The sequence below is a fragment of the Cebidichthys violaceus genome, unplaced genomic scaffold (assembly GCF_023349555.1).
Source record: "Cebidichthys violaceus isolate CVI_PGR_0920_01 unplaced genomic scaffold, fCebVio1.0.p SCAF_19, whole genome shotgun sequence".
In the NCBI taxonomy this organism is placed as follows: Eukaryota; Metazoa; Chordata; class Actinopteri; order Perciformes; family Stichaeidae; genus Cebidichthys; species Cebidichthys violaceus.
Window position 1 is genome coordinate 7,837,815 of NW_027176361.1, and position 142,762 is coordinate 7,980,576.

The 142,762-nt window shown below is 43.2% G+C and overlaps 7 protein-coding genes, 1 long non-coding RNA gene and 1 other non-coding gene across 11 annotated transcripts; 3 read left to right on the forward strand and 6 right to left on the reverse strand.

Moving 5' to 3' along the window:
- Nucleotides 1-741: 741 nt before the first annotated feature.
- On the reverse strand, nt 742-72,885 carry LOC137874632 (ADAMTS-like protein 1). The gene is made up of 14 exons (XM_068713477.1): nt 72,562-72,885; nt 40,370-40,486; nt 13,555-13,682; nt 8,588-8,633; nt 8,006-8,242; nt 6,536-6,662; nt 5,921-5,995; nt 4,777-4,934; nt 2,941-3,052; nt 2,608-2,746; nt 2,440-2,490; nt 2,131-2,335; nt 926-1,073; nt 742-830 (listed from the first exon to the last, which is right to left on the reverse strand). The coding sequence occupies exons 1-14, from the start codon at nt 72,616-72,618 to the stop codon at nt 742-744; spliced, it is 1,689 nt and encodes a 562-aa protein (XP_068569578.1). The 5' UTR covers nt 72,619-72,885.
- Nucleotides 45,542-46,784, forward strand: LOC137874908 (uncharacterized). Its single transcript, XR_011103354.1, has 2 exons — nt 45,542-46,001; nt 46,584-46,784. It is a non-coding gene; the product is annotated as an uncharacterized lncRNA (long non-coding RNA).
- An 11,033-nt stretch (nt 72,886-83,918) lies between the features above and the next one.
- plin2 (perilipin 2) lies at nt 83,919-87,445 on the forward strand. Its single transcript, XM_068713478.1, has 8 exons — nt 83,919-83,977; nt 84,159-84,207; nt 84,506-84,701; nt 85,096-85,178; nt 85,375-85,660; nt 86,295-86,473; nt 86,574-86,690; nt 86,777-87,445. The coding sequence occupies exons 2-8, from the start codon at nt 84,178-84,180 to the stop codon at nt 87,233-87,235; spliced, it is 1,350 nt and encodes a 449-aa protein (XP_068569579.1). The 5' UTR covers nt 83,919-83,977; nt 84,159-84,177; the 3' UTR covers nt 87,236-87,445.
- Nucleotides 87,446-87,606: 161 nt separating this feature from the next.
- Nucleotides 87,607-89,650, reverse strand: cdca9 (cell division cycle associated 9). Of its 2 annotated transcripts, XM_068713480.1 has the most exons (10): nt 89,403-89,650; nt 89,166-89,297; nt 89,016-89,056; nt 88,855-88,906; nt 88,650-88,717; nt 88,443-88,504; nt 88,280-88,363; nt 88,098-88,179; nt 87,771-87,857; nt 87,607-87,686 (listed from the first exon to the last, which is right to left on the reverse strand). In XM_068713480.1, the coding sequence occupies exons 1-10, from the start codon at nt 89,512-89,514 to the stop codon at nt 87,642-87,644; spliced, it is 765 nt and encodes a 254-aa protein (XP_068569581.1). In that variant the 5' UTR covers nt 89,515-89,650; the 3' UTR covers nt 87,607-87,641. The 2 variants fall into 2 exon arrangements, with proteins under 2 accessions (XP_068569581.1, XP_068569580.1); XM_068713479.1 differs by having other exon boundaries at nt 89,166-89,650.
- An 849-nt stretch (nt 89,651-90,499) lies between these two features.
- Nucleotides 90,500-119,417, reverse strand: dennd4c (DENN/MADD domain containing 4C). 2 transcript variants are annotated; one of them, XM_068713481.1, is made up of 34 exons: nt 119,328-119,417; nt 108,963-109,272; nt 105,567-105,819; nt 105,408-105,477; nt 104,428-104,597; nt 104,033-104,274; nt 103,821-103,887; nt 103,627-103,685; nt 102,651-102,795; nt 101,482-101,657; nt 101,197-101,297; nt 100,235-100,447; nt 99,504-99,649; nt 99,251-99,289; nt 98,784-98,914; nt 98,535-98,667; nt 98,244-98,450; nt 97,980-98,108; nt 97,702-97,840; nt 97,452-97,601; nt 97,228-97,347; nt 96,983-97,114; nt 95,732-96,831; nt 95,406-95,598; nt 95,193-95,290; nt 94,933-95,108; nt 94,651-94,803; nt 94,282-94,480; nt 94,005-94,115; nt 93,745-93,882; nt 93,477-93,594; nt 92,943-93,099; nt 92,733-92,797; nt 90,500-92,543 (listed from the first exon to the last, which is right to left on the reverse strand). In XM_068713481.1, exons 2-34 carry the CDS (start codon nt 109,259-109,261, stop codon nt 92,407-92,409), a joined length of 5,766 nt encoding a protein of 1,921 aa, XP_068569582.1. In that variant the 5' UTR covers nt 109,262-109,272; nt 119,328-119,417; the 3' UTR covers nt 90,500-92,406. The 2 variants fall into 2 exon arrangements, with proteins under 2 accessions (XP_068569582.1, XP_068569583.1); XM_068713482.1 differs by lacking the exon at nt 99,251-99,289.
- Nucleotides 119,418-120,788: 1,371 nt separating this feature from the next.
- On the reverse strand, nt 120,789-127,106 carry haus6 (HAUS augmin-like complex, subunit 6). The gene is given in 17 exon segments (XM_068713483.1): nt 120,789-120,990; nt 120,993-121,594; nt 121,797-121,932; nt 122,072-122,185; nt 122,275-122,416; nt 123,072-123,132; nt 123,207-123,309; nt 123,468-123,597; nt 123,820-124,016; nt 124,116-124,289; nt 124,380-124,437; nt 124,527-124,589; nt 125,507-125,651; nt 125,736-125,868; nt 126,290-126,368; nt 126,449-126,544; nt 126,639-127,106. Coding segments are annotated over 17 exon segments (2,394 nt in total). The 5' UTR covers nt 126,779-127,106; the 3' UTR covers nt 120,789-120,969.
- On the reverse strand, nt 122,855-122,985 carry LOC137874985 (small Cajal body-specific RNA 8). Its single transcript, XR_011103377.1, has one exon. It is a non-coding gene; the product is annotated as a small Cajal body-specific RNA 8 (non-coding RNA).
- A 674-nt stretch (nt 127,107-127,780) lies between the features above and the next one.
- plaa (phospholipase A2-activating protein) lies at nt 127,781-133,098 on the reverse strand. Its single transcript, XM_068713485.1, has 14 exons — nt 132,870-133,098; nt 132,234-132,427; nt 132,044-132,144; nt 131,784-131,904; nt 131,495-131,662; nt 131,187-131,322; nt 130,863-131,032; nt 130,553-130,704; nt 130,250-130,469; nt 130,056-130,121; nt 129,893-129,964; nt 129,556-129,663; nt 128,656-128,826; nt 127,781-128,475 (listed from the first exon to the last, which is right to left on the reverse strand). Exons 1-14 carry the CDS (start codon nt 133,016-133,018, stop codon nt 127,907-127,909), a joined length of 2,397 nt encoding a protein of 798 aa, XP_068569586.1. The 5' UTR covers nt 133,019-133,098; the 3' UTR covers nt 127,781-127,906.
- Nucleotides 133,099-133,987: 889 nt separating this feature from the next.
- zdhhc21 (zinc finger DHHC-type palmitoyltransferase 21) lies at nt 133,988-140,138 on the forward strand. The gene is made up of 8 exons (XM_068713486.1): nt 133,988-134,064; nt 134,654-134,863; nt 134,944-135,042; nt 135,301-135,412; nt 135,602-135,740; nt 135,946-136,062; nt 136,654-136,697; nt 137,304-140,138. The coding sequence occupies exons 2-8, from the start codon at nt 134,710-134,712 to the stop codon at nt 137,434-137,436; spliced, it is 798 nt and encodes a 265-aa protein (XP_068569587.1). The 5' UTR covers nt 133,988-134,064; nt 134,654-134,709; the 3' UTR covers nt 137,437-140,138.
- The last annotated feature ends 2,624 nt before the right edge of the window (nt 140,139-142,762 follow it).

The following is a 142,762-nucleotide window of genomic DNA, read 5'->3' on the forward strand; positions in this document are numbered from 1 at the left end:
TGAACGGTCCACTGGCTTCCAAAAAGATGTTTTTCCTCTTTCACCATCAGCTTCCCCTTCTTACCTTACATAACCTCATACGGCATACATTACTTAGATCTGATGATACACACCTTCACTGGAGCAAAACGACAAACGTCTAACTTTTACTCATCTTGACAAAACTGTCCTGCCATTGTATCAGACAAACATTTGGCATACCCAGGCGTACAAAGAGACATGCACTCAACCAGGTGCATATTTTGAAAAGTGCCAGGGGAAGTAAATGGGGGGCTAAAGCAGTACATTTTGACTTGTAAACGGGCGTGGACATGAACACGACCACAAGACTCTGTGGTGGTTTCATGGCAGCACCAGGCTCTGTGTGCTTCAGCTTCACCTCCAGCTAAACCCTAAGCTCTGGGTTGTGAAAACTGTTGTTGAAACTATGCATCTGGGATCTCACCTTTGCTGCAGAGTGACAGTAATTATTTTACTTGGTTATGAAGATTGAGAGACATTTACAGCTTTAGCAGTTGCATCCTCCAAACTTATTTGTGATGGTTTCAAGAGAACATTCACCTCTGGCCTCAATATTGCAGGTATGTAGTCTAGAGGGCCAGTAAATTAATGTAGAATTACATATTCTAACGTTTGAATTGCAGTTCCCAAGAAAGCAGCAAATAGCAATATATATTGCATCACTGTTGCAACAGATTTCCTTTTGTTGTGGGCATGCATGCATATGTGGGTGCATAGTACTCACGTTGGTTCCTCAGTAACGCTGATCTCCTCATCCAGCTCTATGGCCTGCTTATGCCACACAGGTTTTGCCTCAACTGGGAGCGTATCTAGAGAAAAACACCCATCAAAGGTTGAACATCACAAGAGAAAGTTTACTTTAGAAATAAGTAAGTTTGACAAAAAAGCAACAATCTAGACCCACCTATGGACTTATAACAGGGCACGGTCACCAGGCACTCCTCTTTGATGTGGGGTTTGGTGGTGGGGTTACAACCTCCAGCGTGGAGTCCTCTGTGATCGATGCATAACACCACCCTGTAGCGCAGACCCTGACCACAGGTCACCGTGCACTGGTGGTGACAGGACAGTTCAGGAGGTATAGTCTATAAATCGCTGAATAACTGACGATCATTTTCACACACGGATAGGATAGAGCGCTAAGTCTTACTCCTACGGTTACATCTCGTTGCTTGTGTTTGACAGAAAGCCCTTGAATCAAGAGAAGTAAAGAAAGAGACCTTCCAAAATCCCTGCAGCTCTCTGCTCAGGAGTGAACTTTGTGTATCCGCTGCCAAAACAAGCATTTAAAGGCAAGTTCACAAGGAAGAATGTGCTAGGTAAACAGCATCCTGGGTTTTCAGAGGGCCACAAATTTGACTCCTTGGGCCTCTGCTTGTGCCTGTATAACTTGCGAGGCTGAAAAATCCCCATGAGGAAGTTCTCTGGGATATTTATGGTTAATGTAACAGCAACTCTGCCAAATAAGTAAGCTAACCAGTAGTGTTAGATGATCCAGAAGCACCACCCCGATAAGCTGGATGTTTTTGGCAAAGAAAGAGTTTTCAGAATACGTGCTGTTGACTTTGGGGTTTTAATTAAAGCCTTGTTTATTTTGGATGGTGTGTTCAAGGGCAGGGGTGGTGAAGGACACTCAAGTTGAGGTCAGCGGTGCTACTCAGCCTCACACAGTAAGGTTGTGTTTGAACTTAAGCAGTTTCAAGTGTTCCTGTCATGTTAGAAAAAGCTGACGGATACCTGTAGAGACGACAAAATCACAGGTCTGGTTGTCCGCGGAGTATATTTTTGTTCCTCAACAAGCCAATTAATCATACTTTTTTACATTTTTTTAATTTTTTACTTCTTCTAACTCCACGGGTTAATTAAGGCCCACTGTGGTGGTTCACAGACTCTGACTTCCCAGGTGGTAACAGCGACACAACACCGAGACACATCTATTTACATTTGGTTACTAGACATTTCTAGCTGGACTTTCTAAACATGTCTAATTTCCTTTTGTTGGCCATATATGTAGCTTAATACTGTGTAAAAATAATAATCTATGATAATAATGAATAAATACTCTAAAGCTAAATGTCCAAAAGACAGAATGTAAAAAGGGGCACCTACCGGGGACCACTCCTGTGCCAGCCAGGTGGGGCAGTCGAAGGTGTTGCAGGGCTGCAGGATAGCCGTCTTGGGGGAGTAGAGACACTTCCACTCCTCGGTGGTAGTGATGATGCCCTGCATGTCTTCCTCCACGCAGGATACTGAGCGACTCTGGATGCCCCCGCCGCAGGAGGTGGAGCAGGCGGTCCACGGACTGCTCTCCCATCTGACATCACAAAAGCTCAGTCATGAAGTCACTCATGGCGACTGGTAAATGTTAGAATTTGTGTCGCCGTGTCACTATTTCACCTCACAGTTGTGAGTACATACCGAGGCAGGGGGTGGTAAAGGTCATATGGCATAATTTGCTTGTAGCCGTCACTAAAAGGCAGAATCGATGACGGAAATGAGGATTTAGAATTATACAAGCTGCTGTTGACTTATCGTGAACATGGAGTTCAAATGGTTTCGTTGATTTTAAAGAGGTTTGTCTCTCACCTGGCCAGGCAGGGCTCCATGTTGCACTCCTGGAGTTTGGGTTTAGGTTTGACGTTCTCTGGGTAATAATGGCAGTACTGATCCACAACCACCCGGCTACTCCTCAGGTCAAAGCACTCTGCTGAGGTTAGCTGGTACCCTACAGAAGAAGAAAAAAAGTCAGTGTTCCCAAAATAAGTGACAGAAATTATCTATCAAAAAAGATTTAGTGGAGCATTAATTCAATATTAAGCGTTTATCAAAGATGTTCACCTGCCACAGGAAATAACTTTTCAGTATCACAGCTTTCTTAGTATTTAGTCCACAATGTGAGCAGTGCAACTCCATGCTTACCTCCACCACACGTGACGGAGCAAGGGAAGAAGTCGGTCTCTCTCCAGCGGTGGATGATGGGCTGGTAGTAGATGTACTGAACCACACTGTCTGCTCCACTGGCAAACTCCACCTACGGAAACAGTGTTCATGGAGTGACCACTAAATCTTTTCACCATTATGCTCACCAGCAAGGCTTTCATTTTATCATAATACGCCTAAAGGATGATGCATGCAACCAAAATGAGTTGAACGAATAGTTTGACATTTTGGGAAATGCACTAAAGTGTTAGTCCCACGTCATTATGTGTTTTTACTGGGTGAGGAAATAAAACATTGTTCACACGCAACTGCAATTTCTGGTTTAACAGAGCCCTTTATGAACTGCAGCCAAGCTAGTCAGCGGCTAAGTAACACAGCAACGGCCCTCATTATCTGATATATAGCTACGTGTAGATAGTGTCATGTTTGGTGTGGGTTCGTTTCGGAGTCTTTCCGCCCCCTAGTGACCAATGCAGCTACCATATAAGTAAAAAATAAATGCTCAGGATTAAGCTATCTTTACTACTCCGGATGTAGATTTTAGATTACTATTCTCAAGCAGTCCCCAAGAGAAAAACTGCCTATATAGACCAGACAGGGTGTTGTTGATTGCTAACATAAAAGGGTGGAAGGAAAAAAATGAATTACTTGACTACAACTCAGACCATGCTGAAGTTAATACAGATATATTAAATACAAAATACCATTTACGTGTTAAACTGGATTTTCAAACTGGGGTTTTCAGATGATTTCAAAGTTCCTTGGATAAAATTGGGTCAAGACATGAGACCTGAGGGAAAGGCTGAAGCAGCTGAAATTATAGTCGATACTGTAATGGTTCAAGAGATGTTCATTTTCACACACACACACACACACACACACACACATTGGAGGAATTTGACCCTAAGTAACCTGAAATGTCAGTTTCTGCACATTGACATGTTGTAGCAGGATAAAAAATGTATTTGATCAAATAAAGAACACAGACTGTAGCTATATAAATTAGGCCTTTTGTGTCACATGTTTGTTGTGTGTTTGTTTTGTTGAGGACATTTTATTCAGTGTCCTAAATATTTCAGCAAACATTTTTCTTCCAACCTCGACCATATTGAAAAAAATGGCCAAAGCCAGATTATACCTTCAGCACATATAAGTCGAACTCCGCTGCCACTCATTCACATGTTTACAGTGGAGAGACTGTCTGGCAACTTTTTAATGTGATTTTCCATTCGTCCAAATGTTTTCCAGCGCTGCGATATGAATTGGCTGTTTGCCTCGTAACAGATTAGAAAATTCTGCATTTATAGCCTCTCAGATTTCTGTCTCCTGCATTCCCATTTATTGTCCAATCCTGACTTGTGTGTTTATGAGGGGGGAAGTTTTCACAGGCGTTTCCCTGTCCGCAGCCTGTATCATTTTTAATGTCCACTCACTGGCCCTAGTCTGAGAATGTAAGCATGTGTGTGTGTGTGTGTGTGTGTGTGTGTGCGTGCGCACACACACACACACACACACACACACACACACACACACACACACACACACACACACACACAAAACGTATGCTCCACTACTGTATTTATGAAGTGAATTTATGTTGTGTTATGTTTTAAAACTTAATGTAAGTAAACCACATGTGTTATGATTCTTCTTCAAGGACCGACATTCCACCATGAATCAAATACAAGTTTCAGAAATTTAAGCTGAGGGAAACTGAAGAGTTGGGTGATAAATTATACTACACAAAGTAAACTGAATGAAAATATTGAGTGGTGCAGCTTTAAGCCACTTGAATCGTTGTATTTATGCTCTTACTTTGACTGTGAAGTCGGCTCCAAGGGGGCCGATGATTCTCAGGACCTCCTTATCTGAAAGTTTCTGGTAGTCCAAGGTGGTATTCTCCAGGTGGTACTGCCCTGATTTATCCAAGATCAGCTCACCTTTAACCCCTTGTAGAGTCTTACTCTCCACGTCTACAGAAGAAATAAAGTAGATAGCTAAAGCACAATGGACACATCAGTCACAATATAGATATATGCAAAGTAATCACAAAATTAAAAATCTGTCTTTGATAAATGATAGTCATAATTTTCTACATTTGTCATCATTATCATGTCGATCGGAATGAAACATTAAATAAAAGAAGATGTGAACAAAATGTCGAGACACTCAAAGGATGACTTTCATTCATCACAGACCTTCCATCAGATCCAGTTCCATTAAGAACGTGGACTGGCTTAAGTAGGTTTTGACCTCACTTCAACCCTGGCCCAACAGGGTCAGCGTGGAAATTTAAACAAAAACAACGGGGAAACGCAGGAACAAGCAGTAACCAGCAGCAGGCATCATGTGCGGACAGATGGTTACAATTTAATTGCACCGTGGCCAAAAAGAACGGGGGAAATATTTCATGAAATATTCGTCCATTCAGAAAAAGAACCTCTTTCGGCCTGGCTCGGGAAACAATCTGTCAACTAAACGTGGAGCAAAGGATAGGTAAAGGGAGATGGACCATTTGTTATCGATTTGATTCAGTGGGGAGTTTGATGCCAGTACTTTTACATCAGTGATATTTGCTGGAAGCAGTAAACCTTCTCAGAGCCGGGGCAGAGGGCAGACATAACTACCTCCTCTGTTTATTCTGCTTTTATCACCAGTATTCATGAGACAGCCTAAAATGTAATACATTTTAGAATAAAATGTTAATTTTAGATTATTATTTGGGTGAGATATTCATTACAAAAGGTCAAGCAAGTATAACACATATAATGAAAAAGTGATATTGTTGTTGAATCACAAGCCTTTAAAACATAACATGACCTGCAGTAAAACTCCCAGAGCACATGCAGAATACTTGTGTTTAATGTGCAGGTATTTGGAAATAAAAAACACTGCCAAATATAAATATCATGTACAACTGTTTGGGATGGAAGGGCACCCTAGACCTACCAGGACTTACACAAGTGATCCGGGCCTTTCAGGACGAGACGTACATGACGACTCTTATAGGGGACGGCAACAACTGTGTCCTCAGCTTCAGAGAGACAGACAGAGAGACAAAAGACAAAGAGATAAAAATAGCATACAGTATCGATCAATACTTATATAAATGCAATAAAGTCAATATAATTACAACTGGCAACACAGACACAATCAGAACACAGAATGATTTGACTTGTGAAATACAAGATAGCACCCTAGGGTGAGACTGCAGACAACAGGAGGGTTAGTCTTATTAGTATTCATTTGGGTGAGATTTAAGATAAGGTAAGATATGAACAATTTTTGTTTTGTTTTCATGACATTGACATTGTTTTTGCCTCAGTCAATAAAACACAATACAGTAATTCTAAATTATATTATTTTATTAATATTGCTATTCAATTTGAACGGAAGAATCACATTACTCCAGTGATTTTAGCATCGCACTTCCATAAAGTCGGGAGACTAGCGAGTCTCTCTGATGAAAACCTGATGACATCACTATTACGTTCTCAAGGCTTATTCTTTTCAGACTTGACAACATTACTGTATTCAATTTAAACAAACTAGATTGAAATTAATGAACACTTACTTTTTCCTGAAGCATGCTGGGATTTGTAGTGTCCCCGCACCAGTCTGCAAGATGAGCCATCTCCATTGCAGACACCGCAGTTGTCCTCCTTTGCTGTGCTCCCCAACTCATGATCACATCCTACAATCTATAATACACAGACAAATACATAAACATAAACATTCCCCCAGCAATGTACAGCAACCTGATTTCAAATGTTCAGCTTTAAAATAAACTCCAATTAGGATGCTCTGCAAAAAGAAAAATTAAAAGAAAAAAGAAATACGGAGACAAATTGGACAAGTACTCCTGCTGGTTTCTTTAAAACTGAGTTTATTTAAAAAAACTGTCTCCCTTCATACCATGTATAATCAATTGATCCATGCAACCCTCTGGGTTCTTCCATATTCATACCACATCTATTGTTTTGTATTTCTAAGATAGCATGATGCATCCCTTGGGAGTTGATCATGAGTTTTCCCAAAAATGTTCCCCAATGTTTTTTATCAAAAATGATCTGCAACCATCCGTAGTTGATTGATGGAGTTTTTCACGATTTCTGTCGGTAAGACAAAACCAAAACCGCAGTGTGATTCTAAGCATGGCAAGAGAGTGAATTAAAATCCTTGTGTGTCTTTGCAGACACACAACGCCTCGGGACGTAATTTCATTCAAGTGGAAAAAAATGCATTGTGAAGTATTTCCTGGACTGTCAGTCAAAGGCCCCAATCTCAAATATTATTCTCAATGGGACTTCATTTGTAAAGCAGATGGCATGACGTTAGCATTGTAACTCAATCTTCCATAGGTTTTCTTGGATTATTTACTTTTTGACTCTTGAATCCAAATACACTCTGTAATATATGTAACATGTGAGCCAGTAAATATATCGTGGTGTTTGGTTGATTATTAAACAAAATATATTCTAATTTAGAAAGAAATTCGCTTTTACGGGCGTATATGGTCGAGATTTTCTATGATTTTCTCAATTCGGATATTGGAAGTCACCAGTTCCTTCACTGGTGCGTACAGTTTTGGGCAAAATAAGTGTTTTCTTTTTTTTGATTCGCCACCATTTGTATTCTATATTCAACTGGACACATCCAAAGGACAGTATCTGCAAAAATCTGATGTTTTTATGTTTCATTGAAAGCTTTTAATCTATAGAGTAGACACTTCATATGCATAGGATATTTGTCCCTGAGTTATCCAAAACTGCATTCACTTTAATATAAGCATGTGGCTGTTGTCAACACACTGGCATGAGACTGCAATCTGGAGGAGGACACATATTCCAGATTTCCTTGATAACAACTAATCAAAATCATATTTATTGGTTTCTGAGAAGTCTGTCTTGGGACCCCAAAATTGTGTAAATGTCCCACACTGAAATCTGAGAAAGTTACTTCTCTATTTTCAGTCTATAATATTTTCAGTCTATAGATAAATTAAAAGAAATGAACAATAAAGCTCTCGAATTCTTTCTCCTACCTGGCAGACTCCGCTGATACACATGTCCAAGGACTCGGTGTAACAGCGTGTCCCGTCCAGCACCTTGGGCGCCAGCTCCATCACAAGGCCCGAGCCCTTGGCTTTGCACTTGAGAGCGCAGGGGTTGTCCGGGTCATTGTACACAGGCAGCCACTCGTGGTACTGACCCTGGTATCGCACGTCTGCATGAGCTGAACACTGCTGGGCACGGAAATCACCTGCATCTGGAGGGCAATCCTGAGGGTCAGAAAAATATTTAGCCATAGTTCTACAATTAATGCGAGGCATATCGCTATTGTAAATTTGTGTGGTGGAAGGTTTGTTGATACTGCGGTTGCTGAAACTCAACATTGTGATCATCATATTAAATTACAGCTGAACTAGTTTGATGATCCCCACCAGAACTTCTCACTTACTCTGTAACAATAGGATCCTAAATCACTAAATTCCACCTCTTACCATAAACATTAGTCATATTTGTACAGTTCCACCACACATAACTGTCAATCACAACTTGCTCAACAAAAACACTTGAAAGCTCTACTGATATCCATTACATAAAGATGAGCTTGCTGAACTTACCACATTACTGCATGTGCGATATTTGATATTCTGCCCTTCACAGGTCCTGCGGAAGAATTAGAAATGAACATGCGGGTTAGGTAGTAAATGATAAAAACAAACCACAATGCACACCAATAACCTTTGCCCGACGCAGCTGGTATTCCACCCGTTGACTGCAATCACAATTGCAGAGCAGTGATTGTGACAGTGATTAATTCACACAATGTGACTACGCATAAATACAAGGCAAGTTAAGTGATAACAGATCAAACTAAAATGACAAAGAATTAGGTTTGGTTACTGTAATAAAGCTGGTGGCTTTTAACTTCATAATAATTATTTAAAATAGAAGGTGATGCCTGGTTGTCAGCCTCGTAACCACTTTTGAAAGTTAGTGTTGAGCCCTGAGGAACACAAATATCTGGATAAAACAGGAAAAATTAAAACTTCATGAAATGGAGGGGAAACAAAATAAATGGGAAAAATAATAAATTGGGAATAATAACAATGATTACTCATTTGTCGTAGTGATCGGTCTTTAAACAAACCATTGCTTTATAAAGCAGCAGTACTGCACATGCATTAGTAAAGCAGACACAGTAGGGCCCTCCGAGCTGCGTCTGCTGAACAGATTGAAGCAGTTTGAATCAAGACTCTGTGCATGACAGTCTGCAGTGTCTTCGCCCAAATTATAGAGCTAACCACTTATTGAAAATTAGGATTCCTTTGTGCTTTGATGCTGAGTGATGATAAATTATTGATAGTGACTATGATAGGGCAATTATTCAAGACCCCAGTGGGAGCTAATCAAAGGATATTCTTTTGAGTTTGGGAACTTAAGAGGAATTCCAGTGTCATCGGCCCTTAGCTAATCTGGAATCATGATTGGAGGCAACATCTCAGAGTTTGAACTCACGGATGAACAAGGGCTCGAGAATTTTTACAATATTATTCCAGAGAGCCGAGGGAGTGGATGTGAAGTGCGTGGCATGGCAAGAACATTAGACCCTGTGACGCACCCAGACAGTCCCTTCTGCCAAGCCAAACAGGTCACAGGGCTTGGACCCAAACAAGAGACTTTCAAAGACCAAGAGTTGACAGACAGGTACCAAAGATCTGGATCAGTGGGACGAGCTATAAATAAACTTAACGTTAAAAAAAAAAGAGGCAAAGGGAATTAAATTAATCTCCATTTTCATTTCCTCTCGACTTTGGAAGCTACAAAGTGGAGGCTAAGCAGAAGTAGGGCTGGGGCTACACATTCATCATGGCGTCATCATAGGTTGGGGAAAAACGACTCGCGCACACAACACATAACTCACAGGCTATGACGCTGCTCTTTACTGCCAAATATGCACAAAAGACACAAAGACAGTACAGAGAGCTTGCTCATCACTTAAAACTACCATGTGGCATGCCAATGACTTCCTCAGACAAGAAAGGAACTCAAATCTGTTGTAACCATGAAAAATCCTAAATTATTGGATATGCAGTTAAATTTGCTTGGCTCATAATGTCCATATATATGTCATCAACTCTTCTCGTTAGATTGAAAGTAATTGCAACCAGCGCTCCATAACCTTTGCCATAACATTGATACACTTAAGGCGAGCGGGCACATTAAAATGTGGAGATGGTAATGGCTGAAATATGCTCTTATACTGTGAGCTCTTGATCAATTTAGGCCACCAAAGGAAAGGTAACATGAAGTTGAGAAAGATGAAGCCACAGCAGAAAAGAGCACTACTCCTTTCCTTTGTCATTCAGTCAGTCCAACTTTTTAGTCCACAGCGAGATGAATCCTAGGAACTTTAATGATCCTCTGAATTTTCATCTAGCACCACCAGCACATCAAAGTTTGAACTTATCCACAAGATGGATTGGAACAAAATTTCATACAGAAATTTTGTCCCAGATGACGTATCCTAGTGATGAACTGACTCACCAGAGCCGAAATATATCAAGAAGTAATTAGATGGAATGACAATTGGAACAGACATGGCCCCCTCTGAATTTCTACATTTCAAAATCTAAAATGATTTTGGATTCTGCATACACAGATTGTTGTTGTTGATTCTGACACGAGCTCAGTCTCACTGTAGAGAAGCTCGCTGTTTTTAGCACTGCACAGAGGGTGGTCCCCCATTCTGTGAAGTAGGAGACGTAATCAAGGTGCCAGGCCCAAGTTAATTGTAGCAACTTAATTAGTCATTGCCTTGGAGAAAATTCATTTTTAACTGCCGTGCCATTTAAAGATAGAGTTTAAACACAGCTGTGGCATGGCTTTCGTGAAATTCCAAAATGCCACAGTCATTTAATGCCACAGCCTGTAATTTCAGCTAATCAGTGACCCAATTAAGAGTAAAAACATACCGCTTATCAGCGGTGAGAAGTTATTTGCATCTCCACTTAACTTGTTCCTTGTCCCTAGGACTGCTTATCTTTATTCGCTTATCAATGGGGTTCATCATGACTCTTTCAATTATTTTAACAAAGTCAAAATAAAGTCAAGGCTGGCCTCTTTTTATGAAAATAAATAACAAAAAAAAACCTCACTGACGTTTCTGCCAACCACGAGCCTCATAAAAAAAAAATGATTGAGCAGCGCTTTCTCTTGCCTGGGACACTCAATCCATATGTCCACACATGCTTCAAAATGCTGTTGTTAATAATGGAGATTGTGATCAAGTGAAGGGACTAATGAGGGCCGGGCGATCTGTGTTTAGTCTGTACTCCCCATGTGCCCTTTTGGGACATTGTCTAACTCCTGTGCGTTTCTGCATTAGCAGCAGGTCCCTACTCGTGTAAGTGTGTGTGCGTGTGTTTAAAGGTCAGGGAGTTGGAGTGGTTTGGAGGGTGTTGCAGGCCCGTTTCCAGCCTCTCTTTCCAAAGAGTCACACACACACACACAAGGGGCCTTGTGTTGTGCTTTTTAATGACGCCGTTTGATCTGCCACCCGGTTCCAGGCTCCTGCTCCGTCATTCCCACGCAACAGCAGGCTGAGGTGGGATGAGGTGGGACGGAGAGTCCTTCCATTTCCTCAAGAACCCCACACGTTACTGCCACCGCCAAAGTACATACAAGTTTGTCAACATACCCGGCTGGACTTACATGAGCATGTACGTCTACACACGCACACAAACACTGCCTGCAACCCATATGGAGCTCAAACCCCAAACACCTCTTAACGCGTCAATTGCTTTTACAGTCAGTAGCATTCTGAGGTGTGCCTGACCGCAAAATTCTGGGCAAGCCGAGAGAAATGCCTGCTGCTGATATCATTAAATGAACTCCTCAAAAAGCCATTGACCTCAATGTTTACAGTGCAGCACATGGGGGGTCTGGCACTTTGAGTTTGAGGTTTTAACAGCCTGATACTTTTTAGCCTGGCTTCCCAGCACCAGTGCGGACAGATTCATGGTTACTCAGAGTACATCTCCATTGTGACCTCAGGTATGATCTGGCCTGTTTTGTCAGTGTGTCTTTGGACAGTTTGTAATGTTTTATGATCTCACTGGCTGATCCTGGATCCCCCCCCCCCAAAAAAAAAAAGCCCCATACAGTGAAACAGAGGTGACTTTGGCAGCAAAGCTCACTGGCTACCTTTAGTGAGAGAGCAATGCATTCGGGGAACTGTAAAATAGAGGAATGCAGTGAAGTCACCCTGCAGTTATTTCCCAGTCTATAAATGTGACAACATTGCTATGGAAAACATACCCTCTCGTTCCGTCTTTCTCCTTTTTTTTCCTCTCTCTTGTTCCCTAAATCCATTTGTAATTGACCACTTTGCCCAGTACACTTGGCTTCGAGCTTTAATCTTGAAGCCCACAGGGTTAGCTTGAAGCCTAACCAACCGGGTGACTTTGACAACAGGATGAAAGGGCCGAGAGGTCCAAAGTGCAAGTTCCAAGTTCGTCCCGAGACTTAAGCCGAGATGATGAGCAGTGGGAATCCAACCAATGTGGGTTCATTGCTTGCAGAGCCCAAAGTCCATCACAGAAAACCCTTATTAAAAGTGACATGTACTTTAGTAAGGGGTATCGATTGTTATGCTTACATTTGAGACAAAAATCTGAACCCTATTGTCACTGATGAATTCATGATTCAGGCTCATATGGCCGTCTAGACAGTTTTAGAAAGGTGGATGGGCAAGTGATCTCAGGTGACCCCTCGGGGCTATTTAACATTCACATGTATTTTGAGCACTTCCATTCCAGCCCATGGGAATGGAGCGATTGGTGAGATTTACTCACACTATGAGGGACGCTGTCTGGATTTATTTGGCAGAACGACCGTGAGCAACAGAAAAAGAGCCCCCACCCCTCTCCTGCTTCCCACTCTTCAATCTTAAAGACATGATTTGGCACTTTAATAGAAACCAGTCCAACCCCAGTCAGGACTTTTACCTCGGATAGTGTTTGAACACACGCTTACAAATATTACATAGCATCATCCTTTGAGTACTGCAGTCGTACATTTCAATGTATTTTATATGTCTCTGGTTCTAACAATAGCAATTTGTGGAAGACAATTAGAAATTCTACCAGTAAAAAAGAATCACTAAGAATACTTTATGGTATGTTCTCTGTGATAAGGGTCAAGGGGACTCCAAAAAGCAATAGGAAATGTTTTAAAATCAAATTTTGGCCAGATATTACACATTACAATGTTAAATACTGATAATTAAGGTAGACAATGTTGAAATAAGTTGTAGTTTGATCCTTAAGTGATTTCATTTTCAGAAATCTATGCTTCCTCACAGTACATGTAGTTTCAGACCAACTCCGATCAATGCATCAGATCGTGGCCATATTTTCCATGCAGCACCCCTATCTCAAATGTGCGATGTTGTATAGGCAGGAAATGTGTTGTACCTCATATTGCATGGAAAAACATGAGCATAACCCATGGTGTTGCCCACTGCATCGTCACACAGAGTTTGTAGCAGGCTATAGGGTGAGAAATGGCGGATAGGCGGCCTTACTTGGAACTGAGGCATCGTCTGAGGGAGTATGAGGCGCCTCCTGCACAGGTCCGGGAGCATTCACTCCATGAGCCCCAGGCGTCCCACAGAGTGTCTCTGTCCTCTTCCGACCGGGCCGTCCGCGAGCTCTACACACCAGGAGAGGAGACATGACTTGAGCAGAAGTGAAGAAGGAAGTGAAGGGTTTGTGCACACGAGTGATCTGTCATGGACCTCCTTGTGCAGTTTCCAGTCCATCCGTTCAAACCAGTGCTACGTTGTCTTAAAGTTAAATCGTTCGTCTTAATATCTGCCAAGACCCAACCGAATATTACAACATCATAAAACTGAGTTATGCTCTCCTCGTCTCTCTTTTGCCATGGGAGCAACCTGTATGCATAATCCCCAGTCATATGACTTGTGGCCTCCTCTGTTTAAACAGATTGTCTTGCAGAGCACACAAATAAAAGCCAAAACCGCTAGTTGAGAAGCTGAACTAAATTTCAGGAGCAGCGGAAAACGCATGTGACAGGATGAGAGAGCCTGCAAGGGGAAGTAATCAAAAGCTCTCGACTTTTGCCCCTTTGCATATCTCAAATGTCTGAGTCATCCTTTAGATGATGAACTGTTAGTCCTCTCTTAAACTGCGTGCCTCATGTGTGTGTGTCTCCCTCTGTTAATTGCGTCTTGCTGTATTTGGCAGCAGAAGCAGGAATATTACTGCGTGATCTAAAGTCAATATTGTGAGAGGATGAATTTTGCGACTGCAAGGACAATGTGCATCTCAGATGTAGAGTGACAGCCAAAAAGTAAAGTCCTCCCCACCCCTCTATATTACACTCTTTTAACTTTGCCCTACAAGGCCTTTCGTATTTTCAGATCAGATTTGACTGGACTGACTCACCTAGACAAGGTGTTTATTTGTAAGGCTGGCACCGGCATCTGATGTGGATCATCTACTGCTCCACATGAGTTATGTTTCTTTGTCTTGGCTTTACTCAGCAGCCTAGATCTCAGCAGCCTAGCTCTTCTCAATGCCCTTTGGAGGTCTGACTGAATGAAGTTCGAAAGCTACGTTATATGCTCAGACTGTATGAAAAAGGAAAATAGATTGCTTTTGCTGTCTGGAACAGGGGCAGCTTAGCTCTGTGGAGGCAATCCACTCAAAAGTTGCCAAAAACAACCAGTTCTATACCTGTTGAATGGATGAAAACCTGGAAAATGAGATGAAAAAAAAGGACTTGGAACTTAGAACCGACGCTGAGACAAATCATCCACCTCCTATGGCAGCAACAATTTGGTTTAAAAGACTAGAGGTGCAACACATTCAATAAAAATAATATGCCATTCAACAGAGGCTTTAATGGCAATGAAAAGGAATAGATGGATGCGGGAACAAATTATCATTTTTCCACAATAACCTGAAAATGTAGGCACTCTTTCTGGTGTTGGTGAAGCATGAAAGAATATTTTAAGATTGCAGAAATGCAGCTTTTGTGTGCTTTAGACAGCCTCCCACCACGGATTCTTTACACCACCACGACGGGCTTTTAAGCCGGCACATCCCGCAGAGCTTTTGACTTAAAAATCCCAAATCCCGCAGATTAGGAATGAAATGTGAGGCACAACAAGCCCGCTTACCCTGAATAAGGCAGGGACTATGCGAACTTTATGTGTAACACCTGCTCTTTATGCCCACTGAGCTGACAAACGGTTTACAGTGAATGTCCCAGCTTGCTTGGGATACACAGACTTGAGATTCGAGAGGAAAAACTCAGGATACGCCAAGTTATTTTGACCTCTTTGGCCCCTTTTCCCCAACAGCATGGCATTGTGCCTCGTGTACAAACATGAATGGATCTTGCAGAGGAATGTAGATACAAGGTAATAATACTGCCTTGATTATTTTCTTTGGGTCGCGGTAGCAAAAAACACCCATGCCGTACACTGTGGAGCACGGGTGGTGGGTTTACATTATTAAAAGTGCGTGGGGACTGATATAAATGGCTGTCAGTGCCGATGACGCCTGAGGAACAGCAGAGGGGAACGGCAAGACCTAAACACGCAGCCAGCGGAGCATGCGGCCAAACATATCGGCGGTGGCACTACTTTCTGCACGGGCCAACTATTCCAATGTTTGGATCCACAGTAAATAAACACAGGCTGTGCTCTGGGCAGCCGGTTAGCACACCACCTCAATTCTCCTTTGAAAAGCAATCAGTGAATTTTACACTCAATTACGGCTAGGAGCTGTGTGTTGCGAAGCCAAGAGAGCCGGAGGCATAACGAGGCTGGTGAAGAAAGAGGAGAGGAGGTAGATGAAGGGACGGAGGAATGGAGATGAGGAGGTTGTTTGGCTGACTGTGCTGCTATTGTTCTCAATGAAGGCGGAGGAACACGGGGCTCCGCAAGTCGGACGGCCGCCCTGCTGGGATTTGGATCCAATAATCAAAAGGCTTGAATATCTACTTGGAGGCTTCCGAGCCGTCCATCGCTGCATGTCCCACCTCTCCTGCTCTGATCCCTCAGAGGAGGTTTTATTTGCACCGTTAACGGCACCAATTTACACAACAAAGCATTTAGACACATTTTTATCTCCGGCTCTTTTACTATTTAGATAAACGGAGCAAAACATATGACCACAACGCCCCCTTGGCTGTCACCCACTTAATGTTTTCACATCTAGTGGAGGAGAGGAACTGAGAGTATGATAAAAGACTCGTGATCTCCATATTATGTTATTCTGATGGACAGATTCTATTTAAGTCACCTGTCAGCAGCTGAGACTTAGGGCATTTTTCCTTGAAGATGGAAAACTCCTCGACAGGGGAAAGAAACCAGACTCTGGTTCCTTTTTTTTGCAGACTGTGTCAATAAGCATACGATGGCCTTTTCAGTCGGCAAGACATACGATATTTGCACATCTGCTGAATCCCTTGTCGTCCGATCCACGCTGCACGGCACTGTACTCACCGCCATGCCGCAAGGAAAGCAGTCACTGTAATGTAACAGGAAGGACTAACCTCAGACAAAACAGCTTGCATGACAAGTCAACTTTTGTGCCTTGGATCACAAACACAGAGGAGGCATGGGAACTTTTCAGCAGCGGGAGCAAATAAGACACGTCAGGTCACACTAACTGCCTTGTTAAAGACACTGCCGAAAGGACTCCAGGATCTGGAGAGTGCCTTTCTACCGCAGATATCACAAAATACATGCATACACACACACAGCACTCTATTTGAACACATGCTTTCTGAATGCTTTACTTGATGTGACAAGTTTTAAGGCTTAAAAGACAAAAAATATCACAAAACAAATTGATTTTTAACCAAGGTAGGGAAAAAAAGCAAACATTACAGTACCAGGATAAGAAGAGCTGTCACCAGTAGCTTGCAAGATAAAAAATCTTGCTCCATGCCTTTTCAAAGTGTGTGAGTCACTCACTCCAATTCTGAGTGTGTGTTTGTTTGTATGTAAAAGTGTGTGATGCCCTCCTCTCCGGGTCACTCTGTGTGTCCTGTCTGTCTGCCTGCCGTCTCTTCTCTGACTCGCTCCTGTTCTTCCTCAGGAATAAGGGGAGGGAAGGAGGACTTGGAGTGTGCGTCTGCATGTGTGTGTTTTTGTGCACGTGAATGTGGGGGGAGTAATCGGGGGGGGGGGGGGGGGGGGGGATCCGAGACCCTGCGAGTCCTTCAGGTCTGGCACACTAGCCAATCAATAAATGGGCCTCAGTCAAGCATGCTAGTTCAAACAAGGAGCTGGGCCAGCTGCAACTTCACAACTTCACACGTTTGCGTGTGTGTATGTATGTGTCAGAGTCGGAATAATGGCAGACAGACAACAATTGTAAACCAATTTTCTTCCCCCTTTGATTCTTTCCATTTCTTCGTCTAATATCTCAAATTTCTGCCTCTTATATCCCCTTTTTTTCCCCTCCCTGCTTGCTTCTCTCATTTTATTGCGCTCATGCCGCTGTTTCCCATTTCTTTTTAGCTCTGGACGGCTTTGCTCAATCTTCTGCCAGCGATGTGTTTTGGAAATGTCAAAAAATCTCAGTCATACAGAGCAAGCTAACCTGCTAACACGTTTTGGGTGTGGGTTTGACAATGTCGTTTTATGATTGTCTTTAGAAAAAACAAACCTAAAATGTACACAGATACGCTGACTCCTAACACACATAGACATGTTCAGGAGCATGCCCACCTCCTGACTGTGTTTTGCTTTACAAGGACTTGCATGTGAGATCCCCATGTACTGTAAATCAGATGACATAGTCTGGTCACTGAAGTTATCGGGGTAGATTTTTCAGCCATGGTGACTTTTTTTCTATTTCTTTATGAGCCAAAGGTCTACTTCAATAGAGCCTTTCATAACATCTGGCAGTTAAAGCCAGTGAACATTTGCACTGTGGAGGTGGGGAACAAGCCAGGTGTCCCCTGGAGGGACAATACCTCTGGTTATAGAGAAAAACAACCAGCAAGATGGACAGCTCTTGGCGCAGAGGGAATATACTATACGCTGAGTAACTTTCCAGTTTTAACTTTCCAAATGGCAAGGCGCAAAAACAAAAAAGGCTTAAAGAGAAAGTTAAAAAACATATAGAGCAGTCAACATCGGTGCCAACCCTACGGTGCCCCTTGATGTGACTCACAAGGTAGCAGGCTATCATTCAGGAATTCAAATCCTTACGTTCCAAAGACAATAAAAACCCTGTGCGCTTCAAATCAAGACTTCAAATGCACCTCCCAATCAAACACCAAATCAAAAACCACATAATTGGTATCAATTAAGACCGCGAGGAATGTGCAGCACTCCAGAGCAAATAGTCAGCAACCCCAATCACAACATCAGAGCGGATGTCTCGACACTTTACCAGTATACACACACACACACACACACACACACATTTTTTTAATACTTGAGTTATACACAGCAAACCAGTCTTGAAGTCTTAACTTTCTACTAACAGTATGGGACTTGGCTTGTTTGACTTGGTAGTGGGGGATGTCTGTACTTTCTGCGAATTGGGGAATTATCCACATGCACACACACACACACACACACTCACTCAGCTATCCACTTAACACCGGTGTATTTTGTGATGCCAGCAGGGAGGGAAGTGGACGTGCACGTTTTCATAGGGTCCACACAGAAATCATATCTCCTTGCACCCTTAATCCATAACCTTCTGATATTTGCTTTCAGAAGAAATCCTTCTCAGATTTGCAAATGCATGACTACAGAAAATAAACCGTGGCATCGATGATGTGCCCAGAGTTGAAAACCAAACACCAGAGGAGGAAATTAACATGTTTGACTGACACTCACTTGGAGCCAGTTCTCTACCACAACATTGCTGGAGGTGTCTCCTCACAGTTTAAACAATAATCAATGAAGACGATGAGGTGAGAAAAAAAAACTATATAGTGCATTGTTATTTTACACAAGGGCAGGCTTGGATATTAGGTTGCATGAGGGAAGCATGCAAGTGGTTCGGAAGATCTGATTGTCCACAGACAGACGCTCTCACACCCTATTTTTGTAGATGTGGCCATCGTTTCAATCGGTTATGATAACATTTTACTCCCTTAAGTAGTCGCTGCAATCTGGGAACACGGCAAAATCACTTCAACTAAGTCCTACGGGGCAAGAAAGAGGAGCTACCAAAATAATAATCCCTCACTGCACAGCAGACTCTCTAGTGGGGGCTACAACCTGCAAGGCAAGGGTCACACTGCATACAGGGGTAGCTGAGGTAGCACTACTGCTAGTGAGCTAACCTGCTAGCATGTGGGGGATGACAGTTGACCACTTTTGGCTGTTGTCTTAATGTTGTTTTACAGGATTTTACTGTTTTAAAAAGAAACCTCATAATGGGTACATTTCAATAATAGCTGATTATTGAAAATTATGTTTATTGTGTTTTTACTACTGTGGCATTGAGTGTCCTTTTCATTATGGTTTTTCCTCAGCAGACTGAACAGAGCCGGTGAAAGTCTTCTTCTGTGTGTCAGACTGACGCATTAAAGAATTTGAGGAAAACGTCTGTGATAATACAGCTGCAATACATGAATTGTAATGTATTTATTGAAAAATATGGTAAAGGTTACGTTTGCTTTGATCACATTTGCACTATTATCTCCATTTCATTATTATTGATGTTGTGTTTTATGTTCATACATAGTAGTTAAATGTTTATGCTTACCTTTGTTCTACTTTGTGGTTTATTTGTCTATTACTGTGTATGTGTGTGTTAACAACCGAAGTCAAATTCCTTGTATACTCATACATGGCCAATAAAGCCGATTCTGATTTATATCACAGCGATAAGTTACTGGAACTGTAAAACCTTCATATTTGATTGGCTGCTCATGTTTCTTGCCCCATCTGACTTCTTTTTCACTGATGTAGCCATCTTACCAACATTGCTCACTCCCAGTAGAAAAGGTTTCTCATGCAAAATAGCATACATTGTAAACAGGCAATGGTTTTTAGGTCTTGTAAAAGGTCACCAAGTAGGCTTTCCAAGCAGCAGGAGTTTAACGGATCCTTTCCTCTCCTCCTATGTGGAGGAATGAAGGGTCAAATTAAAAGATTGCCGTATTACGGGGCGATGACCTGAGTTAACAGGCCCAGAGTTGTCAGAAAGAGAGACAAATGAAGCTAAAGTTACCAAGGACCCACATTAAGTTACACTCAAGAGCCCAAACCCTCGACTCCCACGAGGAGACTTAAACGGTTCGGTCGGTATAAATGGTATAGCCTCCCACCACCCCCACCAACGCCGTATGTGCTCCATGCATGATTTACACCAAAGCCATTGTATAAAAAGCTTTCTGGGCCACAGTATAAAATGTTTTACCAGGACAGTGATTTTACGACCTGCAGCTGAAAATGAACCACACTTTCCCCCAAAACCAGAGGATTAAAATAAAGATGTAATTCCCTGACAATCAGCTAAATCCAATTTAAGCCAGATGGGAGGTCAGCTGCAAAAAGCAACTCAAAGTAAGCAGCAGCAGTGCAGATGAAACATGTGCTTTCAAATACTCCCCAAATATTTTCTTTATTTCTCTTTGTCTTTAATGATTAGCATTAAGTGTTTCTTCCTTTTATGTCTTTTTATGGACTGCTTGATCGTGATTATTTACGATTATTTAATACTTGATATGGAGCTGTGGTCAAAAGAAATGCTGGGTATACAAGTTATATGAGCAATATTCGGTTTCAGTATTTGGTGGTAATCTGAAGATGACAGATTTACAGAGACATAAACACATCTTCTGAAGATACTGTATCATGAACGAGGTGGTAGGAAGAACGGTGCTGCAAGCAAGGCCATTTTAGGAATAAATAATGCGCTCAAGGGAACGACATACGCAAACTTGGACTTTAACAGACCAATCTCTGCTGGCACACAGTCCAGGAGATCTTCTGGCTGTAACTCCCTGCAGCTCCGCAGAGGAAGACATTTGTTCTGCCTGGATATTGGTCCCAGAACCTTTTACAGCATGAATGAAAACAAAATGATTTGTTTCTCACAATAGCAGCTGCATAGTAAGGAACTTGTCAGCTTGCACAGGCCCGGAAAATCAGGTGACGTTGTTTTGGATGGCTCCCAGATGGTAGTTACAACATTTAAAATGGGGAATATATCTTACATCGGCTATTTAAACAGGGCAAAAAATATACAGAAAGGTTAACGATGGCTTCGGTATATCGTAAATCATTGAAATTCATCTATAAATTATGTTCTGATTTTTTTTGTTTTGTATGAGCTAAGACCAATCTGCTTCCTTTATCAGGTTTAAGGATCTAAAGCAACAATATCACCTCTGTAAGGCTGTACAGTAATAGCATGTTGGTACTTTTTAGCTAAATGCTCACAGCAGCATGCTAACATGCACACAGCTACAACGCTAACATGCTTATGTTTAATATTATGCTTACCATTCACCATCTTATTCGAGCATTTTAGCATGCTGACATTTGCTAATTAGCACTGAACACAAAGTACAGGTGAGGCTAATGGGAACGCCATTAGTTTTGACATTAATTCATAAACCCAACTGAAATTTTGACATGAAAAGTCATGGGATCACCAAAGTCAGTGGTATTCATCCTGTGAAGGGAATGAATGTCTGTGCAAAACGCATTGAAATCATCCTATAATTGATGTTTCCCTGTGGACCAAAGTGGTCTTTCTTTGTAAGTAAGAGGTTAATAAGACACATCTGCTTATTCAAAAAGTCAACAAAAAATATAACTTAGTAAATATATATTTTATAATAATTTACTGTGCTCTTTATAGTGACATTTTGAATAAGCCAGTTACCACAATCTGATCCCACCTCAGCAAGCCTCTAAAACTCCCACAATGCAGAGAAGGAATGGGGCACATAACTAAGAATCAGCAGTGACATTTACTGCTTCCTGAAACTGCGTTCATAGGGTCTCAGCACCGAGCTTTTCCCATTAGCACATCCAGGAGAGCTCATATGTTTTAGCAGCTTTCTAGTGATCGAAAAGGGGAACTCCATCAGGGTCCCACCACACCAACACTCCCCCCAAATGCGTCTCTCTTTAACCAAACCACGGACACTGTGGCGTTTTAAAGAGGGTATGACAGGAGGGGGATGGGTACAAATTAGCTAAAGCCGCTGGAGTTGACTAAACTGGCCAGCCAAGGTGGGCTGGAGGGAAGCGGGGAGCGTGAGACCCGCATCCAGATCTGGGCAGACACGAAGCACCACGGCATATTTATGGACTCCTAGCCAGCATCATGCTTGACTGATCCCCTGTGTTTCACAATGGAGACCATATTGCCATATCATCTGGATTTTATAGCTTTTCACAACAGCTAGTTTTATTGATTTGTGTTTTCAGAAAATGAAATGCGGACTGACTGTAAAGCGGCGTAATCAATATTTTGCCGTTTACATCGGAGTACATGACTAACTTTTAGGTCAAAAGGGTGGCTAACTGTGATCAACTCATAGAGAATTATCACCAGGCTCCGGAAACCTACTGTCAACTACCTGCCTCGTAATGGCAAACAGTTAGCAGCTAGCTAGTAAAGGCTGAGCGTTAGCAGCTAAAGAACCAAATATTTCCCTCAGGAGTTGGTGAAGACCAAAACCGGGCTAAAAATGCCAAGGCTGCTAAACGTCTGCAGTGAGTTTAAATAGCCAGCTGTTTGCTACCATGTTAGCCATAACAATATAACACCATAACAACAATAAGGAGATAACATAACAGACGTTGTGTTTCAGTTTGTTGCGTTAGCCTTAAGTGGCCAAAAAAATACTAATGCAGCTTTAACCTTGCTAAAAATCCCCAAATTTGCAAAAATAATATGTTGTTTACGTATAAATGATACAAGGATTCTGAATTTCAGTAGCTTTATTGACCTTCCATAAATGTGCCAGCACCAGATGTTAAATTATCGATTAAAATAACAGAATATGTTACTTAATTTCCATAGTTAACACTGCTGAATGAACACCATGTCTGCACATCCTCTCTCTCCTGGCCATGCAAAACTGAACAGAAGACATCACTGCTCCATCTGGGGCTGTTCACATTTAACACGCATCCTGGCCTTGTCATCCCTTTCCCCCAAAAACTCCTTCCTGTCTGAGTGACTAATTTGTTTTGGTTTCCTCATGCATTTCAAAATAAATTACTCTAAAGTTACAAGTATGCTCTTGAACTGCGCTTCTATCTGGTGACATAATGCTACAAGTCAGTGGCAGCAGCAGTTATAACATGTGGGACTTGTAATCAGTAATTAACAGCTTGCTCTTTTTTGATCTGATACTAAAAAGAGACAAATTAATACAATACACGGATTCTGGTGGTCATGACAGGGACTATAAACTGTTCAAAACTCACAATCATGCAGCACTTTTCGATTGGTGGGGTAATGATTGAATCGTTCAACCACTGTGACGGCAATCAAAGTTGGGATTATGACCAAATGCGTCCAGCACTTAACAGGTTAAGAAAACTCTCTGGCTCCTCTGAACATTCATTTCTGTTTTTCTTTGTTAAGAAGTTTGATAACTTAATCTCCTCTTCAAAAGAAGGACCAAGCTTGCTTTCCAAGGTAATTAGAAGTAGTTTCGGAGACTTTTGACAAGTACAAACCCTTCACAGATTGTTCAGGAGGCTGTCTGGGAAACTGTGCGCCATGATGAAGAAATATTGCAGCCGTTTGCGGTAATCAACGCTGTGAAACCAAAGATTTTTGGCTGCAATAGGCTCCATCAGGATTGCAGAACTGAAAATATGACATCCACGGTCATGTCAGGATTCGTAGATAGTTAGTTGGAGAAAGGAGAAAAGGGAAACGATGAAAAGGTTGCAATGGAAACCCTAGAAGTATAAGAAATACTCAAAAACAAGGGAAATGTTGTAATTATCAACTTGAAACAGCTCATTTTAGTTGATATCATTATGCCGAGAGACTTGGAACCAACGTCCTGACTAATTACTGCATACATGACATGAGAGTTAAGAGAACTGAAGTTCAAAGCTGTAAAACAGCTCTTCTTGAACGGCAGACATGAAACAGGCCCTCTTGTTAACCTCCTACATAATTGCAAAAGGAGACACAACAGTTCAACTGCAATTTTTCGAGCAGAGACACCAAGCAGCAACTCCAAATAAAAAGGCACCTGGTTTGTGTCAGCGGACTATTATTCATGATGTGCAAGTGTGGAGTATTTACACTTGAAGAGAAGTGAAGCTTTTCTAGCCACAAAAAGACGCGTCTGATCTCCTGTATGTGCAGCTAAGGTTTCAGTTTTTAACCCCAAGATTGAGTCACATCAGTAACATGTGTTTTTCATTGTCGATAATGTATTGTGTGTTGTCTTTGGCCCTGGGACCATCAGAGAAAGGGATAGTAATATGATAAAGGTGGTCAAAGGAGGCTTTAACCCTTGGAGCGTCCTCTGAAATCTGAATAATGATGCAATAACGAGTTGAGCAAAGGGACTTGTGCACTTCAGTTCCTTGTTATGACCTGTGCCTGACCTACAAATATGGAAAAGATTAAAGAAAAATGGATGACACCTCGAGCACACTGTTCCAATTCCCTTTGAGAAATACAAAAATTCACGGAATCTTTTATACAAATGCTATTTGGTTTTCAGCAAAACAGTTCTCAAGCAATTGCTCATTTCCTGATGAAGGCTCACCGCAGGCTGAAACATGTTGGCTTTTATTTTTACTGTTAAAATACAAACTAGCCGGTTTAAAATGAGAGAAAACTGGCTTTGAACCTCTAAATCGTTTCTAGTCTCTAGTCAGCTCATTGCTGAGATGAATATGTCTAAACATGTAGTTATACTGTATATCACGCTTTGTAGATCAACAACAATGAATTTAAGATGAAGTTTGTGAAGAGCAGATTTGGAATTGTGTTAAAAGTGAGACTGTGTCAATAAAAGCGCCTTTTGCGAATGTCTGAGTAAAGATTCAAAGCAGAAAAAATGGGTGTAAAACTCAGCACTGAAAGTTCCCACACTGTATATGACACTGAAGTACCACGTTTGAGGAAAATAATTGGGCCCTGATATGGGCACATATCTTATTAAGACATGCTCCAATTTTTTTAAATCTTAATATTGCTACACATTAAAAAAAACTTGAATTTCTTTTTTCGCATGTTTGCAAAAGTTGATATACAACCACAGGCGTTGAATGATCTTTGAACATCCTTTCACAAGCACAAAATGTTATTGTACCCTAATGCATTGGACATTCTTTACAAGCAATAACCCCTTGATATGTACCATATCGTTTTCAAGGGGTCCTCAAAGACAATAATACAATATGAGGAGAACTGTCGCTGTCTTCTGATGGAAGAGAGCCAATTAAGAGTTTCATACATTGTACGGGGAATGAGTTATGAAAGGGCAGCCAAGAACAAATCTGCATGTTTATAAAAAACTATATTGAGAGGAAGAAGATTAGTTTTGGATTCAGCCTGATATAAAACATCAGCACAATGCAGTAGTGGTAAGATGAGTTGTAATGCAAGCTTACCCCCAACAATAAATGAGAAGCAGCTTCTGGATCGTTAAAATAGCCAGGTTCATTTTCTTCCCAATCTAATTAATATAGCTTTTAAAATGAAATGTGTGATTCTTATGCAATACAGTTCTCTGCCCATAACTTGCCATGGTGCTGGGAGTGCTGACAGCTCTTTCAAGCAGCCACACTTCAGCTCCATCGACTGGGCTTTGTCCTGCAGCAGCCCCATTCAGAGGGAGGAAACGATCCATCAGCCTGCCACAGTGCAGCTCTGCAATCAAGCATTCCTCACCCATATGCTTCTGTAATCAGCTGACAAAACGCACAGACGATGCGACCGAATTGCAGAAAGGCACGGGGAGGATGATGTCATCTCCATACATTAGAATGTGCGAAGTTATGATGGATATATCATGCCGACTTCGCTGCTTCTTTTTTTGATGCAGTATGAACAGGAGACACAAGAAAGTAAATTAGAGACAGATCCTGAATGACATACTCAACACGAGTGGAAAAGAAATCGCACATATAGTGACTCATTTCAACCATACACACTTCCTTTTCATCTGCATTTTCTCTCTTTAAGCCACTTCTCTCTTTTTCAGACTGTCACTCCAACGGGTCTTCTTTTCTCTTTCCACCCGTCTTGTAGAAAATTTGCTGGATAGCGTTTCAGCTCGGCCTGTCGAAACCTATTGGGCAGATTGCAGATCTATATGGAAAAGAGCACTCACACGCCCGCCGTCCTGCCCTTCTTTTCCAAAACCACTGGCATATCAAATACAAGGCACTTACTAGTAGGTCAACAAGGAAATATGGCCCACGGGACACATATTATGGTCATTCACCAAAGCCTCAAGATAAACAGGAGTCAAACACTCCTGCCCGACAGCGAAGAGGGGCTTTAAAGCTACTCTTTGCTGTGGAAAAAAAACAAGACATGAGGCTGATGTAGCAACGCAATGCCAAGTTTCAACAAACTTCCAAGAATCCAAGAAGTATGACCACAAGATAATGGCTAACGAAAACAGCTGACATCACTGCTCTGTATGTAACCAGAGGCGAAACAGGAGCGGCATCCTGGCCAACTAAAAAGGAGGACCAATGGTGCAAAACGAATGCTGCACTGAGGGCTGCGTGGGGAAATCATGAATGTCTGTTGTCACTAAGAAGTGGTATGACACAATTATCAGATTCATTTGTGATTATTCTCATGTTATTGACATCATTGGTGTGGTGATTACAACTGATTTCTGTGATCAACTGACCTTTTCCTCTCGCGCAACCACGAGGTTGACGTTTGTACATACCTGCCCGGCACTTAACGGCAGACAGTCAAAGTTAGCGACTAGCTGGTGAACATGGTGGAACATTTAGCAGCTGAAGAGTCACATTTCCCTCAGGGGTTGGTGGAGACCAAAAACAGAGCAACAAGGAGAGTGAAAATTGGACTCAAGTGACTGAAAACACGACTCCAAATGAATGATAACGTTGCTCTATATCTACTGGATGTGCAAATAGATTAATGTTTGGAAGATAATAGCGCGTCAATTTTGTGTTCACAGTTTTCTTCTGCTGCCCCCCAAGTGGCCACTAAGTCAGTTAAAATCAGTTGATACATGTTTCAAAACTACCATTTAGTGAGCAGTTAGCGATTAGTTAGCGTTTGCATCGGGAAATGTCAAATTATCTATGATAAAGGTGTTACAGGACTATAGGTAGCGGCGCGTCAATGTATCTGTGTGTCTGAGTGTATTGTGGGTAATACGTTTATATAATATGTGTGTGTGTGTGTGTGTGTGTGTGTGTGTGTGTGTGTGTGTGTGTGTGTGTGTGTGTGTGTGTGTGTGTGTGTGAGTAAGAGCTAGAGAGACAGAGGGAAAGAAATATCTGCGTGTAATATCTAGACTATGTACGTTAACATGCCAAGTAATACATCATTCCCTTAAATACACTTTGAGAAAAGTTTGTATTGCAAAACTCACGCCGTGGACTATGTTCCTTTATAGTTCTGTTGAAACATGGAAATCACATCTCGTTTCTCTTTCACAGTTTACAAAACAAAAAGTGGCAAATGCACACTCATGAAAAGAAACCTCATGTGTCCTCTGTAGAGGCTAGTGTCGAGTCAAAAGCTTGCCCAGGTGATGGAGGGGGAGAGGAAACATTTGGATGCATGACTGAAGAGTAACCGCACAGGAAGAAAGCTGCAATGGATCAGTGCACCCCCATCCCTCCCGCTCCCACATAAAAAAAACCTCTACCCTGTTTTCACAGGAGCTTTTGGGCTTACAGCTGTCTAAATACGCTACTGTAGTGAACTCCCCTCCAGTGAGGTGTTTAGGCGCTCGGACGGTTAAAAGTGAACGGCAGGAGAGGAGAGGAAAGGGGAAGAAATAATAATACCCAGCACTATTTCTTTCTATCTTGACCCTTAATTGGATCTACTTTATTTTTTATTTCCCACGGGTTAGATTATCTTTCTCATTTCTTCCTTGTTTATTTTAAAATGTAAGAAAGGGACAGATACAGGGAAAACGCTCTGTAAAATGTGTGGAAATACATTTTCTCAAAGACCTACCAATCAATTATGAGAGAGAAAACAGAGAGAGAGAGAGAGAGAGAGAGAGAGAGAGAGAGAGAGAGAGAGAGAGAGAGAGAGAGAGAGCACCAACTGTCTGAACGCCTGAAATATTTTCTGTTGCAGCCTTCAAAGCTCAAGAGCAGCATCTTGTGTCTGACAGACAAAAGTACAGTCAAACTAAGTCCCTTTAGAGCTCTTCTCAAAACAGGTCATAAAGACAGGTCAACGGATCCAAAATCATCTTGATTAAATTAAATATGATCAAACTGCATATATTATTCATTGTCCAACACACAAGGTCTTTACAGAGAAGTCGGAGTCAGAGGAAGTCAAGAGAAAAGAGATATTTCTGACTAAGACAGACCAATAAAATAATATATTCATAATATATTGCAGAAGTAGGGTTTCTCCAAAAACTGGAGAAAAGAGCACAAATCTCTGAGCTCCAAATATCAGCTTCAATTCCCAGCAGCTTTGCGCACACACACACACACACACACACACACACACACACACACACACACACACACACACACAGAGTCCATGGGAGGTGCGTAGAAGAAGGATGAGACTTGTCTGGACTGTTTGGGGTGGTCCAGGCCCTCTCAAGAGAAGCAGAGCTTTATAAAAGCCCATAGCTTCTGGCATCAGACACAAAATAAGAGGGTGTTAAAATATATCCCCACTCCCCGCCCATAGACCGAGCTTACATATCCATACATCACGCAGACATGTACACATTTTAAATCATGAGCAGGTACTGTAAAGACAAACGCTCTTCTCTCGCTTTGCTATCATCATAACATTTTTGAAAAAGACATATACAAACAAAACAAGAAAAGCAGCGGGGGGGGGGGGGGGGGGGGGCTGTTTGAGTGCCCCAGTGTGTGTGCCAGACAGGAGCCACAGACTAAGCTCATCGAGAAGGGCTTCACTCTACGCCTCTCTCTAATTGGTGTCTATTGCAGCGTGCCGCCATGCAATTGAGGGCAAAACAGCGCCAGGCCTTAAAACCTCAACCCCACCTCCACCTCCCACCTCCCACCCATCACTCCATCATCTCCGGAGAGCCAGTGAAAGATGGTGTTGGAAGAGCAGCTCCTCTGCTGTACTTCATCCCCTATCATTATCCCAGTGAGGTCATTCAGAAAAGCTGATTGTGAGAAATGCTGCTCGTTTGCTTGTGGTTCAACCTGTAAAACCAGAGGCGCCACAAATCATAACCTAACAGTATGCAGTACATTCTTCACTCAGGAAATAAAACGGTGCTCAATATTGGAGGGGTCAGTTGGAAGGAAATGGAAATGATGAATCTGACTGAATAGAGATGAGCGGTTGATCCTTTCTGCACAATATTAAAGGTTTGTTCATTGATCAAATGATTGATGGCTTTGTATTATAACTGCAGACGTTCACATTTGGCTCCACAGCAATGCGAAGATTAATATCATAAATCACAGACGGACTATCTTCACGGACACAGCGTACAACAACACAATGCAGACGTTTCATCGGGGGACAACGCAACCCGCAACTCCAGGCAATGTTTTCCTCGTGGGACCTTCACCGTGCGCTGCGGGCTCATGAATCTGGAAGCTTCAATGCTCCGCTGGGTCACCTTTCATTGTGATTTGGGTCAGGATTTGGAGGAAAAAAAAAAAAAAGCTGGGGAGGATTCCAGGAAGTTTGCACGCATGTTGTGGGAGGATGCACGTGCTTTAAAGCACCAGATGCTGGTCGACACAGGACTTATAGATATGAGTTTTCTATTTTTGTGAAAGGTCTTCACCATTTCTATTTCTGACTTACAAAGTCCTACTGTCTGAAAAATATTGAAAAAGAAAAATGCAAAAGCCTGGAAAAACTTAGCCCAGAGGACAAAGTTTTACCGGTTCATGAAGCAGGTTAGGAAAAACAAACACACACACACACACACACACACACACACACACACACACACACACACACACACACACACACACACACACACACACACACACACACACGCTTAAATCCTGATCCTTTAATTAAATCGCTTTGGCATCACACATGGGCTTTTGACTACTTTTGCTGTGCTTAAAATATCAACTTCTCCAAATTCAGTGTCCGGTGTGTGCATCTGGTAAGCATCTTTGGAATTAATACCACGCTGACGGATGAACAGAAAAGGCCCTGTTTCTTGAAGCCTCAGTGGTTTCTGCGCTCGTGTTCAGAGAACGGGCCGTGCTCACAATCAGCCCGAGAGCAATCGTAAACCTCATGCATCAGCACTCAGAAGCAGGACCAATTAAACCACAACCACAGTGGAGTTGTTGTACAATGGAGACGGTAACATGCATCTGTGGAAGACCACAAGGCCATGTCTTCTAAAAGGAGCTGCTTCTGCTTGTATGAGATGTTTAACGAGCGTGGTTGCAGCCTCTGCTAACAGGTCAAGTTAGTCCGTGTCTGTCCAAAATGTCATCACGTCATCATTTTATCCTACTGTACATTTGTGTGTTGAGGGTACGCCATATTAAGTGTCATCCCAAACCAATTGAGCGCAAATCGGGGCAGCGAGTCGGCATTGATGCCGACTTAACCAGCTGCCTCTAGTGAACACTTGCAACGCCATTTTGTGTTCCTCATGGAAGACGCGCTGTACAATTGTAGTTTACTCGTGAACTGGTCAAACCAGGATAAACATTTAATATCGTCATGGAGACATTAACAAATTAAAGTAAATACATTGTATTTAGGCTCAAATACACCCTTGTCTGGTCTAGGAAACAGCGGACGTGTTAATTTGGTTACAAAAACAGTTCCTGTTTCCACAGGGAGAGGGAAGTTCTTCCTGCAACATTTTGCTATATTTATGCCCAACACCTTAAATAAAGGGGCTTCATTTAGCAGAGAGTGCGACTACAAATGGAGTTCACTCCGTCACAGAGTGGGAGGGTGTACAGGTCAGATTGGAATTGGGCCCATGTGGACGTTTGAGCCAAATCTGAGGAATTCCCTCGAGGCATTCCTAAAATATCGCGTGCACAAGAATGGGACGAATGTAAGGTCATCTTGAGAACAAAATGCCTCAGGCCACGGCTGTCGTCAGGGCAGAGGCATGATAAAAAAAAAAGTGTAATAAAAAGGCATTCTGCTGATGAAGGGACACTGAATATCCTTCAAACATGCAAACAAGCAAGCATTACTCTGCTGTGCTGCTGGGAATTGTGCCACTGTACAGGTCGTTGTTATACCGTTCGCCTGAAAACCTTCCATTGGATACTTTGACTTTGTTTGGCAGAGGTCTTTATGTACTTTGGATAAGAACAGCTGTAGATTTGTAATCAACCAACAGAAACTCAGGTTAATTAGCAGTGAATCACATTGTTTTAAATTGTTTAAATAGGCCTTCGTCTGCTCTTGTGTGGTAAAGCCAAACGATATTTGGCTAACTCACCAGGCTCACAAAATAAAAGCTTAGTCAAACAACCATAAAACAAAGAGGAGATGTAAAATGCACAGAGTCCTATAAATAAAACTGCTCCACAACATTTCTCCAGAGATCTCATTCTCATGATTGCTAGTTATTTAATTTTGCCTTCAAACACCAGGGAATACTGGACTTTTGTTGGGATTTTTAAAAACCTTTTTTGTGTGCTTTCAATGAGGTACCATGGATGCAGAGTTTAGCACCGGCCGAGGACCACAAAATTCTTCAAGACCATTTACAGACTGGCAAGCTCCACTGCTTTGTGTGTGTGTCTGTGTGTGTGTGTGTGTGTGTGTGTGTGTGTGTCTGTGAACATGAGACGCGAACATGAGGTTGAATGAGAGACTCGCATGAATCTTTGCCTGCAACCTAACTAGATCCTTAAATCACGCTAATTTGAAGTCAAAGGCTTACCGCCGAGTTGTGTAAAGTTTTGGTGTGAGCAAGCCGTCTCGTGTTGCAAGCACTGTTCACTTTTCAGCTTGGAAGAGTGTCAGGGTCATTTTTCAATCTTGCGGTTTGTGAACAGATTACTTTCTCTCTCCCAGGGCTCCCCGAGAGCGAAAACCGTCTGTGATTGTGTGCAGGAGGGTGTGAGCTTGCATGTGTTTGCGGGCCAGCACACATACACTTCGTGGTCTTGATTTTCTCATGTTTACGCTCAGAGTACTCACACCGGCTTGCAGTGATGGGTTCTCAGCATGCACGAGAGAGAGAGGGAGAGACCACCACGTTCTCACTGTACAGATCAAAACCTCCTTTGAATATGAGCAACCAGAGATGTCGAGTTAAGCACCAGCCTATAAGGGACTTAATCCTTCAAGAATACACAACTTACAGACAGAAAAGCTCCACCGTTTTATGCCCTGCAGGAGAACAAGTTTTAAATTACAAACAATTACATTCAAAAACAGCTTTTGCTGCCTGTCAGCCAAAACGATTACTGAGACTACTGAGCAAGGTTAAGGACACTGTTGATGATTATAATGCTGCAAAAGCTGGAAAAAATGCCTTGTTGGACAAATGCTTGAAATTGAAGACCCTTTGTTATAAATCTGAGTGTTAGAGCCTCTCTCTGATGTCGTTAGAATAATATTCTCCTGATTTATTGTACTAAGGGATAATGTTTCGTATACCGTGTGAGAGCCATCAAAAACTAGTGAGAGAAAACTTTTCTCAGATGATTTTGACTTATCTTTAAATAAATAAGATGTTACACACCATCCTTGATTGACTGCTGAACGTAAATGTTTTAGCGATCACTTTTATTATCGATTAATCTGCCAGTTATATCTGTCTTTGTTCTGATGCCTTGACACTGTTTCTTTTGTCTGAAGCACAGTTTAAAACCTAAAAATACTAATGTTACTATCATATAATATGTCAAAGAAAAGCAGGATGTACACACATTCGAGGGGCAAACCAGCAGATGTTCCTGAATCAGGTCTTCCTCAGAGTCTTTCAGGGATCGACACTGTTCCCTTTAAACTGTAAACCCCTCCTTTCTGTAAACCACCCTGCTGTGCAAGACACACTGTAGCAAGCCAACTCTACAGAGAGAAAACCAGCACTTCATGGCTTTCCAGATAGGAAAACTGGGAGATGTGTATGTTTGTTCTGCCACTGCAGTGTACATGCCCAGCCGCGACCACACAGAGCCATTAAAGCCCACATTAAAGACAGGGATCTGTTTTGGGTTGTATCTTGCCCACTGCTTAACCTAAACTCTGCTCCGCATGGGTGGCAGGGATCTGTCAGCAGCAGCTTATTACTGCTGCAACCCAGTATAACACTGTTGCTAACACTGGATTTTGGCTACATACTGCGGGCTGCCTGAGCCAAGAGCACTCTACGAACACCTCACACAGAAGCTTACATTGGAGTGCCACTAAAGTTAGTAACTGCCACCCTGCAGTCAGTTTATGTCGAGTCACGAACCGCACGGTAAAAAACATCTTGTCTGAGACATTTTTTGAACAGCTCTTAAGTCCAAAAGTTTGGGTGGAGTACTCCCACCCAGAACAAGGATGTGTTACATTGAAATGTTATTGTTTGGCTACAATATTCCGGAGCAAAATCTAATTTATCTCATGAAACTCTTTTTCAACAAGAAGGAAACCACATTCATAGCAAAGGCCTTGACTGATCTCGCCCACGTGCCCAAACACAAGCAGAACCAAAACAACAACGAAAAAGAGGCTTATTCGTAACAAGCCTAACTTGGAGGCAATTAGTACATGCAGTGCCAAAACACAGCGCTGAGACCTCCAAAAATTCCTGGATGAATTTGGCGTCAACACGTCTCCATTGTACAAGTGCGTCCCTGTTTGTGTCCGTGCATGCCTGCGTAAACGCCTGCCGAACCTGGAGTGGAACACAAACATCTGCAACAGGGAGTGAAATGTAAACAATTAGAAATCCATCACTTGCCCAGAAAACGTGTGCGTGCCTTCACACGCCGAGGAGGAGCAGATCCTGCAGGAGGCGAGGACAGAAGAGCGTGTGTTTGATTAACGCTTCCACCCGTTAATCAAACACATAGTTTTGAATGATGTGCATGAGCGAGGTGACATGCGATAGTGTTGAATTTGAAATAAAAAAGTCGCAGAAATCACACGCATATGGATTCCCGTGCTGCACAGCACATGCGCATGTCAGCAAATACAAACAACTGTGGGATTACATGAGGGGTACGCCGTGCAGACGGGAGTGCGAGTGCAACGGAAGCCAGCAACAGACACACACACACACACACACACACACACACACACACACACACACACACACACACACACATTTGTTATGTGGGTATTGTGGTGAGGTCTTACCCCTGGTGGTATTACCTCAGCAGCACCACACCAGTACCCACAGCTCAGTGGCGTGACACCACATCAGACATCACAGGAGACATTCGATGTGGCACTGTGAGGGCCAAGGTTTTACTGAACACATGTGTTGATGGAACAAACACCGGAGTGAGAGAAAGATCTCCGGTCCAAAGCCACGTGGCTTCACACAACACGTTCACCAGCACTCAGCACTTTCTTCAACAGCGCTGGGACCGAGCCTACGAACGGCACTCGCATGTGCCAAACACCAGTCAGCCTACGGACATATTTCTAGTGCAAGCTGTTTTCAAAATGGAGTCAGGGTATTTTTCTATGCAAAAACAAACACTAGCATTCGTTGATCACTGGCAACACAAAAGCAGTTATTAACTCGTTGTTTGGACCTAAGGTTTTCCAATCCAACTCCAGCCTGAGCAGCTTGGCATAGAAGCGAAGGTGTTTCTAATAAACAACAGAGTCCGACGCATGCAACGAGGACAGATCCAGAGGATTAGATTTCTCAAAAGAAAACAACTCGGAAAATGAATAAATATGAGCACATGAGAATATGCTTTTTATTAACAGTGGGTAGAGATGAGTGGGAGCAACATGACAGCATGCTCAGTGAATGCTCGTCTGCTTCGCAAATGTATGTTTTTAGTTTCCCTGCATGTAATGTATTGATTAGATAGGAGTCAGTAAAAAGAGAATGCTATCTGTACAAGGAAAGAAAGAAATTTCTTTCTTTTGAAGAAAGAAATATTTGCATATGGTTGTATGTTATAGGTTGAATAACTTGAGCTAAGGATTTCTAGGTTAAAGGAGTAGTTCTGCAATTTGGGAAATACGCTTGTTTGAGACATAAGATTGATATCACTCTCATCTGTACAGTAAATATGCAGCCACTAAGCTTAGTTCAGCGACAATTCACCTTTTTGACACAGGGGTAACGGGCCTTCCTAGAGTCTGCGCTGGTTGCCTGACAACTGGTCCCGGCCAATAGGTTGGCATTAAGGCTGAACAATTTTGAAAAAATATGAAATTTTGACTCATATCGTAATTGCAATTTGATTTTCAATACTTGAGGGAATAATATTCTTTGGCGATCTGTGCCAGACAAAGATGGTTTCTTAAGTCTGCAGAATATGATGTGTAGGCCAAGACATCTCTGCTCCAGGTCAAAATGTAATGAAATGGTATTTGTTTCGTTCACACATTCCTTTCACAAATATTGCGCCTCCTGTGAATTGAAAATTGCAGTCGCCAAAATTTCGATTTTGAAACAATTTCTATTAATTGCTCAGCCCTAGTGGGCATCCGTCTCCTCATCTAACTCTTCAAGATGTATTTAACTTAATTTAATATTATATGTTATGCTGTGTATATGCTTGTGCACATGCAGAACTGGGCTCCACTCTCTCATACTTTGCCCGATAGCATTTCTATTGGTCACAAACTCTACAGGGTACCTTTAAGGCTATAACGGTTACATGCACTGGCTAAAAGTAAGCATTTTTCTTGACGTATAAGCTCAAAAATCCCCAAAAGCTTTAACTTGAAGTGCTGTTAACACCAGGGGGCACGGCACGTAGTGGAAAAAAAAAACGTAAGCCTAAACATCCTCTCAGCCTGCCAAAACTAACATGCCCATCCTTTTAATGAAGACAAATGAAGTGTTTAATTGTGCAAGACAATTGCCCTTTCCACCTGGCGCTCCACGCAAAACACAGCTGCCAAGACGGCGTGCAGCTGAGCGATGGGCCTCTCTGCCTCGGCCACTGAGCGCTCCCCCCTGCTTGCCACCCCGACTGGCCCATGGCCCCCACTCGCCCGACCTCAATTACTCCGAACCCTGACACCCTGCCAAAAGGCGGAACCGTCTCAGCACTTGTTCACCCTGAAGGTTTTTAAAAGAAAAGAGAAAAAAAAGCCCCAGACGGTTACTGCCTGAGGTGCAATTGAGCATATAAAAACATTAAGGCCTGACTTGCTTGGCATGTGATGAAGTGAGAGAGGCAGAGAGAGGAAGACACGCCTCAGAAAACATTGAACATCTTCACAGAAAGGTGAGTAAATAAAACAACAACGCAAAAAGCATGTAACCGTCATTCCATGAGACGTGCGAAGACAGGCAAAGTGGAAGTGTCCTCACACCGGGCCCCAAGTCATTGCAGCAAAGTGGGGCTCTAATGACTGTCATTACCAAACACTTCACTGTCACAACCCATAATATCCTGCCTGTTATTGGTGTGGATAACACTGTGTGTGACCAAGAGCAGCAATCAGTGCCTGACCCTCAGTGGAGTATCGGAGCAAAGGAACTACTTAGAAGAACTCTGTGTACTTCTGTCTCTACAGCTGTACAGCCATTTGTATGTCCAACTCCTTTACTTTAGGTATATAGCTTTTTAGAAATACAAGGAGTAATTAGAGACAAAGTAAGCTCTTGAGAAAAACAAATGTTATTCTTTTACTTTAAAGCTGCACTAATCAATATTTTAAATTAGCAACTGATGACTAATACGATTATGGAGGTTAGTGCTGGGGTGGGAAACTTCACTATCACAACTTGAAACTGACACATACACACACACACACACACACACACACACACACACACACACATCCGGTAAATGACGGATCACCTTCCAGTAACCCACTTTTAAAGCTGTCTGTTGACAGGATGATCACATTTGCCGTCTAGACAGCAGCCAGCTGAGGAGAAAACCGTGTGGTGCGTCTCTCTTTCTATCGACGATTTTCTTTTTCCGAAGGCTGTTTCCCGACTCAATTTCACTTTCCGACAAAGATTAGAAGTTTACAATACTCTTTTTCTCTTTCAATCACACCAAGGTTAGGAAGTCGCTGTCACCTGACCTGTGCATCATCACCCTCGGGACAGAAAGTTAAATCTGAAATAAATGGCTTTCAAACACTGCTTTAACCTTAAGAGTTCTACGGAGATAAACAGTCATAGATTAGTTCACTGCAGTTAAATGAATCCGACAACGCAAATAAAAAACATTTTGAAACCTGTTTTGCAGGTTTGGAATTAGTCGCTGCTCTCAAAACTGCTGGAAAAATTCATTCATGGCCAAACAATGAGTGGGAATAGTCGAAGAGAGATTTATGACCAGCTTTTCTGTTTATCTTCACAGTCTTACTCATTCAGTCATATTACTGAGGGAAAAAAACAAAAAACATTCTCAGACATCAGACCCCACGCACTTTGATTCAGGAACCTCTCAACCTAATAAACTTACTTGATATTTGTTTATGAATGCTGACATTGTTGAAGCTCTACAGCACATGCTTGCCATTGAAAAATAAATATGGGTTAATTTACAAAGGTATGTTAGGCCTAAGCTGTTAAAGACAGCTCTATTCCATCGAAGTAGCTCGTGCTGAGGCTGCCAGGAAAAACACTTTCCTTCGGAGAGAACAATTCATCTGTGGCCCTCTTGAGGGATGGGGTAAAGGGTGCTGGGGAGGTCAGTCTTATTGCCCACCAACCGACCCTGGCACATGCTCACGAAAGTTAAACTAGAGAAAGCGAATACACTTTGGAGTCTGAGATCCGCCTCCTGGGTTGCTCGCTAATTAAGCTGCGTTTTTCTTGGCTTGGAATCAAGCTTAATATTGAACCAAGATCCAACACAGAACAGCGCCACAGGCGAGACCCGAATGGACTTGAGTTCGGAGAGGAATCACAAGTACGGCTCCTGGGAGTCTGCAAGGCCCGCATATGAAGACATGTTAGCACCATACATGTAGCAAAGGATGGCAATTCCGTTTAAGAAACCACCTTTTAAGCTGTCTTGTCTTACAAATGAATGTGCGATACAACTTGGAGGCTGTTACATCCTGTTTAAAAGGTTCTGGCCCTGAACATCCTGTAAGAGTCATCCTACACCGTCAGTCTCCCTTCGTCCTTTCTTTAGTATGATGGCATCAGATTTAAAAGTCTGTTCAACAGAGAATGTGAAAGTGTTATTCTTTAAAGTCAGACATTTTGGCCAAATACTAGGTGTTTAAATTAATAGTTCTATATTTTGAGAAATGTGCTCATTCGTGTTTTTGTTGAGAGTTAGATGACGTGATTGATACCACACTCATGCCTTAAGTGTGCATCTAGAGCCAGGAGGCCATTAGCTTAGCTTAGCATAAAGAATGGATGCAGGGGGAAACGCTTCTCAAGCTCATTAATTAAAGGAAGAGTTTAGCATTTTGGGAAATACTCTTTTGAACTTCCTGGCAGAGAGTTAGATAGAGGAGCAATAGCACTCTAAAATATGTTTTTAAATATAAGGCCAGCACCAGCGGCTGGTTAGCTTAGCTTATCTTTATGCTAAGCTAACTGTCTTCTGGCTCTTTAGCTCTTCTCATCTGTCTTGGAAAGAAAGCAAATAAGTGAATCTCCCAAAACGGTAAACACTTTCTTTAATTTACAGAAAAAGGTGAATGAGATAGTCTCTCACTACCAATGCACCTTTTTGGCACCTGTGGCAAAATAATGAAACCAAATTCACTATAATGAAACCCAAAAAAAGCAACTGAGGCCTGGAAGGCATGAATACAGTATGTGGGAGTCGATATATAATGTGAGATGTTTGGTTTGAAAACCACTTGCTGATGCAAATTCAACAATTTGCTTGAGGTCAGCGCATCATAAATCACACTGCTGCTTGGTTACAAGATGAAATCCAAATGCTGTAAATATAGCTGTTTGTGGTTTATAACTGCAGTACTCTAAGCATGTACCACAGCACTTACATTCTTGACTTCGGATTGTTTTTAAATGTTTTTTCCATTAAGTCTGCCTTTGGGATATAAAAGAGCATGCATAAAGCAAAGATGGAACAAAACACTGGCAAATACATGTCACTTGGTATGACAGTTAACATGAATATTACACTTAATAATAGAGAATGAGACCAGTACCAGAATCATCTCTGATCCCCTCTTAAAACTGAAGATGACTTCTGGCCGCCGCTGATCTGTAAGGCTATCCTGCACATGTGAATGTTCAAGTAAGCCCTCGTGATCCTGCCTTAAAATTGATATGGCGAGTTCAAGCAGATCATCGGTTTCAAAAGAAATGTCACTTTATTTGATCAGTGTTCAAAGGGCTGCTGAATATTCTCTATGATAAGTCAAAGGGTCATTTACTCAAGCGTGGAGGCTTGTGAAAGGTGTGTAAGCAGGACATTTCACCTTTCACCCCATGGAGGACGTCATACATGCAAGAAAGTGCATGGAGACCGGAATATCGGAGTCAGGTCAATAACATAATGTCCTCACAGCAAATAGACAAGATAACCTCAAGATAGCATTCCTGGTGATAACGTAATACTGTTCAATTTAAGAGATCCCTCTGAAATTACACCAGGACCAAGAGATAGACCAACCGGACGTCGATTTCTGTGACGACGGCAGCTCAACCCTCCCTCCCACCTAATTAGATAAAACATCTGGGTGAGATATTGGCTCAAGAAAACTGCTGCGGCCGGGACTCATGTCTCATCAAAGGTGATGACAGAGTGGGAGTAATGCGATGCAAAAAAAAAAAAAAAGAAGCCACCCCACCCTTGAATGTGTTAAGTGCGTGTGTTTGCCTCTGCAGCCCTGTTTCACATCAAGCTAGGTCAGCCCGCCCTTCACTCCCAATGTCCCACAATCATCATTCACTTGTGTTCATTACTGAGGTGTAGCATGGCAGAGTTCTCACTCCTCTGGTGTGGTGCGTAAACCACGTAATAGATTAACTGGCTGATTTAGTTTTATCTAACACCTCAATTTATTTCTTATTTAAGTTATAAAGGGGGGGAGCTGTTAGAGATTGGAAGTTTGCAGGAGGAGTTCACCAATGAGTGAAGTTTCTTTTAGTTTTTTTGAACAGGGACTTACAGGGTCTTCTGGTTTTTGGCTGGAGTCATGGAGAGGCTCTTCTGCAAGGTGGTCTCGTCGAATCAGAGTGAATTCCCTGATGAACACTGCGTCCCCATCGTTGGCCCAAACAACAACCTGAAAAACAAAGAATCTTTCAGAGGCGTCCTTCAGGTCAACACACCACCTTTTGACGACAAACATACGCAAAAAGAGGCAGTGTGACGCAGCCAGAGGAGCCTGTGACAGCTGGGGTTTCACGATGAGAACTAAATAAGTAGTGCAGGCAAAACAGAGCAAAAGAAAAATAAAACAACACACAAGTTACAAACCAGGCCTTTAAACATACAAACCATGTTTTATCACTTATTATTAAAGTATGGGTCTTCCATATGGGGGAAAGGAAAAAAGAAAGAGGAACCGAATACACTAAACCAGAGCCCAGTGATGCAACAAGCCCTTTGTTATTCATATCGTAGTGTTTCCACCGGACCATGCTATTTCACCACTCTGCAGCAATGGTGATGGTGGGAAAGTAAGTCTATTGTAATAGAACTTATGTTTCTATTTGCAATCGTTTAGTGAGCATTATGGTTTTTTTTCCTCTTTTGGTCAGTGCTCTCAACCGCGCGTACTTCTTGATGAGGGGAACCATTATGGGCCCTGGGGGAATTCAAAGCAGAAGAGATCTGATATCAGAAGACGATGTAACATAGCTCTTCTGGGAGACGGGTGGGGGTCGAGGTGCATCATGGATAGGGCCCATTAGCAGCACAACAGGGCTCGCATTCTCCAGGATGCACAAATTCACAGAGCGGAGGCCCTCGGCTACTCTCCGTGGGTCATAAACACTCTGTAATGACCCGGGTCAACTGCCTGCCTCCCGGGCTTCTGCCAAGGCAGAGCGAAGCCGAGCAGGGGATGTGGGTTTGGGGTACTTAGGGGTTTTTTCGCATCGTAGGGGGGGTTGCAGATTTTTTTGTTTTGGGGCAAAAAAAAAAAAAAAAAAAAAGGGCTGCTCAGCAACTGCAGCAAAACTTACACCAGCTTTGTGTGCGAAAGAGCCACAGAGTGGACTCTTAAATAAGACAAATCAAATCTGGTCCAAAGCCCTACACTCAGCACCGCTTAGCTGCAGTCACTTACACTGTGGAGGCATTTGTAACAACATAAGTCACTGCAGCAAAATGTGGGCAGAAGCCTCCTCGGATGACCAAGATCATAATGTGCAAGCAGACTTTCATGGGGTACGGATGTGCACATGTGGCAGCTGTTGAGCCACGACGTAACATTTTACTTTGTCTGTTTCTTTAGAAATTAATAAAATATTTTTTTCATCTTCCGACACAGACTAAAGACTCATGTTCCGGGTGTAACATAGCTCATAAAATAAAAATAAAAAATGTTTAAAAAAAACAACTTTCTTTATCTCTTGTTGTCTCTAGATGTAGCTCTCAGCATATTTGATGAAGTTGATGTAGTTGCATGATTTTTGCAATTGTTGTTGTTGTACTCACATGGTTGAATGCACTTATTGTAAGTTACAAATGTAATGTTTTATAATTAGTCACCTGCAAAGCAGCTGTGTTGGGCTCTGCAAGTGTAAAAACTCATGTTACCTGTGAGAAACTAGTAAAACACAGCAAATTTAATACAGCATGTGTTTCTCAGAATGGCTCAGCAGTTAAAAAAAACAAAAAAAAAAACTTCTAAACTATATACCCCACAGACTTGAATGCATTTAGCATGGGAAACCAAATAAGTGATATGAAAAACCTTTATCATAATACGGCCAACTATTGGGTGCCTGAATATAACATGAGATCTCCGCTGAAGCGTGTCCTTTCTGCTATCGATGCTGAAAATTAAATTGTTGCACAACTACAAGCCAGGGGTAAAGCAAACATAAGTCAAGCATACAATCATTAAGAGAAGCTTTGCTGATGTGTGTGTGTCGGCTAAGATGTGCTGAAAACCACTTAAGTCACCAGATGTCCTCGCTCAAGGCTAAATAGAGGCCCGGTCGAGATGAACATGCCGATTGCTTCTTTCTCAAGAGATTTTTTACACCGTCTGCAGAAATTATTTTCTCACCCTTTTAGTGTCTTAACACCAGACAAATCTGACAACCATTTCCATTCTGAAGTTTGCATCCATCTTCCTTGAAGGCCGTGCGATACGCTGGACCCAGACTGAGCCACAGGCTAATGGTGCATGACAGCTACACTCTCACTCGCTGCCGTCTCAAAAGGGGGATCTATCAAACCCTTTTCCCTAAGCAAACAAACTAAACTGGCTGTCCGGTGCCAATGTCAAGCATCCTGCACACCCCCACTGGACTAAACCATTAGGATCTGGCAGGGGACTGGATATTTCAAAAGAGGGTCCAAAGTGCTGGGTTACACTATCGTGTAAAGAAAGGGGGTTGATAACACTGACAAAATCCTTTATTTACGTAAATTTTTTAACATATTTGCTGCCTGGATTACGCCCACTGATATTTTTATTTGTACGCAATACAGGTAGTGTGACATTCCTGTACAAGAGAGACATTGTAGGCAGGAGGTAAAGGAAATGTCATAGGTTTTGGTCAAATACTGAAAAAGTCAATGCATCCTGTGAAAAGTTTCAAGTCAATGTTCCACTGTTTGCAATAGCAACACTAGCAGCGTGGCTCTAAGTCGGCCCACTACTTTGGTCCAGACTGAAATATCTGTAGAATGGATTGCCATGAAGTTTTGTACAGACGTTCAATGTCCCCAGAGGATAAATCCTAATGATTTCGGTGATCCCCTACCTTTTCGTCTTGCACCACCGCACAGTCAAAATGTTTGGGTTTTAGACGTTGTGTTTAATGCCAATTAGCTAACTGCTAAAGAGCCAGATCTTTCCCTCAGGAGTTGGTGGTAAAAGAAGAGTAAATATTACACTTACATTTGCCTGGAAGCCAGGAACAAAACTCCAAATGAATGCTAATGTTGCTACATATCTGCTGAATGTGTTTATAGGAAACTGCTTTGCTAGCACATTAGCCAAAACAAATTTATAAGTTGATAATATGCCAATGTGGTGTTTACAGCTATGTTTGCTGCCACCAAGTAGCCAAAAAAAAAGGCATTATAGCCTTAATCACACTTTAGTTACCAAGTGCAGGTATTTTAGGAATAAATATCATAAAACCTAAGTTGCATGGTAAAAATGTAATTGTTTAAAGGACACAGTTGACATCTGAAGTCCTATGAACTATAGATTGATGGGGGGGAGCCTTCTTTAACATCAACACATTGATTCTTTTTCCTCTCTGGGATCTAATGTGAATGTGTTAGATTCTGTACATGCATGCACCAACTCAGGCAATGCTTGAGTTTATTTGAAATGAACATGACAGGGGTTAAGAAAACACACACTGCTGGTTTGCAGGGAGGCGGTGATTGAAGCAACCAACTCCGCCGGGCATCCTGATCTCCAAAACTACAGGCTCAAATCCAATGCGTGCGTGAGTGCGCATGTGTGCGTCAATGTGACAAAGGCCAAGGGTTGAAAATAAAACAGGGAACCAGGCCGGTGATTCATTAACCTCCAAGGCGGGTTAGATTTCAAAGAGCACGTCTCAACCAGGGAAGAGGAGAGGAAGTGAACTTGGGGGCAAGTCAGGTCTTCAAAAGCACATAATCAACAGTAATAACACCAACCTGATATTATAATTGAGCTTTCCTATAACGTGGTGCCAGCTTCCACTGTTTGGGTGGAAACTGTGAAAAGCGAGTGACTTTTACCATGCCGCACTAGGCCAAACCCTAGACTTATGTTTCGTGCACTGCTGCCTTTGATTAATAAGATTCCGTCCAATGTTTAGATAAGGACACCACTTTTTTGAGACTGGCTCCTGTCTGAATGAAACCTAAGAGGAAAAGATATTTTTGCTAATCCACTTTCAAGGGGATTTATGTGAGTTTTTACTTAACACATTTTGGAGGAGGAAACATTGTGGCCTTCGTTTCCCCCTCCTTGTCCCTTCCTCTAGGAAAAAAGGGTGCCCTTTTTTCTCATCCCAGGGCTTTTGCCATATCTGTCCCCCGGCCCCCACAAATCGATCCGTTGGAGGATTGTTCCGCTCACCATGAAGGGACCATGGGATTATGGGGCACTTAGTTTGATATTTGCTCATTACAGACCAAAGCACACGGCCGCTTCAGGATTTCAGGACTGATAAAAAGGCCATGACAGAGTCTTGGCTCGCCTCAGACAACAACCCACTATTCTGTGTAAAAGAGGAAGAAAACACTGACAGTTTCAATTTTTCACTTTGGGCGTTCACACAGGATACCTGCGATGCAACAGCTCATGACTAAGCTCTCTGGGAGACTAAATAAAAAGTGAAACACCACTTTCATCACGTTCTCTGATTCCTGATGGATTATGTAGTTATCTTCACGTTCTTCCTCCGAACCGCCTTTGAAGATGTACCTTCCCCCGAATTTCTCTGCCAGATTTCTCTCAACTTGATTTACTGACGTCCGTCTCCCAAGTGCAGTTACCTTTGATAGATGAAAAACGCTCCTGGCGCTGTCATCACATCCCTTCGCGTTCACGCTCCGTTACTCTCATGTTTTAATGTCTCATAACGATGCGTGGCACCTTCCTAATGATGCGTGCACTTCTTTGACACGGCCGTTCAAAGTCCCCATGAAACAGCATGTTACTCGTTTCATTTGCTCCATTTCCCGTTTAAACAGGATACTGGTGCAAAAAAGAGTGTGGGGACAGATCAATTAATTCTAGACAGAATGGAAGAGAAAGGTCATGTCAATTGATGGGCGTTAATAATAATAATGTATGGCAGTATGGACTGTGTTTTTTATTGATAGTTATATGTGACACTGATCATTAAGTGGCGCATGTTCAAATTAGCAGCTAACCTTATCCATTTCTAAGGGGATGACACGAGCCAAACAGCAGACTTTATAATGATTAGCCTTTTGAGACTTTATGGACTAATTTCATCATGTTGTGGGACAGTACGGTAAACCCATATGTTGATGTGTGTGGGGCATTACACCCTTATATGGTTGAAGAATGAAGAGGATCATACAGACGTCAGAAAGATAGTGTGATGAACAATTCCATTGGCCCGATGTGTCATAAACTTGAGACAGAGAGGATAAGAGTGCTGATGGTGTCAATATCCTCAATAAACGCAAGACTTTAACCGCGTAACGCTTGACTTGCAGCGACACTGTTTCTTCTCTCCACTCCCGACGCTGCATGACAAACCGTGCAGCGCTGCTCGAACAACAGACACCAGCAGAAGCACATTCGGTTGTGAGGTGTTTACTTCTGCTTCTCCAAAGCCATGGCAGTGGGATTGGTCATTTCCCCTGAACGTCGTCGCAGCCTCCCGTCGGTCCAGTGCAGGTACAGGCACGGCGAAGAGGCCCAAAAATATCAAAGTGTGAGGAAGAGGAGCTCCAAAGACTGGTTCCCTCCGGAGATGGCTTTTGTGAGGAGCAGGCTGCACGCCAGGAGGATGATAATGGACAAAAATCCTCAATGGACAGGTCACAGACGACATTCCACCTGCCAGGATCTTAAAGGCTACTTACAGCGCTTGGAGAACAAACCAGCGACCGAGTTAGCAAATGAGGAGAAAGAGGTGAGAGCTGTTCTTCATTAATGTAACAGAAAATGCTTCAAAATTCTAATTCAAGTCCACCTTTTTACAGGGAAGCTACACAATAATTCTGATGAAAAAAGTATTTAATTGCTGCCTACTTTTAAATTGTTGAAATTTAACTTTTTTTAATTGCACCCTACTTAGTTAATTGCAGACAGTATGTACCAACTAATACTTAGTAAAGATGCACACAAAAAAAGCTTTTGGTAAATTCTTATTTTACAGAAGAAAGTTATTGAAGGTAAAGGAGGTGTTGTTGATGCAGGGTGTGTTGCAAGAGGCTATTACTATTTTGTCAAAGCAGAACAATAAAAATCTCACATGGCCACCGTTATCAGTGTCGGCTTATTGGGCTCTTCAAGAAGCTAACAGTCATGCTTCAGACGTAAGCAAGGGTGCCTGAGTGACGTACATTGTAAACCTATGTACGTCGTTTGCCCACTAAGTATCATAACTGACTGGACTTCAGCCTGCATACTGCAGCATCAGTCAACACCAGCAGAATCACATGATGAATCCTTGGGTGCATAAGTTCTAACCGTTTATGCTTTACTCTTTTAGGTGTTTATCATCTGACAGGAAGCAGATGATGAAGCAAGACATCAACACCTGCCACCATTGAATGCTGCCTACGTGACTGTTGTCACATGACAACAATTAAAAGTCTTACATTTACAACACAAAGTGGACTATTTTAAAGCTTTGTAAATATGTATAATAGCTTTTTGCTATTCCGTTTTTAATAAATGTGCATTAAGTGTTCATGAGTGGTGTGATTATTGATGTGAACTTTTTAATTGACGTTCATTTGTGATGATGAGCATAAAAAGCACGCGGAGCAAATCCTTAGACATTAAAAGGAACAGTTAGTATTCATTAGTAGATCACTTTCTGGCAAAGAGTTTGATGAGAAGATACCATCTCATATCTGTGATGTGAATGTCTCTTCAGTTAATAAGAAGGAACAACATCGACTGTGTCCTGTGGCTTTTCAGTATAAAGCAACAGTCATCTGAAGAGGTCATCATCGATCATTTAATACCACAGTTGTCACCAGCCGTTTTTCTTCAACCATCCTCTGGCTTTTGAGAGAATCCCTTTCTCTACCGCAGAATATCAGCCTGCAATGCAAACAGAGACCAGATACTGTAATGCTCACACCGGCTGTGCTCTTACAATAAATCACAATTCCTCACTTTCCGAGCTGACCACAAGCCGACTGCAACTCGAGCGCTTGACCGGTCCAAATGTGCCACATTAGCAGGTAGCATGTTTCCTGCTAAGTAGACAGGTTAGTCCACCTGCCGACCATGTGCGGGGCCACAAGGGCTCATCGTGGAGATTCGACTTTAGTCGGGGGCTAATTATGTGGTGGGACACCCCTGTGCTGACTTCTCCTGGCTTACAATACAAACAGATGGAGCTAGGAAATCCAGTGCTTTTTGTAACACATTAACCAGCAGGGAGACATCTCAATGCAAAAATAGCTCCACCGCTAACATTAATCTCTGCACCAGACACGGTGCGGTTTCTCCGCTCAGGTAACGACTGCTATTACGTTTAATGTGGAGGTTTTTAATGAGGTCATCAAAAGAGTTTTGACAGCCTAAGGAACAGCATGGCGTTCCTTACTGTAAGACCACGAAACCAAGTGTTTTTTAATGCAATACATACTGTGTACCACAGACACTGTGCTGACATGATTCAACCTCAGTGGCAGTTATGCCACTGAAATGTTTGATTGGAAATTGAATGGGATCATTCTGTACAGTGGAAGCATCACAGGGAAGGTGTTGCTGTGTTCTACAAAGATCCTGTTTGAGCTGGTGAGAGAAAAACACACAAGTCAAGCAGCTGTGCAGAAAATGTCACAGTGATGTAGTGGTTACAGGAGGCCTCCTTACAAATCTGGATAGCAGCATTTCTCTCCATGTGGAAAATATTCAAGCAACCTAAAGGTATGCGGGCAATATGAAGAATACTTTTAGACTCACTGGTCGAAACACTGGAGTCACATTGGTTCCCTCGACAAAAAGCCAATGGGATTTCTTGATTTGATTTTGGATCATTGCAGAGAATAAACATTGTGGCAAACACAAGTTCATAACACGTTTTGTTTGGCAAGATAATCTTCTCAAATAAACACCACTTGTATGATTTTTGGAGCGTGAATAAAATCGGCAGAAGTAAAAACGTTAAAATGAATGGCTAAAAATGAACACTTGTTAGCATCTGCCTTTTTTAAGACACGTCAAAATTCACGAGAAGGGTATTTTATATCGTAGTACAAAACTTGAAAATCTCTTAACCTTGTGTTAACAACCGCCCTTATTTAAAGCATCCATTAGTGCAAAAATGCCATCTCATTTTGGTGTTATAGGACTCATTTACGCAGCGCTCTATATGAACTAGACAGACAGAAGTAGCCAGATAAAAACAATTAACCAGTGAACCAATTTAAAATAGCTACATCTCTAATCATCTCTTCTGATGGTTTATTTTTTAAAGCTGCACTGCAAATAAACACTGATGTTGCTCCATTACTCTGGGTGCATGAATACGCAACGGTTTGCCAACTCGCCAGCAATATCAACATCATAAGTCAATAATGTATCAAATGCGTGTGTGATGATCCACTTTTTGTGGAGTTATGCCGCTACAGTACGCAGCCAAAAAAACTAATTCATGCAGCTTTAAAATAAGACTGGATGACTCGCAGCTGTTGGACAGGGAAGTTACTACTAGATGTGTTACTTGTGTCCAAACAAAGCGGGCCCTTCTGAAAGATAAAGTAAAGTACAATAAGAGGAGCCCGATGATGGGAGTGACACAGCTAACCCATTGGTTATACAGTACATCAGTAACAGCAGCAAGTAAAAGTAGCTTGTCAAGACTACATAAAAGAACCGAAAATAAATGACATGACTTTAGATTCAAATTCTTTGTTAATTCCCTGTGGTCCAGCATAATTTGTACCAAGCTAGCAGTCCAATGAGTGAAAGAAAAAGTAGCAGCTGAGAGGCCTCAGCTGACATAATAGCTCTGCTTTATGACATCCACCCAGTTTGCATCTTCCATCATACCCACTTAAAGACAAAAAAACACTTGTTTCTCTGACTACTGCCTTTTCTCATGATGGATGGCCGATTCCAGCTTGTAACGCAAGCGGGAAGGAAGGTTATGTAAGCGTGTGAAAGTCAAGCAAGCGAGGGTGGACAATCATGTCCAAATCACGTTTTCAAAAAAGGGTGAGACAGAGTCAGTTTCCCAAGATCATCCATCTCCACCTCCTCCGTCTTTACAGACCTTATAGGCTCAAAAGCAAATTGGCCAAATCCATCATTTAGTTTCCCACAAAGAGGGGCTTCCAAATGTTATCAATTACATTGAGGGGGCAGGGATAGGTGGTCTCAAGAAACCATCTGGGCAGGTATACAACTTTTAGAGATGAAGAGAAATACAACAACCTTATCTGAGGAAATTTGAGCAAAATAAATACAGGATTATATCAAATAAAGCTTTTCTGTCTGTGGCCAATTCCCTGAACTGGTGCAACTAGTTCAAGTCAAATTATATAAAGAGCTTTTGGCTTTTCTTTTTATTTAGGGAAAGCCTTACCTGTCAAAGCTATTGCACACATTAAATATAACCAAAGAGAGTAAAATTGAGTAACATTTCAGTCATGCTCACGGCATGGCTTCAGAGTGAAGTATATCAACAACGACAAGATGGATTGCCGTGAAATTTTGGGAAAAAGAATCATGGTCCCCAAAGGATGAATCACAATTCATTTGGTTATACCGTGACTTTTCAGCTCGAGCCTACAGCTAGTCATAACATTCACTCATCCAGTGAAATCTCTCAACGTCTACTAGATGATTTGGGACAATCAGACATGCATGGTCCCCAGAGGATGAATCTGAGTTTTGAGTGAAATGTCTCAACAACTACCGGATGGATTGCCGTGAAATCTGGTCCACACGGTCCTGTCTCCCCCAGGATGAATTATAAAGACTTTGGTGATCCCTTGACTTTTCATCTAGCGCCATCATCATTAGTACAATATGTTGATTTATGATGAATTACCTACAAAACAAATAATTTTTCCATGAGCTTGTGTTTAATGCAAATTGGCAAATGTTAGGATGCAAACACTCAAAACTAAGCTGGTGAACTCGGTAAACATTCTTGTTGATATCTGTAAGCATGCTGTATGTTTGGTGTGAATAAGTATATAAAGTCAGTCCAATATCCAGCACATACACATAGTGTAACTAACTGAAAGCATCACTGAGAACCGTCCCTGCTGCATAGTGAGAGAGTGAACGCTGCATACTATCACATTAACACAACGCTGGCAGCAGTCCAACCATCAGACATGGACAGACTGGAGTCTGCAGCAGCTGTGTCACAGCTCTCAATCGCAGCATTTCACTAGTCTGATCGATTCATTGGCCGATCTGCGGGTCTCTCACTGGCGTTAAGTCACTGTGACCTTCCATCAGTAATGAAGCTGTGTGTGATGGCCAGTGTGTAAACACAAAGACAGACGGAGACATATCTTTGCAGTGGATTTCCATTCAGAATTTTGTTCATAAATGCATACTGCGCACACACACACACATACACACACACATACAAACATCTGTCCTCCTTCATCATATCAATTCGTAGAAGGATTATAATTGACAGCTGGGTGGCACAATTACAACACGATGTTCCACATGTAGCAGGCCAACGAGTTCACTGTGGTGCATGTGTGCTGCTGCAAGACTGATTCAAAACACCAGGGTAATTTTTCACACATAAAGGTGACTGTCACAGGATGATTGATGATAACGGTTTATATGGGTTTTTTGTAGAGGCGCCCCAGGAATTCTCCTTAACTTTCCATTCAGGTTTTAGTCATTTCCCTCATCAGAGAGGTGATATAAAAAATAAAACTTTCCATTCAATCAAAATACAATTTTGATGTCACAATTTATTTACTTTTACTGCCACCACTTTATACTTTAATAAGACATTCAAAATAACGCTCTATTTGATAAGCGTCAGTGTATTTTTTGTAAACTAAACTGCCCTTTTACTCTAAGAACAAACATCTCATCATGAATGAGTGGGAGTACAAGTTTGAGAACATTCAACCGGCTCATTTGAAGTTTATACTGACCTGGGAGCTCAACTTTTCCATTTAAAAAATAAACAGAAATGGTACCTCAAATGAAAAGTGCACTGTTCACGTTTTTGTGTCTTATTTAAGACTGTTGAAACACATTTGGGAAATCCCACAACAAGAAATTTGGGCTACATTGCCAATATGTCAGAAAAATGTTTCTGTTCAGTATTCTAAGTCTTCTGAATGTTGACCTGTGGTGCAGCACATTCTAGACTTTGGTAACTCTTTGGACAATTTTCAAGGGGCCACAAAATCAAGTAGCATCCTAAGATGTGGTCACTTCTCCAAGTTGACCCATGTATTCAATATAACATCCCAATGGAAGCCTCTGCAAAATTGACAGTGGCGATATCCCAAACGTGGATCCCACCACGAAATTTATGCAAAGCCGTCCATGCCAGACCTCCCAGACGACCAATCCAGTCAGCGCTGTTTTCTTTGAACTAGACAAAGAACAAACCTGGCAAGCTGTTGGCCAGAATCACGACCGCACTTCACTGAGGGCCGAAAAGATTAAACCTCGGTGGTGTTCAGCAAGGCACTGCAAAGGACACTTTACCAGTACATGAGAAAAAAAAAAGTGAAATCTGTGAAGAACCCATTCTCATGCCACAGCGAAGGCCAGCAAATTTGTTCCGCAGAGTTCTCTAAACCGTTTTCGCCGACATCAACATGCGCCATGAAAGCCCTGGTCCTCTCCAGAGCGCCGTCTGCGGTTACCGCCGAATCGTTGCTACATTCCTGCTCCCAAATTAAGCCCCTCATTTGTGGAGTTGCCCTGACCATCGAACAATCTTAATTTCCATATTCTGTGGCATTCTCAAGCCCTGATCTCATCTGGCTGGCAGCGAGGCAAATAATGAAATGCTGCCCTGCCTGTAGCGTGGCATCTTTAACTATCCAGCCCCCTGCTCCATAATCCACCCTCCATTCTTAAATTGTGTTTGGCATTAGTGAAAGCCAGCTGCACACTGGGCACCAAGTGGAAAGAATTTAGTATGTTAACTGTAGGTTTTCTGCCTGTTACTTAGACCTAAACTTTCTGTCAATTGCTTTCTCTTTAGTGTGTGCTCGATAGTGACCGCATCCTTCAACACTACGGAGCTGCAGCCATATTTTTTATAAATTATAGAACCCAAGTCATTGATTTATGGCTCTGGGAGATTTTCTTTGAGAATTTGTTTGGTGATTACGTTTTTCAAAGCCAACGTACTCTTTAATTTCAGAATGATATGTGACCACTGCATTTAGGCTGGTAAACCTACAATTATGATTGTTACATTGAATGTTTGCTTCCCTCATTTTTATTCATCTTGGGTATGGATATATCTAATGAAGTTTTTTGTAAACTTACAGTAAAACTTACAGTATAGGAGCCTCTGTATGCCTCTTGTGTATTTAAAATCAACACAACAAAGTAAATTATATGTACGTATTTTTCGGACTATAAGGCGCACTTAAAATCCTTAAATTTTCTCAAAAATTGACAGTGCGCCTTATAATCCAGCGCGCCTTATGTATGGTTACTTGTTGTGCTTATTGATCGATTTTATGTGGTACAATGCGCTCAAAAATCTGTCGAAATGTGTAAGTACGACTTTGGTAAGCAACGAAGCCGCTCCGCTCAATGGATATTCGGAGCATTACGGTACGCTGTGTCACTACCTGATCGGCCCCGTAACAGGAATGTAATGTCTAAAGTAAAAGTCAAAATCGATCGATAAGCACAACAAGTAACCATCGGTCGCAACTGTCGTCCGAGCTTTCACGAAAGCTGGAATCATCACTGAACAGCCAAGTACCGATAACGGCAACAAGACTGACTCGGAAAATGACGAGAGGGATTCGGGCATTCTTGATGCCGAAATCGCACAGCTGTTTCACTCAGACACTGAAGATGAAGAATTCGATGGATTTGTGGAAGAGGAATGAATCGATAAGTGAGTGTATTTTTCTGTACCGGTATTTGTTGTTACAACTGAGTTGAATAAAGTTTGATTTACCGGACTGTGTTGTTTTGCTTAATGCGCTTTATAATCCGGTGCGGTTTATGTGTGAACATAGACACGTTAATTCACAGTGCGCCTTATAATCCGGTGCGCTTTATAGTCCGAAAAATACGGTATATAATCAATCCACATCAGACGTTTTACACATATTTTATAATTAATTTGTAATAGATTCTTAGATAGATATACAGGCAGCTTTGGCCAGTAAAGTGCCATGCTTCTGTGAACAGTTTCAGATATATACTGACAATAACAAGATTCACTTTTAGTCTCCGTCTGGCAGACGCTCCCAGACATCTCCACTTGACTCGACATTCTCCTGCAGCCAAACAAACCACAACATCACCATCGCTCTGACAGACGAGCTGGGGAAACCCAGCGATTTGTCTATTTGTCCTCATAAATATGACAAACCCCCTAGGAACTATATCTGAGAGACACGGAACAGATCAGAGACGACAACGTATTTCCCCACCGGTCTACGATGGCAGAGTCAACATAATGTGACAGCTTAATGTTGTCCGTCCATTGTCTTGTCAATATGCAGAGATTCCAGCGGGTGCAATTATCCCAGAAGATTGACGGACAACAACACTGAAAGATGCTCTACAAACTAAAGGAGCAGGAAAAAAAGTCTTTCAGCAAATCTGCTATCAAGTATACCTTAATTACATAACCCTAAAAAAATGCATCTCAGCATGATAGACAAAGCAGAAAACAAGTGTCTTAAGCCTCGGTGGTTGACGGCAATAACGGAGGATGATTGCCAAGACTTGCGACAATGATAGCACGTCAAGAAAAGTTGTTCAAACATCCCTGTCATATTTGTGTAATTGCCAGCGAGAGGGTGCGGTTTGACGAATGATGTCCTGACATCTGGGACGCAGCCAAAGTGGCGTTTGAAGGGAGGGGTTGCCGGGTGGGAGAGAGCGGGTGAGGGGGTGAGTTGGCACATCTCGTCCTCCACATTCCCCTAGTATTAAAGAGACAGATTGGCGGCGCCATTTGAACTCTTGAACACGCCGTGGAGATTTATCTGACACCATGTGCGGGTCCACTACTGTTTGTCTAATTTTATGTCCTGCATGTGTCTGTGTGTGTGAGACTGTCATGTAAATGATGTTGTGTTTACTCTCTGTGTCTATGGTAATATCCTTATAGAGATTTCTAGGCTTGCTGGGATGTTGTCATTCCCATATGGGCCCAGCGACGGTGAGAGGCAGCATATCATATGTTTGTTTTTGCAACGAGGGCTCCCTGTGGGCCCAGCCAACAAGCGCTCTGTTATCTCAGGAAAATCATTTCGCTCCAAAGCAACAGCAGAACCAAAAGTAGCTTCTCCTGCCGTCGACTACGCTCAGTTTATATATATAAATAAGATTGAATTGTAGGTGTTTACTCTACAGATCTCACTCAACAATATTGAATACATTCTTTCCTAAACAAGCTATTGTCAGTCAAGATAACGCTCGACTTGTTCCAGTGGTGCACTGACAGTTTCCAAATATGTGTAATTTTTTACGTGAGAGGATAAGTACGGCATGCAAAATGTGTTGCTTTCTAGTGTGTGTCATTGTAACTGGAATTGGATACTTGTGGTAATATTCTCTCCTCAGCATTTAAGACTGCGAATCAAGGTTGCAGCCATTAAAATGTCAGCTCATGTATGCGGCCTCTCAGCTCGTCAAGCTGACGGCAACGTGATAGTCCATACTTTTCTTCGTCTCCTGCTTTTGTTCTCCTAGAACCAGGCAGGGAGCTGCCTTTTGTTCTGCAGATACGTGGTAAACAGATCAAATGAGCGGCCTATAGTGACACCAAGCTGGAAACAAGTGAGATTCAATTGAACTACTTTATCAGTTGAGTGGGGCTGCAGCGTTCCCAGCTTGTAAGTTCTTCTGAATCATGTAGAGCGGAAATCTGTGCAGTGTCAGACGGTTGTATTACCTGGAAACATGTTCGAGATTGAGGGGAAGTTACACAACGTTGCGAGTTGGAAACTTATTGGAAACTTATGTTTATAGTACCACTTCTTTGGGCCATTGTTACACAATGTGCTTTGGCTTCACCCCCTCAGAACTTGTCTCTTCTGATTCACTCTCAAAGCTCTCATGACCGTAATTTAAGGCTACAGCAGTGTGCTACCTGCCCAGCAGCAAACGACTGACAGATTAGCCGCTAAAGACTCCGACATTTCTCTCAGAAATTGGTGGAGACCAGTAATGGAAGAGTGAGTATTGTGCTTTATTGGCCAGGTGAGAAACTACAAATGAATGCTGATGTTGCTACATGCCCGCAGGATATGTGTGAGTAACCTCAATGTCTCCTTAAAACTTGATATGACGGTATGATCATCTGACTTCTCGTATTTCTTGGATTTTAGCATGACCTGAAGCACAACAGGCTGGGTGCTTGTGTTCAAATGGGTTGAGCCCTCCTGACAAAAACACTTTTTTGCCCGCCGTCTGTGTCCACCGGCCGACGATGGCGCGGCTCGCATCCCCTCCATGTTGATTTTGGTGGTTGTCCTTCAAACAAAATGGGATGCCCACTGTCACGGCAGAGTTTTGGGAAGAAAAAAATCAGCGAAAAGCAGAGAAATTAAGCTGACAAGGATGGGGGATGTTCACACGAGAGAAACATCGAAGAGGGGAAAAGCCACAGTGGTGCGTTTGTCAGCCCTGTTCAGCCTGGCAGCGCAACTCATACGCACCGAGGAAAGTTCGCTGAATATGCGCTACTGAAATGAAACGAAAAGAAAAAATAATTGGATTTGGCTCAGCCTGAACGTGAGTGTGTGCTCAGCAATGCGGCTGTGTTTGCACAGCTGGAGCGTGTGCCCAGGGTCATCTCAGCAGGGAGCGGGGTTTGGCACTGCCGGGCACAGCTACAGTACACGCCTGCTGAAGAATCACCGGGCGCCTCCCGCTCCGTGTCCTTCCCTTTTCAGAAACAGGCGAGTCATAAACGCACAAAGCTCACAGAAGAGTACTGACAAAACACCGTTGCAGCTATGGGAAGACTTTTTTAGTTGTTCCCCATCATAACTCTGGGGCACGCCGACCTGACATCATAGGCTGAGAGATTTTTTTTTTTTTTTTAAAATCACATAATTTCTATTATATCACAGCCTACTCCATTGGGCACCTATTCACTTTGTTTGATGGGAGACAGCATGATGTATTCTGAAATGAATACTGGATAAAAAAAACATTACCGATGGTTTTCAGTTGAACTGTGCGGACAGAAACTGCCCTGATGGTATTACAATAGTGATGCCTTCCCTAAAGAGCGACTACAGTTCTACTCTCAATAGGACGAACTTGACAGGCTAGCTGGCTAAGGCAGCTTCCCCCTGTGATTTGAGGGATCTGACTCTTAAAACCTGCTGGCTGTGGCTTCAGTTTGTGCAAGAAAAGTTATCCTTCCAGAGTGAAGAGCAAACCCCTGGTGGCATGAAACCTAAGAGCATCCAAGTGGTTTAAAGACGTCTCTCAGCAGCGATAAAATCGACACAAGTTGAGGCACTGAATCGAGGGTTCATTGTCAGGAGGAGCAGGTATGACCTGAGTGTGCAAACTCTGCGCTCTCTCTCCATCCTGCAGGATTTTTTTGGGAGATAGATCATGCTCGATTTACAGCGCTAACACACACGGCGACAGGAAGGTATCGCATAAATCATTTAGTTCAGCCTGTGTTACTTACACGCAGTCAGAAGTGGAAAATCTCAAGTTAATATACTGCAGTACAGTATGAATGTACACAAGGGAGACGTAGCCACCAGAGCCGAAAAACTGAAAATCAGAGGGTCCATTGAGTTTTGGACCGTAGTCAATGACACAACAGATAACTGTGCCTCTAAAATGGAAGGAATAGTATTACACCCCAACATAACAACTCATCTACTTATGGAAATATAATACCATGCTTCTTATCAAAAGACATTCAGGCCACCTAAATACCTCAGATTTAGACACAAAGTATTTTAAACACTGGAGACATTTGAGACTCTAAAACCCAATCGCGGCATCCTCAACTCCATTGTGATAGAGATTCTCTGGCCATGAAGGTTTTTTGTTTTTTTTCTTACATTAAGAAAGTGGCTTTTAAAAAAAATAAAAAATAAAAAGGTACACACTCCTCTAAGAAATTCCTGACAGAATTGACTTGCTCTGGCATCTTGAGTTTCAATCTGATAGCTCCAAAATTGCCCCTGCAACCAAAACCTTCAAAATGTGGTCCAAGCAGCCCTTCCATTGTTGTTGGCGTGTGTAACAGAGATGGCTTCGCATTCTGCGGGTTTCACATTGGTTACAGATATCCAGGTGACACGGAGAGATCCTGAGGGTATATCTCAAGTCAGAGGGGGGGGGGGGGGGGGGGGGGGGGATGAAACCAATGAAAGCTTCAAGTACGGCTTTATAGCTATCTGGTGCCTCTACCAAACACCCTTCTGTGCTTTGGAACAAGGGCACGACCTCAACAAAAACCTTCGGTTTGTTTCTTTGTCTATTCTCTTTGACATAAGCCCAAGCCATAATCAAGGTAAAATCAAGACAATGCAACATCTCAGCAATGCCAAGAAAACACGATATCCAATAAGTTGCATTTGGCACAGTAAGTTCTGATATTGATACAGGTGGCCTCCCAAGATGAACAATGGCTGTTCCAATAACAGATCCTCTTTGGAAACTGAACAGCCTGCCCTTGGACGGGCTCTCCATTTCTGTTTCCAAGGATTAGAAAACCAACTGGACCCCTGAGATTACCCTGGTGCCCGTAAATGTGATGCCTCTAGCAGGTGTACAGGTAGTGAGCACTCTGTTAATCTTTAAGAGTTAGGTGGGCAGGAAGAAGGGAATTATGGGTCACGGAAAGGACAGAAGTAAAGACATGTGTGGGGTGTGTTGTGAGTGACGACAGCGTTACAAGCTACAGTACAGTGATGACGGAGGGGAAATGTGTTTCACTGCCTGTCCTATTTTGACCTTTATGTTCTTCTAATTTCTTAGATCAGTTTTAAAGTTTTATAGTAGGCAGATATGATCTGAAATAGTCTGACATCAGGATGACATTAATCAATGAAAACTATGACAATAAACATTTGATGACAACCTTTTTGTCACAGTGAAAACCAGACTAAATAAACTAAATAAAATGATTTTATATTTACTAACCTAATAGCGTTAGATCTGTGGCGGATCCAAGGGATGGCAGCCCTCATCCCAAAAAAATGTCTTGCAAAAAAAATATATGTTTATATACAGTATATACACGGATATACACACACACATACTTTTGTAACAGACCGATTTTCTCTTGGCCCTGGCATCTTTCTGTGCAGCCTCACACACAACGACTGCTAATGCCTTTTTTTACCAGGTAAATGAGTGTGTGTGTGTGTGTGTGTGCGGTGCATTGCCAATTTCCGCCAGTATAAATACAGAACAGCCGCAGATGGATATAGGCAGGTCGTTTTGTTGAAGCATGTCTTGTTAAGTGTTGAGTGTTTGTGAGGGGCGGATTATACCTGACTAAACCCAAACATTCACCGGCGCTTATGATCGCCTGCAGCAACCAGCTCCTCTGAAACAGCTCATTTTGCATCATTCAAGTTTTAGTTCAGTCATCAGTGCAACATCCAAAAGCACTCACTTTAAAAAGGCACTAAAATCACTCACTCCAAGCCCCAAACAAAAAGCTACATCAGTCAGCGATGCAGGGACAGTTCATTCAAAGCTCAGTACGTGTCAAATTTAACACATTCATTTAGATTAATAAAAAAACAAAAAAACAATGCTAACTAACGCAAATAACTTAACATGTCATGGCCACATTAAGCTAAGTGATCAATGTCTACATGCCACCCTCTTGCTACCCCATGAATACTTTATAGATCCACCACTGCTGCGGATGCTAAGATAACTGACTGAACTAGACGATAACTTGACTGAAAAATGACTTAAATTTGACTAAACCCAAACGTCGCCTCTACAGAAACACAACCGCAACATTCATACTTTCCAAAGCATGACATGAGCCTTTTGTCCACTCAAAAATGATTTTGCAGCGTGTTTTGATTTCACTCTCTCTTCTCTTGTCCATTCCTATCAACGACTGAAAGGTTAATAAACCATTTATGGCGTGAAAACTCATTTAAAACTCATATCGAGTGGACACATTCTCCTGGATCAAGAGCTCAATATATATTAGAGTAATACAATGTTTTCCATCTGATGGAGAAAAAAAACGACTTTAATAAACTGTGGAGTGTGTTTGGCACCACGAGCTGTGATATTTTCTAGTTCTGGTTTCAGAATTTCTCAACTATTATTACTTTGGGAAACCCGTTATTTCAGGACTGCACTGTACTATGTGTGCTGCTACGCTTTATACACAGCCACGTTACGGATTTGCAAATTTAAACACTGTGGGTTTGTTTTTCAAATGTTTCAATTATCTTTATTGCATTTGTGTTGCCTGAACCTTTGCACCAGGGTTAATATGACCTAGTTCTTCATTAAAAGAGGTTTGGAGAATAAAAGTAAACAATCTTGAATCTTATCTTATCTCTAATATTACAGACACATGATTGCTGCCACTGAGTAGGAGAGGGTGGAAGCACAAAAGGCCGAGCACACAGCAGGATTATGACAGCAGCTGGGTGTGCCTGATATTAACAAGACACAAGTGGTGGATCTGCCCTGATTCACTTGCGTCATCCAGATAGCTGGGGCATGCAAGTTAGGTGAGGGTCCTGGAGCAAAGCTGGCTTTCTTGCGTACAGTAAATACCCTTGACTTGCACAGCTTGATCGGACAGTCCGACGGATATAACCTTTGACCTGGTCAGACACCGATTGGCAGTCACAAAGTGCTTCCTGCATGGGCGTTCCAGTCAGATATCATTATTAAATAAATCAGGTGTAAAATAAGCATGAGTGCTCCTCACTCTCATGACATGAGAATGTGCTTACCTCTGGGTAAACTACTACCATATTTCTGTTTCTCTGTCTTTTTTTTTTTTCCTCTCTCTCTCTCACTGTCTCTCACGGAAATCATCCTGCCCTCAGTGGCCCTGATGTACACCTTCACTCTGCACTGCAGAGGAAGAGGCAACCCAGAGGGTGGGGTCCCTACAGGGCGTGCATCCGTGGCCTATTCGTGCAGTCATCGGTCTCCCTCTTTCTCGCCTACACTGCGTTTGACCTGTGAGGAGCAGGAAGCCCGGGAGCTGAAGTCGGCTGGTAGCCAGGAAAAGGGAGAGGCTGTGGATGAACCCCCAGACCCAGGAGCAGGGCTCAGCGGGAGCTAAGTGAGTCAGCCAGTGGGCATGTAAGAGCGCACTGTGGAGCTAAGCCTGAACCATGATTGTGCAAGGACTAGCACGGAGGAAATTGAAACGGGGATTTATGATATCACAATACCTTTACCCTGCTCGCCGGGCTTCCTTAATAAGCACAAACAAAGCAGGAGACGTAAATCAAGTAGATAAAAAACAGAGACAATGAAATGAAAAGATAGACATGTAAGCTCACACCTGCGTGCATACTTTTGGAGCGACCCAAAAGAGAGTTGCATGTTGGAGCAGGAATCACCTCAGGTTGCATCAGGTTGCATCTGTGCATCCATGTGTGGATGCACAGATAAAAGTAAAAAAAAAAGAAAAAAAAAAGTTCAAGAGAAGTGAGTTTTGGCACACACTGTTGAACATGAACTTACATCCTCCGCTGCACCCCAAGGTGGTGTCAGCCTGAGACACCTGCACACGACGGCAGATCCAGTTACTTAACAGCTGGAGCCACACGCAAATAAGAACTTCATACCTCTGCTGTACGGGCTTTGATTTATGACACTCCGATAAAGAATAGCTCCACCCCGCTTTATTGCATTGGGTTGCTGTCTTTCAGTGTCACGGCGGTCCGTAAACCTAAATGTTTTGTTAGCGTTGCCCAATTTCACATCTGTTGTGTGAATTAGAGGTCTGCAAGCTCAGTCTGGTTTGAAGGAAAATATTCCCCTGGAAAAGTATTTGTTGTCAGCATAGATTAACCCACGGCAATTACAACCACACGTTGTAATATTAACGCTGGGTGAGTGAGCATCATTCAATACGAGGTGAGAGACTGGCATTTTGTAAGCTTTGGGCAAGTGCAATACATTCCAAACCTGTTAAGCGAAAAGGCCCGGTGCCAGTTACACTTAGGTGGACCTATAATGTGCTCGGACAAAATGTTGAAGTGATTGATCGACCAACTGTTGGGAATTTGGCTTCTCATTAACATGTTGTGTGCTGTGGGAAAACTCCCACCGGCCAATATTTTACTGATTTATTCCATTTACATTATCCAGTTTGTGCTTTGTCTTCTGGACACATGGGCCCATTTGTCTTCCCTCTGCAGTGTGTGTGTGTGTGTGTGTGTGTGTGTGTGTGTGTGTGTGAAGACTGCAGATCAGATAAGATCATTACTCATCACATTCTGTGGGTAAATGTTTAATCACCGAGATGTGTGCTAAACATTCGTCCCTCTCTTGTATTGCATTTGTTGTGCAATTTTGCTGTAATACATTTTAATTGAGATTGCAACCTCATATTTACCCCTTTCCTTTGATAATCCATTGACAGAATTAGTTTTTCAGGACAATGATTGGCACTGGAATGGTGACGATGAACTCATGTCTGTAATCGGCCTTTAACTATTAGTTAGGGTTGAGACATCTCTGTACTTCATCTGAAATTCTTTACCATAACCATACGAATTACTCATTTAAAATGAACCGTTACCGGGAAGCCCATTCATTGTCTTTGGGTCGAGGTTAGCCACTCTCCCACAGCTCCTCCTGTGCCAAGCTACCACGCACCGGACCAGCACTGATCGCAGAGAACAATCTGATCCGAGTCGCTACCCACCCTCCAGTCGAACTAATCCCGTCTTAAAATCTTCATCCTGTTAGTATCATACATTCTTTCTCTCTGGTTATGACCCGTCTTTCTTTCTATCATTCCCCCAACCACTACTACCACCACCACCACCGGCAAAAAAAAAAAAAAGATTCTCAAGGGCTGTGCATATTTGGCACAGACTTGGTTCCCTCTGATCATGTAATGATTTGCCCGTAACGATTAGCCTCTCATGCGATGATAGAAAGTTTGCACCGGTCCCGCAGAGAGCTGCAGCCGGGCGCATTCCTGCTGCGCCCTCCTGCCAATCAACGTCAGCTAGCGCACTTGTCTCGCACGGACACACGCGCGTCTTTCACCAACTTAAAAACATACAAATGGCTCTCGCTCACTCCTTGTACTAACGCGCGCACACAGCCCGCCATTGTTTGTCAGTGAAAACATCCAGCAAGCCTCTCCCTCATTCCATCTTCCACCCGCATTAAGAAAACAAGTCGACATCAAATGGTAGGTGGTGCGGTTCAGGCATTATGTCACTTTGTTTTGCATTTCATTGACATTAAGTCCTGAAGTCTTGAAGTTTGATCGAAATCCATTAGGTAGAGGGATGTCAAAATGATGTAGCGTGCACCTGGAGTAAATGTTGTATGAAATATTGAGTGTGACAGATGAGCAGACAGACGTTTCCCTGCAGGAACTTCAAATGTCAGCAGGTGTTTCAGATGAGGTGTTACTTCTTGTGCTTAGGAGTAAGTGTTCTCTGGTCCTCCACATAGACTGCATGAGAAGTGGACATAGTCACTGTGACGTCACCCAGTGGTTTGCGGACTGCAGTTTTGAAGTATTGAATATTGCATTTTGGCGGTTGTCCTACAACTGAACACTGAACAGGACATTTTTAGGCAACCAAAACCTTTTCACACTGTGAAAAGTGTTGAAGCTGTAAGACTAAAATACAAACAACTCCCAGACGGGACAACGTGTTTGGTCTGGTCTGATCACAAGGTAGCCACGCCCTAAAGCATACCCTGCTTTATCATCTATTTCACCCTAAATAGGATCATCATTTTACTAAATGAACATCATGTAAACTCATGTTTACATTGTTTACTGAGGTAATAAATCTAGTAAGAAGTAGGGTCATTTTCTCATTGACGTCTATACAATTGGGCTTCTTTTTGTACTTTTCTTTGGCACTCGGACGGCCAGTAGAGGTTTAGTAAAGGTTTAAGGCACTTCTGCACTGGCTTCGCTTTTCAGAACCGGAGGTTGCCGCCTGATCATCACAAACATTTTTTATTTCAACCAAAACACTGTAATGTTTGGATTATTGCAAACAATGGACCCTCAAAACCGAGGAGAGAAACTATGAGGGAAAACAGAAGTAAAAGATGATGGTTTGAGTGACAATAACGAACACAGAAAAAGGGATAATTACCAAGCTGAGGCATGACTTAGGATTTCTGCTGAGTGGTGCTAAATACTTAATAGTTCTGCCCAGCCAAACATTAACATTAAACAAAGCTGTTTGAAAACCATTTGACAGAATGTTAGACAATTAATTACTGCTGAAAAAAAAAGCTAATTAATCAATTGGTCGACAAATTGCAGATTAACCAGGAATTTTTTAAATCAACTTCTGCTTTTCCCTTTTTTTAACTGTTACATCTTTCACAAAAGAGGCTCTTTGCCTTTTCATTAATTAAGAATGAAAGTAGTCATTAGCAGTATTCAGTGTTTCCTAACCTAACAGTTATTTAGATTTAATCCAAGAGGTTTAAAGGTGAAAATTCATATTCTATCCCGTGACGAAGGATCACAGCTTCAAATACATACACCTTTCAACAAGCCCTTCAGCGCATCACATTTCGATAGATGTCAATGCTCGACTATCTCAGATTTAGATGCCGTGTGTGCTGAGAGACCTTGTCAATAACCTGTAAGACATACGCAAGGTTTCACCTGCCCTGCACCTTACTCTCAGCTGCTTCAGCAACTGTCTCTCTGTCTGTCAGTCCACCTGTCTCTCAACACTGTGCTTAAATGATCTGAACACACTGTTTAGGATCTTTCGTACGGAGCCGAGCATGCAGTATCTGTCATATCATCGAGGTGGCTTCACAGGCCACCTGGTCACCACAATCCCAACTATTCCAGCTATGGAGCCAATCGCGGCGAGATGAGAGAAGAAACTGCACCGATAACACAAAAAGGGGAATTACTGTATGTCCTGCTGATGTGAAGGAGGAGCCGGGGGGACGGGGGACGAAGGGTGACTGACATGCTCAATGTCAAATGTGCACTTTTCCAGGTCACGGTTGCCAAATACTTTTCAAGCCGCATACCTGTCATCAGGGAGACAGGAGCAGAAGGAGGTGGGGGGGGCGCCGAGAGGATTCAGACTCCACAGATTCACGACAGATTCAAACAGGCTGGGAGCGACCCCCCCCCCCCCCCCCCCCCCCCCCAATGAGAGCAGAGCGAGACACCGGCGTCGATGATGTCACCGCGCAGTGGTATGCTGGGACGGAGATTCCACAGTGGCACTTCAAATGCATCGCCGCGGTGAGACATCGCCCGTAAACTACCGCGACCTGCGGGCGCATTTTTCTCATGGGGGTGATTGTTTCCAGAGGTCAGACATACGATCATCATTTCACAGCACACGAATAACAAGCCTGTACAGGCTTTTTGGGGGCATACACATTTAAATAAAAAGGTCATTTTAAGTTCACGGTCAAGTTCAGACCTGCCTCAAGAGTGTCTTAAACCAGAAATGTTATCTTTATGGTGGAAAAAGCTGTAATAAAATAGCCAAACTGATGAACTGACATCCATCAACACGCGTTTATAGCAAATCTCAGTCACACGCGTTTCTGAAGCTCCGCCTGCACTATAACAGATCTCCTGAGATATCTCACTGTATATTTTCACGCAATGTAAAGCAGCCGTTATTTTCCCACGACCTCACACTTTCCACCTCGCACTCTTACAAATGGCGCGTAAAACACACTTACGATGCACTTTATACTTTACACAAACACGCTCCGGGACCACACAGGTTCGTCAGGCAGCGGGCTTCCTCAAAAAAAAAAAAAGGGGAGACCCCGGCCTCCTCACAAGGGCCAGAATGTCTGCGCTGCGACCGCCGCTCTACATCTGTGCAGTGTCACTGCTCACCACAGCGTGCGCGCTCGTGCATTTTACGGAAGGGCACCGCGGCCGAGGTAAACCCTGTGAGCAGCCCGGGAATGGTCCCTCCTTGGTCGCACCACACACACACACACACACACACACACACACACACACGACTATATACACACACACACATAGACATTTAGTGGAACTAAGTATGTTTACTCAAGTTCAGTTCTGAGGTACTTGTCCACTTGAAACGGTCTGTTTCCCCCAGTTTCCAGTCTTTATGCTAAGCTAAGCTAATCGACTGCTGGCTGTAGCCGCATTTATTTACCGAAACAGTGAACTTCTAATCTAACTCTCATTTCCTAAATTTGTTGGACTATTGCTTCAAGCTTTCACCTCTGGCTGAGCTTGGCGATACCTGTCGCCAACAACGTCATCGAACACGGTAATAATCAAATGCTGACTTTAAAATAACATAAATACACTGGCTTTTGTCTTGCACAGTCACTTTGTGCCTGCACTGCTTCTGAGAATCCCTTGTGCATACACCATTTACACTATTTGAACTCCACATGGATAAGGCGGGCCGCACACGCAATGAAAACTACGATACAGAGAGGCAAACACTGAATGAGATCAAACGTATTTTGCTCAATACATGTCGGCCATTAAATCAAATGAAAAATGGTCGACATGGAAACTGACGCACAGAGATCCACACACCTACTTTGAGAACATGCATGATTACATGCTCATCAATCCGCCTCTGTGGGCGTACGCACAGTAATCCTAATGGCACGTCATTTGTAACGGGGTGTCCGGTGTTTAGTCGTGGAGGCTCAGCGTTTACTCGAAGCACATGTGGCCGTGGGGGTGGTGGTGGTGGTGGTGGTGGGGGGTGGGGGGGGGGCACAGCAGAAAGCATCATTAGCCCTCACAAAAACATTCAACGCAGCCGGCCGTGGAGACCCTGTCAGACACCAGCACCGCCGATCCCCAGTCAATCATGTTTCCACTGGATTTAGCCGTCCGTCTTTACACATAACCTTTCTCACACTCGCACGCAACCTCTGCTTTCCCTTCCCAAAAGGAGTGAGGTCGGTGGGAGAGATAACCGGTCTTGTATTTGTTTTTCATGCCTGTCAAAAAGTCAGAGGATCAGGAATAACTGCCTCTCCGCTTTCCCCAAGAAGCTGAATATTTATGTTTTACTTTCCAACTTTTGTGCCGGTGGCTTTGTTCTACATTACCCCTGCTTGGCCTTTTGCTCTCCATGCACACTTCATGCAACTCTTCCACTCTCACTCCATCAATAGAGTTTTTCTCCTCCCGTTTGTACAGACATCCTCGTGTCTGAGTGTGTCTCTGTCTCCTCTTGCTCTCACCTAAATCCACATCAATATCACTCCATTCATTTTCCGATCTTCCTTTGTATCTTGTAACGTGGCCCTCACCTCCTACTATCTTTGCTCCTCCAAGTCCATGTCTTTTTATATCTTACTGTGTTTTATCTAAACCTGGTCATTTACAAAGATGTCATTCAATTTTATTCTTTTTCACCCATCTTTGCTTTGACCTGTTTTTTCCCATTATTTCTTCAATTCCTTCAATACTTACAGCCTCATTTCCCCAAGAACATAACACTTTTTTCCTCCTGTCTTCTAACTTGACTTCATTACTAAAGGATACATCAGGCCATTGTCTTGTTCCTGTCCTTCTCTACCATTCTTGACCTTTTCGCTTCCAATATCCCTTTCCTTCTTTCTTTTCCTCTTTCCTCCCCCCTGCACTGTCCAATCTGCCTTCGTCCTCTCTCGAGTGATCCTCCAGTACCGTTTCAACACACACACCTCCTACCTGCCCTCCCTTCTAATTAGGAGTCACAGGAGGACCCCCCCCCCCCCCCCCCCTCTTGTTAGCGCCACTCCCCGGCACTCCCACCGCAATCCCACCCTGGGACGGATCTGAGGTCAAGGCCGGGCAGAACAGAACAGAACAGACAGAACTAGACGCATGAGCTGGAGCCAAAAGGCAGAGCAGCTCGACTGCAAGGTTGCTGCTTCTTTTTCGAGATCGGTTGAGTGGGAGAAAATGTGCGAGCCAGATGATGCGCGGAGGGTCCCGGCTGCTGCGAACTAAAGTCTGAGCTGGTGTCCAGGAACACACAACAAGATAAAATAACAGCGCTCAATCACGCTGACAGAGGGGACGAAGGGCTCGCCCGAGATGTTTCATCAGAGGAACAGGATGCCAGAGGCCCCTGCTTTCAATGACAAATAAATGATGAAGGAACAAACGCATTCACAAGGGGCTCCAGAGGAAATGGAGAGGGGACAGAGGGCAGCCACCTGCACCATCACAATAGAGGAGACTATCTGCGACGGCCGTGGGAGCTACAGAGGCCATATCGCTGCTGAACTGGACACAAAAAGTCCCTCTGCTGTAATGTTGCCATCTGCTGGCAGCTCTTTATCAATGCGTGACAGCAGCCTTGTATGAAATCAGAGAGTCTTGCCGTGTGTGTGTGTGTGTGTGTGTGTGTGTGTGTGTGTGTGTGTGTGTGTGTGTGTGTGTGTGTGTGTGTGTGTGTGTGTGTGTGTGTGTGTGTGTGTGTGTTTGTGTTTGTGTCTGTATGTGTATGTGTATGTGTGTGTGTGGCACAATAAGATCTGTTTCCTTAGAGCCACATGAAACCACAAAAACTCATTATGCGTTTTGATACTGCAGTCTGAACGACGTGCCCTCTCGCATACACTCTGGAATAACACTTCAACATGACTCCAGCGAGTTATGCCATTTGTTGGCACGGGCTGCTTTGGGCACTCAGTCGCAGCATGTTATTAGAACTTGGCATCAAGTGATTGAAAGACAAACGGCACTCTCAAGTTCCACAAGATTGGGGGGGGGGGGGACGGCAAAAGCCTTATTCTCCGTTCCACATCTTTTTTTTATATTTTTCACAAGGCCTAGTTTGTTAATAAACTCCTGATGTTAATAAAACAGTTCGACATTTTGGGAAATGCTCTATTTTGCTATATTACTGAAAATTCAATGAGAAGATTGATTCCACTCTCAGGTCTGCCCACGAAACATGAAGATCAATTTTAACATCTAACTCATCGCCAGAAAGGGAATAAACAACATATTTCTCAGGATATCAAACTGTCAATTTGACTAATAATCAGATGTTTAGAGTCAAAGACAAAAGCACTCTGTCAGGTTTTGTTTGCTGCTGTTTATCTGTCACCACTTGGATTGTCAAAAGAGGGGAAAGCAGTCTTTCATAAAACAAAATACAAGCTCATCATCTGGGACTGCTAGCCGGTCTAGTTTCTAGTTTTGTGAAATTGGTGATTGTGGATTTTGTATTTCTACAATGGATCCCTTGAACTGAAGGATCTTCAGGATTTTCAATAGAGTAAATGGAAAAAAAAGACAAATTGGAGATGAGTGCTAGACCTATAAGCCAAGTTATTGGTTTGTTGTTAACCGTTGAAACAGAACTTTCTTTGGGACTCAACATCCATTAGACGCTGCCATGTCTTGTTCTGTTCTTCAGTACTTTTTCTTCACTGGCCCACTGAGAATGGAGTGAAGCTACTTCCTTTTTGGCCCGGCTCTGTAGGGATGGATGCCTGCTCTCTGCATTTTCCAGTGGTGGAAGAGCAGCATCTCGTGCTCACCTGAGTAGGACCCACAGGAAACATTGCCACTGTGCCAGGAAGCACAAGAGCACTGCATGAAAAGTGAAACCTTTCGCAGCATGGCAATTTACACAAAGATGAGTACCAGTGAATTTTGGCTTTGGATTGAGAGTAGCATTGCACACATCCACTTCCTCACTGAGCAGCCCTCAGTCTCACTCCACAGATTAAGCCCAGATGGGAACGATGCGATGAGTATGAAGGCTTTTGCAGCGTAACTGAAAACACTCGCTTTTGTTAGCGCGCTCCAAAAACTTGCTCCATCCATCACTGGCCAGATGTTCTCTGAAGCCCTTTCTTTTTCTCCTCAAGTGGGACCCAATTCCCCCTCAAAATTAATTTACTTCCCATTCCACTTGCGTCCACAACAAAGGCCTTCATGAAACCTAATTGGATAGTTTGCGGTCTTTACCATCAAGCAATCAGGCCAAGGAGCGTGTTTTCGGAGAACAAGAGATGTTGTTGTTGACGGACGATCACTTGGGACACGTTTGCACGCCGTGACCCCACTTAATCTTGCCATTAGACCCCAAAGCTTCCCCATCCTGAGGACTTCAAAACACTGCGCTCGCCGCATTAGGACTCTGAGAGGAACCATTTCCTTGAATAAACATCAAAATCTGTTGCTTTCGTGGCCGGTTTCCTTTTGAATTCCAGCTGAGTGTGGCAGCCGTACAATGCGATGAAGTCTGGCAGCTGACTTAAATCCATCATGTGTCGAAAGCAATAAATCATGTAATTATTGCCATAACTCCGAGAAAAGGGAGAGCAATTTCATCCACTTCAATAGAGATATCATTGTCACAGCCTGTATTGCTTTATTTGCAGCAACGATTTTTTTTTTTTAGAGGCTTAAACCAATATATTCACCTCAATTTGTGTTGGAAAAAAATGAAAACCGCGCACACACACACACACACACACACACACACACACTCAGTTTGTTTTTCAGTTCGGTGTTATCTCTGTCCTTCAAACCCGTGTGTAGTACTGACCTCACTGAGCTGAGTGGCCAGAGGACACTACATTAAATACAGTGTTAATTCCTCTGGTTAGCACAAAGCTACCGCTGATATGTCCCTACATCCCGCCTGTGATTACTTCCTGTTGTGAGGCAGTGATAGGCCTTTACTGTGAGACTTGTTTACGTTAGCTTAGCTAGTGAGCCTTTCCCAAAAACGTTTTGTCGGGAGAGAGTGTTTTGAAACTTTGCACGAACAGAATATGTTTTATTACAAGTTTGCCAAAGGTTATCTTATTACCAACAAACTTTCAGAGGTTCACAGATTTCACATTTTAGGAAAAGACATGATGGTACTTATTACCTGATTTGGGTATTGGAAACGATAACAGAGAAAAAAAAATTGTTTTAATACTTTTGACAAAAAACAATTGCACGAAAGGAAAAAGCAATGAGAGGCACAGCGAGAAAAGTGCCAAATCAAACAAAATGAAAGCACACAAAAAGGATTTGCTTTGCTCCGTCGCCCTGGCAGGTGCCAGAATCATGATTTACAGCGACTAGCAATGGTGATCAGAGAGATGCATGAGTGTCTTTTAAGGGCACAGTCTCCTGCGCTCACAAGCACCTTCAAACCCCCATCCAGCAAAAAAGGAAGAAAAAAAAACTGTTTCTAGAAGGTTCCACTTTGCTGCACAAATCAAGGGAATAGAGTGAGAGCAACAAGACCCTCCAAGAATCACTCGAGGTATGTCATTATGTCACCCACAAAGGAAGGTCTATTCCATTTAGGGATGGAGCTACAGGCCATTTGGCCCACACACACACGCACACACACAAGTCACACAACTTCCAAACGGCCACGGACACAAATATAGAGTCCCATTCTTTAGTTAAATAGCAATGCAGAGACCCTGACCTGAGGGCGAGGATGAAAAAGACATGACCGCCGCACAGCAGAGACGGCGGTAGGCAGCAACTGTTGACGGGCCGGTCTCTGAAGCGAAGCACTGGGTCACTCTGGTGTGTGTGTGTGTGTGTGTGTGTGTGTGTGTGTGTGTGTGTGTGTGTGTGTGTGTGTGTGTGTGTGTGTGAACAGACAAACGGCCAGTGCTGACTCATGCCGCGCAGTCAACCCTTGCACAGATGGGAAAGCTTGTCACGACCCACTTGAGCAAAAAAACAACAAAAAAAAACAACCGAGTAATTGTTCAGTCTCGATATGTGACAGAGACACAAAACTAGCAAACTGACGTCACTTGTTGTGACACGGTAGTCAGTGAGGGCGTGTCACCGTTCAGCTCATGGAGATGACGCTAAAATTACACATAACGCAGTTTCGCAACAGAAACAAAAATCAGTTAAAATAGGAGAATTAAGGACTCGTCTACAATCAGTCATTTCTACGTATGTTTTCGTAAGGAAAACACAGTCTTCCATCAGCAGCTTCACACTGATGCTCATGCGCATTGTAAGTCCATTAATGTGCCAATTTTGTGATTTTCTTCCCAAGAGGCCTAATTAAAGTGTAACATAATCAAGCCAGCACTGGACAGTGGCCTGGAAAGAGTTGCACAGCCTCAAGCGCTTCTCCCGTCAGCGACATTCACTGATTACAGCGTGGACGTGCTCAGCGGGGGCCACATGGCAGCCAGGGTGTCTAAAGCCCAAATCACCTTGAAGTGCCATTAGCACCTGTCGTGGTCATTTACGCATGCTGGCAGTGGCATCCCCGCCCCTCTGTCACAGACCCAGAATCAGTCTGCAGGCCAAACAACTGCTTTGTGTTCCACTCACAAGCTCTTGCTCTAGCTCTCGCCGTGTTGTCACGCAGTATGTGTCAGCTTTTACACACAAACTATAGGCCCTTTAGGAGATAACCTATTTCGATAGGAATTACCTGAGTGTGCAGATTTTGGAAGTTTGTTCAACGCGGGACTGATAAGCTTTCGACCTTTCAGAGATGACCCCATGCCCTGTCTTTTCACATTTCAGGTCTGACATTAAAAAGGAAGGACGGTTGCTGTATATTAATTACGATAAATAAAGACTTTAAATACGCAGAAAATTCACCCACATTTCATCACAGTATTTGATAATTATTATTATTATTTCATAATTTCCAATTGATTACTGCTTGTTTGAGATATTGTACCATTTTCAGATTTGTAGACGGTACAACACTATCCCATCACACATCATCTCATCCACTGTGCAGCAGCATTGGACCTGCTTCAGCATCACTGGAGGAAGATGATAACCACAGAACACTTCAATTCATCCCAAAATAATAATAATAATAATAATAATAATAATAATAATGGGTCCTGTATATATATCTGTAATATTAACTCAATGCTGTAAAAGATTATAAGCCCTTGCAGTTTGGATATGATGAAAATCACATAGCCAAAGCACCTGGGTCCCCATTGCTTTACAACAGTAAGGTGTCCTTTAGAGACAGTGGACAGGTCCAATTGACAAAAAAGTAGTTGAGTAAAAATAATAATAAAAAGATAAACAGCCAAAATAACAGCGGTTTTGTGGTGCATCAACTTCCCAAACGCATCTAAAACTGAAGTGAGGCGCCTTCCTTTCACATGTTCAATGACTGAATTAAACGTTGTGTGAATGTGAAGCTCACCTTCGCACAGACAGCGAGGAGAAGCAGACCAGTCGTCCACAAGCAGCCCCCTGTCATCTCTGACGCCGCGAGCGAGATGTTATTTCAAACTGTAGAGACGCAGTAGTGGTTGCCCGCTCTCTGTCCGACTGTCCCACCAGTCTGTCCCACCAGTCTGTCCCAGTCTGCCCAGTCCCTCAGGAGGAGAAAGAGGTCCGCTCTCGTCTGCGCGCTGCGGCTCCAGTTCACAGAGATAGAGAGAGGGAGAGAGAGAGGGAGAGAGAGAGAGAGAGGATGAAGGTAGAAGTCAGCCAAGAACTGCCGGAGACGACATGACACTTCTCGGTCGCTTCCAGATATTTTGTTCCCCCCCACAGCAAACACGTTGCTGCTAAATTTATGTTTGCATACCAGGCGCGCGTCAGGAAAAAGGGGCTCACCCACCTTACATTTCTTAAAGAAACACACTCCCGGTCCCGTTACACGCCGATAGGCTGCTCGGTGCGCAGACATGCGGGTGATGCTTGGTGGTTATTCAACAAGTCCACACACTGAAAAGTTGTTGTTTTTTAAGGCCCATGTGAGTTCAGGTGTTTGCATGTCCAATCTTTTTTTGGGGGGGGTGAGATAAACAGGCTGAGGTCAGGGACAATCTTCTGAACCCATGATCATTTTATTGTGCTCATGAGGACTTCACGACAGTTGGAATTTTTTTGACATGCTTTACCCAGAGACTTTCCCATGAAGCCACAGCGCAGGGAAGTTTGGCCTTGAGTCGTCAAAAAACAAATATGACATTTAAACTTTAATTAAAATAGTTTTACATTTTGGGGAATGCACGTATTTGTTTCCTTGGCAAACGTTAGATGAGAAGATTGATACTGGTAGTCTCACATCTGTACAGTAAAGATGCAGTTGAAGCCAGCAGCTGCTTAGCTTAGCTTAGCACAAAGACTGAAAACAGGGCGGCTTACCAGAACATCTGACGCTGACTAAGTACCGTGTGACCTTCAGACAGAGCCAGGCTAGCTGTTTTCACTTGCTTCGAGTCTTTATGCTAAGCTAACCACCCACCTGTATATTTACCGTACAGACCTCTAACACAACAATAAGTTGAACAGTTCTTTTCATTTCAGCTGCCTGTTATGAACAGTTGGCAATAAATATTGTTTCCTTTGTTATGAACCATCTAAATGTCCAATAATGTGTCAATGTAGATTTCATTCTTTCATTTCAAGCTGCCTGTGGTTTCTCTCTTATCTCACCATTTAAATCAATCAAAAAGATGACCTAAACATTGGCTTTAAACATTGCTTTGTTAATTATTCGCATACTTATTATCCTGATGGTAAAACAAACATCAAAAAGGCCTAATTCTCTTCCTTAGGCCCTGCCCCCTACATCACGTGGACTCCAGGTATGTGGGCTTCAGTTGGAACGTGGACCATGTGTTGTCGGCTGTGCACCAGTTGACGATTTTGCCTACTTTTCACAGCTTTAGATTTATTCACAAGTATGAAATGCAGTAGTCTTTCAAATTATGCGTCCAGCGCTGCCAACCATGTGCCATTTAAGGTCAAGAGGAGTTTTAGCTGAATCAAGCTCTGACTGCTTATGAACTGAGATCAATTGGAATGAAACATTCATACTCTTGGCCTTTGCTGGTGTATGATTGAAATCGGCTGTTGTTTCTGATTTACCTTGATGAGACCCATGTCATTCCGCTCCAGCTCCGGGGAAAATAGCAGCTCCCTCTGTTTTTTGTGAGGATCGTATTTTTCTTGCAACTTAATGAAGGTCTGCATTGTATCTTTGGACATGAATGCCTCCCACACCAGCGAGATGCGTTTTGAATGCAGGCTTGACCTGACGTGTTTCACTTTTCTGAGTACAGTAAATGACTTGTACTAACAGACTGTGACAGAAAAACCTACTTCGCTGTGATTCTATCACATTTAAAATAAACTATATATCTCAGGGATTCAATAGGGAGTACAACATTTTCCACTTCAGTGAGAAAGGAATTCTGTATTCCAGTATAATTGATGGCTGGGGTCGGCAACTCCTCTTCCTTTTGATCCCATACCTTTATTAAAGTAAGAGACATTAAGTTCTTTGAAGCACAGCCCAAAGTGGTCGTGCATTAGGACTTGCTTGTGGCTTTTGAAGCTGTCCAGGGCCACCATAATAACAATGTTCCTAGAGATTGTCATCTGCCCTCAGCCAAGCTCAAAGGGCTGAGGGAGATGCCCTTTGAGAGCCACACAAATAGTACAGGTATGTGTGGTATGAGCCACCTGAATTGCTGTCTGACACGCACGCCTGAATTCAGCTTAATCTCTATTAACACGCTGAGCCCAGGAATGTAAATGTTTATTTTCCCCGGGGAAGGAAAATAAATCTTTACCTGAAGCCTGAAGAGGGGGGCTTAAACCATTTCCTTTCCACCTTGGGGTTAAATTATTGTCTGTAATCGCTCCTTGAAATTCAAAGCCAACCTGCTCATGCCACTCATCATGCAAAGTCCACTGTCTTTGAAAGAGCAGGGACTCCGGGAGCCCCCTGGTTGAACTCTGACCTCCCCCGGCACCCTGAAAGCACAACAGACACCCCACAAAGCAGGAGTGGACGGTGGATAATGCTTCGAGACATGAATAGTTCACATTCACTGCGACTGGCGGAGCATAGCTAAGCCACGTCCTCATGTTTCAAATGCTGTTGCTCTTATTGATGGACATGTTCAGCGGGATCACTCCCTCAGACCAACCATCAGTGGAGTTGCAAAATCACTGCCCCGAGCACAAATGTATTTTTAGGGACTCTACGAGCCTAAATAGCGTCTGTCAGTTGTTCGCTCAACAGATCTCACAGGGACTTTTCTGTGTGGGAAGACAAATAAGGGGTTTGACGCAGCAGCTAATGACAGTCTTTTAGCTGACATCTTTTGTTTGAATGCAATGATGGGCTGGATGCTAGATGCTCAATGACACTGTTTCACGCTTCTAGGCCTTATTAGAGGCAGCTACATACGTTTTTTACTCTGCAATTTATATGCATGAACACACATGCATGTAGGTATGACTTTACAAGTGCAAAATAGGGCCACAGTATGTACAGTACATGTGTTGGTTTCCTAGCTAAACATACTTGCAGCAGGTCAGTGCCCCCCATATGAGTAACCTAGTTGTCCCCCCTCGGCTGACACCAAACATAGCTGTTTGATCAGTGATATTTGGCCTGAGAGTCAAAGCGCTGCTTGTCACATGTGTTCAAAGAGAGGGCAGGAATTTGCCGGATACCAGTGAGAGAAAATGCCCTTCACGGGACACCAGCTAGCTTGTTTTTGCATTAAAGAGGCAGCTAACAGATTTATTTTTTCTCCTGCAAGCAACGGAAACTTCATGATTAAAGAAATACTTTTTGGAAGTACAATTATTCACTCTCTGGCCAAGAGTTAGATGAGAATATTGATACCAATCATGTGTTTCTGTCAAATATGAAGCGACAGCCAGGTGATGGATAGATTAATTTACCATAAATACTGGAAACAGGAGGAAACGGTAGGCCTGATTCTGTCTAAGGGTAATAAAACTACATCCCAGCATCGCCAAAGTTCACCAATCAACAATTCTACCAGGCAACCAACACCAACACCTCTTCATGGCAACCTCTCGACACGACTCTTGGAAGTCACTGCACTCAGAGAAGAAATAATCCGTTCTATAACCCCCAAGTAAAAAAACAAACTTGTCGTTTTTACTCTTCAGGTTTTGTACGAATCGGGCAAACAGGATATATCATGCTAACTTGTGACCTTTAGAGGTGCTAATGAGTGAGTTTGTTATCTTTGACAAAGCCAGGCTAGCTCTTTTCCCCTGCTTCCAGTCTCCAGTCTTTATGCTAAGCTAAGCTAACTAGCTGTTGGCTCTAGCTTTATTTTTAAGGCACAGATTTAAGAGTATTATCGAGCTTCTCGTCTACTTTCGGCAAGAAAAGCTAATAGGCTTGATTCCTGAAACGTCACACAAACACCTCATGTTGTCGAAGCACCTCGTTATGGCTTCCAGTCCCCCGGCATGCAGTTTACCGCCACTTGGTTACCTTTCCCATCTGCCTTTGATTGCATTTATGGCTCTGTGGAATTTGGCACGCTATCAGTATGTGTGTGTGTGTGTGTGTGTGTGTGTGTGTGTGTGTGTGTGTGTGTGCGTGTGTGTGTTTTTTTGTGTGTCTGCTCATGCTTGAGACTCCAGAGGAAACGAAAGCTCCCGCCATTGCTGGGCCACAGTGTCCCGGGCATGCCAGGCTTGCTAAGGGTACAGTAACCTATGTGTCTGTCAGCGCAGATCGGTTTCAGCTGCAGGCATCGCGTTCCATCAGGCATGTCATATCCAGAGTGTGCTGTCTGAGGGCATCATGCCACAAACCACCAGTCAGAAATGTAGACAGTGGGCACAACACTCTTCACGTTGTTGCCAATGATCAGTCAGCCTGTCTGAGAAGCCAAGGGTATAATCTTTTCCTTCTTTCTCTCTTTAGGGAAGTATCTAATTACGTACAAATCCTAGCTTACAGCTAAAACCCAAAAATGCTGTTGATGAATATTCATGACTCTGCATGAACTTTTTAGCGATGAATAACTGGCAATGGGTTCCACCCAAGAAGATTAAGGCAGAGCACTACACAAATCCAGGATTTCCTGTCATCTAATAACAAAGTCCACCTGAGAACTGATGTATCTATCCTCATCCAATTTTCCATGGATATTACAGCAGCAAAAATCTGAATACAATAATTAAGCGGCTGTTCAAGAAGAGAGACAGAGCAGCAGACACATGTGTTTGTGGATTAGGGTGTCTATTGTATCAGTGAATCTGCTTAGGCTGATAGCTGGCAGAAGAGTTGAACGGCATCATTTAGGGTGAAAAGAATTTAACAGCCCCTGGGTTTACTTTAATCTACGAGGATCAGGCAAATAAATGCCCAATCATGTTTTTCACATTTTCCTTCCCCTTATGTCTTCGTCTTTTCTTTTCTTTTTTTAAGATCACAGCTTACCCTATGAAGGCAGAGCAGTACTACAAAAGCAGTGATGTTAAAACAATGAGGTTTAACAAAATTTGGACCAAATATGTGGTGACTGTGTTTTGTCTTTGCAGGGCAGCATCGTCAGATAATCTTTAGCCTTTCCCTTTGTTGTATGAACAACAAAGGTTTGGTAATACTTTTTGGTTAGCATTTTAATTAGACAGGTGTTCCGTAAGACTTTTGGGAGATTTCGAAAAACATGTGTGCTTGAAATTGTGTAAGTACATCACAATTCATGACTCATCTCCTTTATTTCCAGGAATATAAAAAAAAAATGAATCGCTGTGTGGAGATAACGAGCATCGAGGGTCATGCAACACTTAAGCGCCGCGAGCCCGGACCTCACAGTGAATCCTGCTCCTGCCAGTGTGGTTGCATCAAATGTAAGCATCTTGTACTGCGCTGCAGACCACTGGCTACCTCTACAGACCACCTGGGCAGAGGCCTGGTTGGGTGCATGTCGTCTGGTGACAACACGTGTGTGAAAAAGAAAAAAAAGCAGAGAAGGAGAGTGAAATGACAGACAGCTTGGCCCCCGCTGTCAGCTGCCACTCGGTTCCCATTACGACTCCTCTCATGCCCGAGCCGCGCTCCCTTGGTTCCGCCACAGTTCTGCACGCCTCAGGTACTGTTTTGGAGGCTCTAGCTGAATCTCCGTCTGACAGAGAGATTGCAAAGGAGAAGCCCGGAGAGAAAGCAGAAATGAAGCAAGGGCCCATTTCCCACGTTGTTCTTGGCTCCTGTCTGCCCCAGAAGACTTAAGCGAACACTTCCAAAACAAAGAGATTGTCTGTGTAGGTGCCCAAATAGCCAACCCACGCATATATGCACACTTGCACACAGACAGAGACGCACTCACGCTGGGACATAAAAAATGTTATTCTAAATCCTTCTAAGTGCCTATTTAAGCAGCTGTTTTCTGTAAACACTGGCCCCGACAGCAGAGCTCGGACATTTGCTTTTGGATTACTCTCAATTATATCATAATTACCAGGACTCGGTCTGGTTGTCAGCAACAGCACCCAGAAAATATAGCTGTGAATTGCTGCCGCTTTGCCAGCACAAACAGCCGGCCCGCTAATCCCAACACGGCTCTGTGGAAATTGCCTGTGGCGGGATATTGTAGAAACATGACGGGGTCATGCGGGACGGTGTCCGACCCACACGACGGATAGCCTTCTGTGGTCGTTGCCTCACCTCCCATCTGACCCATTCAAAGCATGCGCTCATTGACCCGCGAGACCTTTTTTTTGTCCTTCCTGAGAAAACCATTACTGAAAAGCACATATTGACCCCTTTCTCACACTTTTAACCTTGAATAGTTGTTGGTCCTTTTAAAGTCTTGATCCTCGCAGTGGGAAATGTAGACGGTTAACTTGGATGTCTTAGCTAATGAGCCGGAGTCATTATCTGAGGATTACATCCGACAGGTGCACAGAGCCCTGCTTAACAAGGCCCTGGTCTTGTATATTTGTCTATATTGTAGCCATAAGTCTGTAGTTACTGGCCTGCTAAAGAACACATTGTCTGTGTAGATCCGTTGTTTATTGAAGGCTGAAGTAATGGTTATTTCAAGAGGGTTAGCATCATCTTGTTAAGATGTAATTAATTTCTGCATGCACGACCTCTCCAGCTCTGGGGTTGGGTTGAAGCTAAGAAGAATAATAGCGCCAAAATTAGCAGTGGGGCTACACAACTTTTTGGGGCTATGTTGGTCCCAGATGTTTAAAATTCTGGTGTAAAGTAACTTTCTCAATAACAAATCAACCAATATTTATTGGTTTTGTGCAAATGTAATAAAAAATGTTTAATTCTAAACAGAACAGAAAATGCATCATCTAACTCAACTCAACACATGCAGAGATAAAAGATAATGGGTGCCTTTCAGCAAACAGCTGCAATCATGACTGCCTCCAAAAACATCAGTGACTATATAATTAAGATTTCCTATTTTGCAAAACACAAGAAAGATTTTTAAGAATTTTACTATTTATAATCTTTGATTGGTCCAACTGATTAACTTAGTTTTAGCATAAAATTAAACAACCAAAGCCACTAAACATGTTTGACTGTCTGGCTTTGCTTAAAACTGTTACAATCAATATTTTTGTGTTTACAATAAATCGCATTACTACTTTTAGGTGAGAAGGGTCACTAGTAGTGATGATCCCACAGAGAACTATCACCAAACTGCAGTTCCTTTCAGCTATGGAGCTTGAGAGCGACTTTCGGCTAATTCTTTTTTTTGGCCCACAACTTAACTATTTTGGTTCCCTATCATAATGTAACTTTTGGCCACAGCAAAAAAAAAGAAGTAAACAATTGTATGCTTCTTGCCCAGCTCTAAATGACAGAGATGCAAAGTTAGCGGCTAGCTGGTGAACATAGCGGAGGGTTTAACAGCTAAAGAAGCTAGCTTGGTTAGCAGGAAAGCAGAAATTAGATCCCTGGGCAGCTAGCTACTATAGCTAATTCTGGCTGCTAGTTCCTGTGTTTACTTTCAGTAAGACTGTGTTTAAGAGTTTAGGAATATTTTTAAAGATTATTCTGAAAATTTTAGGAGGTTTCTGCTGTTTGTTCTGATATGCATTGTTTTGCCAGACCCTCGAATCTCTCATGACCCACAGTCACAATGGCCACAGCTTTAAGCACAAGGCCCAAATTCAAAAATACCCAAATTAAATAAAAAGTTGTTTTAATTTCTTTAATCTGCACATGACATCTTGAGAACCACAATCAGGTCATTTAGAGAGCTCTCAGCTATCTGTAGTGTATATGTAGTAGTACTCATAATCCCATTGCATCTATTGAATCCACAGCGACTTGTTACAGGTTTGATGGACAGTCCAGCAGACTGTCGTCGCTCAGGCTACACTGTCTGTTTGAGGGTAGAGTTAACCAAAGCATACCGCTGCTCCAAAGACATGTCACTTTCTTTCTCCTCTGCTCTGAAGCCACATCTCGGCCTCTTTTCCTCGTGATCTAAAGTGCATGAAAGGACAGCCGCTCTCCCACTCTCTTTCTCTCTCTGTCTGACTGTGTTTGATCCGGAGGTGTGACACTTTCCCAGTAGCCCACAGGTATCCGTTACCCAGCCAGGGGGCCTTGGCATGCTGCCCACAGCCCTACCTGTCTCAGAGGGCACAATAGAGGGATGCCGTGTGAGGATCTCCTCTCCACTCCTGCCAGACCCTTTGTAACCCTTTGCTGCCACCTGCACACCAGCAGACCCCTGGGGAGGGAGAGCGCCTCCATGACTGATCTTTCTTTTTATCTTGACGCGATGTAGAATGAGAGAAGCAGTCAAGACTTGGCTCACATCATTACTGCCTGTGTTTTGTTTGGAACTGTGCACATGGCTATTGAATTTGTCTCGAAAGGATGGATTTGCTCTGTCACCTAATTTTCATTTAAGATCTTGTATGCCCCGCTTGTCTTATATATCAATGTTCCCTTGGATGCATGTCACTTTATTACTTCAATTAAACCAATGCATTCCTAAGTGTGCCCAATCATTTTTACCAAAATAAAAAAATGTATTATTGTGTTGTGTAATGTATTGATATTTGCATGCCTGTCAATATTAAATAGCAGGCAAATAAATTAACTAAAACAAGGGGTGGCATGGAAGAGAAAATCCAGGGAAGACAGGCTGTGAACTTTTTCTACTTTGCTGCCATCTAGTGGTCTAAATCTGCAAATACTAGGAAGTATGCTCAACAACATGAGCAACAGGCAAAGCACAGATGATTGGTTTGGCCAGCAGTTGCATAACATGCATAACATCTACATTGTTATTCAAGTTACTTTATTTTGATTATTTACTACTTAAATTAACGAGGTCTTGAACTCAAATAAAATGACTTGTGCTAACGGTTGATATCTTCTTATCCACAGAGATCGAGGGACTACAGCTAGAATGCAGTCCGAAAGCTCAGTTAAACACGTGGTCTTAGATTTGAAAACATATTTTAGCTTCTGTTCAAATTTTTGTAAATTAGTAGTATCAGCATGTTCATTTTTTTTTTGCACTCTGCTCAGACAAAAATGGTCTGTAACTGCATTAAAAACAATGAATAAAAAATGTATTCCTTTGTGAGTGCTTTCACTGTGAAATAATCTACTGCAAGATTGTCAGGTGATCTACAACATCAAGTTAGGACACTGAACCAAAATGACCCTGACTGTGTCACTTTGAAATGTATTTACGCAAGGTGTTGAGTCAGAGTAGCACTCAGCCGTGTGCATGGATATACTTCTCAAATAAACTGTATTGGTCTCATTTAACCGTGCTGTTCAAAAAGTTTGTCACTTTGAGTGTTCAAAATATATTTATTCTTTTCGGGACACATTTAACATGTCTTCACTAAAACTGTTGATTTCTAACCCCTTAAAACTGGACATTAAAACACAATAATTTCCACTATTTAAAATATGCTGACCCTACTGTAATCCTTATAAGCCCATCATTATTTATTTAAGAAGGTTTAATATTACAGAACAACTGTAGGCTGATTATTATACCCCTGAGAACCCAGGAATATGGCAGAGTTCATCATGTAATCCTAATGAGTCATTATTCTTGATCCACTGGTTGCACTTTGCTTTCCATCACACCACATAAAGCCTGATCAAAGTGATTCAAAGAATATGACGTGTACAATAAAACATGAGCAGATCAATGTCCACTACAACGTGGTATCTGTGTGTGTGTGTGTGTGTGTGTGTGTGTGTGTGTGTGAGAAAGACCTATATTCTGTATGTTATACTATAAATACCAACTAACTTAAACTCTTCTTCTGCAGACATTTCTTCAGACAGAATCTTATTAAAAATTAGAGTCTGTGGTTTACTGCAGCCAACGTTTTCATATGGGGTCTATTTGAGTCATACGAGGGCTGATAAATGGGCCCAGACGGGTTCATCTACAAAATCCAATGTGTCAGCCAAGTGGAGAATCTGATCTAAGACCGTGTTTCCTCATCTGGCTTCCAAATGTGTTGAATAAACGATACTGCCTTAACACTTAATTTACATTTTTAATAACATAGAAATTCTTTGCGGAATGAGCACTGGTGCATTGAAAAAATAGGGAAGTGCTCTCGAAGTCAAAACAGGGTCACACATCTGGCTCCGATGAGCTACTGGCAAACACAGACCTGTTCATCGGTTCACGCTGATGAATGGTATTATTCAAGCCGTTAAGTGAAGTCATCAGAAATGTATTAAGCGAGGTGTTAGGTTGGTCACATTTCCTACATTCATTTAAAAAAAAATCATATGTTTGTCATAAATAGCATGACCTCAAATACACTGGCTGTTTTTAGGTATTTTCAAAATGCAGGACCTTTACTGTATATGATAGGAATATCTCAAAGCAGGAAAATATCATCCAAGTCTTCTTTTTAACTTTAAAACTGAATGATCCAATTCTAACAAAATCTATCCGATCTAGGATTGTCCACCATCGTCTATTATCTCTTCCAATGTTTTTTTAAACCATGATGATTGTCTAAGGAATGCAAATGGCTTTGAGCCATGAAATGATAGTTAGCCCACATGGGTCCCAAATGATGAGGCCTGTGCCACACAAAGTCCTCAAAGCTGAGTTTAATAAACAGCAGACAAATGTCTCCAGGGCTTGTGAGTTACAGGGACAATCACAAAGCCCTCAGCTTCACTGTGCTTCACACATTAGGCGTCTGTGATAAATTTGATTAATCGCAGATTTGTTTGAGAACATAAACCACTAAAGCACGATACCATCTGAAGTAATTAGGACCTTCAGCATTATCTCAGGGCCCTTTTTTTGCAGAGTGGCCAACATACCGTGTTTAAAAATTACACTAATTGGGCTTTTGGAAAACAGAATTAATATGGTCTACCATGTGTATTCCTGAGTGCACTGTGGCCTACTTGTGTACACTAATGCACAGAGAAGTGTAGCTTATGGAGGTTACGTACTTTCATCAATAATCTCAAAGCTGTGGTCACTGTAGGACTTCATGTTTTTCAAGTACTGGCCTGTAGCCCACTTGAGCAGACATGAAAACATAACAATGATAATAATCCTCATTTGACCAGAAACAAATGTAGCTGGCTTGTGTAATGTTAAGAAATCAGACTTCTGTTGTGTGTCATAGCTTGTGCGCGTGACTCGCCGGTCTGAGAGGAATTCCCCCGACTGAACTTTTACCCGTTCTACCTTTGCCCTAGAAACGTTTCTGTCGCTTACGTCAAAGTGCTGCGCTACATCTCGCGATAATTGCAGCACATAAATACAGCCGCTGTCGAGTCACAGTTAGTATCAGTCATTTCATTGACAGTTTGGAAACGCGTGTACCTACCGGTGAGTCTCTACTTGTCTCTTTAAAGTTACTTTGTAAACGGCCTCACAGCTGTAGTCCAGTTGTATCTGTAACAAACCCACGGGACCTGTCATTATACTGTAATAACTACTGTCATACGGAAGTAATATACCTTGTTCTTTTGAGTGGAGACGTTAAATGCTGTGTTTTATCTCTCTGTAGGTTTTTGTTTTCAGCAGAAATGGCAGCAGCTACAGTTATCGCAAATCAGGTGAGTTTGCTACAAAGAATCCAATCTAATAAAGGATATTTAGCCTATTGTGATACTATTTGTTGGTATGTGATGAAAGAAAAAGCTGCTTTTGGCCTTTTAAAAGTCAAGAAACGACTCTAGAAAGTAATGACACACTGTCAGGAATAAGATATGTTTTAATACTCAAAGTCCATTTATTAATTTTTTAAAGTACGGAAAATTGTCCAGTTTTCTCTGTTATTACTCTCATAGAAACAGGAAGCCAGAGCAGCAGAGTGTGAATGTGAGCCTCCTGTTCTGTGTTATTCCCTCACAGAACGTGGTGGAGAGGGTGACCAGCCTTCCTCTGGTGAGCTCCACCTACGGCTTGGTGTCCACCGTGTACTCCAACACCAAGGACACCCACCCCTACATCAGGACCGTGTGTGAGGCGGCTGAGCAAGGAGTGCGGACCATCACCTCCGTGGCCCTCACCACTGCTTCCCCCATCATCGGCAAGCTGGAGCCTCAGAGTAAGAGCCCGTGTAGTGTGGATGTTAGATCGCCTGCTAAGTCACCTGTAGACATCGCTCCAACGTGTACTGGATGTCAAGACAGGATATATTCAACTGAAACTGTGAGGGTGATTATGTGCTGACCAGCTGAGTCACACAGAGCTTGAAACAGGAAGTTCAGGTCAGACTGCTGGTTCCTACTCATCTTGATCTTTCACCCATTTTTACAGTTTTATTCCCAATCATCCTGATTTGAGCCACCAAAACTTTATGATCCCCAAATCTTTCACTTAAAGGAACATTTATTCACTTTTTTTCCCAACATAATATTCAGATTCTGTTTATTTATTGACATTTTTGTTACAGCTTGCCTTATTACATCTTCATTTTTATTTATTTTTTTTGCCTTCAGTTGCCATTGCCAATGACCTGGCCTGCAAAGGTTTGGACAGAATCGAGAAAACTTTGCCGATACTTCACCAGCCATCTGAGCAGGTATGTTCTGAATTAACGATCAATAGCATGCGCAGATACATGGTGTCAAAGGTCACAGCAGTTATAATCAAGCAAAATTGCACAACTTCGTAGCCGAACATTTGATGTGGGTTGATTTCCTGCAGGTTCAGTCATGACCTATGCGCCCCTTTGAACTCGTTTTTCGCTGCTTGCTCATGATTTCGTCTCTGCCCAGATCGTCTCCAGTGCCAAGGATGTGGTAACCAGCGCTAAGGGCGTTGTGACAGACACAGTGTCCGGTGCCAGGGACACGGTCTCAGACACTCTGACCTGCGTCGTGGACAGGACCCGGGGTGCCGTGCAGGGCGGGATGGACAAGACCAGGGCCGTGGTCAACGAGAGCGTCAGCACAGTGCTGGAAAGCAGAGTGGTCCGGCTGGTGAGCAGCGGAGTGGACACGGCACTCAGCACCTCGGAGAGCCTGGTGGAGCAGTACCTGCCTCTGACGGAGGACGAGCTGGGTGAGACCTTCATCTGGTGTAACACACATTTATCACATGACTATTGTTACTGGTGTGGTGAACCACAACCAATGATTTATCCACCATTATTAGGTTTTTTTAAAGATAAAGAAAGCTTGCCATTTTGGCTTCAAATGCTAAAAAAAATAAGTAAGGCTAGTGAGATTAGGCTTGTTTTTCTGCAACAAGCTGCATCAAAGGTCAGTTATTAACAGGCAGCTGGAGTATGTTGTTCAGGGTGGATTTAGTCCAGCTCCCAGGAAAACAGGACTTGCGTGCTAAATAATGCTCTTCTGGAATTCAGAATTTGCATCAGTGGCTTGTTTTTCCCTCCATCCTTAAAGGAGCTGTTGTTTAGAGTGAAGTGTGCAGAAGTTTATAGCAAACAATCCTGTACAACTATTTTAGTTTAAATGGATCCATTTGAAGGAGGTGAATAACTCCACTTTAACATGCAAAACTCAGCAGCAATTCGTAGCAGACACTCATATTTCATAAATTTAAAAACACAAAGCAGTTATACTTTCACCTGCACCCTTCAAATCTAAAGTCAGGATTTTCACAACAGAACTCAAAAAGTAATCCTATGTTGCATTTTTAATGAGTCGTTTCATGTTTCCCTCCCTTGCGACAGAGCCGGAGGCCAAAACTGTGAAAGGCTTCGACGACAAAGAGCCGAGCTACTACGTCCGCCTGGGTTCCCTCTCCAGCAAGCTGCGAAAGCGGGCGTACACCAGGGCGGTGGCCAAAGTCAGGGACAGCAAGCAGCGGAGCATGGAATTCATCTCCGAGCTCCACTCCACCGTTGACCTGGTGGGTCTCCTTAGTAAACATACGGAAGCTGAATATTCATCAACATGAAAATCTTTTTAACTGGACAGAAAATAAACATTTAAAATGTTTGTTTTTCTAGATTGAATATGGCAGAAAGAATATCAACGGGGCTAACCAGATGGTAAATGACAAGCTGACCTCCCTGGCGGCGTGGAGGTCCAACGGGCCAAACCGGCAGAACGGTCACGAGGCAGAGGTAAGAAATAGATAACATACTTAAGATGAAAGCACACAGTAATAAGTGTGTCAGGTTATTTATATGGTTTCATCCCCTCCTCTCAGGTTATCGAGTATCGCACCTTGAGCCTGGCCCATTCCCTCACCCAGCAGCTTCAGACCACGTGTCTGGTCCTCGGCTCCAGCCTGCAGGGCCTCCCCAACCACATCCAGCAGGAGGCGCTCTCCCTCAGCCGCTCCGCCACGCAGGTCTACGTCGGTTTCAGCAAGGCCAGGTCACTGGGAGATCTGCCGGACAGCGTGCTGACCAGCAGCAAAGTCCAGCTGGGCAAAATCAAAGATTCCCTCGACAACGTCATGGACTATCTGGTCAACAACACGCCGCTCAACTGGCTGGTAGGTCCTTTCTACCCCCGGATGGCCCCGGAGACGACTCCCGCGCCGGCTTCTGCTACCAGCAGCACGCCGGCTCTGCCCTCCAGCTCTCCATCCACACAGTCACATCGAGAGGAGCCCATGGAAGTCGAGATGGACACACTTCATCCCCAGCAGATATCCCAGTGATCCATTACAGCTTCACGTTCACAGGAATACATTCCTCTTTGTAGGCAAAGGTTTGACTCCGCCAGTGTTCCATGTCAAACACCACGCTATTTTAGACTTTTTAGTTCTTGCTGAAATCTCATTTTTATATGCTAGCCAATCTAGCAAAACCTGTAATGCTTTGTCTTCTACATAAACTCTACTCAAATTAAATAAAATATTTTACACTTGTGATAAGCATTCTCATTTTTTAATGTTACATACCAGACGCAAATTACACTCACAATGGTAGAATACTAAGCTTTATTATAGATAAAAAAATAAAAAAAACTTCTATAAATTAATTGAATTAAAGTAAAATGTTTAAAATTAAAAATTAAAAAAAGAAAGAAAAGAAGAGGAAAGCCTGTTCACAGTGGATCCTTAGTCATCGCTGGCAGCGACCTTGCTTTGACAGATAGTCCATCAGACTCTGAAATCCCAAAATCAAAAACGTACATATCAAATGTTTAACAAAATACATGCGTCACATTTTAAAAGAAGAAATGTGTATTACCGAAAGCTTCTGAATCTGGCACCAAGCCACGTCATCCAGCACGTCCAAGTTGATATCAGCCTTTGTCTCGTCAGAGAAGCACAGGCTCTGCGAAGGAAGAGAAGAACATGTAGAACACACACATACACGGATGTGTAAAACCTAATAATCCAGGTCTGGAAGGGTTTCAGTGCTTCATTCAGATGCTTTGAGGAGCATCGTCTTACAAAGCTTGGGAAAGTCCATCGCTTTGAATGAAATAATGAAAAAGCATTGCTTCCTCAAAAGCTGGTACCAAGTGACAAAGAGATAGAGAGAGAAGAAAAAAGAAGAAAAAACCTCTAGTACCTGTCCCTGTGCTGTGGTTACAGTGATGTGTGCAGCAGAGCCCGCCATGGAACAATGCAGATCACCAGCAGAGACGACAGACCTGGGACAGCACAAGAGTCACACATCTTATTTAGTTAAAAATATTTGTACAAGTGCAATTCTCTACAACAGGTTTTGCTCCACCGAGGGCAGTAACAGACCTGAGTTTAACTTTGGCATTTGCGGGCGGGTCGTTGTTCTTGGTCAAGCAGCTTCGAGTTCTTTTGGCAGCGGATGAGGAGTCCCTGTGGAAAATAAGTGCAATCTTATAGTCCATACTCATGTACCACTCGTAAATACTACACCTTAACCTCCAGTATTTACTTCAGACTTCCAGTGCTGTTACTACTGACTAGTGTTCTGGTCCTTTTCGTCCCCTTTCCTCCCTATAATATAGAGAAAAATGAAGTAAGCAAACCACAATTGGACACAATTCTACAAGCTATTGATTTGTTGAAAAGTTGTGTCACTCAAAGTTAAAACCAGTTTATCTCGCTGATGTGTGCTAACATTAGCCGCTGCATTGCTTACCTTAGAGGCCTTGGATGAAGACCTCTGGACTGGGGTGGACTGACCCGGTGAAGAATCTGTTGATTTTACTTAAAAAAAAAAAAAAAAAAAAAAAAAAAAAAAGATTCTTATTATAACTGAAGATGAATTTCAAAACAGGACTTTAAACATTACTTTTCACAGTCAAAATAAACTGTTTCTACTACTTTGAAGGAAGTAGTTCTACCTCTTCTGCTGAGCGCCCTCCTGAGAGGCTGCTGCATCTCCAGTGACTCATTCTGCAACAGGTGATAATCAGGACAGATATATAGACATAAATATATATTTAAACAAATAAAATAAGCACCTCTAGATGGCAGCACGCGCGATTTAATGGACTCAACTCACCTTCATGGCAATTGACACCTCACTTGCTGAGATTTCCACCTCTGAGAACAGACAAGGTGATGAGATAAACTCGACAGGAATTACTTTGTTTCTTCACTAAATTCTGCTACATGAATACAATTGACTTGACTTCTGTGAGTGATGGCTTACCGCTTATTAAATCCCCTATGCGCGTCTTTTGCAGAGAAGGGGGTATCTTCATCAGTTCCACTTTGAAGTGCTTGTCCACTGTTGCCAACAGGTTCTCCTTTTTGCTCAACAACTCGTTCATACGCTCCTGTGCTGTGAGAGGCGGGGGAGGGGAAGAAAGGTCGCCATGTTTAGGACCATGGTGGGGACGACTAGGGGATGTGAAACCTGCCATTTGACCTGCAGTCACTGCCAAACCTTCTTTCTCAAACTGTAGCAGGAAGAGATCCAGTCTGCTCTGTCGCATCTCTCGGCTCAGCTGTTCTTTATTCGAGGTCTTTCCTGCGTTTCTCGTCCGCGTCGTCGACATCTTGCCGTCCCGTCCTCTCAAAGTTCACCGTTTGTGTATACGACTGCTCCGGGCCGGTTCGTTAATCCCACACCTGGCTGCGCAACGTCTAATTAAGATATCCATGCGCGTCTCGGCATCACCCATGAGGTTCTAAGAGCTGCGTGTGTTGCGTGGCGGAAGGATACGCTTAATTGTTTTTTATATGAAAAGGGGCCCTTTGTGTCATCCCTAAAAAAAAATCCCGTTTAAGAAGCATTATGACACCAGAATAAGGATTAGTTTCATTGCATGTGTAAAGTCCATTATTTATGGGGCACAATTCTATTATTTCGGGAAATAAATGACCACTTCCCAGATAGGTAATATACATTCAACTCTTTTTTTGTACCCACTGTGGGGATGGGGCCCTGCTTTCTGCTGTCTGAAGCAACAGACACCACAAAATAAAGGCACAACCGGTCATCCGATTGTCACAGAAATCACATACAAGTGCCCTGTTGTGTTTTGGGGATATGGCTTCCATTGTAGTCTTACATGCACTCAAAAAGACAGAAGAAAAAAAAGCTGGCCTTTTGGGAACATTAAAATAAAGGTGCCCTGCATTCCTAAAGCACTAAAGAGTTGAATTTCTAGCTGTGAGATGACCCTTGATTATCAGACCTGCAGTGACTAATATAGATCCTGGGTGACGAGCAAGTGATGGAGGACGAGATGAAGGAGATGGAGGAAGATGTAATTTAGGAAAGGAAGAGTTGGGAGGATATGGAGGTAGTTATGAGAGAGCATGACAATTTACTTGGGAGGGAATTTGATGGATTGCTGACCATATAATCCAAAAAGGAGTAAGTAAGGACATCAAGGCCTTCACAGAAGTACTGACAAACTACAAGCAGCTATCAGAAAGATTTAAAAAAAAATAACATGAATCACTGGAGCTTCTCACACGCAGGCACTGAATAAAACAAATCCTTTGAAAAAAAAATTGATATATATTTTTTTTCAATCAGTTCACAAACTTGTTTATTGCAGCGCACATAAGTGTAGACATTCAATTCCTTTCCACAGGACGGTAAGAGGTCACCTAAATCTATCATTACAGAACACTCTTCTGTACATCCTCTGCCATGTGAAGGTCAGATTTACAAAGTCAGTACAGGATGGGATCCCTTAAGACGGATTAAAAGGGGAAGGGAAGCTTGTTAGTCATACAAATGCTAAGTTACACTGTCTGCAATCCAAATGTCAATGATACAAAAATAAATAATTGAGAATTATGTTTTGTTTCGGAGCAAAAAAAACTACTGTATGTTAATTGTTTTCATGTGGTCTCATCTCATCCTCACCCTGGGTTAAGGTCAGGTTGTAATTGATACAGTGCAAATTGAATATTTCACAATATCTTCGCTTCTGTACAAAGTCAGTCTCCCAAATCTACACCCACCTCCCCACAGCTCATCACAACATCTGCTTTCTCCTGTCCGTTTCTGCATTTACTGGAATGTCATGCTGTAAAATTGTTTCTTCCTTTAACACAGTGTATTGAAGAAGCCCCTTGCAGCATAAAGCTCTAATTGCTACCACCAACCATAAAAGCAATCTCGTCTGCAAATAGTTTACCCAATTAAAAAAAATAAACTGGTTCGTTCTATGCTAGATTAAGGAGTAGCCCCAGTACGTGTGAGTTACAGTTCTAATTCAACATTACAATAAGGCATATTAGCTGAACGAGTAAAGTATATTATTGTTAAAAGACGCAGCTATTAAAAACACAAGTTGGATTGAATGCTCGGTCAGCTGTCTGTCCCCGCAAGAGAACATGTGTCTTTGTCTTAAAGTGTGGGAATCTGTAGCGTCCCATCGATGCGTTCGTTTTTTAATCTGCTGATTTTATGCTGTTGCTGCAGAGATCGATAATATTTCTTTAAGACCTGTTTTGATTGCAAGGCATCAGGAATGTTGCAGAATCCATTTTAGTGATTGAAAATTAGTGATTGTCCTCAGTCCTCTCCCGTTTACATGTGTGCTTCCAATGCTTATATACACAGACAGAGAGCCGCGCTCTGAGCCTGTACATTGACAATGAAACAAACTTGAACATTCATTAAGACTCGGATCACACAAACAGTCAAGGCATCGAGGAAAAACCCTGCTTTCAGATTTCTCCCCCAAAGTAAACAATATGTACAAAAAGACAGGTGGACATGAGTTACTGTTATTTCTTGTTATCTTTTTCAAAAAGTGCACAAACGAACAATCAGGATACGTTCACAGTCTCAAAACAACATAGACTGATCTAATGGGGAGACAGCTGGGACAGATTTAGGCAAAGTGGGCAAAAAGGCTACAAGACAGGGGACTTACTGCACGATCTCACACACACACACGCACGCACGCACGCACGCACGCACGCACGCACGCACGCACGCACGCACACACACACACACACACACACACACACACACACACACACACACACACACACACACACACACACACACACACACACACACACACACACACACACACACACGAACGAACACGCGCACACGAACACGCACACAACAGGGGCAGTCGATATATTCTGTACAATGATTTATCATTCTATACACCATCTGTAAAGAAGCACACCTCAACTAGCCCCAAATAACTCACTGCAGCTCTCCAAGCCATTTACAGAAACAGTCCCTCCTGTAAGCAGCTCATAAGGTTGTAAAAAAAAAAAAAAAAAAAAGCAGACGATGGGCATCTTCCAAGACGAGCGGAAGAAGAAGTACCATGTTCGGGCGACTGAAGGTGTTCGAACACAAAATCATGTTGTGCTCACACCCCGGCCCGCCACCTGTCCTTCCCTCCAGCTGTTGCACTTGACCAGTCAGATTTTTTTCATCTTTGCCGCGGCAGTGTGTGCGATCAGATGACGGGGGTCCCGAAGCATTTAAGGCACCACTGGACGCTGGGGCTGGGCGGTAGATCGATGCGGTGCAAAGACTTGAGCTGCTCGGCGCTCAGCTCGTCGTAAGCCAAGCGGTACTCCCTGTCGAAGGCCTCTGCAGGTACGCAGAGAGATTCACAAAGTCAGAAAAAGAGAGTAAACATCAGACAGTCTGTCTGAAATGTACCTATTTTACTTTTTACGGATAGTTAGTTTAGTAGAGTTTGGTATATGAAAACCATTAAAAGGCTAAATGATACAACCTTCAGATGGTGGTGTGATGGAACTGGCTGATTTAACTTACCTACGTCGATGTTCTCCTTCCCCAACGCCACCAGTGAGAGGAACAATATTTCTCTATAGACACTCCTGGGAGAAACACAGGACACAGAACATGAGACATGAGGCGTTTTCATTAACATTACAAGAATATACATGAATATAAAAGAAGTCAAAAGTGCTTCAAGAAAGGATAAATTGGACACATTTCTAAGAAGCAGGACAAAAGACGGACCTCTGCCTTTTGACACCCTCTGGGCGCCGTCTGATCTCTCGGATCAACAGGTTGATTGGCCCGTAGATGTCGTTGGTCTGGATGTTGTGAACAATCGTGTTGAGGAGGGTACGAATCTCCTGGTGGTCTGTCGGAGCCAGCATCCCCTTCTTCTCCACTGGAAAACAACACAAGTGCCATCAGAAAGACTGATATTCTATCCTTTTCAGTCAGGAGCCTCAGGTTTTCTGGCCAACAGTGACATTGTATCCAAGAAGGTAGAATAACTACATAACGCGATTTTATTGCCAAGATTTCAGCTCATATTAAACCCATAACAGCATTCCCCATGTGACAGAATCAAATTTTGTTCAATTTGCGACTCATATATCTGCACACTTCCTTTGAGACATTGCAAATACTTGTCTTTGTCTCTCCCTAGTGGTGTAGGTAGTTTCTACAAATAAAAAAAAAAAAAAAGACATTGAGCCATCACATAAAATAATCTTCACATAGTGGCATTAAAAGAGTATAATTCTGGATGTCAACACTCACACAAGGTCCTCCAGAGCTGGTAGAGGGGCTCTCCATGTTCCTGGTGTAGGTTGATGTTGTCCCACAGCAGCTGGACGTATACCTGCTTCGTGTCCTGGGACAGTGATGTCAGGGGCAGCTGCAAAGATAAAACCTTTAGTTATATCACGGCCAAAGAGACCACAATGGAAACATCTCGACAGTCTTGAGTAACTTGTTTAGAACAGGATGAGTTCTATGACTAAGAGTGGATGACAAATAATGATTGATGACCCGTCAAGTCTCTCACCTGTACTCCGTTGTTGCAGTGTTCAGAGGTAAGGATGAGGCCAGGGAGGTGAGTGGTAAGGTCCAGGCGACGGAAATACCAAACCAGGTTCCAGAAGATGATGGGGTGCTGGCTGAGGAACTTGTGGGTGTAGATCACCTGGTTGGACATGGCAGAGTAGATTAGCAGCTGTGTGGCAAAGGTTTGCTGTAAAACCGACTGCAGAATCGCGCGTGTGTGTGTGTGTGTGTGTGTGTGTGTGTGTATGTGGGAACTTTTACCTGATCGCCCTCGTTCTCCAACAGGGTCTCCAGCTCCTTGCGCAGCACTAAGGGGCTGAGGTACGGTACGGACACAGGCTTGGGGTTCGGCCTTTTCGTCCCCATGCCATCCTGACAAACACACACATACACACCGATCATTTTTCACTGCATTGCAGCTATGGTGGTTTTGGCAAAATACCCACCCACCCACCCACCCACACACACCCACACACACACACCCACACACACCCCCACACACACAGGGGTTAGTTTTGTGACAGTAAGGAGGACTGACCGACACTGCTTGCAGGCTGCAGGGCAGGCTGGTGGTGGAGACGCCGTGTCCAGGTCTCTGGGAGTAGTCCAGGCTCTGCAGCGGGCCACCGACACTGTTGCTGCGGGTCAGTGACGTCCCACTGCAGGTCCGCTGCTTCACCGCTGCCTGGTGCTCCAGAAGACCTAAGGGGTCCGACTGCACCGGCTCTGGAATCAGACTAGAAACACAACAGGCAAAGAGGACTCAGGAAAAGGTTCTGCCACAACAAGGTATTTAGCTTGAGGTTAATATCTTTGCACCATCATACTCCAGGCCATGGCTTTTCACATCCGGTGTCAAACTGATTTCACATGTCACAACTTTGAGGGGCTTTCATTTGGTGTGTACCTCTTATGTGCTCCAGGCAGATTGTCTGGAGTCTCCCTAGGTTCCTCTTCAGGGAAAGTGATAAGGTCTGGAGCCTTGATGTCAGCTGAGCTGCTGGCTGTGGGCTGGGCACTGTGGATGCTGTCTCCTGAGGCACTGGGCTTCATGTAGAACCTGAGAGGGAATATTTTTTTAGCAAGTTTGTATGTTACTCTCTCAGTTTTATTATTCATCCTAATATTACTTTAATATAGGTACACAGGAGAAGTGACAACATTTATTTCTGAGACAACAGATTCTTACCCGGTCGTAGTTCGCAAGTCGTGAAACTCGACGTGCAATAAGGGAAGAAAGGCTGTGTGACAGAAGGGACAGTTGGTGTTCAGGTTGGAGTCATCAGCTGTCCAGCCTGCCATTATCTCCTCGTCGTACACCAGAGCTTCACAAGAGCGGCACTGGGAGCAGCTGGACATCAGCACCTGTCAGCAAGGAAATGTGTCCAACCGGTTAGTTACGGCCATGTACGTACTGGAGTAGAAAACACAGCAGTGCAGTTTACTGACCTCCAGTGCACAGTTCTGGTAAATGCTTGAGGAGGAAGCGTGATGGGAGGAGCCTTGCTCAGAGTCTGGACCCCTGCCTGCTCGTCCAGGAGTTGGATCTGCGCAAAGAGACAAAAACAAACTTTAAAAAACTAATTTCACAGGCCAGCGAACATCATCGGGCCCTTTTCTTCCTCTCCCCTCATATACGTGCACTACAGAATGAGTGCTTACGTGTCTGGTGGGTCCCTCGGCCCGTGTCACTGCTGCCACTGCTGCTGCCCAGGCTTGTGCAGCTCTGGTTGAGACCGTTGGCCACCAACCCCGGGATGACTCCTCTCTCGGGGCTATCATCTCCGTCATGTGCAGCCAGCATGTGCTCATCCAGATGGGACGGGAAGCCGCCGCCACCCTGAGCTTGTTCGTCCTGCGGAGGAAAGTTAGACGGGATTAAGAGGATTGCTCGAAATCATCAGCGGTGCTGACAAAATTCTGGGGAGAAAAAAAAATGATAATAAGCAGCTAATAAAAAGGAAAAAGCATCCTTTAACAACACTCACCTCGTCATCCGAGTAGGAGTAAGCTGAAGCAACTACCCCCCACACTTTGCTGGCCACATTTGCCGCCTGTTTCATGCTCGACCGAAGCACGTCTATCTTAGGTCCGGACAAGAGGTTGTCCATCTTGATGCCTGAAATGGAGTTGATGACCGAGCCCAACGACCCTCCCTGGGAGGACTTGACCAGCGCCGTCAGCGAGGACGATCTAGGACCCGGGCTACCCGTTGCGCTGCCGGGGGTCTTCGTCTTTGCTGCGAAAGTCTTGGAGCGAGTAACAGTGTTGGGGCTGCGCTTGGGTGTATCGCCTGGGGAGCCAGTTGGAGTTTTGACAGGAGGCACGGGGAGGCTAGACCTGCGCTCCAGAGACTGTTTGGACTGTGGGGGGTCAGTGGAGTCTCCCTGGGCCTGCTGGAGCTCCATGCTGGAGGACTTCACGCTCAGAGGGCTTCTCAGGCTCATGTACATTTCGATCTCCTCGGCCAGGTTGCGGGACACCACAGCGGGGACGGAGCGCGGCGGCTCCTGGCTGCTGACAGAGGCCGACTCGTCGCTCTCGGTCACCAGGAGGGAAAGTGGGTCGGCACCCACCTCCACGTCCGCTCTCTCCAGGGTAGGCCCTCGCAACCCCGGGTCTTCCTCGCTTGTTTCAGTGTGTTTCCTCTCTCGTGTCACCACTTTTAACTCAGTCCCGTCTGCCTCTTCATCCTCTCCCTTCTCTTCTTCTGCTGCCGCTCCTGCTGCAGCTCCGTCTTCCTCTGGCAGCTTCACTAATGTCAAGCCCTGATCGTCTTCAGGCTCTTCCTCCAGGTCTTTAAAAAGTGCTTTGGACACACTATTAGGGGGTGGACTTTGGCCTGTACAGAGCGCTGCAGCCAGGATTCGGGCATCGGCACCCATCTGACTGGCCATGTGGTCCACGCCTTTCTCTAGGAGCATCCCGGCACGGGTTTCAGCGCTGAAGCTACAGCTGTGCTCACCAAAGGACTTCTTCCGCTGCTGTTGAGTCTGGTTAGCCACACCCCCCGATGGCAGCGAGGCGTCGTCTTCTGGGAGAGACACGTTATCAGTCTTGCTGTGTCTCCTGAACAGCTTCCCTGTACCTGCAGAAAGCATACAGATACAGTGAGGGTTGTCACTGTATCAAAACAATCTATCTAAAATTGCCATCCAAATTTCTGACTGCGATCTAAAACCATTAAAAAAAAAATGAATTTCTTAATCAAACTGAAAGACCTCCTCTTTTCTCCTCACCTGTTTCCCTGCCAGCATCAAAGCTCCCCGTGGACAGCTTCACAATACTGGGGACAGATGAGGGGACATCAACAGGACTGGGGGGCTCTGCTACTACTACAGCACTGTCCACTGAGCCAGCAACGTCACCTCCTGGTTATCAACGTGGTCAATACAACAATATCAAATGCACAAGGAGAAAATGGGGTTTCTATTGCACACACATTTAAATGCAGAAGCACTAGAATGAGAGGAGCTTTTCTTACCGTTATGCTGCGCTCTGGAATCGTTTCTCTCCTCGGTGGACAGGACAGCTGAATGTGAAGGCTCCGCCAGCACCTGGTGTAACTCATCCTTGGAGCCGTAGCCTTGGTCCGACTGCCGTCCTGCGGAGCAAACAAATCACACAAACTGTGCTGTAACTGCTGTGGCCACTGGTGTCGCAGCCACTACAGTTCTCTGGCAATGGTTAACTTTAGTGGATCAGTACCTGTGCTACAGTGGTTGTCTGCTGTGTCTTCCATGCCGTGGCTGTGGACAAACAGGTTGTGTTCCTCGCCGTTGACCTCACTTGAGCTGTCAGCACTTCCATGACTCAAACGGTCAGCGTCGGTGACTGCTGACCCAACTATTGATGCTGCTAAAGACAGAAAGAAGAAAAAAAAATGGGTGAGAAACAAGGAAACAGAAACAGTGTTTCCAATGATTCAGCCCTATCATAAAGTATACTCCATTCTCACCTGTGGTGGGTTCCTTCTTGGAAGGTGTTCGGTCCAGAGTGTTCTTGAACTGGACCACTCCACGAAGCACATTACGTAGCTTGGTCCACATAAAGAGGCCACTGCGGTTTCTGCTCGGCCATGGGCTCTCTAAGACGGCCTGCAGAGGGAGCACACATAAGGATGAGGACATGCGTAAGTAGACAGAAAATCTTGCTGATGTGGCTTATTGAAGTGCTTAAATTTGCTTTGAGCTACAATAAAGATATATTTTAGCAACGTAAAGTGCTGTATGTGACCTTGTTGTAGTATCCATATGTGATGGCGTTCGGATGCACTCCAGCTTTCTTCATCTCAACCAGGACTCGCACGGCCATGACAGGAAGACCATACACACCGCAGAGCTGCATCACCACTCTGTAACACACCTGATAACCAAAGATAAAAACATGAAAAAAAAAGCCACAAATAATAATACAAGTATTTCATCCAAGAGACAAAGACGTTTAAACATGAAGAATTATGAAAAACTTTAGTAATACATTAGTTAAATCGGACTGTACCTCATCCAGCACCTCCACCTCAGTGGTCCTCATCTTCAGGAGGACGTTGTACGCCTGCTGCATGGCACGGCTTTTAGACTTGGAGAGTCGCACGGCTGCTGGCAGGCAGATGAACCACAGGCTGTAGCAGTGACTGAACAGACAGCGGGCCCACAGCGGAGGGTTGGAGTGGAAACGCTTAGCCATCTTGTATGCCAGCTTGATCTCCTGTTGGACATTTAAAGTATGAATGGTTTGAGAGTTGATGACGGCGGAGGATAAAAGCATGAGACTGTGCGAGCAGGTGCACACCTGTTTCGTCCTCTTAGCCAGTAGCGCAGGGCTGCTGGACAGACTGGCCCCCGCTGCTCTGCTGCTGAGCGCTGGGCAGATCTCCCTCGGACGGTCGAACAGCTCCATGTGCAGCCTGGGGAAGCTTTTATAACTGGAGGATGAGAAGTAGGATTAGTGCAAGGTCATGCGCCTTAAGACTTTTTCTGCTTTGGTATCAATATTTTTATGTCCAATAAAGCTTCACTATACTGCAGGTATAAGACTTACGTGTATCTGGGGGCAGGTTCAGTTCCATCGCCCACTGGAGGTTCGGGGGGCATAACAAAAACAGTGTGTTCGCTCTTCTGGGACTCGTCCAGCTCCAACAGTCTCGTGTCCTCAGATGACTCTCCTTCGACCTGCAGCAAGGATCGCATCCAGAGCCTTAGCGATACAGACGACTATGACTTCTACACAAAACACCCTCGGCAGGTCATTTCCTGTCTGATGGCAGGAAGTAAACAACTACAGGCACAACACAATCTGTTATGCTTCTCCAGCTAGGCAGTGAAAGACGTTTTTGATCGTAGGTTAGGATTCAAGGGTAGAAGAAAAGGAGGAAATGGCCGTGCCCCTTGGTGAGAACATTTATCACAGAAAGAAAAAGGTTAATCTGATTACCTTTTAATGTTAGCCACAAACACAGAAACAGCAAGGCGTGAGGAAATCTGATTACAGTGTAAGCCCAGTATTACCTTGGTGCCCTTGTCGGTGATTTTATCAGAGGGAAAAAGCTGCAAGAAGAGGAAAGAGAGCAAAGGCACCAGAATGAATCGGAGGAAATTTTGGCTTCCTTACACTCCCAGTGGACAAATGTTATTTTGCCAATAAAACATAAAACAAAAGGGCCGTTCAACCTCTGGTGGAAGAGGAAAAACAAAAACACCATAAAACCAGTGTACGGCGTGTACATATCTGAGACCGGCATGACGCCGGTTAGGTAATCACCTTCTCGACACAGTCGTCAAAAAAGGCCAGGCCAGTGTCCTTGTCACTGACAAAGGTGCACTCCTCAATGAAGCGGATGAATATCTGGGTCTTGGTGAGCTGGGAGTAGAACTTCTGGTGGGTTCGGTCTCTGCTTTTGAGAAACCCTGCAGGAAGCCAAGGACAGATCATGTTGTCACTTCTTAAGTTCAACAGAAATCTGAAATCACATTTCATTCTTGTATTCACTTCAACATGTATTTATTTTTTCATCCCTCTTCAAAAATGTATGTGTAGCTGTTAAGACAACCGTATTAAAATATGCTGTGTTACAAGCCCTTTCCTTCACTCCATCTGTATCGATCTCTGACAGTGAAGGTGAATGGAAGTGAGACCCAATTTCCCAGAAACAGACATCAGTGAAGTCTTTTTACAGCCAAGGAGAAAGCTGATTGATTTGTAAAAACACTCAAGTTGAGTGATAAGTTAAGATGCTCCTCGAAATGGAAATGCCAATAACACTCAACATGAGGTGATGCTATCGAGATTAAGGCCGGTAAATTATGCATCGGTTACAAAGCCAGGAAGCTATCAACGCATCCAGGTTTCTATAGTACTAGGCTCCGCAAAAACAAAACCATGAGCTACATATTGATTTCAACGGTTTTACACATCATCCACATTATATTTCACACCTTCATTTTCCTCTAGTTCCACATAGTTGAAAAGCGAGCCGTCAATCACTTGCTCACCTTGCAGGTCGTAGAGGGAGTCTGCAGCCGTGGCCTTTTCGGAGGGCGCCTGGGTGATGGGTTTGAGGTAGTAGCGGTAGCCCCTCAGGATGGAGGCCATGAAGCGAAGGAAGGCCTCCTGGATTTCCATCTCCAGGGCAGTCTTCTTCTTGTGCCAGGTGAAGTCCGCCTCGTCCACTGCTGAGTTTTCCTGCGGTGTTTGACGTACTGAAACTATAAACACACAACAAATTACAAGCTCAATTTAAACAATTGAAGTCAATTCTGATAGTGTTTTTTTAAAAGGAAGCGCCTGGCAAGGCAGTACATTGAAAATGATGCACATTATTAAACCAAGTACTATTATGATTTACATATACAACTATGGATACAAGTATGGAACCCCAAAACTGAAGGTTAAAGGAAATGTATAAAGCTTTATATCAGATCTCTAAAATAGAAAGACTGACTTCTACAAATGTGCTTTTATTTTCCTTTTACTTTTTATTTACTAGTAACTCATCTTACTTGTACTGATGATGCTCCTATGTTTTATTGTTTGATGTTGTAAGTTATTGCATTGTAACATTCTAAGCTGTCCTTTTACCTTTATTTTATTCGTGAAGCACTTAGTAAGCTATATAACTTTTTTTCCATTCAATTTGAATTATTTCCCTAACAACATAATTGATTGTATTCAGTTGTATTTTTGACTTGTCTGAACCTTTATTTACATTTTGGGGCTCCATGTATAACTACAGGGGGTGGACAGAATAACATGGGCATACAAGATGAAATATAATGCAATAGAAAAGGTATTTTCTGAAGATTCAGCTCTACGGCCATTTTAGACTTTATCGTTTGTGGTTGTGCTCGTATTTAACTCGATTATATATGAAGTTGTTCTTGATATTTTGTCCATTCCCTGTAAATGTGTCTTTTGAAGCTTTTTGCTACAAGAGGAGGGGAGATGCTGTTTGTACCAGTGGCCAGCTGGTGGTGCAAGTTGCTCAGTGTGTTCATGAGACTCTTGCCGGGCTTCTTTGGCAGGTTCTTCCAGTTGCTGTGTCTCTTTTCATCAGAACTGTAACACACAATGGCAGTTAGCTGGGAGTAACAGGATAACTGCACAACAGCAATGTGCACTGTGCTCTTGGTTCAACAAATGTGTTGCTGCAATATTTGAGATCGTTGAACTTTATGAGAGCAGTAAATATACAGTAAAAACGCTGGCGGCGACATGGGTTTAGTATCAAAGCACAGCATACAGGTAGATAGTGTTGGTGTCCAGATCCACACAGACAACATCTGGCGGGGGGTCGTAAAGGTCGAAGTAGCGGGAGTCCACGCCCACTATAAATGGACAGGGAGCGTTGAGGACGCCTGCTAGGGAGAGCGGGCACAGGGGGATGTAGGGACACTGCCACTGGAAGGGGAAGATCATCTGAGGAGGAAGAAGAGAGAGAAGCACAATTACTACAACCGGGCTGACAATAATTAAGAGCTTTGCATTAGAAGCTCTGGAGGTTGACACATTACAACACTTCAAATGCATTTGGGGACTTTTAAAAAGATTTGGACATCCTGTGTTTTCAAAGAGACATGGCTGGCAAAGTTCAGTTGTGTTCAACAATCAAGTTCAAATGTCAACTACGTGGAGGAGCGGCACCATTTTTGGAATATTAAGTATGATGTAATTGTTGATGTTGAGGAGTGATAGGTATAACTGTAACGGTAGATAGGGCATCTAAATGCAATTTAAATCTTAGAAAAATATCTCATCTCTTATTCACTTTGATGACTCTCAAAAAGTTTCAACGTAATAGTTATAATGATTTCTGACTGTAAATGCCCTGTATCATATCTATTGTGCATCCATGTCATGACTGTCACAGTTGAAATAGAGGCATCACTATGACTCAAGGGATCATGAACAAAGGGGATTGTTTACTATTCAGACGCGTAATTGTCTGAATAGTAAACAATCCCCTTTGTTCATGATCACTAGAGTTCACTTCAGTGAGGGAATCGTGATTTCTGATAAACTGTCAGAGGAAATGTAAGAAATGTAGATGATCTATAAGGTGTTTCTCAAAAACATGTTCCTTCTTCTGTGTATAGCTTTTCATGATTTTGTATTCCTATCACACTAAGTTGGGCCTTGGCCACTATTTTTAAATGACTAAAGTGTATTTTGACAATGTTATCAACTTCATTCTCAGGGAAACACATCTGTACTGACAGTACATTTCTAATGTAATCAGTAGAAGTGAAGGTCTGGCTGTTCAAAAGGAAGAGAAAGGGTGATAATAATAATAATAATAACAATAATAATGGGTGTAATGTGATTTTGACTTGCTGTTTTAATATCTCTATCTTAACAACATCAAAAAGCAGCAGATGCTGCTGAAACTCTTGCGTGGTGGATCATACTCACAGCCACCACAGCCTCGGCCACTCCGGTGAGCACGGCGGGCCGCAGTGAGTGCAGCAGGATCTTGCTCTCCAGCAGGATAAAGTGCAGCAGCGTGGCGCAGTTCTCCGAGCCCAGATTCATCAGCAGAGTGCCGTAGTCCGCCCCGCTGACAGGGAGGGAGAGCACAGGTGAGATGAGTGAGTTTGTGCAGAGGGTGGAAAAAACAGAACGCCAGGGAGAGGAGACGTAAGGGATGAAGGGAGTGTGAGAAAAGAGGTCCTAACTGAGTTTGTAACTAGAGACAGATATTCGATAAGTAGGAAGAAAACAAGGCAATTCAAAAAAAATACTAAGCAATGGTAGATAATGAAGATCCCAAAAGAGAAACAAATAGGTTGAGTGCTTTCTTAAACTTTCAACAGTTTTAATTGTTAGTATTTTTTTAAATCACCTTACACACATCTTAACATATAACGCAAACCAACAAAGCTGCAAGTCATACTTGCTTTGTGATGCTCATAATGAAAATCCTCTGTTGTGGCTCTGTGCAACTGATTCAATTTGACAGCCATCTCTAAGGATGTCCAGCAGTTTCTAATGTTGTTAAGACAATTTGGCCGCTAACTTTCATTCGATCAGTGTTTCCAAGAGTCTACTTGATCCACTGTTTCTCTTTGCCAATGCAGTTTACATATGCCGTCATCTTGCTTGGGACTTCTTCAGAACCTATGATGACTATTTAGAAGGCTTTTTTTTTTTTTAAATTGTGAGCAGTGGGTTACATTAAGTTGAAAATAATTTAGCAATAATTCTTAGTTTTAACAAAGGCCTGAAGATGGCCAGTTCTGTGTTGAGTTTTGCTTCCATTTCAGCTTGAAATAGAAACTAAATTGTCAATGTATAAAGAATAAATTGAAAGTGTATGTTTGAAACAAGGACTTCATCAAAGGAACTGAACATAATATTTATTGTAATATGAAGGTGTTTAGCATTGTACCTGAGTGGTAAAGGTGTACACACAGGCTGGGAGAGGATCAAGGTGTCATACGCTGAGAGCTGAGAGGAAAAAAATACATAATGTTCATGTAAGGAATTATAAAAACTGAATTGTACGCATGGTAAAGTATATATTTGACTGACAACATTATCGCAATTATAGAAAAATGTAAAGAGATAAAAAAAATATGTCACCTGGACCAATATTCTTGGCCTCTGAGGGGAAGGAAATGACACATTGTGCATGAAGTGAGAGATGTGCCTGTTGAGAGAAATACACAAAATGAGGTCTTCAAACATTATGCAGCAACCGCATTTAATCAAAAGGTGAGCTGTGTATGGTGCTCAGCATTAATGTCCCCAACAACTGATATAAAAATGTCAATAGTTGCGAGCAGATTTTTTACTTTTCAATAGGCAGCGGGTGAGGGCCGGAGACGGAGAGATTGTAGAGGAACATCAGGAACTTGCGGAAGGACTCAAAGAAGGGCCAGCGGGAGAGCAGGCAGATGCATTTATTGCTGTTTACGGGCCGGTTGGGGATCACCTTCTTCTCCACCGTGGTGAGCAGGCCCAGCTGGATCTTCTGCTTCTCGCTCAACTGATCCACCGGATGTGGCTCGTAGAACTGGATGGCTGATCCATACACCTGGAACCAGAGATACGGACAAATTCCTGAAGTAACTTTGTGGCATTTTGGCTTCCTGGCCAGTTTAACGTCGACAGAAATCTGTTTAACAATCTTTCAAAAGGCTTTTCAACTGTAGCTGATTACAGCTTGCTTTTGGTTGCTGCATCTCACCTTTTCACCAGAGGAGATGGTTAAAACAAACGTGGAGAAGACGGGCACAGGGTCAGGCGTGTTTGGTGCCCAACACTCGATCTTGGCGCCCATCGGCAAACAAAACAGAGGGACAGATTCTGACAGAGGAAAAGACTCATAGTCCTCTTCTGGGTAACGAAAGATGAGACCTGGAGAACAAAGGGAAAAACAAATAATTATGGCTTCATTTCTATGCAAGGGTTAACCAAAAGAGGCTCTAAGAAAAGGGAGATCAGTGTTTTTCAGGTCTGATGTAAAGCGCTAAGTACGATACTCGGGTTTCCTTTTCAGGAAGTAACGTAGTCACGTGTGTAAATTGTTGTTTGGTGAGATGTCGTTCCAACGAGACACACATTCTTCTGTGAACATGCGCATACACAAACAAGTCTGCAGACGAACAAATACTGGGCGTGGCAGGAAGTGCCGCTGCCTGAGATGAATACACAGCCGCCTCACAGGAAAAAGGCCGGACAAAAAGATAAAGGCAGCATATGTGTGTCGGCAATGGGTGTGTGAGCATGAACACTGATTATACGCGTGTTACACAGCGAGCTGTTCCAAAGGCCAATCTGTTAAGGAAGCATTCAGTCAGTGGAAATGTCACACAACAATTTACAAATGCCAGCTGCAATAAGCAACGACTATCTCGTGCAAGATCACAGATACACTGAAGGTGCCGTTCGCTTGAGCTTTGAGACAAAGACGTGACAGAGGCTGAGGAGCGCTGCTTTTATCATATCAATATATCACAACATTTAACAGAAAGACGAGATATTATTATGGCAAAACATCTTTGGCACCAATTGTTACCATAAAGGGAGTGTATTTCCACCAGGAAATAGATACATATGTTAGAAAAACAATTCTTTTCATTACTTTACTCTATACTCTATTATCTAAAGTGCAATAACAATAAAATGAACTTCTAACGTAGTAAACCATCAGAGACTTTTACTCACCAGCTTTGTAACTGATGGAATTGGATGCAGATACGGATTTCTTGTAACACAGGAACACATTGGAGCCCCACTGAAAGGTTAAAAACACAAATGTGACAAATCTCTTCTCTAAAAACTGACGGTGAAGTGCTACAGCTTAAGGATCTAAATCGGACTCACCATGCCACCGTTGAGGTTCTTGTCCACTTTGCAAAAGGTGTGTGGCGGGATCTCCCCTTTGCTCGTGACAATGACGCAGATGTCCGTCACCGCGAGGGAGTTCTGAGGCTGGACGGGCGGCGCTCGGCGTAAGGTGATGAAGATGCGCTGCGAGGTGGCGGAGCTGTTGTTGACGTTGGCGCAGCGGCCGTACGGTGTGGCCTGGATGACCTCGCAGCCCTGGATCAGACGCTCCTTGCCCTCGTACAGCACACTGATAAAACACAACAATTATAATAAATGGTGCGAAAATGAAAATGGCAGACAGCAGAGCAGTGCAATGACTCATGCCCACACATATTACAAAGCTATCAGAGACAATTAAGAGGCTCAGAGGGAGTTTTTTTCCCGTCAGGCACGGCTTTCATTTCTTAAACAACCTTTTTGCAATTAGGCACATAATTTACACGTAACAGTGCAAAACACGAGGACATTTGTGTCCCAACAACAAATCAAGAGTTTGAAACAGACGGCAAGACAGAAAGAAGATCGGAATTTCAGTGTGTTGCACAAGAAAAACCTACAACCAACACAATACATAATGGATGGTTTCTGCTGGTGTGGTTTTCCCAAATGGTGACGGTGTCAGCAGTTTGAAGCAGACTTACAGAGAATCCTCTACAGCAGAATTACCAAGAAAAATAACCGTCTAGTTTTTGTTTCCATCAGCCATGATTTCTGACAGTATGCAGGTTATGCATGTTCCAAAAAAATATTTAATTAATTCTAATCAATGTAAAAATCGGACAAAAAAAATGTGCAATGCTTAGATTTAGCAAAAAAGTGCGTTCTTGAGAGACAATAAGCAGGAGGCTGAGGCGTGGTTGTTCTGTGGCGAGGATGATCTGGTCCTCCTGTTTCACAGCGAGGATCGGTGCGCGGTCAGAGCCGCTGACTTTCTTCTTAGAGCGGTGGTTTCCCTTTGAGGCCTCGGTGAGAAGCCCGTCTTCAAAGGGTGACGTGATTCAAACCTATTTACCAACTGACTCATGAACGTTGTCCTTGCTGTCTGGGATTTCAATATCAAGATTCTCATTTCCAGCTTTGAGCAAAACCAGCACTTTGAATGCAAGAATATGGATTGCTGCCCAAATGTTTTGTGCATCACCAGTTGCAGCTAAAAGTTGCAGTCAGGAAAGCAATCAGTTTCCCACTGTGTTGGATTTTATATTTTTGCATGACTGCAGGGCTTCTATGGCAGCATGCTCCATGCGCTCCCATTCCATCTGGACAATGCCACGTGGGAGGCCAAAAGCTGCGATCGCTGCCCTCTTTAAAACTAAGACCCCCCCCCCCCCCAAACTCATTTCTTTAATCTTGTGCAGGCTACAGGGCAGCCATCGCAGATATAATAGTCCTGCAACACTCCACTTATTCTGAAAAGAATGCAGGACAAACCCAGAGAGGCCAGGAGGACAGTTGCCAGCACATTCTCATTTAGGCAACAAAAAAAAAAACCCCGGTGTCCTAATGGGCACAGCGAGTCGTGACGCTTTGGAGCCCCGGGCTCTGCTCTGCTGGCTTCACTGGCAGAAGGAAGGATGAATGATTTACAGGATGCTCGTTTTCCAGTTATTCTTTCGGCGGATGACGACCAGCGGGTGAGGATAGGAATCACATGAAGGAAGGACCAACATGGCCAAATATATTTACTGAGCTTCTGTGTTGTGGTTCAACCAAAACAGAACCGTTAGGAAGTGAACCACAACCACAATGCGTTTGATTATGGTCTCTTTTCGCAGAAACACAGAAAAAGAGACCTGTGAGATCTGTTATTCAGTCTCATTAAACTGCATGATTGATCTGGTGCTTCAGCCGAGGAGGAAAGCAAAACTATAAAGCGTGCTTCTACTTCATCCGCACCATATGTCTGTTGGCATGCTCATCAGGATTGCGCAACCTCTTAAAAGGAAACATGACTTGACATATGATCTTCCGTCTCTGCTCAGTGCACCGACGGCTGCAGGGTGTCGTGAGGGGGTTACGTAGTTCTGTAGTTTAAATGCCAAGTTTAGCAGAAGGGAAACGCATCGTCGACACACAATATCAACCAAATGAATCACAGAACAACGTGGATTACGCTCAATGCGTCGCAGTCTTTACACAGCGACACCAGCTTTAATGAGAGCCTGACTTTTGCCGGGGATTCTTTCAGAGAGCGAGCAGAGACTGACTGGAATCTCCAGTTTATTAGCAGGAGACACAAAAAGTCTAAGGTGTGTGGAGAGCTGAAATGACCTCAGGCTGTTGCATCATTGTTCTCATTAAAGCGTGCCTAACAGATACAAAGCACTCGTGATGAAATGTGGCTGACGTTCTTTGGCTCCTCCGTGAATAAGTAAAGAGCAGTTGTAGCTTCAGGCCTACCGGATTGGATTCAGTGAAACATGACGGAGTTCCCTTTTCTAACGTGAAAGAAGGAAGCAATTGTATGAATGGAAAGGAGCCAAGAGGAGTGGCTGAGGAGGGGAAGAGCTCCGTGATGCAACGGCGCCGAGTGAATGGAGCAGTCAACACACCTACTTTCTTCATCCCGAGTAAACGCTTCTTCATCGAAGTTTAGTCAAACATGACAAACACTGGGGGACACAATTATTAGAAACATTTTCCATGATGAAATTATTATAATATATCACTATAAGCCTGACAAAAGGTAGGAGTAGTGACTGAACCCTTTATACAGGCAGACATTAGCTGAGTTTGGTTTGTACTGACGTTACAAACCAAACTCTCCTTCGCATCCCTTGAAGTCAACAAGCGCCAAACGGTTCTCGAGAACTGGATACAGCGTTGGAGGCGGGGCCCCGTTCATTCTTATGTTCTTTGGTGGCGCATAGAACCAAAAAAAAGGCAGGCGTTTTCTTTAACCCCGCCTCCCAACTGCTCATTCCTCCCTGGCTCACATGAGGAAAATAACTCCGCATTCAGCTTTAAGTGAACTTTTGGGACATAATGATTTAAATAAGAGCTATTTAAATCATTGTACAGGGAAGTTGATTTCTTTGATTTACCCCCAATATAAAGCCGCGATTCCACCAATGAGTTCCTGGAAATTTTAGTTCGGTACTACGTTCCTTCAGCTCATTTGTTTCTCTGCGTTTTTCCATTACAGTCGTAATACCTGCGAAGACTAGGCAAATCTGCTGGCATATAAAATGCATCGTGACATGGGACATGGGCCGCACTGAATGTAATGAACGGGCACTGACTGCACTAGTAATGCTGAATCCAGTGTTATGTAACCAACAGACCATACTGTAACTTTAATCTACAAACTTCTTCTGTCCAAATGAATGATTCATACCAAGCTGTTATCAAAAACTGACTATAAACCGCTCGTTGATTAGTTTTACTCACCCGATGTCAATGAGAGGGGACTTGCCCCGCCCCCTCTTGTAGCACAGAAACAGCTCGGGGCTCTTCAGACTGCCGTGATTGAGGTTGGCCGGCTGGCCGCTGTAGGTGCTGTCGATGCAGGTGAAGCCCTCGGGGACCGTTTCTCCCGCCGACCGGTTGATGACGGCCAAGTCGGTGATGGGCGCTTTGGGCCCGCTGGACTTGGTCTCCGACAGGTCCTGCTCCAGAGGGGTGGATTTGTCCGTCAGCCCGGCCACTACAAAGTAGTCGGTCACGCGGTGACCCTTGTCCTCGATCATGGCTGGGACTCCTGGGAGGAAGAAAATAGAGAGGTGTGAGATTCATTTAGAAGGACATTCATACACCGGGGGCCTGCAGTCATGAAAGCTGATGTTGAAACATCTCTTACATCTCGCCACGGGACAGCAGGATGGATTACACACAGAATGTTAAGTAATACTGTGGCAAAGGCAAGGAAAGGATCCTTTACCACCGCTGCACCGCAACGAAGCAAACAAACCGGGGGAAACACAAGGAGTAAAGAAGGGGACTGGATTTGTTTGACGTTCACGAACGCTCTTGTCATTGTATATCAACGCGCCGCTCCGGTTATGTCGAGAGAGTTAAAGCTCCGCTGGCTACAGAGAGCCATGGGAGAGCAGCCGGACCCGGTGGAATGCTAAGAAATGCCACCGTCGGCATTAATCAAGCAGACACCAAAAGTCTATAAAACACTTGAAATGTGTCTTTTGTCATTTTCTAATGAATGTTTGCAAGTAATTTCAAATAGTTGATGACTCAGTTTCCATTTAGCGTTTCACAAGAAATTAAAGGGCACTTTTATCAACTTACTGTGCCAATGAAAAGCACTTCACTTATCAAGCCTGGTCAAAAAAAGAACAACCGAGAGCAACCAGTTGTTTAAGGAGAATAACAAACTTAAAGCTGACACGTCAAACGCCTTCTTCAAAAGGGCTGCTTTGGGGCCAACACAGGAAGTTCTATTTTTCCAGTGGTGAGTCAGCTGTGGCGGGAGGGGGAAGAAGAAGCCTCTTTGTGCGGCAACATCGAGCACAGACAGCTCTGGATTTCATGACGCAGATTGATAGTGTCAACTGTAGTTTTTCTATTTGGGACTTTTCCACCAGTCAATACGATTACACAGCACAGGCATCTCGAAAGGCAACAAAGTTGTCGTGCAAAGAGAGAAACTAAAAGAGTGCACGTGACGCCGTTCTTCAAGCAGTGTAGCTGGAGACAGGAGTCGTTGCTAGCGACTACCGGCTGCCACGCAGTGCAGGACATCCGCTGGCTGACGCTGTGGAAGGACTGGAGGGAGGCAGACCGACCTGGAAATTGTTCAGCCACAGCACGACAGCAAACAGCCGACACACGTTACACACACTTTCCACACAAAAAGTAAAATCTTTCTCTAGACTGCGAGCCTGCTTTTTTAGATTTCCATCAACTGCACAGCACTGTGGTCTTGGGACAACAATGGCGTGTGTGTGTGTGTGTGTGTGTGTGTGTGTGTGTGTGTGTGTGTGTGAAAGAAACATGTTTTTAATTCTTAACCCGTATTTGAAAACCCTATCTGATTGAATGATGAATTAGCTTTTTAGTTAGAAACTCTGCATTTTGCCCATGTGAACATGCCGAAATTCATTTGTTTTAAGTGGACTGCCAGCCTCAGCCTCGCAGCCCAGGTGGCTTTGAAGAACTGCTGCTGGATATTTGCCCAGAATATGGCCCCATTTTTTTCCTCTCCTTTTGAAAACAATGTCGGGAAATCAAAAGAGCAGAGAGTGTAACCTTATGAACACAAGCCTCGAGCGGCAAAAAACAATATGGTTTCATGTCGTATCCAAAAGCAGAGACTGGACGACTTCCACAAAACAAACATGGCAATAAAAGTGCATCAAGGAAGATTGATTCGCAGGTAAGGAAGAGAAACATCAAAACGGGATCAGCATTGTGTTTGTTTGCTATTTTGGTATGCTCCTTCCAAAGTAGGACATTTACTCATTCTGAGGAATGTCACTGAAACTTATTTGTTCTTGTAAGTAAGAGTCGTAAAAGCCCAAATGATTCCAGATGGGGGCTTTTTTTACGCTAAACACAGAATAAAGTTTGTCCCACTCCAAGATCTTATTTTGTGACGATGCACAACGGCAATCTGGAGACATGGAAATGTTTTCAGACTTAATGCTCTGAAGAGATTCACTGCACCGTATGCATGGTTACGTCTCACCAGTCAAAACACTATTCAAAAGCAAAATGCTGTTTTCAGACTATTTGCTTTATGACAAACCACATTGTTAAATGTGTTCTCACCAAGGCTGGCCAGTAAATGTACTCTGATGGTCTACGTGTGTGTGTGTGTGTGTGTGTGTGTGTGTGTGTGTGTGTGGTGAATCAATGTCTGTTTATGGCTGAAACAAAACTCGCAAAACTGAACACACCTGTTTCACTCGAGTATAGAACGTTGAAGAAATCAATAAATGATTCACTGCACTCAATGCTTCGAGGTCTTTATGAGAGTTTTTTTTTTTTTTTTAAAAGGTGGTTGTTAAGTGCAGATGTCTATGCTTGGAACATAGTTCCACAATTACTACATTAGTGCAACTAGAGAAGCCCACAAACCACACCAAGAGCTGAAATCTGTGTGTAAGCATCTGGCATCGAATCAGAAGGGGGTTCCAGCGTCTAGTGCGGTGTCAGGCAGTGCGTTGCACCTGTTTTCTGACACCTGTCGTGCACCAATAACATCTTCTCAGAGGAATACTGTTGATTTCAGTCTCTGGTTGGACTGTTAACGTCACACACATGAGCGGACCCAGCAGCATAAAAGCTAAGAACTGTCTTTGCTTTGCCAGCAGGCAGTGAAACAAGAGGTTACCCAAAGTTGATATGACAAACTGGTGAGCAGATAAAAAACAACCCATGTCTGCTGAGTAATTTTAAACTTTGTCACAAACCTCGACAATGAATCTGCTCTGAAATGGTAATATTGGTATAAAAGCATCAAGGCTGCGAGTCACACAGCTTCCCAACAGCATGGGCAGAGATCACCACAAAGTGTCACAGCAGGGAACGAGGCAGAAAAAAAAAAAAGAGGAAAACAAACACTCTCCCGGGCAACCAGCCGATCTCTTTGGTCCTGAATGGGCTTTGAACGCTGCCGGTGAATCAAAATGCACCGAGGATATTAAACATCGTCACAAATTACCACCAGCAACACTGAAATGACTGATTGTTTCCCTGCAAGGCCAGTGTTAGCTGTGCACACAACTGTGGACACAGTCTAAAAGGCTGGAACACCTTTGTGCCGGTCCCCTCTGTCTCCACAACACACCCGACCACATCCATACAAATATCTCTTTGTGACAGCAGATAGATAAACAGTGGCGCTGCCATGGCACCCGAAACCCCAACAATGCCAGGCTGCGAGACCCTGAGCGGCAACTAGTGTTACTCTGAGGAAATCGATCTCCAAGTCTTTCAAGGGTACATTTAGCAGAGCCGACATTGTTCTCTGGAGCCTCAAAAAGGACGGCGAAGTCCGCTTCAGACCTAAAATGGCAGAGAGGGCTTGTTTTATTGTCTGTGGAGCAAATAAAACACGATAGTGGCCATAAACGGCGATGGTGTTGACAGTGGATTAGAATAAAAAGCTTTAAAAGCTATCGTAAACAGAAGGGAACATAACATTAAGGATTTTTTTCCCCCCGCCCTTCTTGGTTTTCACTTGTGACAGCATGTAGGGCGGGAAAAAAAACCATTCAGCAACCTCAAGGCTTACGCGGCGAGGCTTCTCGGGTCGAACGGTAGAACCGGCGCATTACATTTTTACAGTATTAAGTCCCGTGTTGAAACTCGAGCCTCTGCCTCCAAAAAGGTTGCGCTCTGCCCCTCCCTTCCCATGTGAAAACCTGTTCCTCTGTTAGTCCTGAGCCCCGGCGATCGAGTGTCACGCTCTTTGTCTGGGTTGCATTCGGGGAGCGAGGTCACTGCGACCCACAACAACAACAACAACACCACTATGAAGCTTAAGAGGACACGTACGCGGGGCCAGTTCCTCAAAAAAGCAGACTCCGACTGCCTTGTAGCTGTGAACTCTTAAATACACATCGACTCCAGTACACTTTCACTTTAAATGTTTACTGTACACATACTGTACTGTTTGTATATTAGCATTAGAATTAGCTCAAGCTAGGTTTGGCACATAATGAGCGGGACTATTTACTGGTTCTACTGGGTCTTCATTTCATTTTTACATCAATGTAATATAACTTGATATTCATTTCATGACATTAAAAAGGTGGACGATCCACAGTGACCATTTCTGGCTCAAACCTCGGCTATAACCCTTTGACCTGATTGACGCGCTTCGCTTCAAAATTCACAGCTCTTCCAATAACTCAAATAAAAAAAAAAAAAAAAAGGACATCGCGCACACACACACACACACACACACACACACACACACACACACACACACACACACACACACACACACACACACACACACACACACACTCTTGGAATCAGCGTGACTTCCTCTTTCTGGTGTTAAACAGTATTGCTGATGTCCATTGCGGAGAAATGTCCATAAATCCACTTTTCTTTCATAACAAAAATAAATAAATAAACATTATTCCAGAGCATGTTTACCAAAAACTGACATGCCAAATGACAGCATCTCTGAGTATCCTGACAACTTCCTCTGAAAATAACCGCTTGTGGAAATGACTAAGGGTCATAAGCCTCTGAGTAAAGAAGAGCGAAAGCCAAGCAAAAACAGCCATGCAGACCAGGTTCTAGCATTCGGGCCTTAGTGACGTGACGGGTCCACTACTCTGCTCTCATCTCGCCATGTTGAGAGCACCACAGATGCTCCAACGAGCTAACTAGCACAACACATTACTTGAATGTTGGTAATAGAAAACATTGTTTAAATATTTAAGACAAATAAATGAAGCCGAAGACATCAACTGCAATGCTCTCTCGTTAGCCATTTTTTTTTTACCAGTTGCGGGGAAACAGAAGTAGAAGTTTGTTATTTGTATCTGATCTTTGAAGCTGCTCTGTGATCAGCATGCAGGGGAGGGAGGCCTCTACGGTTTCTCCTGAGAGAAGGCAAAACAACTTTGGAAGGTGTGCTGGAATACAAGGAGATGCAATGAATCCCTGCCTCCAGTACAATAGCCCATTCTTATTGAAATCAGGAACTAGTAGTACAAGAGGAATATATTAACATTTCAGATTAGCGAGACCAAGCGAGAAAGTTCCACTCATCATCTGAGGTATTTTATTTTTTAAAGGGTTGTTGAGGATCAAAATTTAATCGGTGATCACTCTAGTTTTTTTTTAAATCCTGAGCGGATCGTTCCTCGAGGCCCCTGATTTCCCTGCACTGGAAAGTCTTGTTCTCTGACGGCGGCACTGGTCTCAACTTGCTTGCGACCAGTGCCAAAGGCTCACGCAGCCCGACAGCCCCAGAGGGCAGAGGAAAACTCCTCCGACCGCCATGAACAAAACTTGGGAGGTCCTGCTCTACAAACCTGGTGTGTGTTTACTTTTAGCACTTGTATGGCATTAATGGCGTTCACCTGGCCGGCCCCTTCACTTCCGAGGTACCAAATTCAAAAGACGGGACAGAGACACGAAGGGGACAGAGGCCGACGTAGAAACAAGAGATTTCTCTATTTAAGGACACAGAGTGGAACCCCCTTACTCCATCCCCCCATGGTCTGCCCCACAAATGATCTCATCCCTTTCCACACAAAAGAGCCTGGAGGCTAGTTCCCCCAGGGGTGAAAGAGCCTGTGTGTGTGTGTGTGTGTGTGTGTGTGTGTGTGTGTGTGTGTGCGCGCATGCATGCGTCTGAGTGTGTGTGTGTGTGTGTGTGAGTGTGTGTAATGCTGGACAACAGACAGTGCTGTGTCTGTCCCGGTTATTTCAGCAGGAGCCACGTCATGCAGATCCACTCACAGCTTGACTGAAACAGCAGCTGAGCATGACACACGCACAGTTGTCATGCACCGAACCTGGGGACACTGCAATTGAGACCAAAACGCAGTGTTTACAGAAGCGCGTGCAGAATGCAGTAATTATACTGGGCACCGCGCCGACCCCTCGGGTATAAATAGGACAGGCCGATCCTTCGCACCAACCCTCTCTATTGTGACAAGTGTGCGTGTGCATGTGTGCAACTCCTTAAGGCAAAAATATGCAAAAGGAAAAGCTCATTTTATCGAAGCTGTAACCGCTTTCAACACATAACCCGCTGACAGCTCATGCAGCACCGGCGTTCGCCTCAAGTGCCACTCTCTGTACCTCCGCGCTTTGGAGGGTCCGCAGAGCAAAGTGGTCCTCCCTGCCACCTGTCATCACAGCGGGGCCGTTAGCGGTGAAGGCCGGGGCCGTGTGCGAGGTGCCAATGAGGTGACGACACCTCCATTTACTGGAGTGGAGCGCGGGTTTGAGATGAGCTCAAACCCAAGCCAGTCGCGTTTGCTGTTTGATTGTGTTCGCGTGGTGCAAAGCGAGCTACAGTGTGTGTGTGTGCGTGCGTGCGTGCGTGTACCGTTGGCCACTAAACTAGTCTGTAAATACAAATGGAATGAGCCACATTCAGTTTTAAGTCTAAATGCTGACAGAAACGTGCTCTAGTGCACCTGATAAAAAGGCAGGAGATTTATTTAACTGTTCAATATTTGCTGTTCAGAGTGTGTGAGAGGTGGAGCATTCACAGCCTCTCTGTGTTTTTTTTGGAGGGCTTCAGATAAGCCTGTGTGATAGCCTGACTATCATGTCCATATGCTAACAACCTCTCTCTCTCTCTCTCTCTCTCTCTCTCTCTCTCTCTCTCTCTCTCTCTCTCTCTCTCTCTCTCTCTCTCTCTCTCTCTCTCTCTCTCTCTCTCTCTCTCTCTCTCCCCCCACAAAGCAAGAGGCCAATGGTGAACTCGGTTCCACAGAGGCAATAAGTAAAATCTAAATGTCATTTAGGGACTCATGATAGCCGTCGACACGCTTCTCAGAATAGGCATCCGACTGCCAAATCACACAGATAACAGATAAAGTTTGCTGTTTTTTTCATTTCACTTTCTTCCTTTGGGCTGTTCTGAGAATGTTACTGAATTACTGTCCTGATATTTTTAACTGTACCTTTACTAAACATGTTCACATTTAGGGATGATAAGGAATAACACACTACAGCTGCAAAAAAATATTTTTAAATCAATGAAAATATATATATATATATATATATATATATATATATATATATACATATATATATATATATATATATATATATATATATATATATATATATATATATATATATATATATTTTTTTTTTTTTTTTTTTTTAAATCAATGAATATATATTGAATTCATTATTTTTCGTATTGGTTAATCTATACAGACATTGCCAAGCCATAAAATGACCAACATTTTTCGTAAATATACAGCCAAAAAAGAAAGTAGTCAATTTGTATAGATTTTCTTCACAGCTCTGATCAGCTCATTTTTGTTTTTTCGTTCATTAATTAACTGAACAACTGTTTGAGCACGAGAACAGACATTCCACTGAAGCCCATCACAGAAGGCCCACGCTGTTCCCCTTTCAGTAATTCATCTCTATGCAACGGCACTGGATTGTGTTTATTGTTTAGTCAAGATAACATGAAAGCAGGCCGCAGCAACAAGTGACTAATAACTGAAACTGAAAATGTGCCTTTTCTTCCTTGTTCGGCGTGGGTCTGTAGTTACCAAAGACACAAACGCGTGATTCAAAACACAGGTGTGCTTCCAAGAGAAAGTGACACACTTGATCCAAAATATGACAAAACAACCAGGGCTGGTTAGACGACGGCAGCTCAGAGCAGCGAGGCTCAAGCGGAAACGTCACAAGACCGCCTCCCTCCTGGAGCGTGACAGCCCGGCGGACAGAGAGCATTCTTTCCACTCTAAGGAGAAAGGGCAAACTCACTGCCCTCTCTAACTAGCTGGGCCCAGAGCGGCTCGGACCCGGGCCTATGGAGAGGAGACCACTGGGACACTGGCTGGCCCATCACACCAAAGTACAAGGGTCAGAGGAAGGGAATAGGTTACCTGAGAGGAGGCTTTAACCGGCTTATGAGATCCTCCGTGTTGCTCTCTGGCTGGAGACGACTGTCTGGAGTTAATATGTCTTAAGACGTGCAAACAGGCGGCTTAAATGCACCGAGGTGTTTCAGGTAATGGACTCGGCAAGAGAAGAACTTGCATCGTCAGCAGTCTCGGTTTACAATTGGCAGTTATTTCTGGCTAATTAAGTAGAAACACCAATTCAAATGTTTGTTTTTAATAGCAATGGTGAGACAGAAGATCAGGGTGTCCTTGAGAGAGACGATGACTCCCTACCGGCTCTCTTTACGGAGGAAGACATCCTTTGCACTAGTAATAATAAATATACAGTTAATAACTACGAACTACAAAAAGACTACATTCCCTGTATGTGACCTTTCACAGATAGAACATTTGAAATAGTTGTAGAAGTTGAGGTGTTGGAACGCGGAGTTGAAATGTCAAAGTGCAGGTGATGAATTGACGAGGTGTCAGCTGAAGTGGGGGGTTCTCATCGAAATTCAGTTCAAGTGTATAAACTGAAAGACTATGTCAGTTGAAGTGTAAGCACTGAAAGCAGTTGAAGTGTATGAACAGTCGAAGTTGTGGGAATTGGAAGAGCTGAAAACCTGCGAGTAAAAGGGTATGAAGTGTCAGTCAACATAAATAAATAAAGTTGAAGTGTCAATGTAATATATTCGAGTGCTGAGTAAAGCTGAAGTGTCAGTTAAAGTGAAAGTGCTAAAAAAAGAAATTCAAGTCCTGACAGAAGTTGCAAAGTCAGCCAAAAGGAAGCGTAGGTGATAAATGTGCCTTAAAGAGTCTCCAAATAAGTGCATACACTGAAATATGATGTCAGTTGAAGTGTTGGCTAACGTGCAAGGGGCTGCATTATCGTTTGAGGAGCGGGACATAAAATAAGTTGAGATGTTAGTTGACTGACTTTACTGAAGACATCTGCGCTCACGTATCACAGCAGACATTTCAGAAACGGTCACATTTGTTGCTCTTAGGGAAAGTCCTCTCACTGAACCACTGGGTTTTCTCACACCCGTCAAAATCCCCAAAATGTGACTTTTGCCTAAACAACCACAGAGTCCTTCAACAGCGCTGCTGCTGCTGCTGCTGCTGCTGCTGCTCCCTTTGGCCAACCTACTTCCCTTCCCTTTTGTCACCTGACAGAGCCTTTGGACGCCCCAGCGGTGGTGACAAAGTTCAATGTACACAAAGCCACAGTGGAGCCGTGACCTACTTTCTACCTGCTGCCTGTAGCAGTTAGTCGGAGGCAACAGTCACTCCACTCCTCTTTTCCAGCCGCCTTCAGGGCCGAGCCAAGGTCAAGAAAGGCATTTTTCTCTGCTGCTGCTGTGTTTCCATGTCCGTCAACCAACCGCCCCAGTGCTGATGAACAATCCTGTGGTTATTCAGTTATGAAGCGGACATTCCTGCAGCCACATCAGGTAGCAAGAAATACATTTAAAACATGATCGAGTACAAGAGGAAGTGCCATTCTAGGCCCTGCTGGGACTTGTGCCTAGACTCTAGCAAGGGGAACATCACAGGCATGCCATGAATCACCAAAGCGGTGATGGTGGGGGGGGGCTGGAGCTGGGAGGACTGCTGCTGGCTGGCAAACAGTCAAATGCTGAGGCGTCGATATGCGAGCACCTCCACAACACACACAACAGCGGCATCTCACGCAACTCTGTGTCCTAGATTTAGGGTCACACAGATGCAGACATTGGCATATTCAGAGAGAACTCTGGGTAAAAAAAAAAGCAAGTCACGTGCCACTGTAGCTGGTGAGTAAACAGCTCCTTGTTTAGCAGACACCTGCAAGGTTAGACAGGCTCCAGGAGAGCAGAGTCTGATTATCTGGCGTCAAGTAGGGCCCCGGGAGGAGAGAGGAAGCGGAGGAGGAGGGGGGGTATTATATTCCCAACTGTTGCATCCGACCTATAATCGGGTCAACTTTCAAGCAAGAAGCACACATCACCATATATAACAAAAGAAATGTCCTCCTGTGATCAGCCCGTGCAGTGATACGTGGCTGCCTCTCTTTCCGCGGTTGGAGAACACACGATGAAAGGTGGAGAGGCAGATTACTACCAGGGAAATGTACGATATTTTCAACGGGGGAATTTATACTTATAAGCAGCTTAAATAGTTAAACTTCTACGTCTTATTCTCACGACAAACTCCGCAAAGTCTCCGCTCTCTCCACGTTCAAACATGTAAAAACACTTACCAGCTGTTTACGCTGCAGCGAGAGACAATGTTGACATGTAGGCAACTTGCTGTTTTTTTCACCCGCTTGGTATATTCCGTATTTCTATTTCTGCAAACAGGTTGAAACGGCACGGCGGGCGCAACAAAAATAAATAAAAAGGCACTTCGAGAATACTCCTTTGAAACTTTGATAGCCACTTCTTCGCCACACTTTCATCTGAAGTTGTCGGCGGAGGCGGGCGCCATATTTGAGACTGATAGTTTTGTTAGTGGGCTTTCTTCCTAAACGTCTCTCTCTCAGGCTGGACCCGCCCAGAGAGGAGGAGAGGCCACAGTACGGTCGCTGCTGCGACTGACAGAGGCTGGCCTCCGGGAGCGCTGTCAAGCTAGCCTACATAAAACCAGCCGTTTCCGGTGTGCCTTTTCAAAGTAAACATGTGGTTTGCAGTTTTTAGAATAAAGTCATTCATTTTGTTTAACACTTAATACGAACTGTTACTTATATAATTAATATTATTGGTAGTAGAGACACTTTACTTCATAAAGGAATTACATATTGTATTACATTATTTAGTTTGTTATAGTTTACATTTATATTCATACATTGCATAGTATTTCTACATGTATTATAACCTTGCTGCTTGTTCATATTTATTATATTAACTATTATACATACATAACTATATTCGTACTGATGTTACATGCCTACACCATACCTTGATAGACTCATAACGAGCAGCTATTCTGCCTACTTAAGGCACGCACAGCTATTTGCACTATGCACAGATCACATAGTGTATTTATAGTTTAAGTATTGCAGTGTATGCATCTTTCAATATAATTTCCTTAACATCTTGTTTTCATTTGTAAAAGTTGTGACTTTTTCTTGTTCTACCGTAACATGAATTTCCCCTCTGGTAATTAAGTGACATCCTAACACTTTCTACAAGGCAAGTGTTTCCTGTCAGGCAAAACACCTGTTGTGATGAGACTGAATGCTGTGCAACAAGCACAGCAGCTAGGCCTCCACGTCTGATTTAAGGCCCAATTCACCCTATATTTCAATATAGTTTCCAAATATATATTGTGTTTCTACCAGTTTATTTTAATAGGGTATGCAATATGCAACATAACCTATTCTCTTCCAACAAAGGCAGTTTTATTGTGAAGTCTACATGGTTATCCTGGTTTTCAATGCTGGTTTGACTCTTTTTGCATCATGGTTTTTTAGAGACATGATCCAAAGCATAAAACGCAAGTTGGGCTTAAAATTCATTACAAGCCATACATTTAAAAACGAGCAAGCCATAAGAGGCAAGCTAGCTTTTCATGAATACCCACTTTTTCTGTGACACAACATTTTAATTATTGCACAATCAGGTTTTGGATATTAAGTTTTACATCACTCTCTTCTCAAGTATAACAGTTTAGTAAACCTTATATTATGTACACACATGTAAAAAAAAGAAAGCCAATGAGCCATATTTCACAACTTTATTAAAGCAGTTCATGTCTTACTATTTTAAATAAAAGAACCAAGCATAAAAAAGAAATTAAGTGTGAAAAGAAGGTTATTTTACAGCTATGAACAAATATTACATTATTAAAATCAGAGTAGACTAGGCTGAAAAGTTTTTTTAATATGAAGATGTTATATGTATTCAACACTTCATGTCATCTATAATGGGGAGAATGTGATCAGTTGTGGTAGGCTGTAGTCCTGCTTCTTCGGCGATGAAGGCATCTCCAGTGCGTCTAGGTCCAGTGAGAAGACCTCGTCTGAGGCTTCCACTGACTTTGCAGGCTCCATTTGCCAGTCTCTGTCTGTCGGATCACAGAGTTTCTGGTTAAAACACTCTGGTGTCCTCTTCCTGCTTTCCATAAAGGAGCCATTACCGCACTCCTGCTGGATCTGAGCCAGATGATGACGTGCGGTCAGTGGCGACCGAGTCTCCTCGGTCTTCAAGGAGGGGATCAGGAGCTCGTCCTCCTCGCTCTTCATGTCCATCGAGTCGTCGTCGAGGCTCAGCAGACTGTCACAGCTCGGCATTTCAGGGAGCGTTTCGTGGTCGAGGCTGAACTGGACCACACTGCTGCCTGTGCCACTCGGGCTGTCGAGGGCCATGTGGAAGGTGTCCCACAGCAGAGTGGATTTGTGGGAGAGTCCCTGCTCATCGAGGGGAGAGAGTAACCCCTTCACGCTGTCGTTGAACTTCGCTAATCGCCCGATTTTCTCAGCTTTGTCTTCCTCAACTGCCTTGCGCCAGGAGTTCTTCACATCCAGAACTCAAGAAAAAACAAAAAGCAAAACTTAAATTTTACCAACTGATGGAACGCCAAATGTTCACACCATGCCAGTTATATGAGACTACATTCTTCAGTCATACTATTCTAATTAAGCTCATCCCTTCATTATTTTCCATTGGTGGGTTTGCACAGACTTTACCTTAATTTAAGGAGAGGGCAAATGCTTCAGCTCATTACTTACTCAAGCTCTCAGGTGTGCGTGTCAGCTGCTTTCTAGTAGAGAAGGGATCTCCATGAAGAGTGCCTAGAAGGCCATCCAAGTCCAGACCTTGGACTCTGCCTTCTGTGGGACTGGTTGTAGTTACAGCATCTGCAAACTAACACATACACACTATTGAGGACTGAGTCACTACCCCCCCTCATTCCAGACTATATTATATAACCAGACAAAGACTATTTATAATTCTAAGCTCCTGTAGAGCAGCCTTTAAAACTGCCATTATTTGAAAGCCATACCTGATCAGCGAGGTTATCACACTCCATGTCTAATATTGTGGTCATCCCATCTTGAGTCTTGGTCCTCATTGGAGCCACCTTCTGGTGAGAATGGGCCGTCTTCCTCACACTGGCCTAAAAACCAAGCACAGCCCCGTTAAATATGGTTTAAAAACACAAATCTTAGTTTAACTCAAAACAGATTAGCTGAATATAATACTAGCCTGAGGTGGTGGTAGTGATGGAGCCTTCAGAGGAGGGGAGGAAGGTGGGTCGAAAAGCCAGTCGAGGGAGCTATTCGCTTGTGACGACGCATGAGCACCGACAACAGGACTCTCACTCCTCACAGCTGTTGCAGGGCCAGAGCTGCGTCAAAGACAAAAAGCTTGATTTGTTATTCAATAAGTGTGCAGACTGACACACTGTCTGCACAGTAAAGTGTCATCATCCCCCCCCCCCCCCCCCATATTACCCTCACAGTGCAGTGAAGCTCAGGTACAGTGACTGTAGCCAATAACAGCTCACTATGTAGCCTTGGCTCAGTGCTAATCTCGGAGCCAAGTCGGCACATTGCCCCGCACCCGTCTTCAATTCGACTGATGAATGGATGAGTGACTACAAGGTCAGGCTCTTATTTTAGTAGCTTACAATGTGTGCAAGTAAACTAGTAATTAAACCGAGGTTTTATTAGTCCCCAGCACACCTCAGAAAAGGTGCTAAATTTATTGCGATGTGGAATACGTTTTCTTCCTTTTATAGACCTAATGTCTATACAATGACACTACCAAGTCATGAAGAATTACAGAGTGTCTGCTCCGTATCTGTCCGTGGCGATTTCTCTCAATTCGCCTCGGTCATCAGAGAGCATGGATGCTGTAGGGAGGACTAGTGACGGACAGAGCACTGCTCAGGACTGCCCAGGTATCTGCCTCCCATCAGACCATACAACAAACACTTCAAACACTACATCGTGAAATGCAGACAGAAGCTTCCTTTCCCCTTAAGGGCTAGAATACATTACCTCTTAAGGTAAGTAGAACTCGGTGGGATGCCTTCCGGTGATTTACTCCTCGCAGGTTTCTCTGAAAGATTAGAAACAAAAACTGATGTTTACAGACCCAAATGCATGCATGCATGCCTATAAGATTTTGCTTACCAAGAAGCGTTGCAGGGTACTGGGAGAAGACACTACTTCTGTAGGTAGCGTCAGCCGCCGGTTCGAAAGACAGTGGAGCCATTGGTGAGAGGAAGCCCAGAGCCTAAAAACAGCAAATTAAATATTAAAGACATGAAACCATTGAGAAATGTTTTGAGTCACAAAAACATTTTGGTACCGTCTGCGATTGGGTACATGATTGCCTTATAAAAGTACATAGACTATACTGTGACATTAGAAAGACGAAGAAGGACCACTCACAGGATCTTCATTCAGAAAAGACACTAGGGGTGTGTCTTTTAGAGTATTCATCCACTTCCTGTCCCACGCAGCCTCCAACTCTCTGATGGTACTCCTGACCTCAGGAATTTCTTCCTTGGAAATCCTCTGTCTTGGAGAAATAAATTGTGAATACACTGGTTCTCAACTCGTCTATTCCTCAGTTAAGCAAATACCATTGAGATAATTCTTCCCCATGATTACAAATGTTCCAACCATCGCAGTTTCCATTCCACAAATAAAAGATTTAGAGATATCAACCTAAAACTGAAGATGCACATTTGAGAAAACTAAAACAACAACAAAGTTAGAGCACATGTGGGTCAATATATACCTGATGAGGTGAAGGTTCTGCAGCGCTCGGGCCATCTGTTGACATTTCTCCTGCAGTTGCTGAGGACTGAGCTCAGGCTTTGGGGCATGAGAGACCCGACCGCACTCCTCCCTCAGGAGCTGCAGCGCGTGGTTCATCAGCTCCAACACGCACAGGAGGTTCAGCTGGCCAGCCTCATACACATTCCCTGAACTCAACTGGGAAAAAAACATGCATATACAAACCACAGCTACGGTGAGACTCGTCAATGTGATGATGAGTAACAAGAGTGAACCGACTCGTATCGTCATTCCTACCTGATGTGGGAGCTGTTCAATTCTCTCCAGCAGACTGCGAGGAATTCTGAGGACTCGATCCGTCCCGTCCAGGATGTACTGATCTACATCCCCCTTTAAAACACTTTCCACCACATGCTGCTCCTCTTTGGTAGTTGACAGCATTCCATCGATGTCTGACCACAAGGAGCGGACCTTAAAAGACAACCAAGTACTCATGTAAGCTCTAGGAAAAGTGAACAAACACGTTTCGGTTTTGCAGGAAGTTTAACAAACATTAAATACCCTTTTGGTCTTCTCAGCTAGAGAAACTCCCTCCTGTGTGGAATCACTGCTGTGACGCCTGAAAGTAGAAAGACAGATTGAACTACTGGACTCAGTCATAAGTACTGAGGGAGGGAAAAAAAAAAAAAGTAAAGAAGTCATACATACTTGATCAGCTCATCATACTTAGCACCCTCTGCTCTGATGTCCCTCATAGACTTCACCAGGTGCCTTAAAAACAAACAAAAAACTGCTTAAGAAAAAGAAACAAATAGGTGCAGTGAAAACCAACTTCCATGTGTAAAATAAACCTTTCCATGGCATGTTTAAAACACAAACTTCAGGACTCTTCAACATAATGTTCAAGAGGCCTTTTTCCCAGCAGACGTTCAGCATGTGACAGCAGAAACAGTGTGGGTGTAACTGATAATATGGGTGAGATGGCTCACTGGCTTGTATGTAAAGGAGCGGTCGTTTAACAAAATTAGTTTCAGCTTTGATTGTTCAGCTATGGCGAGTCAAAATGCCTCAAACAAGTACACTGATAGCAAACACCTGCTGCTGCCAACTGACCTCGTTAACGATGGGTTTACCAATTAGTTCACAAGAAACAGGTGGTGATTGAAACAAATAGCCAATTAAAGATACAACATCAAGAGCGATGACCAAAGAGTCCAACAGAAACACCTCATTGCAGTGATAGAAAATAAGATTAATCAAGGTAAACCAAACAAGAACAGGATAAGCAATATAAATAATATGTCCACATACTGAAGGCCACCGACCATACAGCTAATACAAAAAACATGACTTTTCAACGTGTTAATTAGTCTCAAGTACATTAAAGGAATGACAAATCATCCCCTCTCAAAAAAAAAGTGTCATCTTTAATTGACTACTGCTATTTACTGGAGCTCCTAAGTCTCAGGGTGAACAAAGTAATATAATGAATAGATATAGAGATATATTTGAGTGAAAGGTTATGACCACAAAAACACTTATTTGTATTAACACGTTTTTGTTAATGCCAGACTTGAGCAAGTCAGAGAAATTGGATTTCATAACCTTAGCTGACAAGTGGTATGTTGATAAGATCTACTGTAGTAACGCTAGTAAAGTCTAAGGCTTCTGGACCACCAAGGACTCACTGTGCTCGTCTCTGGTACTCGTGAAGAAATCGATCCTGAGTCACTGCAGCCTTCAAAAACCTGGTATGGATCAGGCTGAGCCTCTTCACTGCCATGTCCAGGGAGGAAGCAGGAATCGCTGCGGCCTCAGGAACCCAGCTGTCATCTGACAATGACGGATTTAAGTCAGATTGTGAAATCGAGCAGCTGGTATTAAACAATAATGATATGATTTTCCAACTAGACCTACCTGTGGTCATTGTCTTCATTTCTTGCAGCATGACATGATTGGCCAAATGAAGCATCAAACTGATAAACTTGGGGCCCCCAGGGGAGAGGAACAAGGATGCTACCACTTTGGATCCTGCATTTGCAGTTTCATCCTAAACACAGATTCAAAATAGACGATCGAGTCACTAAATTATGTAGTAAACTAAAAAACAAGATCTTGTGTCAAATATATTTTCTTTTAGATAGTTGACCAGTGACGCAAAACTAATCTACATACAGTGCTGGTGAGACAGGAAGTCTAATGTTTACTTCTACTGCAGTAGACGGATGTCTATTTATGTCCCTTCTATGTTGTACAAAACCTACACGAACATTATGGTAAGTGTGTAAGGAGAGGATGAGAGTGAGGAGCAGACATGGGTGAAAGGAAACCCAGGAAGGAATTAAACAACAAAAAGGGGAAAAAAAGATGGACACAATTTCCCATTTGTAAGGACATAAATGGGGTATATAGTCTATAAACTAATCTATAATAAAGATTATAAAATGGACATAACAGTAAAACACTCTTACCATTATTTCTCGCAGCCAAGCGCAGGTAACTTTGCGGAACTCAGCATCTGCTTTGTGACTCAAAACAGGCCAGCAGTGCCTAACCAAAAACAAATATTTTATTTATGACGATGAATAACTGGAAATTATATAAATGAATGGTAAAAAGATAATCTTTACCTGTATGCCTCATTAAAACGTGTCGGGTTGAGTCTCTCCAACAGGAAATGGGTGACTATGTAGAAGGCATCCTTGTTTGGTTTGTCGAACATATTCCTACAGGCCACACAATAAGTTAAGTTAACAAACATTAACTGTTAATATTACAGTGTTCATATGCTAACGTTATCCACAATGAAGGTAGACTAACGGTCCCAGGTTAATGTGTTTCACATTGCTGGTCTGGCCAGCGATGGACGACACTGCAGTGTCTGGTGTAAGTCCGAGCCCAACCAGAGAGAACCACAGATATCTTCCACTCTTCTTCTGCAACAATACCGGGTTCGCCATTATTCCGAGATGGAAGAAGCAACGTGAGAGGGTCCGGTTGCAACTGGTCACAAAGCCAGCCTGGCTAACTTAAACAATAAAAAGCCGTACAGCTAGTTAGCATTAGCTGCTACCTACAGAGTTCACTGTTGGCTAACGTGTGCTAGGACTTGTTTTGAGTTTGTCAACATAACTAACGTTTAACAAACTGCTAACGAATCAACAAACAGTGCAAAGGTAAAGTCACGAGTGTTTTAAGAGTAGGTCCAGATACGCTACATTATATTTCACACTTGTTAAAACAAAATCTCTCAAAGTTCAGTCAGGAATACGAAAACGTAACAGCAAGACAAACCGCCAATTTAGTTCCAATAGTCACCCGGATGTTGTTAACTACTTCCGGAGAACGAGCAAACACGAAAGCACGTTAGTTTAAACTTAGTTTCTGTTATATATTTGGTGCGTTTATATCCGTTATGTTATATAAGAAATATATATTTAATTATGTGTGTGTGTGTGTGTGGGGGGGGGGGGCTCATGATACTTAACCTAGTGTAACTTTAGATTTTGGACAAGGCGAGCTGGTTCTACTAAACTAAAAGTGGACCACATTAAAGGCTTTACTCTTTTTAATAGTTAATAAACCACTGAAAGAACACCGTTACAAACTTTGAAAAATATAGTGTAGCACTGCAAATAGAGCTCTTATCCCAAATAAGTATACTATTGGTTAGCAGTTGGTTAATTTAATAAGAAGTTAAGAAGTGTTAACCCGTGAGGCCATTTAATCATCGCAATATTCACGTCCCTCACCAAAGCTGCTTATCCCCAGTTACACTTTGCATAATAGTACTTTATTCAGGTATTATTTCTCCAAGTCAAAGTGTTAAATGGCAGTAGGAAATCATACACATACACATTTATTAGCCATTATTACATGCATTCGGCCCACATTTACCCAACAAATTAGTCACTGGGCTTTAGAAAGGTGGTGCAGTAATAAAAACACAAGCTAAGCAAATGCAGAGATTTAATTTGTCCTTTTTTATTGCAGAACATACAATTATTTAAGTCTCCACCACAACTGATTAAGCAGAACAGAGTGATAGTAAGAAAAAAGTGCCCTTTTTCCCCCTCTAATCAGTCACATCATTGTAGTTCTTTTAAAACCAGCTGGCAACACTCGGCCACCTTTGATGGATCAGACACCGATGAGAACTTGGAAATCTGAGAGTTGACACCCAGGGAGCGAGCCAGGTCCCGTGCTGTCTGGTCTGAGGCCACAGTGGTTCCCAAGGCCACCAGCAGCCTAAACACAGCCTCCTTGTCTTGTACCGTCTCCAGAGCTCTACTGGCCACAGACAGGCACTGGGCCTTGGCCTCGAGATCGGGTTGGCTGTGCAGGCAGCCGGCGTAGTTAAGCACAAGAGTGGCAAGGGCAATGTGGATGTTCTTATTGCAGACGCCAGCCAGGTCGGCAGCGCGCGCTAGCACCGTTTCACGCTGGGCCAGGAGGAGGGCTCGGCCGTGCCTGCCTCCGAAGCAGTTGCACAGAGTCCGCAGCGCCAGCATCTGGTTGGCGGGACGCCCCTCGGGCCTCATCAGGCTCAGCAGGTGGTTGCACAGCTGGACTCCCTCCGACTCTCCACAGAGGCTCTCGTTAACCTGCGGATGGCGCACCGCCAGCCTCATAATGTCCAGGACAGGAAACACAATGTCTAAAGTCCAGGGGAAGTGAAAGGGCAGATTGGTTAGTGACCAGTAATGAACGGAAGAACCTTAAAGGGACAATATCTAGGATTTGGTGGCATCTAGCGGTGTGGTGCAGATTGACCCCTATAAAAAGGGGCAACCATAAAAATCTATCCATAAATTGGGTTGGAATTTCATTTTTGTACCTTCGGGCCAGTGAGCAGCCTTCCACAGCAGGTTGATCTCTTGGATGGTCGGGGGAGACTTGGAAGAGTTGGGCTCAGAGACGGATACAAGCAGCCTCTCAAGGCTTTCCAGGATCTCTTCAGAAAGCCGGTGCTCCTGAGGTGCATCTCCATTCAGCTCCTTTATCTTGGCTGAAAGAAGAAATCATTAACCACGACACAGTTGAAAACACAAGGGTAAAAGTAAAACAGTTGCACACTCGTAGCCAGGATGAAAAAAGATATTTGATAGTTAAATAATTTACCAATGTTTCGGCATGACAGTCTTCTAAAGAGTAAGGAGATATTGCCAGTGCCCACACTTTTCTAAACTGAGCCTCACCCATTTCAAACCAGTGAGAAGAGCACAGAAATTCATCGATAAAATACTGAAGTCTGTAATGTGACATCATCTGAAATGATCCCATCACACAGTAAGAAGCTGATCGAGAAAAAAGGTTTTCAGGGCCTTTGGACACAGTTCAAGTGTCACTCAAAAATCCATTAATGAAGTTCTGGGAAATATTTCGTCATTCTCAACTGAGGGAATAGATATCCGCACACTTAAATCTATACAAAGAACACTTTATTTTTAGCTTTCGGTGTAAAGAACCTTCATCAGAGCGTATCCTCTGACAGAAGACGATGAAGCACACACTCTGATCAAGGTCCTTTACACCGAAAACTAAAAATAAAGTGTTCTCTGCATAGATTCAAGTGGGCGGATATCTATTCTACCAGTTTGAGCTTTTTGATGCTTCCAGCACCGTATTTAAGACAACGCCGGGGGAAGCTTTGGTTATCCTGCGTGTACCAGTCACTCTCAACTGACACATGCAGACTGTAGAGACACATAATCACACCTATACTTGAAATGCTCACCAATGATCTGCGAGGAATTGGCTTGCTCAAAGGTCACGCCATCGGTCTTGGGGAAGTAGATGTTGGTTGCCGTCTGTCTGAGGGTGGCTGAGGAGTAGGCACCTCCTCCTGTAGAGTAGGGAGCAGAGGGATCCAATGAGAGAAACACTGACCGTGAAAGGATTCAAAACAAAACACAACTGCCTTGTGCTGTTTTCATGTAGGCCAAATGTGTCTATGGGTCCAACACTGAATAGCTGTCACAAATCAATCTCTGGTCAGCGGTAAGACCTCATGAGTGTATTAGTTTGTCTATTGTTTATACACAGTTCAGAGGTTCCTTCAGTAAGTAACTAACCTGTGAAGGGATCGGCCACGCCTGCAGGAGCACTTGGGTTCGGACCCGACCCCGGGATGTAGCGACCGGAGCCTGTGTGGAGAAAAAAAAAAAGAACTGCTGTGAAATAACATCTCTGGTGATATTCAGATTGTAAAAAAATCTTTCAGCAGACATACTGTACCTGTGAAGGGATCACCTCCAAAACCTGGCCTATCGTCAGAAGCCCCGGGGATGTACCGAGCCCCTCCTGTCAGATGAAGAAACAAAACACCTTTAATTATTGTAATCAAAATAAAACCTGTGTATAGTATAGAAGACATTGCCTGTTTCTGAAAGGCAGAAAAACAAGCCCAAGTATCAATCTTTTGGCCTCACCAGTGAATGGGTCACCACCAGCGGGCGGGGCCGGTCCCACCACAAGTCCTTTGGTGTTCTCTATAATGAAATTGGCAACCTGGTCGAGGAACATGGGGCTGAGGTCGTTCTTCTGCAAGAAGTTGTGCGCCGTCAGCCAAGGGTCCTCTGACACGTTGTAAGGCAACTTCATGGACGGCCCTCCCTCGTTCACGTCGATGGTGAAGACGTAGTCGTATTCCTGAGGGGAGATCAGGAGTCATGCGTGACTGTTCTCATGCCTGCATTCTTAGTTTGCCTCGCCACTAAGCTTACGGCCTTTACCTTTCCTTCATACATCACGCTCTTGGAGATCTGTTGGTTTGAGCCTCCGACCACATCTCCGATTTTCATCCAGCGGTCGTCGCTGACGCTCCACTGATATGCCTCCACCTTCTGTCCATCTTTGATCAGACGTGTCTGTCCGTCGCGATTCCCTTTGAGGAAATAAGCAAACAAATCTTGACGGAGGGATAACATTGGCACTTTTTTTCGCTGTCAGACAGAGTTGGATGTGTACGGTGTGAACCAGAAACACCAGATACACAGTGGTTGTGTACAATATGATGACATAAATGTCAGTCTATTTCCTAACCAGGCTCATTAAGGTGTTCCCTTCCAGGGAGGTCCTCAATTTTGATGTCTCCTAGGTCGCCCGTCTTGGGGTCAATGGTGGTCTTTGAGAGTTCATCCTCAAAAGCCTGCAGGTCTTCTGCACTCGCCATGCGGTCCTCCGCTGGCGTAAACACGCGGATAATGCCGTCACTGTGGGCAGACAAGCAGCGTCTGGGTTAGCCACAAAAGGTCAGAGATGAAAGCGGTGAACAGTAGAAGGAAAGGGGCGTTTAAATATTTGTTTAATGGGGGCACGATCATGGACTCTAGACTGACCGCGCAGCATGCCAAACGCAGTTCTTACCTGGCCCCAATGGCTATATCACCATTAGGTAGAATACAGCAGCACCAGACAGACTGGGCAGGCAGACGGATGGTCTGGGAGCACTCTCCCTGTCTCCATATCCTCAAAGTCCTGTCCTCTCCCGTGCTTATGAAATCTAAAAGGGGAAAGCACCAGTATGAGGTGAGGGGGAGCCAGCTACCAGCTGACAGCAGGCAAACAAATGGCTCCATAAAAGGACATTGGACCTGCAGTTTGTTACATGCACATTACAAGTCTCACATTCAGCTCTTTCAAAGGCATTTACGTCTCAACATAAATCAACAAACCTTGACTATTGGGGAAGACAGCCATGCTGTAGATGTAGTTGGTGTGGCTGTAGTAGACCTGTGCACATTCGCCTGTCACCAGCCACCTTCTGATACTCGTGTCATTGCTGCAAGAGAAGAACTCCGTGTTGCTGATCACTGCTAGCCCTCTTACACAGTCCTCATGACCTGGAAAGAAAGAGAAACAGGATGCGTTGCAATCATGGATTATAAACATGGAGCCCCTGGATCCCCAGACAAATGTTTGGAATAATTACGATCGAATAGTCAACCCGCTGCAAACTCTCACCTTCATACGTCTTCTCACAGCGGCCGGCTTTCCAAAGCTTTATGGTCTTATCTGCTGATCCAGACAACATAAGGCCTTGTTCAGGTAAGATGATCACGGCCCACACTGCTGCCGAGTGGCCCTGTAGTCAAAATTAACAAGCATAGATTTTGCTCCGTCACAACGCCCTATAATGTGTTTTTCTTATTACAGTTGCACAAATGAAATAGATTAGGGGAAAAATAGATTTACAGAGTAACATCACCGAAGCTTCAGCGTACCTGTAAGGTCATCATGCACTTCTCATTGAGCCAGACTTTGGCTGTGGTGTCCCACGAGCCGCTCAAAAGTGTCCCAAACTTCCCAGAAGACAGAGTGCAAACTGCGGGGATTAAATGACAAAAGAGCAAATTAGATGCTTATTAGATTGTAATTACCCTGAGAGAATACAGCTAGGCACGACCAACTCACCTGTACTTTTGTGACCCGTGAGAGTGAATAGAGGCTGTGATTGGTCCATTGTGAAAACGCATATGTTGTTGTCATTTCCACCCGTGGCAATAAGTCCGCGAGGATATGTTTCACTCGGTGCAATGATACATACACAGGATACAAAATTGGAGTGGCCAGACAAACTGTGCATCTCCGTGAAACCTTTGTCTGGGCTGTCAAGAGACGGGGAAAGAAGAGCAAAGACATCTTAAATGATTACTTGTGTGGGAACAAGTGGTGGAAAATTGTGTGATTACTACTTTAAAGAAAAGGCCAATACATTAGTTGACAGACAAAATACACAATACCGATCTAAATCTGGTGAACTTTAGCAAGTACTCCATCATCCGCGCTGCTAACGTCAACACAGAGTTGCAGTTGAATGAATGACAAAGCTAATTTGAGTAAACGTTAGCAAACCGCTTGCTAGCTAACTTAGCTACCAACATTAACACGACTGCATTACTGTTAAATAACTTCACTGGGGTCGTTAATTGACTTGCAACTAATCTTGGTCTGGTCACCTATCCTCACAACAAAGTTGACGTTGCGTACAAACTGAAATAAATCCAACAACCACTATTAGTTAGTCAGTAGCAGGCTAATGCTAGCTACCTTGAGTTTGGTACCCAGACTCTTCCGGTTCGGTCTCTGGACACAGACACGAAGGCTCCATCTGGAAAAACAGCAGATGCGAGTCCCCTGACGTCCATCTCGTGTCCCGGGATGGAGCACCTGAGTTTGTATGAGTTAGATGATGCCATTTTGCCCCGACGACACGATAAAACTACCACAGTAGAGTTATGTTTAAGCGGCGTTGCTGTCAACAAACACCGGCCGCTAATGCTAGCGGAAGTTGAATGACGTCACTGACGTGTCACGTCAGACAACTCACCATTAAAATTAATGTTTTAATATATTGATACATATTTTATATTTTATTTGATATAATAAAATATAGTACATAATTATAATACAGTGAGTGGTGGTAAGTTTAAAGCATTAACGTCGACGTACTATTCACAAAGCAGACTGCCTCTACATGTAGTACTCATGTTTCACCAGAGGAGGGCAGCAGACTGTTTTCCCTGTTGCCTATGGTGCACTGCGCTCTCAACGAGTCCACCGCCCACCTGTCCAAAATAGCTGAGTCAAGCTGCCGTAGACAACTAGAACACAACAGGAAACTTGAAAGATGTTAAAATAAAAGCCCAAGGGGGTGTACGGTCTAATCGGAGTCCCCGTATTCATTATCTCCCACTAAAAGATTATACATTTTTCTCTAGAGAGTTAGGACACCAATTGCCAGTATCAAAACAAGATTAGCCTATATGTGAACGTTAAAAAGTAATAGTCTGTTAACAAACCATGACATGAATCATGAATAGATAGATAGATTGTCATATTTGTTGCTAATTAATTTTCTGTACACTGTGTAATCCGTTAATGCGTTTTTTTCTTCATAGTGTTTCTTTATATTGAGGGAATGCAGTGACTAAATAAGTAAAAAAATAAAATAAAAAATAAGTAATAATAATTAATAAAACGAAGTTGAAAATCATCTTAGAAAACAAAAAATGAAATGTACCAAATAAGCCCCTTTCAGAGAGCTACTTAAATATGTGTTTTATGTATCGCTAGAATTCAGTTCCATCAAAAAATGTTTTATTTTTTTAAACATAGGTAAACCGGAAATACATGTTTTTTCTATTGCAGGTAGCAAACTACCGCTCCTGTCCAGCCCGCAGAGGCTCGGATGAGGAAGTAGCCACACCGATACGTGCGCTGAGAAAGACAGCAACCAAAAAAAGTAGGTATCGTTTTATTTTAGCGTGGGAAATAAAGACTGACGCTTAATACGTTGAATTGTATAATGTGCGAATGAATGCGGGGTAATTAAACCACGTTAGCCCGCTGATGTTAGCTAACACAGTAAAGGCTACATCGCGCCTGTCAGTGGGATCAGTAGTATGAAGGATGGAGCAGGCGAGGTTTGGCAATAACAAGGTTTTTAGTGCAGATTAGCAGGTTATAAAGGCCGCTTGTGCTCATTTTGGACTGGGTTGGATTAGCAGATAATGCTAATGTTAAAAAATAAATCATTGTAAGGTGTTGTAAGGTAAAGGTTGGGCTTGTTTGTACACACAGGTCTGCTTTATTACCCAGTAGTAGCAATAGTAGGCCTGTGTTTCATCTCATGACCCAATGTGCCCTCCTCAGAACGGCAATAATAATTCATATTCATGGTATCTCAGTCGTATCATCTTACTGTTGGTCAGTCATATACAGACACTGTTATAAAACAACAATAGGCCGATACAAATGTTGTCTAAATGATGTTTATTCAGCCGATACCTGAAATCTGTTTCCCATCAACAAATCTCCATTTACATCTGCAGGTGTGTTGTTGGGGTTTCGCTGTAGGTCTCCCCGCCCCCCCCCCCTTCCAGCAGCCATGAAGCTTCGACTGCACTTTGTGGTGGACCCCATGGGCTGGCTGTGTGTCAGCATGGTGTTTGGGATCTGGCTCTACAACACTTTCTTCATCCCCAAACTGGTTCTGCTTCCACACTACAACGAGGGACACATCCCATGGGCCATAGTAGTTTGTGAGTGTCCTCCTGCAGGAACGTCTTTGTTGACACACATTTAAACTTGAACTAGCATTAAACTCCGTACACTCCCTCAGGTTATTACATCGCGTCGACGCTCTGCATAGCGGCCCTGTTGAGAGCTTCCACAGCGGATCCCGGTCGTCTTCCTGTGGACCCCAACATACCTCACGCTGGTACGGATCCACACGTGACTGTTTACCCATGCATCTTTATACCAGCATGAATCAAATAACTGATGGCATTTTAAGTTCTCTACTAGTTCTGTTCCTCATATTATATAATTGGAGCACATTTATTGCAGTTAAGAATTGTGATCAATTGGTATCAGCTAATACCTTCTCAGTCTTTAGACCACAGTAAATGGGTTTGAATATGTTATTACTGTGTCACTATGTCTGTAATAACCAACAGTTTTTTTTTTTACGTCACAGAGCGAGAGCACTGGGAGTTGTGCAATAAGTGCAACTTAATGAGACCCAAAAGATCCCACCACTGCAGTCGTTGTGGCCATTGTGTACGCAGAATGGACCATCACTGTCCCTGGTGAGGAAGCACTCACGCTTACAGAGGTCTTACCTTACATATCTGTCTGATATCTGACGAGTAGAATAGAAAAACAGCAACATGTAAAGGCTTCTGCTGCAAATATATTCCTGGGAAAACATATTTTTCATTAAAAATAGCCCAAAATGATTTCAGGTAACATCTGAAATCCTGTTTGTTTCCTTCCAGGATCAATAACTGCGTGGGAGAAGACAACCACTGGCTCTTCCTGCAGCTCTGTTTCTACACTCAGGTCCTCAGTTTGTTCACTCTGGCGCTGGACTTCTGCCAGTACTATTACTTTCAGCCACTTACAGGACAAGACCAGGTACATTCTCCAGGAATATGAGTAAATCATACTCTTAGTTGACAAAAAAAACAAATGTTGTAAGAGCTTACAGATTGCCTTTCAGACATGCATGCGTAGCAATGTTTGCAGCAGCATTCCCAGTGTTTATTAGTTATCTTCAAGTGCTATGTGAGGACGGCAAATGCTTCGTTTCATTCGTTGCCTTTCTGCTTTCTTCTGCCAGGAGAAGTTTACAACGCGCCATGAACTGGCTCTGCTGCGAGTCTCAGCGCTCATGGGTTTGGTCATGTTTGGAGGCATGACCAGCTTGTTTTACACTCAGTTGACGGGCATCCTCTCTGTGAGTACTGCGCAGCGACTCGAAGAAATGGCATTTACTGCTGTAATTATGTCAATGTGATTATGTCTGAGACTGCAGCACATTTTTTTTCCAAGCTTCGTTGGGTCTATAGAACAAGCATGGTGGTACTTATTTGCCGCATCGTTTCACTTGTTTGTCTGATTGAAAGCTAATTCTTGTCTTTTCAAGAACAATCGAGCAAAAAAGAGGCCGCAGCACACAAAGCTACAGACGGAAGCAAATGACACAGTACGCAAAAATAAACCAATCAATGGTAGTAATGGAGTGATCAATAGAAAGGAAACAAGAGAGAAAGTCTGGGGTCGGGTTGCGTGCATGCAAGTGTTTGTAGAGCCCGCATTTACCTGAAAGATACTATTGCAGTCTTAATATCTTTGATGACATGATTTTTGTTGTTAAGTAATTTGAAGCTTTCGTCAATAATTTTGACAGAGCTGTGACGGTAGAAACGTCTATACTTGATCTGTTATTTACAGAAACACAGTTTTCAATAGATGGAGCTGTCCACAGGAGCGATAAATTAAATGATCGTCATATTTTACATTGTCCTTCTTCTCCCTCCCCTTACAGGACACTACCACCATCGAGAAAATGGCTCAGTTCTCAAATGAAATGTGAGTCTGTTTAACTCTGTTTGTCCTAAAGCCAAACTTATTCGTAATTATTATATCATTGTTATTCGCTTTCCCTGCTGAGAGTTAGCTCGGTAGATCGACACCGCTCCCATGTCTGTCCGTTCAATGTGAAGCTAAGTTTAGCTTAGCATAAGGACTGGAAACAGTGGGGAATGGTTAGCATGGCTCCTTCCAAAGGGTAACAAAACACATCTACCACCACCTCTAAAGCTCCCCAAAACATGTTACTTCTTGTTTGTTTTGTCCGTACAAAAAAACAGAGTATAAAAACAACAGCTTGTGGTTTTTTGGGGATTATGTGCTGATCTAGTTCTTCGCTAAGCGCTGTGACTTCTGGGAGTTCTGTCGTCACCTTGAGGCTGTCTGTCAGCCAACAGAGACTCCTAGCTAGACTATAATATGTCAGTTTGGGTGCTTTGGAGCTGCTTGTAGGCAGATTTTGTTTCCCCGCTGTTTCGCCCTGTTTACAGTCTTCTTGCTAAGCTAAGCTAACCGGCTGCTAGCTCCTGCGTCAGCTCGAACACAAATGTGAAAGTAGTATCACTCTTACTCAGTTTTAACACAAATCATTATTTTTCTTTTCAGATATGGCTCAAAGAAATCTTGGCAGTGGGCGCTAGCTGAAGTTTGCGGCACTCGCTGGAAACTCCTGTGGCTCATCCCACTCCGAAGCAGACAGCCGATCCAAGCCGGCCACCACTTCCGCACCCACGTGTAGGAGGCCGGCAGCGCTACAGCACCACCTGTTCGCACAGACAGGAGGGGGCTGCCGTGATGAAACACTCGATGCACACTTTGGAATCCATCTGCTCGCCTTCACCGTCCTCTTTTGTGCTACGAGAGCTGGGCAGCAGTCTTTGTCTCCGGAAACTCTAAGAATTTTCTTCTTTTTTTTTTTTGCCTTTCTCCACAAGTCCCAGACTGGCAGCAAACAGGGTCAAGAAACAAGGGAGTGATGGGAAAATGTTGCTTTTTTTTTACTCACTGTGACTGCTACTTTAAGCACTTGGAAACCACTTTTAATGGTTAATTGTATCAGAAGGATAGAAGTCTTTACCTGGAAAGCAGCTGGCGAAAGGGACCCCTCTCAGGTTACTTTAACAAAGAGCCTTTACTACTGACCTTTAATCAGCTACAGGCAGAACCAGTGTGTCTATTAGGAAGGCTGTTTTTATTGTATAAGGTTTGTGCCTTGTTTCTTTTACTGTAAATGTGTCAGTTTTATTTGTCATGCATGCGCAGCGTATTTCTTTTTTTTTTTTTTTTTTTCCTGGTTGGTGATCCTCCAGCTCTCTTGTGAAGTGATCCGGCGTCAACTGCGCTCCCGTTCATCTGATGATTCACGAATGTTTTTATTGCATCGTTCTTACGAACGTTTTATCTATGAAGTGATGTTTTATCAAGCATGGTCACGGAACAAAGTTCACAGCTTGAATGCTGACATGTGACACTTTTACGACACGAGACCGGGCCGGCTATGAAGACGAGCGATAGCAAGCCGAGAAAGTTTCAAAGTAGAATCAACATGTATGTGTCGTAGACAAACCTGCTGTAATCGAGTTCTTTCTCTGAGTATAACAAACATTCCACTGCCAATTGATATCATGACCTGATCACGACCTGTAGTGGAATCCTTATTGAAGGGGTGTGAGTGTCACATACTACCAAATATAGTAATAGAGCTTAAATTACTCGGAACAGTTTGACATTTTGGGGATTTATACACTTATTTTGCTTTCTCGCCAAGAGTTAGACGAGAAGGTCGACACTCTCACGCCAGCAAAGTGCTGTCGAGTTAATCAATTAACTCTCTGCTAGAAAGCAAATACCCGTAACTCCCAAAAAATGTGTAACTGTTCCTTTAAATCGGGTCCGTTTAGCTTGTCTGCTCCGTCGACCATAGCACTTACAATGCAACGGCGCACATTACCACTAACACGTTAATTGTGCAATATCATTTGTGATTTTGAGTGCTGTAGCTTTTCACAGTTAGGTCTTAAACGTGTCCGAACCAGTGGCTTTATAAACGCATATCTTTATCAGTAAGACAGAGACGAGTGGATGAGTGTGTGACGACATGCAGCCGGTCAACACTTGACACTGATATTATTTATGATGGTTTGCTGTAATGCTATGGTACTGTTTTAAAGATGTTATTGAATTCTTTCACAGGATACTTAAGTAGAAGATGATTCAGTGCATAATAATACTGGCATAGCATGGTTGTCTTTAACACTTGGCAATCGCATAGATAAACCTGTATGTAAACAAAGCTTGCCATATGTGGGAAATATAACAATTATCCAAGTAGTTTTAAGTGCCTTTCTAGGTCTTCTTTTTACTCTCACCGTACATCATCATCATCATCATCATCATCATCATCATCATCATGTTGGTCTCCATTAAAGCCAAAGACCTGGGGAAATGTTGCAATAGTCAGCAGGCGTTCGGTAAATGCATGTTTCACCAAATTTGTGACGGTAGCAGTTTTAATATTATGCACTGATTTCCACACTAGCACACAGTCTGTTTTGCTGCATCAGTGGTACTCTTGAGAGAAAGTCTCCACTTAAAGTTGTCGTGTTTTATGTGTAAATTCTGTTTTGTTCATATCTGAAATGGGATCGTTTGCGTTTGCATGAGTGCGTGTTGATAACTTTGCTCAGTGGTTTTTATAACAGATTCAGGTTCTTGGATGTTTGTGTGATTTTGTTTTTGTTTTTTTGTTTGGTGGTGGGATAATGGGCAGAATCTGTGTGACTGGCATTAAATAAGGGGGATGGATTACATTCAGTTTCTTTTTACAAATACTTTTTGAAAGCAATAAGCATTGTGTATCAGTAAAGCCATCTGCATTGTTACAACAGTAGTGAAAAATAGGTGATTATTGTGAAGTTAACTGTGGATAGAAGAGTTTCACTTATCACTCACTAACCAGGGATTACCAGATTTAAACATGCGTCTGTACTTCGGTAACCTCAGCCAAGATTAACACTACTGTAGCTGCTGTGTATAGTTTCACATTATATCCTCCTATTACACCTGATGTTGTTAGTCATTTGAAATTGAGTCAAGAGCTGCAGGAGACTTTCAGAGGGGCTGTGCACTACTCACTCTCTTCCCCTCACGGCTGTTAACTGGCGTCCCACAGGGCTCTCAGTTTGGATCTGTGTAGTTCTGTTCACATTGTTCATTTGCTGTTTTCAGAATGTGTTTTCAAATTATTATTTTCTTCTTTAGACCTCAAACTCTGGAACCGTTAAGTTTTGGGGAATTAAAGGAATACACCATAACTATTGTTATCCATTTCTTTATGTCCAGAAAGCATATGAAATGTGAGAAAACTGTATTCATTGTGATTATATAAGACATCATATAGGTATTCATATTCTAATAAATCAGATTCTGGATAAGTTTGAACTCATTCTTCTCTCCTTTCTTCTACTTGATGCAGCTGAAGCTTTTATTTTACTCTAATGGAAAAAAGGATATAAACTAGTCAACATGATGTCAGTATTTTGGAGACAAAAATACAGATGGAGACCTTGGCTATGAAACTAGCTTGGAAGGAGCAGTACAGACCTTTAATCTTGCGTCTTTTGATATGATTACATCATTTTTTTGTCCGTTTCGGGGCTTCATAACTTGACCAAATGAACAGGAAGGCTCTTTCATGTCTTGAAAGCCAGAGCTGGTAAGAAGGACATTACTTTTAAAGAGCAATTTCTGGAAAGAAGTTGATGGAGCGTATAAAAAGACTGCAGACAATGGTTTCCCTTTGTCTGTCAAGTGATGTAATCAGCCGTAAAATGTGTAATGTGATGACACAGAGGCCCACAGTCAGACACGACCGGATTGATCTTTGTGACCTGTTCAACACACCCATTACCTTAAAATAGATATAATAACTACAGCATTAGCTGTTTAATATGCACCTTAAACTATAGCAGCATTTGAATGGACTCATAATAACGTCATGAAATGTCATTTTTTTCTGCCATGGACAAGATATTCACTTTAAACAAAAAGACAAAAATGTTGATCTTATTTTCAGCCAGTTTTGCACTAAATGCCTGACTCTGCACTATCGCCGTCAGACTGCCTGAATGCGGTTCGACTGGTGTTTGATTCTCTCGGTCTCAGTACGTGTGACAGTGTCACAGTCAGAGCCCAAGCAGCAGTTCAGCTGTCTCCAACCAAATGGTCATTGTCTCGAACAGTTCTTAAGTGTCAGTGAGGCGTGTGTAATGTGTGCATGAGCCGTGAACATAATCTATGTGTGTTGTCTAAACTGGTTAGATGATTTAAACATACAGTGAACACTCGCACACACGTTTTATTGCCCTCAGCAACCCCAACCGGTTTGGTCTTGATTAACCAAAAACCTTGAATATCTAAATCCATGCAGTTTGTCTTTACAAGAACAAATAACATATCAGTGAAATTATAATGAGACCTCACACCTCATAATCCCCGGACTGCAATTAGAGCATCCCTTAAATACTATCTGGTTGAATATTACAAAACATTGCTGTCAACAATTACAAAATGCCTTAAAGTTATCTCTCTTATTATGGTGGATGCTTGATGTTGATGGCGGAGCTTAATATCTTTGAAAATATGTTAATTAGAAAGGAAAATACAACAAAACATGCATGGTCCTGGAAGAAATTCTGCTTCTGTTGCTGTTTTTAGGACTAATATCCAAAACCGTTTTTTGTAATGAAATATAACCCAAACCAGAATGTTTTAATGAGTCATGGGGTGAAATTTAATTTGGGAGATTGGGCTTTGGGACGGTCTGGGTTAAATGTGCTCTTAATCTCTGGTAATGGTTGGTCAACTGGCCTAATTAAATAAATGGCCACCTGCTACTTGTGCAGTCTATGACATCTGGCTGAACAAAAGAAATAATTAGCCACATGCCTGATAAACATAAACTATGCTTGGAACAGTTATCTCTCAGATACGAGGCTGTGTACCTGTCTAGGATTGGAGTTAGTGGCTTGGCGTGTTCTGCTGCCATTTTGCCAAGCCTAGACGAGGATTAAGTCTCGGAGATGGAAGATAAATTTATGATCGGATCACAAATTATGAGTAGCATGATCATTTTTAGATTTCTATCCATATGGGCCATTTATCCTATATGACTTAGTGATGAGGGTCATCCCCAATATCAGCTTTTCTTAGAAGACTTTTTGTATGTAGTGCTTCAGTAAAGATCCCACATATTTGACAAGGAAATTATTAATTATTGGTGTTTTTTCTCATCATTCAGGCAACTAAATGCTGCAAAAAACAATCCAATCGTCTTTTTAAATCTCTGAAATGACCCTGACTCTCTGATTTCACTTAACATATTAAAAAAACTACCACTTTGTCACTGCTCATAAAGGCATAATTACATTTTTTAGACCTCAGCGAGTCATGTGGGTGGGTCGCCAGTGGCAGGTGTCCGCTACGTTCCTCCATCTTCAGCGCCGCAGCTGAACTTCTTGAAAGTCGGGGGTATTGATTGGCCTATTGATTTTCAAATAAGCTCACATTGTAGAAAGTAGAAATCCAATTAAAAGTTGAACTTGAAACAGTTAATCCAATCAAGACGATGAAATGTATCGATTTTACCCTCAAAATCAATAAGGTGCACGCAGCTCTGGTGTGAGTTCATTTTCCTTTCTCGAAACGAATGAAGAGCTCACTTTAGGTCAGCTGCACAATGTGAGAAACACACGGTGCATTATCCTACACATGCTACTTATGTTTGGGCTCAATTCAACTCCAGAGGATGAACTCCCTGTGAACACATATATCAAACGTGTAAAACTCTACAAGACAAATTCACTTATTTGGGATACGGGTTCTGCTGTGTGTCAACACCAGTCGTAGATAAAGACAATATGAAAATCCATTAGATCTAATCAAGCTTTACAGCTGGGGTCAGAAGTCAAGCATGCAATGCAAAGTCAGTAAGTATCCCGGTGAGACAATGTTCAGTTTAACACTTCAACAGAACATTATGGTTTTAAAGAAGCCACTTGTAAATA

What these genes read in the sequence shown, in the direction of transcription:
- LOC137874632 (XM_068713477.1), bottom strand. Translation starts at nt 72,618, where the DNA reads ATGACAGGGGGCTGCTTGTGGACGACTGGTCTGCTTCTCCTCGCTGTC. An exon ending in GCCAAAAACCAGAAGACCCT is followed by an intron (nt 13,683 to 40,369) that starts GTAAGTCCCTGT and finishes CCTGGTGTGTAG; the next exon opens with AGCTCGCGGACGGCCCGGTC. An exon ending in TGGCACAGGAGTGGTCCCCG is followed by an intron (nt 1,074 to 2,130) that starts GTAGGTGCCCCT and finishes TGTCACCACCAG; the next exon opens with TGCACGGTGACCTGTGGTCA.
- plin2 (XM_068713478.1), top strand. Translation starts at nt 84,178, where the DNA reads ATGGCAGCAGCTACAGTTATCGCAAATCAG. An exon ending in CGGCAAGCTGGAGCCTCAGA is followed by an intron (nt 84,702 to 85,095) that starts GTAAGAGCCCGT and finishes TTTTGCCTTCAG; the next exon opens with TTGCCATTGCCAATGACCTG. An exon ending in TCCACTCCACCGTTGACCTG is followed by an intron (nt 86,474 to 86,573) that starts GTGGGTCTCCTT and finishes TTGTTTTTCTAG; the next exon opens with ATTGAATATGGCAGAAAGAA.
- cdca9 (XM_068713479.1), bottom strand. Translation starts at nt 89,514, where the DNA reads ATGTCGACGACGCGGACGAGAAACGCAGGAAAGACCTCGAATAAAGAA. An exon ending in AGGTGTCAATTGCCATGAAG is followed by an intron (nt 88,907 to 89,015) that starts GTGAGTTGAGTC and finishes CACCTGTTGCAG; the next exon opens with AATGAGTCACTGGAGATGCA. An exon ending in TAACCACAGCACAGGGACAG is followed by an intron (nt 87,858 to 88,097) that starts GTACTAGAGGTT and finishes CTTCCTTCGCAG; the next exon opens with AGCCTGTGCTTCTCTGACGA.
- dennd4c (XM_068713481.1), bottom strand. Translation starts at nt 109,261, where the DNA reads ATGATCGAGGACAAGGGTCACCGCGTGACCGACTACTTTGTAGTGGCC. An exon ending in TGTACACCTTTACCACTCAG is followed by an intron (nt 102,796 to 103,626) that starts GTACAATGCTAA and finishes CCTCCCTGTCAG; the next exon opens with CGGGGCGGACTACGGCACTC. An exon ending in GAAGGAGAACATCGACGTAG is followed by an intron (nt 92,544 to 92,732) that starts GTAAGTTAAATC and finishes GCGTACCTGCAG; the next exon opens with AGGCCTTCGACAGGGAGTAC.
- plaa (XM_068713485.1), bottom strand. Translation starts at nt 133,018, where the DNA reads ATGGCATCATCTAACTCATACAAACTCAGGTGCTCCATCCCGGGACAC. An exon ending in CACGGGTCACAAAAGTACAG is followed by an intron (nt 132,145 to 132,233) that starts GTGAGTTGGTCG and finishes TAATCCCCGCAG; the next exon opens with TTTGCACTCTGTCTTCTGGG. An exon ending in GGAACACCTTAATGAGCCTG is followed by an intron (nt 130,705 to 130,862) that starts GTTAGGAAATAG and finishes ATTTCCTCAAAG; the next exon opens with GGAATCGCGACGGACAGACA.
- zdhhc21 (XM_068713486.1), top strand. Translation starts at nt 134,710, where the DNA reads ATGAAGCTTCGACTGCACTTTGTGGTGGACCCCATGGGCTGGCTGTGT. An exon ending in AGTTGACGGGCATCCTCTCT is followed by an intron (nt 136,063 to 136,653) that starts GTGAGTACTGCG and finishes CTCCCCTTACAG; the next exon opens with GACACTACCACCATCGAGAA. An exon ending in GCTCAGTTCTCAAATGAAAT is followed by an intron (nt 136,698 to 137,303) that starts GTGAGTCTGTTT and finishes TTTTCTTTTCAG; the next exon opens with ATATGGCTCAAAGAAATCTT.